Genomic DNA, 117004 nt, shown 5'->3' with positions numbered 1-117004 from the left:
CCTCAATTGGGCCCGTATTCTGAACTCAGTTAACTTTAACCCTAAATCTCCCAGGGTATTTTTATTCTTGTCATTCCCGGGGGGGGGGGGGGGGGGGGGGGGGGGGCCATAATGAGATCTCAGCCGCGGATTGCGCGATCACAACGAAAATTTGCATGATGGCAGAGAATGACGTAATCTACGCAGTTGCATTGGTAAATTTCACTGAATTCATATATTTTTATTTTATATGAATTAATTATGCTTATTTATTCATGAAATAATAATAATAATAATAATAATAGCGGTATATTTACCCAGGGTAGCCGCTTCAGTTCCGAAAACTGTTCTCCCAGCGGGCCCTGCTATTATTACCCCGGCTTTAGCTGGGCTGCCTAGGCGCTCAAGCATTCAAGGAATTAATCCTGCCGGGTACCCATTTACCTCACCTGGGTCGAGTGCAGCACAATGTGGATAAATTTCTTGCCGAAGGAAATTACGCCATGGCTGGGATTCGAACCCACGACCCTCTGTTTCAAAGTCCGAAGACTAATCCACTGGGCCACAACGCTCCACATCATAAATCATAAAAATCATACTTTTTGCTCTGATTCACTAAATATTTTTTGGTGAAAATATTCTTTACAGCATTCCTAGCATTGTGAATGAAAAAAATTCTGGTACCAAGACCCATTCTTATGTATTTTATTGTTTTTTCGATGGAAATCGTTCCAGACTTAATTCTGATCATAAACAAGGCAAAATTAATTATGTTCAATCAGTAAAAGTAGAAATGATACATTTATGAATTTTGGCTAAATACACAATTTGCATTGGATTTGTACATGAAATCACGTTTATGAGCAATTTTGGGTCTGACATGCACTTACATAATGTTGCGTAATGTCGTAACCGCGTACCCGGGCGTCATAAATTTGGTCTCAAAATTTGCGCGAGACTTGAAAGTAAAAAGTCGGTGAGCGGCGAGGTCAAAAAATTTTGCGCAACAGATATATCGTGAAAACTGTCAAGGGGGGGGGCATTATGCCCCCCCCCCCCCGGGAGAATTAGGGTTAAACTCTGGTCTAAAGTTGTAATTTAACCATGGGTACCTAATTATATCACATGCTTGTATCTGGACAGGTTTGAGGTTCTGTCAACTCATCTGACACCCAAATCATTTACAACTTTCTAGCAATGATATCTGAAAGAATTTCCCTCATCGCCAAAGCATAGAGAAGCAGACTTGTAAACATTAGAAACATACAACGTAACAAATTTTTGACATTGTCGGCTTCCCGTAATATTAGGACAGAGTTAAACCATGGTTTAAATTAAACTGGACTTCAGAATCTGGGCCTTGAGCATTTATTGAAACTAGATCTTTTTAAAGTCCCAGTATATTTTTGTTAACTGTAGATCATTCAAAAGTTCCTTAGTAAAATACTATGGCTGGTTTCGAACTTCTTTCGCCTTATTTATATTCACTTTTAGAAGACTAGAAATAATTGATAAGAATTGCATAGCATAGTCGATCAAACTCGACATGAATTAAATTCACAACAGTTTTTAAAAAATATTAAAATCATATGCAAGTCACAAATGTTCACATCTGATGGTCGAATACCAAGTTGCATTTGATTTCAACTCTTTAACAGGATATATATTTCACAAGATACCTTGCTTATTACCAGTAAATTCAAAATTCCCAAAAGATGAAAATCCCATTAAGGCAAAGTTGCCTGTATAAAACCAAATTTTATTGATAATACAGTGAATTTGTAACTTTCAATGAAAACTAAATACATGTGAAATATAATATATGTAATACATTTATTACGAATTCTGATTCATAACAATTAGAAAGTGTTTTTCAGCTACATTGAGATAATACAAAAATTGCAAAATATATCTTTGGAGTTGATTACTGTAAATATCTCTGGTGAATTAAAAATAGCTAGAAATTCTTTACAATACAACTATTAAGCATAAAAGTTAGCTGCAGTGTCATATCAGATAAGTCATAATTCGAAATAAAATCTACAGTCATTTTGAAAAGCATTTCATAAAAAGTCAAATTGGCTTCAAAATGATATACAACTAATTAAAATAATTTATTGGCAACAGATCACACAAAACTAGCTGGAATGAACGTTATTGGCAATATATTTACACAATATAGTTATCTTTAGAATGAATAATGTCACAGAATGACTCTATGAAGAGATGAAACTGTTTCTTACAAAGAGTTATAATTTACTAAAATCCATCTCAACTACAAGCCATCATTGCTATAAACCATTCTCGATGATGATTTACGCACGATCGCAAGTCATTACTCTCGCACTGTACAATTAAAACATGTTCTAGCTATCATGAGATTCTGAACTAAAGGTGATTTTAATTGACGTAAGGACCAACATTGAGTTTCTAATTAACCTCTAACAATGCCAAGTCCACCCCGACAAAAGAAATGATTTAAATGAAAAGAACACAAAACAACGCTGATAATTTCATCAAAATTGGATGTTCAATAAAAGAGTTACGACATTTTAAAGTTCACACAAAACAAGTTATACATACATTTTGGTCAGTATGCAAAAGAGTGAACTGATTTCATCACCCATTCACAAATTTGTTCATTTTTTCAATATACAAAATATGAAAAACTTAACTTTCCTCATTAAATAAAGTTTTATTCCTCTCTGGACATGTAGAATTGCCTTTGTTGTAGCTTAATATTGTGAATCATTGAAAATTGAAATATTGGTAATCTATATGATAAAATACTAAAGAAGTAGTAAATGTGATACATCATCTGCTCTCTCAATTGCATAAAACCATTTCCTTTTCTTTATATTTAAAAAAAAAACACTTTGAAATGTCATGAATACTTATTTTACATTCCATATTTGTCAGCATTTTTGTTATGGTAGGCTTGACCTTTAACTGTTAACCCTGTTACCATGGAGGCAAGACAAACACATACGTCAGTGCAAAGTACAGAATGATGACGGTTCTGAGGTGCATTGGTTTATTCACCCGATCCTCAGTTCTAGGATCGAGGGTTCAACTCCATTCACACCCTGGCCACAATTTTTATCTTAGGCAAAACATGAATTAACACTAATCATTGTCCCATTCACTAGGTGCATACATGGGTCAACTAGTCCTTTGCTGGGCCTTTACAGACATCTAAGCTACTGAAATTGTACATGGCAGGAAGAAATTCATATTCACTATCTCCATGATAAGGAATGGAAAGAATAACTTCCCAAAGAGCTATACCTCTGCTGTCACTACACAAGGCACTTTAATAACCATCATTTGAATTTTTAATCACAGGAAAGATGCATTACCCAATCCAGGGGCACAATTCAGAGAAATAAGGTTCAACAAATATCAGTTGGTTCAACAATGACCTACTAAATCAAACATTTGAGATGGTTCCAGGCCTGCCAACATTTGAAAATGAAAACATGAGCCCGGGGAGGGTACTTAGTATAAATGTATGATGCCTATATGCCGCCGTCGAGACCCCCATTTTCAGCCTAAATTTCCATTCCAGAGCATCACCAATTTAGCAAGCCATAGGAATTCCTATTTTTTCCCCGTTCCGGAGACATCTAAAATTTGTAGTCTCTCGTCCAAGTTCCTGCTCATACTCGACGCAGTACAGTGGCAAATTGCGTTCAACATCGGCCTAAGCTCTACATAGCGATTTGGAGGCCACTGATTGGTTCATCGTGCAGGAACGTCATGACCAATCTCATGCATATATACATGTATGTATGCCATTCCGGAGCATTGCATTTTTAGCAATCGTTGATACTAGAGCAGTTTTGGAGACCCCCATTTTAAGACCAAAGTTTAGTTCCAGAGCCCCGACTTTTGTTTTTGGCGTGGCACATAGGTATCATTTTATAATTCGAGTACTCCCCCCCCCCCCCGGAAAATGAGTCCTTATTGCACAAGTCTCCCTCCATTTTTTTTTTAATTAAGCCATGTTTAGCATTCTAGCATTCTTATATTTAAATACTGAGAAATTACAAGTGTTGAAAAACTATATTACTCTTACACCCATACCCCACCACACATACATTTTCTTTATCTTAAATAAATGGAAAAAATGGAGTGCTTCTCTTTTTGATAAATTTTTTGGCCTTTTCAACTTACATGTGCCAAAGATATAAAGTCTATTCAGATTAGAGCCTTCTGTTGGATATCAACACTGCAGGAACTTGAAGTAATCATATATAGAGGCCTGTTGATAGACTTTCATCCTCCTATTGAGGTTTGTGTTGATAGTATTTGTATCAAAGTGTTACTTCAGGGTGAAAATGATATTATTTTGCCACGTAAAACACTGAAAATTCATTTTTTTAAATGGATGAAAACAAATGACTTTGTATGAAATAAAATAATGATGGAGGTAGTAATGGCCCTTAAGTGACACCACATCATGACACGAAGGATATAAACTAACATTAAATTATACGACTACAGTTCATACACTTGATACAATTAAAACAAATTCTATGGCAGCATTAGATATGCTATACATCATAAAACAATAAAATCTTCCCTGGGAAGAAGTCACTCTTAGGAAAATGTACTCCGAGTTGTGGAATGTCAAATTCACAATCTAATTTTTTTATAAATTTCATTACATAAATTTTAAGAAGAAAAAGTACAAATCTCTACATTGCAAATTCAAAACATGAACAGTGCGACATTTAGAATATATTCTGCATGGTTTCATAAAATACATGAAGTATTACTTCTTGCTCTACATACCATCTACCGGTAATAAACTCCCTTTATATTATGAATTCATAGACATTTGATGTTATATTCTGGTCCTTATATTGCTTTTACATATACAGTGTAAGAGTATTCAATGGAAGAAATTTGTCAAACAGTATACCAACATTCTTGTTTGTCAAATTAATCGCTACTTTGCTCTATACTTTATACAATTATTCTGTACATTTTGTTAACCCACTCCATAATCTTTAGAAAAACTTCATATATTTATTTTCATATTTCATTGAAACTATGTTCATTAATCAAATAATTTTGCTCATATTTCATTTCCCTTTTCATCTCCTTTTCTAATTGACTACAGTTATTCAGTAAATTTGTTTTACTCTTGATGTTGGTGCTCACTATAAATTAATAATGATAATAATTCAATGAATGACGATAAATGAACAATTAGCAAAAATTTGCTGATACTTCCACTAATAGCTATTTTGATTAACTCCTAATGTAACACAGGAAATTTCCTGAATACAAAAACTTCCATCTAGTTTTCATATTCTGGGCATTGACCTTCTAAATTCATGAGTAGTGTTGTTTTACAATAGAGTATGTCACATAAGCTGATTCAATGATTATGAAATACTAGTATTCGCATTGAATTTTACATTGTATATCATTTTGTTAAAAAAAAAAAAGAAATGTTGAAAGAAAATCATTTGACTATAATTCTGATTTGGTTGGCCCTTTTTTATTTAACTTCCTGGGCCCTAAGTCAGGCTTTCTCAACGGTAAAAAAAATATCAAAATTACAAATTGATTTGCATAGATCTTCATCAATATCATAATCTGTGCTTTTATAACGATTACATATTGAAAAGGAAAATCACAAGTTGTGCTTGATTTCACCCTTTATGCCAAACATGTGTCCTTTTAATAACATAATATTTTAATGAATCTGTCAATAATTTTGGCAAAGTTTAAAGTTGTCTAATTTTTTTTTTAATACATAACTTTATCACAATCCTCAGCAGCATAAATCTAGTAATTATAATATTGCATATCTCAGTACTCACATAATCAATATTAATATCTGACAATAGAATTCTAGTTACTTTGTTGGTGTCTCCTCTTGCATGCCTTCTAAACGCTGAACAACCTGGAAAATATGAATAAAATATGAGTTTTGGGACGGTTATATAATACAATAAATATTGAAAAGAGCATTTACTTTGGACAAGAACATGTGTTATTTCCATTTATTAGACAAGTGTATAATGGTCTAGAGCAATAAAATCAACCAATCAAAGCCAAATCTTACCGTCGTTTCTTTTAAATGTACCCAACAACATCAATTTTTTGCCAGATTTTAAAATACCATAAGTATTGAGGATCTATTTTCCCCCAAACACACTTATTTACAGAAGTGGATACAAACAAGGTTAACAAGACTATTGTACTCTCTTCAACTTTTCTGTTTTTTACTGTGAATTCATGACATAGAATTTGATGGGACATGTTGTGTTGCGTTTATCTTGAATAATAATTTAGGTTTTTCTGAAAAACGATGGTTGCTCTCCGAACAACTTGATCAAAATAGTCAAGAAAAAGTTTTACCATGAAGATTTCATACAAAAATTGATATTAAAATTCTGCAGTAGTTCATGAAACACTGTAGTAGAATATGTGATTTTAATGAGATTGCATATTAAGCATTTGCATTTGTTTCAATGCTTCACCTGTTCCAAAGCCATCGTAATCTCAAATTAAAAATTGATATTTTTTTCTAACTTTTTAGCCCTCCAAAGGCCTTTTATTGATTCAAATATCAAAATATCCAAAACAAACATTATTACACAATCAATAAATGAACTCAAACAATAATGATACTTAAACATTTCTCTCAAGTAAATAAAGAATGAAGTGACATCCATTTAGTATTAAATTTGTTTAATAAACAGACCCTATATAGAACTAATATATCTCTCATCTTCATATTAAATATTGAATCATTTTTTTTCTTTGCATATGTAAAAACTGGTGTTTTACTATCTAACTTTTGAAAAAATAAATGCTGTTTGATTATACATACCAAACAATTCAATGCATCATTTCTTTTCTCATCAAAACAAATTACATTTTTCAAACTAAACTTAACATGTGCCTGAGAACATTCATTAATCCAATTTTCTGTTTTCTACCAAATTTCTTTACTAAATTTACATTCATAAAAAAGTGTATATTATCTTCCAACTCCCTATAACAAAATGAACATTTTTCATTTTTAACAATCTTCATCTTATGTAATTGTTTGTTCAGAAATAATATTCTATTTAATATCTTATACTGAAAATATCTTAAACCAATATCTGAAGTAAAACGAAATATCATGATATGGTATTTTTTAATTTTTATATTATCAGGAGGGTCATCTAAATATCGATCCCATTTTGAACATATTAAAGGAACACATTTTGTCTTTCCAAGCAAAGTTTTATAGATATATTGACATCCTTTTCGGTCATGTACTAATATTTTAATATGTGAAGGTATCAAAGGATTTTCTATATTTTTTTCACAAGTTTGGACATTTACTCGATATCGACACTGTATTGTTTGTCTTATAGAAAAATACGACAAATAATTTACTTTAAAACAAAATTTTTGTTCACATTCATCATGAGTACTAAGTAAATTTCCTTTATCATCAATCAAGTCATCAATAAATCTAATCCCCTTCTCATACCACGATTGAAAAAATACAGACTTATTCCCTATTTGAATAGCATTGTTTCTCCACAAAGGATAGGTAAGCCAATTATTTTTCCCTGCTTGAATTAACAAAAACATAGCATGAAATACGTCTTTCCAAAATGCATTTTGGAAAAATTGATCATGACTCTGCCCTGGCTCTCACCTCTTCAATGTCTGGCCTTTTCCTACTCTTGTGCTCGGTGCATTGACTTGAGAGGTCGTACATCACCTGGGCGGATCTTTCATTCCACATCTCTGCATGCTTGTCTATCAGGAATACAACATCGTTGTGTCTATCCATTATATCATCTACTGTCGTCATGATGTGCGTCTCGTCATACACAGGAAGACCGGTTAATATCTCGAGAAGAACCTGTAGTAAGTGAGAAATTAGGGGATGAGATAAATCAGTGTAGCATTTCACGAAAAGTCTAGTCAGATGTTTCATATGACAAAGTGTGTTTTATCAGACAGTTTCCGTAAGTATGAGGGCTTCTCAGACAAACAAAATCAAGAAAAATTGTCCAATCTGCCAATTTGTCAGATGACAAATGTCGAGGAAATTATTAGACATATTTTGTTTTATTAGAATAAAGCTTGCTATCATTGAAAAGTTCAGAATTACACAAACTACCATAAGCTCATACAATCATGTGGCTTGATTGGTCGATTTGTGCAAATTTTGCCCAAACTTGGCGTTCAGAAAGGGTGCGACAAACTCAGCAAAATTTTCACAGGGTGTTCATATACGATGATATAAATTACACCACGTATGCTGATATACATGCATTATATGCTTCAAGTCTCTTAAAGAGTCTATAGCCCACAGATTACGATGTCATGATGATTTCATTATCACTACATGAGTCAAATTGAATATTGTTGTTTGTATATATGTTTGTGTAACTCGGGACAAATTACTTGTGCAGACTTGATTTCATTTGCAGTAAACTGTTAATAAAGGGCTTGTTAGGTTCACAGTTTATGTTGGCTTGCAAGAAAATGAAAGATGCTAGCCTGTGCAAAATATCATTTGATGCCTCTTATGTCTGTAAACTAGTTTGAAACCTTCAGTGGTTCGTTTCTGGTGCATTTACCCGATGTATTATAATAATTTTCCATTTTTTAATACCTTTTTTTTCTCATTTGCATTTTCTACACCCCCTCTTAATGCTGCCCTCAGAGGTTACATCTGTTTCAATTTAATTTTTAATATTTACAAATACTAATGCACACTATAACAGGGGCAAAAAACAAAGTGATTCTGAGAGGAATCAAGAGAGGGAACAAAGCAACCGAGCCAAAAATAAGTGCCATAAAGTCTAGTTTTGATGCATTGTATTCACCATCAAATGGAAGGGGGGGCAAAAACTCTACATGGATTTTTCTCCTTTTTAAAAAATCTTTTTCTCTTTTGCATTTTTGGAGCCCCCCAGCACAATCTTGGCTTCCCCCACCCCCCCCCCCCCCCCGACACATCACTGGTAACAGTCACTGGCAAAACCCTTCATGAATGAAGTGTTCCCCGGATATAGATACATCCTTTACAGAGAGGTCAGAATAACAGCAAAGCTAAAAAATAGAAGAGAAGAATTAACTCACCAATCCAAAGCTGTATATATCTGTCTTTTTAGAGTATTCACCAAAGTTAGCCTCTGGTGCCATGTAAAACGTACTACCAATGGTGAAGCTTGTAACAAAATAAGACGCTTCTCCTTTCTGCTTGCCAGACTTATCTCGAACCAGCCCAAAATCACAAATCTTGGGGATTAGATTTGTATCGAGGAGAATATTGGCACTGCATGAGAACAAATCATGATGGGAGAACGTTAGAATTACAAGATGCTTGTAATATGTATAGTTTTGTTTTTCTTCCATTGTTGTAGCATATCTTCGACTCTGTTGACATGGCTAGATCCTGTGTAATCCACTTCTGCTTGTAATTTTATTGTATTCTTTATTCATATGTTTCTGTGAACATTTTCTGTCTACCGTATACAATGAGTAATATGAAATATATATGACATTTTTGTTGTTAATTTTTTTAAATGAATATGAAGGAGACCCTTTGATATTGATAGATCCTCCAAAGTCTTCTTTATCGCCTGAGACGTTTTGTTATGTTTTGACAAAACACTGACCTTTTTTTTAAATCCAGGATGTCAACAATGGACTGCTCTTAAATGCCAGAAACAGACACAATTCAAGCAGAAGTCTGAATTGAATGAACTGATTGCTGTTAGTATCATAACACATGGTTGAATCCTAGTTCGTCAACGACCGCTTTGTCCCCTAACCGTTTGGTCCAACTACCATTTAAACCATGGTTGAACCAAACACTATTCAGACCAAATTGATAGAAGGCCAAGTGGGTTTAGCCACGGTAGTGACATTTGGCAATCTGAGAATTAGACTGGGGACAATAATTTTTCTGTTTCAAAAATGGTCTCTTCTGTTCCTGAAAACCTGTGATTCCGTTTCAAACTTGATGTAAAATTGAAAATTCTGTTTTTTCATAGAACATCTACACAGCAAAATTATTAATTCTGCTTTGCAATAGTGAACTCAATCAATGTTAAAAGTTATATAAAAAGTAATCAAAAGTAACCAAACAGATTTTGGACCATCTGCTTTTAGATCGAATGGATATAAACGAATGCATATTGGCTAACTAATTCACAGACCTCTTGATATCTCTATGAATGAAGCCTTTATCATGTAGATAGCGTAGCCCGCATGCTGATCCCCAAGCGATGTCCAGTCTCTTGGGCCAAGACAAGGGCTTACGAGTCGGGGTTCCATCCTTACAGGCAAGACGATCCCGTAACGATCCACCTCTGATCAGCTCATAGACTAGGCATAGGTGAGGCGGTTCAAAGCAGTAACCGTAGAGGATGACTAGGTTGGGATGCCTCAGCCTTAAAAAAAAAAGTTAGTAAATAAAAATCTACTAACAGAAAAATCCTATCAATCGACCAATAATTAAAATATCTATGAAAGCAGAAACTTGATAAACATACATACAGGAGCCAAGTTTGAAGATGATCTGTCAATATATTTATTTGTTAAAAGAACATGCCTTTTTAAGTTTGTTATGGCCTTTGCAGCCTTTGAACCCAAAATCTAATAAAACTGTCCCTCCTATGTGCATATATGAGCCAAGTTTAAAGCTGATCCCTCAATACGTTCTTTGTCATGAGAACAAGACATTTCATTGGGTAAAGTATTCTCTGTGACCTATGGCCTTGTGACCCCTACAGTGTAGATATAATCAGTGCATTATCCCTCCGGTATGTGTGCTTGGACCGAGTTTGATGTTGACCATTTAAATGTTCTTTATCATGAGAATATGCAAACAGGACGGAAGACGGATGAACCAAAACATATTGCCTTTGGCAACTACCTAATGGTGGGCAGAGGAACAAAAACATATTAACCAATAAAAAAGTTCATTCATAAAATATAACATATATGTAAAGGCCACCGCACACCTTACGACTGTTCGCGATCCGATTTTGGAACAAATCGCATTTTGCTCATTTTCTGAAAATGTGAATGGAACATATCATTTTATTTGAGGTTTAAATTAATTGAAAGAATACTAATATAACAATTTTTAAAGATCGCAAGCCTTTATTTCGGAATAAAGGCCAAAATCGTTTAAAATCGTAGCCAATCGTACGACTGCTATGACGTCATTACGACTAGATAGTAAATTCGCTTTTATTCTAAGAAGGATGATAGCATAGTCACAGATTTAAACATAGGTATTCGTACGATGATTTAGAACATTACACAGTAAGATATTCCAAGTCTCAATGTTAGCATCAAATTCTACAACATTTTATTCTGAAATCGGGTCGCAGACTAATCGTAAGGTGTGCGGTCGCCTTTAGACACTAAGTAGACCTTGGAGATTGTTACTACCATTTATATACATGTAGCAATCTTTAGATGTATGTTTGGAGAGTAAAATGCGAAAATGACAAACCTGCATAAAGCTTTGAGTTCGCCATCAAACTGTCCCTCAATACTGACTTCATCAGGCATTACATTCTATGGGGAAAAGGAAAGCAGATACTTAAAAAAGACAGAAGCAAATAAATACCACAGATTTGCTTCTGACTTGCCAACCCCCTACCCAAACCCCAACTCCCATAGATAACACAAATGACATTTAATCGCACAAGTGACATAGAAGTAGGAAAGATTTCATATTTATGAGTCATTTCCAATTTTAACAAGAGTATTTCAAAGTTAGTTATTTACCTCTTTTAATTTTTTCACAGCACACATTTCTTCTCCGGAGAATGTTCCTCTGTAAACAACTCCGAATCCTCCCTCATCGATGAGGCATCCTCCATCTTTAACCTTCTTCTGATCAAAACCTCTTGTCATCCTTGTTATCTCTTCATAGCTAAATCTCTGAACTATGATGAAATCATTTGGCAGAATGGCAGCAATTAACGAGAATACATATTAATAAACACATTTATTTATATTAATATATATTATATATTGGATTTGTAACTTTGTGTTTCACTCTAATTGTCCACATTAGTGTTTGTTTTGTAAAATTGAAAATGATCCAATATGTATGCATTTTGATCAATAAATTTTGAAACTTGATAATAACATGAGAGTGGATGATGAGGTGAGTATAAAGAAGAAGAGGGACAGGGAGGAAGAAGAGGGGGAAGAAGTGAGAAGAGGGGAGGAGGTGGGAGAAAAGAAGAAGACAAAGAGAAAGAGGGAGAGTGAGAGGAAAAGGAAGAGGGACTGGGTCAGTGAGAAGAAGGTGGAGGGGGAGGATGAGAAAGGGAATTAGAAAGAGGAGAATGAGAAGAAGATAAACAAGAAGTGGTAAATCTTCGATCATATGTAAAGTTGAATACATTTTAAAAGAAAACGAGCATATTTTACCTGTCTCGGGGTCAAAGCATGGGAGCATGGTTGAGTCAGCTGGGTACACTGGTTTAGCCACAACGGTGCTTGCTCCCGGTCTTGGAGGAATATTTGGAGGTATTGATGGAGTCATAGGAGGGGCAGATGGGAGCAGTGGAGGCATTTGTGCTTCGGCTGCCACTTGTTCATCTTGTGTATAGTATACACTAGAACCTTCCTCATAAGAGAAGAAATGAAATTACATGATTGATCAATAGTGAATTTCATATATTTTTTTTTAATTAGTTCATTAATAAAATAATAATCAAGTTTCATCATCATTATCACTTATCATTTACAAGGTAGACACCATGATCAACTACTCGTCCACAAAAGTATGTTAGGAGGGTTATTTTTCAAGATTGGGTGATGTACATGCCTACAATGAAGAGAAGGGTATCAAAATTATCAAAATTGCCAAAATCAGGAAAAACTTTCCAACAGCCTTGTGTGCATGTATAGTGCATGGAAAGGGTACACATTTCACCCTATCATGAAAATTGAATATTTAAGACATTATCGAGGGTAAAGAAAACATGGCATTAGTTTTTTTTAGGGTACTCTGAGATAAAAGTTCAATTACGCATTTAGGGTGCTTTTGGAAAATCCATGGATGAGCATGGAAAAAAATGGAAATTAATATCATCCATAATCATCATCATTTATCACAAAAACCATCACTCATCATTACCATTCAAAATCTGCCTTTAAGTTTCATTCATCATCACCACCACCATCATCATCCATCATCATCATCACCATCATCACCATCATCATCATCACCACCATCATCATCACCATCATCACCATCATCATCATCATCACCACCATCATCATCATCATCATCACCATCATCACCATCATCATCACCATCATCATCATCCATCACCACCATCATCATCATCCATCATCACCATCATCATCACCATCATCATCCATCACCACCATCATCATCACCATCATCATCATCATCACCATCATCATCCATCACCACCATCATCATCACCATCATCATCATCATCACCATCATCATCCATCACCACCATCATCATCACCATCATCATCATCATCACCATCATCATCCATCACCACCATCATCATCACCATCATCATCATCATCACCATCATCATCCATCACCACCATCATCATCACCATCATCATCATCATCACCATCATCATCCATCACCACCATCATCATCACCATCATCATCATCATCACCATCATCATCCATCACCACCATCATCATCACCATCATCATCATCATCACCATCATCATCCATCACCACCATCATCATCACCATCATCATCATCATCACCATCATCATCCATCACCACCATCATCATCACCATCATCATCATCATCACCATCATCATCATCATCATCACCATCATCATCATCATCATCATCATCATCACCATCATCATCATCCATCACCACCATCATCATCATCCATCATCACCATCATCATCACCATCATCATCCATCACCACCATCATCATCATCATCATCATCATCATCACCATCATCATCACCATCATCATCATCCATCACCACCATCATCATCATCCATCATCACCATCATCATCACCATCACCATCATCATCCATCACCACCACCATCATCATCATCACCATCATCATCCATCACCACCATCATCATCACCATCATCATCATCATCACCATCATCATCCATCACCACCATCATCATCACCACCATCATCATCATCACCATCATCATCCATCACCACCATCATCATCACCATCACCATCATCATCCATCACCACCACCATCATCATCATCATCACCATCATCATCACCATCATCATCATCCATCACCACCATCATCATCATCCATCATCACCATCATCATCACCATCACCATCATCATCCATCACCACCATCATCATCATCATCATCACCATCATCATCACCATCATCATCACCATCATCATCATCCATCACCACCATCATCATCATCCATCATCACCATCATCATCACCATCACCATCATCATCCATCACCACCATCATCATCACCATCATCATCATCATCACCATCATCATCCATCACCACAATCATCATCACCATCATCATCATCATCACCATCATCATCCATCACCACCATCATCATCACCATCATCATCATCATCACCATCATCATCCATCACCACCATCATCATCACCGTCATCATCATCATCACCATCATCATCATCATCACCATCATCATCATTATCATCATCATCATCACCATCATCATCACCATCATCATCATCCATCACCACCATCATCATCATCCATCATCACCATCATCATCACCATCATCATCCATCACCACCATCATCATCATCATCATCATCATCACCACCATCATCATCACCATCATCATCATCATCACCATCATCATCCATCACCACCATCATCATCACCATCATCATCATCACCATCATCATCCATCACCACCATCATCATCATCATCATCATCACCATCATCATCACCATCATCATCATCCATCACCACCATCATCATCATCCATCATCACCATCATCATCACCATCATCATCCATCACCACCATCATCATCACCATCATCATCATCATCACCATCATCATCCATCACCACCATCATCATCACCATCATCATCATCATCACCATCATCATCCATCACCACCATCATCATCACCATCATCATCATCATCACCATCATCATCCATCACCACCATCATCATCACCATCATCATCATCATCACCATCATCATCTATCACCACCATCATCATCACCATCATCATCATCATCACCATCATCATCCATCACCACCATCATCATCACCATCATCATCCATCACCGCCATCATCATCATCATCACCATCATCATCATCATCACCATCATCATCATCATCATCACCATCATCACCATCATCACCATCATCATCATCATCATCATCATCATCCATCATCATCATCAGAATGAATAAAATACAAAAAATAGCAACAGGAATAGTCTTGGGGACTAGAAGAACATAGTGATTCATGGAGGAGTGACACAATTGAGGGAGTGGAATTAGTTATATTGTCGGTCAGCACTGCAGTACTAGCTGTTGTTGTCATAGTAGAAGTCTAGTAAAATGAAATATAGCCGTATTTATTTATTTATTGTTGTATTTGCTAAAAAAGAAGAGGTTTCCAGAGGCTTGCCAGACCTAAAGAAGCAATGCACTAATGCAGTTCCAGTATCAAAATGTACTTATTATTTACAGCCTACTACAGGGTAAAGGAATACCTCATTTCTGGGTTTCCAGTAAAGAATCATCCATAAATTTGAATCATTTAGTGAAACTGGGCCCCGTCTTACAAAGAGTTGCAACTGATCCGATCATTCTCAACTATGGAAAGCCAGCAACACCCACATCTAAAATGCATGTTTGTTCAAAATATTTTAAAGATATGATGTATATTACTTAAAATCATTGTTTTCTTGACAATATCATGTGTTCGCCTTTATTTACAAAGGACATTTTGCAAATTTCTTGAGAAAAAAAGTATGACACTGATGGATTTCAAAGAGTTGTGATTGATTGGATCAATCGTAAACTCTTTGTCAGACGGGGCCCAGGTATTACCTGGTATTAGGGCATCCATAGCAGCTAGATGTTTCATTTCACCAAACACATTTAGAAGATCTGCTACCCTGGCATTGGTGGTGCCCCAATCATCTAGGACAGCTATTGTTGGGCTGCCTCCCGGTCTCTGCAGAGCCAATTCAAACATGCTGGGGTGCAAGAGCAACAAATATGGATGGGAATGATGATTACAGCAGCATGATTAAAAAAATATACAGATATTGTGACATTGACACTTGAATGGATAGAAGATATTTATTAGTTCCATTACCTATCACAATAATTATTACTTTATTACCAGATCTACAGGAAAAATGCAATCAGTTATGCAGTAGAGTTTCCAGGTCTATCACCGTTGCTATCTGCATCTAACTAAAATAATGTGTGCCAGTGCGCTGTGCCAGAATTACTGTTTCCAAGGGTGAGGATACAATGTTGTAAACATTTGAGGTTTTGATGTTTCAGATAAGAAATCTTCCTTGAAATGCTTCAAAATCAAGACATTATCCCTATCACCCTAATTTAAAACCAACTCAACAGGACCCAAGGGTATAGCATTACTCCATTGAGTAACCCTCCCCTTATCTCCACAGTCTAAGCTGACATAAGGGTGGTATAGATATGAACATAAGGTTCAAGGTTTAGTCATATCAACATTTCACATTTTCAAACATCATGTAATAACTCAATTATCAATACAAACAGATACAGATTTTCATATATAAGCATTAACAATTTTATTTTAAAATATGAAATCATGTATACCCAGTTATATAACAAGAGAAAAAAAAGTACCGGGTACTAGAAAGTATTCTAGTTGTAAATTGTAATTGGTTCTAAAATAATGACAAAAAAAGAAAATGGAAGATGTGGATATGAGGGAGGCAAAAGCAAAGCTTGTTAAATAAATGATGATGAAGAGCAAAAACTTTATTGCATTTGTAGTACTAAAGCACCTCTGGAGCTCGTATGAAAATCATGTTGAACTCTTAAAAATTGATGATTTGAAAAAAAAGTTAAACATTTTCAAACTCTGTAGGTCTAGGCCTACTTGTTGAAATATTGCACTGTTAAAATGTTAATGAATATGATGAAGCAACCTTTGGAGAATAATCCATTTTCTTGCCACCTTACTTCAACTGTTGTCATCATCATCATGAATATTACCTCAGGCGAGGGTTCGTATAGGCTCCAATCCACTACACTTCACTACCACTACCCTCCGCTCCACCTATGTTCGGATAGGTGGAGCGGAGGGTAGCGGTGGTGAAGTGTAGTGGAGCCTATACGAACCCTCGCCTGAGGCCGAGGTACATGAATATAAACCTAGTTTCAGACTTTTATTCAAAGCAAACAAACTTCTACCTTACCTTATTTGTTGGTAGTTATACTTTGGTTCTAGTAGGATGCCCGGTCGTCGTGGCAACTTTTCAGCCATCGCCCTCCAATCCAAGTTACTAAGTGGACTATCAAGGCATAAAGCTAGCCTTTTCCTGGCACTCAAGGGTAGTTCTCTTACAAAGGTTTCTCTCGTGATATTCATCTTTAGTTTATGACCTCTTTTGGTTGTACTCGCAAATTAAGAAAGTTTAAGAAGTGCCCACTGCTCTGACCACGTCACTGGCACTGCCACAGCTATGCAAAAACAATATGTAAAAATATGTAGATTCAGTATGAGTATGATTGATGATAGTGATTGATATTGCAAACACGCAATTTAAAACAATCAAATCTAACGATTTAAAGTTATTAAAGTACACAACAAATTGAGCAATACATACCGCTGACGTTAGACAGAATACCGCCTTTACAATTGCCGGGTAAGACTTAAGTCAGAGTCTAACTTTAGGCCTAGAAATCTATAACGTTAAACGTATAACCTGTCGTCAGGCGGAATCCTCATTCAATTGTAATCATCCAAAATCTGTAATTTAGGGAAAGTACCTTCTTGCTATTTCCGGGTTGATTATAGTCGCTTTTACAGCTGTTGCCACCTTACGCCTAATAGCGTTATTATACCTAAGCTCCCTGAGCCCAGTAAAACGGCTTCTTAAGTCTAGAATTGGCCAGCGAGTCGATCGATCGACCCAAGGAGTTCCTTGATCGACCGTACCGACCTACATCTTTGTCATATCTCGTTGCTGCTGCGCTGAGATCCGCGACCAAAGTTAGAATGAACATTAACTCAGGTACAGGATTTTAGCACAATTGTATTTCGAGTTTAAATTCCGTGAATTATTAATTGTGATCGAACTAGAGATGAGCTTCAGCATTGTTTTGCGAATTAATCAAGCCCAGCCCTAACCCAGTCCCAGGGAGCTGCGGACCGGAGCTCCCTGGCCTGGGTTACCCCGGCCCGCCCGAGCCCGAGCTGCTTGCCTGGCAAGCCCTGTACAGTGCAAGACCCCGCGCGCGGAGCTCAGGAGCAATGCGTCTGGTCGCCCCACGATCACGGCAGCGTTGGTGCTTGGACGTGCCCGCCCGGCGCGGCATGCTCGCGCACTGGTGATTGCTATGCATGCTGCAGCTGCAGCCAGTTTGGAAGATGCAGCCAGCAACTGACGTGAGAATTAGATGAAAATGAAATTGTTATGCCTGAGTCTGACTGAGAGTGCAAAAGATGATGTGACTGTACGACCTATCTAGACCTAAGTCTCAGTCTAGCCTCTACTCTAGTCTACTAGACTACCGGTAGGCCTAAAAAACTAAAAGTAAAAATGCGCTAAATTTTGTTCCGCTCTCCTATTCCGCCGATGAGTCGAGTCTTTAACCGCACGTTTAAGTTCGTACATGCGCTGTTATCGCGTATCGGATGTGAGAAAGACCAGGTTGCAATATTGCAGTGGGTTATAAAGACTGCTTGTGTGGGTGTGGCACTGTTCAGATGATGCTGCCAGTGCCACGCCACGTGACCTGTGTAATATTAATTAAACAGCTCTGGGTAATCATGGTGAATGATTGTGTTGGCGTGAACATAACATATATATGTACAATTTAGCCTTTGGCTTGCTTTAAGCTCTTACTAGACTTAAGATTTGCTGAGAATTTCAAACTTTATCTGAGCACTACAATAGCCTACATGAACAGGTCTGTTAAATTCAAAAATAAATTGTTCTAATTCTAAAATAAACTACAATATATACCATTCAATGAAAAGGGGTAGCTGTCGTCATTTTTGCTGACTGATCCTTGAAGTGAATATATTTCGATTTTTTAGTGCCTTCTAATTCTCCCTTGCGGACCATTTAGCCCTTTCTATAAACAATTTTAGTGATTGCATACATGTACATGTAGATCCTCTCTCTTCAAAGACTGCCCTGAATTCTGAATTGTTGCCCTATTTTGTAGATCTGATGCAATGAAATAGATTGCTCTTGCCAATTTGAACATTAAAAGTTAATTAAATAAGGTTTCAATAATCAATACAAATACAGGTTAAACTATTGTTAATAAAGTTTTGACTAGATCTAAAGCTGTATGTATGCCCCCGAGTATTGAGTAATCTTCAGTGAAGAAGAGGTAAAGAATTTCGGGAGAGTGGGGTATTTGATTAATAAAGCTAATGATGAAATATTTGTCATTCAAATTATGTGATAAATCACAAATTTAAAAGTAAATATTGTTTTTTATTTTTTTAAGAGCTGGGCTGAGCTTAATTACAATTTAATTGATCAATTATGTAATTGATTACATTTTTTAGTAATTGTAATTTAAATTTTGGAAGGAAGGTTAATAGTTATTGTTGTTTAAAAAAAAATGAACATATCGGCTTCAATAACTGTCAAAAATGTTTATTTACTGTATAATTGTTATTCTACTTTGATATTTTAAATTTTAATTCATTATTGATACTCCAGGCTAAAAATATTCATATCCCAATAAATATAGTAAAATTTGCAGAGCAAAATGCTGAAAATTTGATAAAAATCAAATAACAAAGTTATTGAATTTTAAAGATTTGGATTATTCCGGTGAAACAGTTCTAGGCATGTCTTCATGGATATTCAATGAGCAAACTGATGATGTCATATCCCCACTTGTTATTATGTATAAGTGAAATAAGGTTTAATTAAAAATATTTCTACCAAGAACAAAAACAATGGGATTGACACTGATTAAGTGCATTAGTTATTTATTGCTGCAACTTACAGGTATTTCATTATATTAAATGGAGACACAACATTTACACATGTATGAAAAAATGAAACAATTATGATTTCATCAGCCTACTTAATGAATATTCAAGACGATCTGCATATAGCTGTTATCTCAAAATATTAGAGAGTCAAAATAAAAACTTTATAATAAATAGATAACTTTAAAATAAAATAACGAAGTTATTTAATTTTAAAGTTTAGCAATATTTTGAGAAAACTGTCATTTGTTATCTGATTTTGATGAAATTTCAGCATTTTCCTCTGTAAATTTTACTCTATTTATTTAGATATAAATATATTCAGCCCAGAGTATCCCTTTAGGTGTACTCTGAATTGCTTATTGCTCTTTTCTCTTAGCTGTATAGTACTCTCTTGTATGAAACTGTATCCCTTGAATTCTCTTTCCCATGTGTGGAGGAATTACATGTAGGTGATAGGAGTTAGCATGCTATGTAAATTAAGCACACAAACTCACGAAGTGACCATTTGAAATGTTTGAGAATTTTCAAGGGTCAAAGATTTCAACGAGAAATCAAAGTTCTATTTTGTCATGTAAATTTATTCTTAGACCTACTAGTATAAGTACATTTCGTGTAATTTCATGCAGTGGGAACTACTTTACTGTTTTTTTTAATTACTAAAGTCTTTTTTTCTACAAATTTGTGAGAACATGCAGATCGACATGTACATATTTATTACCCTTCTTTCATGTCAATTGATACTGTGACCTTGGCAGTTCTTAACAATGTTTTCACTTTAATAAAATCTTCATCTTGTCAGTTTCTCTTTGACTTCAGACTACATACATACATGTATATGTTGAAAAGGGTGGCACTACATCTTTATTAAATGTATGTGATGAGCAAACTGATAATGTGATTTCTCCACTTTTTATTTCATTATGAAAAAAATCAACTTTATCCACCATGAATGAAAAACAAAATGATTGAGAACTGATGAGATTATTTTTTGCTGCAGCTTATTTTGGTGTAAGAGGGACAATTGTACACAAACATGTATAAAAATATGAAATAGTTATGTAATATTTGGGACATGGCATCATAAGCCCTTCTATTGCATATTTTCATGATGTTTTTACAAAATATTGCTAAACTTTTATAAAATTCAATTTTTCCCTACTAGGTATCAATTTTTATCAGAGCTTGATAAAATTCTCAGCATATTTTGCTTTTGCTTCCAGACTACCCCTTTAAGTGTAGAATTCATAGGAGGTTGCCCTATTATGTATTATTTGTCTTTGCAGACAATCCCTAAATTTTGTGTAACTACAGGGCTCTGGTCTTGATATGCCCTAAACTAGCCTCATTCTCATCTACTAAAAACTACATCTTAAACTAGTTGAGTGGAAACTAGTTTAACATGTCATGGGGGCGGTCTTTGAAGCCATCGCAATGTGGTCTTACAAACCAGTTTGGAAAACCACCTCGCCGTGAGGCTTTTAAGACTACTATACCTCATTAAACTGTTTTAAGCGTAGGAAAGCGATCTTCACACAGAGCATTTGTTGGGCGCGCTACTGTGTGTAGAATGCCTAAGCTGTGGTTTCAAATTTCATGCAAAACGAGAGCATTCCCATAGCACCACTTTTTAGTGAAGCGGTTTTGGAAACCAGTGTAGGAATCTATGGTGATCAGGACGCGAGCAGAGGAATCTTTTAAACCGGTTTCCCAAACTGGTTTAAGGGAAGTTAGTTCAATGAAGTATAAAAAATTCTGAGAATGGGGTCTTTCATGAAGTGCTGACCTGTTTTATTCTTACCTCTCACAAGTTAAACAAGTAGGTAAATTAAACAAAACAATCCTCGGGGTAAACATTCATTATCTGTTATGTAAAAATAGGGATAGGATGGGGAAATGTAAACTGAAGAACTGAATGTTATTAAAGATACTTTGTTTGGTGTGTGATGTAGATGATTACATGTAGGCTACTTTGCTAATACTGACCTGGACAAGTCAAGCGGTGACACAACATTTCTCACTGTGAAAATCGCTCCCGGCCTTATTTCATTTAAGATGTAGCGTTAGATTCAGGGTTGCAATTGGGTTTTATGATAGGTGTGGGAATAGGTTTACGTTAGGATATAGTGTTAAATTCAGCCCTGGTTCAAGTTTATAGTCATTCAATTTGTGTATAGAATTTATAGTGGATTAATTGGCTCCGGGACAAATGTAATGGAATCAGTTTACATGTATTGTAGCATATTTGTCATGTTTCTTCTTTTAATACCATATATTGCAAATTGAATGCAGTGTTTACATTTTGAGAATAAGGAATAGGACAACAGGTAACTTTGCCCAAGTCAAATCTACTTTTGGGGACCACTGAAATACCTATCTGTAATAGAAGAGAATGTTTTCCATAGTCTTATTAAAATTTTGCTTTGCCTGGCAATTACTTTATTTATGGAAGGTCAGCAGTCTGCAGGTTTAGCTGTACACGGACCCCACCCTGAAATTTGCAACTGCTTTGAATGAATGTGGAACAGAGAAACTACATGTAGCAGAGAGAATGTTGTCAAAATGACATGTACATCTATAGGAAAGCATTTCCAGAACAGTTGTGATACTTACATGTTTAAAATTATTGTCTTGCCTGAATTGCAGTAGCAAGACTCATTCTACATGTAGATCAATTAAATTTACAAATGTTTATATGTAATACTGTAACTTGGGTAAGGGGTTATCACAAACAATGAATACAATGTTTCCAAGTCAAGGTCAAATGTAATTTGAGGTCAGTGAACTTTGGTGTTTTTTTTTCATTAGATATAAAATTATGACCTTTTTCTCTAATTCTGAAGATGTATCTAAATTTGTTCATATTCCATGAAGCTTGTATACAAGAGTATCGTGTATCAGCCATTGTGGGGGTAAACATTCCAGGTAATTCAATTTAGGTCAAAAGTCATATCTGGTGAGAAACTTTGAGGAAAATTGATATTTTGTGATAGTTTCATGTAAATGGTCATAACCTTCCCTACTCCTTACATATTGTCTGCCAAGTACAGGCCTGGTAAAGTATAGGTGCATGTTTTTACATTGGGGGCACTACAGGGCAACAAATGTCTTCAATGACAATAATAAGGATGGAGAGGCCAGTCAAGAGGGCATCAAGAACTTTGCTCCTTAGTGATCTTGGATTATATTTAAATGCTATGAAGTCAGCAATCCTGCGTAATGCAGGTGAGACTACCAGGGACGTTCCACTGTTTTAAAGGGTGAAATTGAGGAATCATTGATGTAATCCGCATACATTCGTAATTCCGAAGCTTCGTTATTCCGAAGGTTCGGATATTCCGAAGGTTCGTTATTCCGAAGGTTCGTATTTCCGAAGGTTCGTAATTCCGAAGGTTCGTTAGTCCGAAAACGAAATGAGGTTCGTAATTCCGAAGGTTCGTTAGTCCGAAAAAGAAGTGAGGTTCGTAATTCCGAAGGTTCGTTAATCCGAAAACGAAATGAGGTTCGTAATTCCGAAGGTTCGTTAGTCCGAAAACTAATGATTAACGAACCTTATTTCGTTTTCGGACTAACGAACCTTCGGAACAACGAACCTTATTTCGTTTTCGGATTAACGAACCTTCGGAACAACGAACCTTATGTCGTTTTCGGATTGACGAACCTTCGGAACATCGAACCTTATTTCGTTTTCGGATTATCGAACCTTCGGAATAACGAACCTTTGGCATAACGCCACAAATGTTCGGATTAACGAACCCTTTTACGCTTTCGGATTAACGAACATCGAGGTATAGGCAATTTACGTGTTTCGGAATTACGAACCGTCGGAATAAAGAACCTTCGGAATTATGAACCTTCGGAATTACGAAGTGTAACCGATGTAATCATAGGTCAATGATGTCATGCACTTGCCATTCTGTTTCAGCCGACCTAATGAAGAGAGAGAGGGGGATATCACTTTGATGTCTGTCATCTGTATGTTCTTTTCCTAACATAACGAGGGTGACGTTGCCCCAAAAATGATCAAAAGAGCCCAGAAATTCCCATTCATCACATGTCAAAGCTTATCCAATGTTCTGATTTAGGTATGGTGAAAATAGTCTCCGAAAAAAAAGTGCTCCAGTTTCAATCAAGCTTGCAAGGAAGATTGATCATACAGACTTTCAAATTAGAAAAGATCACCAGCAGAAGCAAACGACTTTTTTTCGGGTCAGCTCCATGGTTCAGTGAAACAGTCATCTTACAAATGCCCCTTTGCCTTTTCTCTCCTTCTCCCCCCCCCCCTCCCCCATCCCCAGCCAAAGAGGAAAATATGCCTCTTTCATAGAGGACTTGTAAACAGTAACGTGTTAACATTATTTCAAATACATTGGTGACTGACTCAGCAGCCAATAATGATGAAGGTCATGCCGGTGACTGAAATACAGAAGAAACTCTCACAAAATGATAGAAAACAGATCATATGTTGCCTTATAAAAATGAACGTGGAATGGAAGATTTTGGAATCACCAATATGACAAGAAATTCACTCTCCTGAGAGTTGTATGTACCCCTGAGATACATGAATACACATATGGGCATTTTCACCACAGATGGACACAGAGGCAAAAAAATCAAGTTGATATTCATGTCAAATGCTTTATGTTTTTCAATAAAACAAGACCTGAAGTTTCTGAGAATTTTTTTTTTCCGACTCTGGCAGCCATTTTTTATTTCAAAATGGCTGCCAAAGTATGGATACAAATTAGTGTTGAAAATAGTATATTGATACATATTTTGTTTTGACAGATTTTTAAAGAACAGGTTTGAACATGATGTTTTCACCTGTGATTTAGCTTGCTATTATAACACTTTTTAAAATCCTACAGAAAGAAACACCAGTAATTCATTCATCTGATAAAAAAACATTGATGAAGTATGTGATATGATATGTAATGTCAGTTACCGAAAACATGAACTTTTTTTTCTCATTTCCTGGAAAAGAGGATATATTATATGAAACTTGGTAGATTTCCTCTCTAGGTAACACCCCTCCCTTCTACACCAAAATTAAAGATTACCAATTCACAATGAAGCCATAGGGTACCATTAAATATATGTAATGTCAGTTACCAAGTGGAAAATGTAATGTCAGTTACCGAGATGTAATGTCAGTTACCATGATAAAACGTTGTTTATCAATATTGAAATGCAAATATGTGGTCAATTTTATGGTGAAGAAATATTGTATACTTGTTATTTAAGTCTTTCACTTTAAAAGTCACACCAGAAGGAGCTTGCTATTGACTTTTAAAAGGTATAGTTCACAAGGAATACAATATGAAATTATGAAGGAAGTTGCATTCCCATCGTGCAAAAAAAAAATTACTATGAAATTGTTTTGTACATGCACTTACCAAGTACCTAATTGTTTGTATCAGACAATTTTTTGTTTGGTTTTTTTTTTGGGGGGTAGGGGGTACTTTTCCCAACCTATTGCCTAAATCTGCAACATTTTTTAAGCTGAACATTGTGATGAAGGGGATTTCCAGGGTCCCTTTTTTAGTTTCTAGGATTCTTTTGAGCATTGCCTCGCTAAAAGTAAATTCCTGGTTTTTATACCTGTTGGTAGTGTGGATGTGTGATACAATTTTGTTTTTGGTTTACAACTTACAAGTATAGATGAAAAATTAAATTTGACAGTTCTTATCAATGTTGCATGGATCTACTAAAACTTTTTTTTTTCTCTAATTTACAAATAGTTTAGTTTCAGTTTAGAAGCTGGAGTTTATTTTTTGTTGACAGCTTAAAAAAGAAATTAGCAAAGAAAATGATTAAACAAATTATGAAGAGAATTGAAATTCGACAGATAAGCATTGCTTGCACTGACCAGAATAGAAATCAATAAAACTACATGGCTGCATGAGATTCGGGGGAGGGGTACGTGTAGCCTAGGGAGGAGACCCTTATTCATTTTGCCTTTTTTGAGGGGAGGGGGAGGTTGGAGAAGGAAAAGGTTTAAAAAGTCAATATAAAACTGATGAATATATTATGAGTGTATAGTCAGAAAAATCCATGTGTACAGTCAATGCAATATTAAATTACTATAGGAAAACATGTAGCTGCTATGACCCCACCCCCCCCCCCCCCTCCCCCAGTAAGTAAACATACATTTCTTATCTTTTGACAATTAAAAATGTGAAGTATTATGAAACTTTTATGATTTTAAAAAGCCTTACATATAAGTACCAAAAAAATTATGCCTTTGAAAATCATATAGCACTGGTAAATGTTAATGTGTATTGTCAGTTACCGACAAGTACCCTAATGATAAAAATGTTCAAATCAAAGAAAGGAATTAAGAAAAAAAAAATAGTTTTTCATTGAAATGTTCCTAGAAACTCGGGTATACTTCCACATCAAGCTCACTTTCATGTGAAGCCCTGCACAGAAGATACAATGCAATGATTCCACACATTTGACTTCCATGTGTTATCTCTATGGCAAATTAAGTGTAATGTCAGTTACCGTAATGTCAGTTACCAGCATGGTTGTGGAAAAATTATCATAGCCCCCAAAAGACAAATACGAATTGTTTAATATTTTGACACATCTTAACCTAGTAACGGAGGTATGTTTACATATTCAAATTATTACTCTATCTACTCAGGGACATGAGATATTTCAATTTTAATGAACACCCTGAAATTGCATGTCCTTTTGCGTAATGTCAGTTACCGACACATTTTTGCTTGCTGATGCGTAAAAAAATGTGGTTACATAGGAAAACTTAGTATCAGAGTATACAGCAAGGTTCACTTTATTAACTCTATCAAAAGCAAACTCCCATCATTTGTTGTTTTAGAGATATACACAATGAAAGGTGTGAAAACATTGTGCCGTGTAATGTCAGTTACCGTGAAAATGCCCATATATGGAAATACACTATCGTTCACAATACTTTGACTCACCTGTTCAAACCAGAAAACAATAAATTATTGTTTGATTAACAAATTTTCGGCATTACTCCTATTTGTTTAAGATCAGTATGCTCGATCTGTAATGAAAATCATAAGTCAGAAAAAATTGGAACCAGTGGGATTCGAACCTGCCATCTACTGCTTTCCGGGCAGCGACTCAACCACCAGGCTATTCTGGTTCACGGCTAAGCCACGATGAACTGGAATTCAAATACCCTCGATCCTTTTTTTTCTGACTCATTGATATTCAAATGCCGTCCGCCGTGGACAATAGTAAATTTAGAGGCTTTTTTTTTTTTTTTTTTTTTAGAGGCTTTTTATAGGAGGAAATTATATAATTTGATTAACAAATTTTCGGTATTACTCCTATTTGTTTAAGATCAGTTTGATCGATCTGTAATGAAACTCATAAGATCAGTAATGCCGAAAATTTGTTAATCAAATTATAATTTCCTCCTATAAAAAGCCTCTTAATTTACAATAAATTATTGGTCAGAGCTTAATGTGAGTCCATCAGAGAAGCAACCCTTTATATAGTTTTTCCTTTAACCCATTAAACTTAGCATGCCATGGACACATATTTTTGCAATTGTACTTATCATCTATGCAATCATAAAACACATAATTCATTTTTGGGATTAGCAAACAATAGTACATATTGTGTCTGTGGATTGAGTTTTAGTCCTTCCCACCATGCAAGGCTTTTTCATATTATTTCAAAGATCAAAGAGCATATCTACATGTACCATGTTATTTTTTTAATTAAACAAATTAATATGGCATGTAGAGCTCTCAATAATTGTTTTAATCTTTTCTCTTTATCATTACCACTTGTGAGTCGTGAATTTAATGTATGTATTTCCCTTGAATTAATTTACTTAACTAAAGGTCAGATTTTGTAATTTTAATTTGACTATCTATTAGTCCTATCAGGTCTGACACAGTTTAATTCTATCAGGTCTGACACAGTTTAATTTTATAAGGTCGTATATATACGCTGCAGTGTTTGCTTGTAGCTGTGCGTAAGCAGGATCTACAAGCATACAAACTACAAAGGTACATGTTTATGGTCGTTTGTGATATATAGAATGGTCACAAAGATCATTACTTCCTGTTGTTAAGCTCTGCGTCAATTTGCAGTCAATCTCCCTGCGGCTTGTTCAGGGGCATATCTCTGGCTTGTATGGCCTGACGTCAAATTTTTTATGACTTATGATCATTTCCGTCGAGGATATTTTATACTCTTTCGAATTCAAATTGTTTATTTGCGGCTTTTCAGGACGTTATAAAGTGGAGGTACAGTGTAGTTGTAAGATTTATACGATTTTGATTGAAGCTCCACATCTGATTACCTCACAGCTCATCAAGTTATGATCCCTGAAAGAAGCATTTGGACGTCAATTCAATCCGGTTAACGGGCGTTTCTTTCGAAGAGTGTTCCCTGTGACGATATCTTCGTTCATATTGGACTCTTCCTAGATCTTTGGTACCCCAGAAGCGGAATTCTGCGATGGAGCTGGAGTGCACATTTGACATACAGAGGGATATTGTTCCTTACATCCTTGGGAGGAGAGAGGAGGCTATGAGCAAAGGTATTATTTCTTTTTAAAAGTTTACCCCCCCCCCACATGTCCAATGTCCAAGTGAACTCAAGCTATTTTCTTTAGAAAAAGATGTATTGTACTTAGAATTGTTTTGAACAAGTTTTGGATTCCTCGAGAGTATACTCATATTTGCTTTTTAATTTTCATGTTGTAAAGTAAAATGTTTTCTATTTTGGTGTTTGGTTATCAGATCAATTAACTTTTTATTGAGACCACTCAAGGGAAAAAAAGAAAAGGGTCCAATTGGATGGTGTTCTTGATAACAATTTGTACTGATGAAAGAGATGGACAGTCAATACTTCTCCCCAAGCCTGCTACCCCCCCAAAAAAAAAAAAAAAAAAAGTTCCATAACTAAGGAAATAAATGGGGAACACTGTAAAATAAAATATGGAAAATGTTTTCTGGATATTACGTTTAGATCTGCCACCAAAATGAAAATTATATTTTCATTTTAAAAAGGTCAAAGATTTCACTCACTCACTTCATGTGCTCAGAACTATTTTGATATTTTTCCCTTTGTTCTGCCACCTCAAAGGTTTTTTACTCACTTAAAATTATAGACTTATCCATTGTATGATGATTCATTGTACCAAATGTAAATCAGGCATTAATGCTTACAAAATTGCGTTCTTGCCAGGAAATGTCTGAACTTTGAAGGTTCTAGATATCTATGATAATTTTGGTTATTCCTACTTGCTCTTATAGTATGTAAAAGGTATTTATATTACGTCTGCCTGGATTATATATAAGTACTTTCGTCTTATGAAACCTACATGTATGAAGTAGTAGAAAACTGTTACAAAGGGTCATCGCCCACCCAAAAGTAATAATTATGATAAATGTCAGAAATTGGACATCTATTTCTACTTTCTTGAATGACGAAATGCAGGCAAGATTGTGAGGTCCATTGTTGAAGTGAATTCTCAAGTTCCTTAGAGGGGGCATTTTAAGAGTAATAGCTCAGCGAAATTATAAATAAATATGATTTACATGTACATTCAGTTATCCTGATCATAACTGTATCGATAATAATCCTTCGTATCATTGAAAAGAGATATTTGTTTATCCATTATAAGATGTGCGTCCTTGACCTACATGGCCTTGACAAATCAGACTTCATGCATATATCTTGTTTGATTCTTTTACCTCCAGGTCAAACAGATAAGGACCTGACCGTGTGTGTGGTAGGACAGGAACGGAATGGCACCCTGCTTTACACTTGGGACGATGTAGCACCAGTCGATGGCAGTTACGCACAGGTGACCCATATTGGACTCTACGATCCTGCTGAACAGAAGAATAAAGTAAATAACTGATATTTATATTTTATTTATTGATACCCTGTGTGTGCATATTATTCTCTACAAAGGGGACAATATTGCTACCCATGTTTAAGGAATTCTCACAAAGTGACCTATTAGATCTGATTGGCACATCCCCATATGCCAATACACTGCAAAGTACACCCCCCCCCCCCCCTTCCGAGCCTGGAGGACATTTGACCCAAAACAAGGGTGATGCGACATTTGCTCCTGGGGCAACTGCTCCCGGTGTAATTTCATCTATTAAGATATAGGGTTAGGGTTGCAGGGTTTTATATTAAGTGTAGGGTAGCTAGATGTAGTGTTTATATAAAACCCATGGTTGAAGTTGGTCATTCAATTAGTGTGTGGAATTTAGAACGGAGCAATTGTTGTCGCAGCAAATGTCAAGGAACCAAAAAAAACAGCTAACCAGAGGACAACTTAAAACTTCAGGGCTTGAATAAATCAAAGGCAATGTTCTGGGATACCATATTGATTGGCCTCAATACCCCTTGCACTGGCCTTTGAAAATTATTATGCCATTTTTTACTCTTCTTTTTGGTGTCGCAATATACAAAATGCAATCTAGCTCCCAAATTATTTATATTTTAGGCTTGAAACTTGCTTTGGGAGTTGTTGTCGTCCCATGCAAATTATTGTTTCAAAACTGTCTCACGCATATTGGGGAGATCAAAAGTTGGTCAAGCCTCGGTCGATTACCAATGAGAGTCTTGAATCGGATACCCAACTTTTCTTAAAGGAAACTCTAATAAGTTAGCTTGTATTTAGTACATGTAGCTTAAGTTTTGCTTTCTCTCTTTCTGTATCCAGTGCCTGTTTGTGCAATGTGCATGATTGTAAGATACTGATGATCTTAAGTTTGCTTAAAGGAAATCCTTTTATACTTTTTAATACAAGGTAACTTGTTTTATATAGCTTGTGTTTAAAAAAAAAGATATATGAAAGTTTGGGGAAAAATGAACAAACAATAAGAGAGTTACAATAATTTAGTTGGGTGTTCGTGTGGAACCTGTATCATATTTCCTCCAATATAAAGAACTTCTGATCTACAAAAAAACTTGGTGAAAGGGACAATGTAAGTGAAATATGTAAAACAGTAACTGGTAAGTTGTTTTTATTAAACATCACCCATACCAGTCACCTTGCCAATGAGAGGAACTCCAATAGCACCAGTGATCTCAATATTTGAATGCTTATATTAACTGTTAATTCAATTTTTCTCAAATTTTCATTGATCTGTTCCTTTGTAATTGCCATTTTATACATTTGAACTTGTTTCAAGGGTTTCATTCTCCTTCAATTTATCCAGAGAAAAAAAAAACCTGGGGGTGTTTCACAAAGATTTAAGTATGACTTAAGTTGCACTTAAATGCAGACACGTACATGATATGCAATGCGCAATCTTATTGATCAATACGCAGTAGTGCGCGTCCGTTTGCCATGATCTGACCAATGCGGTGATGTCTTTTATACCGCACGCAACTAGGCATTTACAAGTGCGACTCTAAGTCATACTTAAATCTTTGTTAAACACCCCCCTGGTAAAGAATTTGCTAGTTGGCATTGCTTTCTCTCTGTCTGTATCCAGTGCCTCTTTGTACATGATTGTAAGATACTGATAACCAGCTGCTCTATGAACCATGACCACAGCATCCTGGCGTACGTTGTTAAGGAAACACAGCCCGTATCACCCCCTGGGGGGCAAGATGAAGGAGCAACGTCGCTGCCGTCTATCACTTCACACCAACCGCAAGGTACTGGTTTTGAAGATATAGTTTTCTCATTCATTAATTCAATTCCAGGGTTGATTATTGTGGGAAGTTGAGGAGAGGATTTTTGAAGAGATATATTATGGCTCGGGTCCGTTGCAGAAATAGTTGCACTTAAAGGCAAGTAAAAAAATCAATGGCAAGTCCAAAATGCGCGCTGTTGATTGGTTGAAAATCAAGTTGCGCATGATTGCAACTATTTCTGCAACGGGCCGCTGATGTGTGTTTTAAGATAGTAAAAATTTTGAGCTATGGTGAACTGAAGGTACAAAATTGCTCTTAACCTTGTTTGGGGGGAAGGTTGATGAATGTGTGAGATCATTCCTCAATTGAAATTGTTAGATTCCACAAAAAGGATAAGATTTATAAATGAGTCCTACAAAGAAATCATAGCTTTTTTGTTATTTGTGTGTCTCACCTAGATGTGCATAGGGCATTCCTTGCCGAGATCAAACCACAACATGCCATCTTTGATTTGAACGTTGAGCGGTCATCTCTGCTTCATGTCCAGTTCCTTTGGCCAAGGACAGTCCAAGGTCCGGCCGACCCCATGGCCGCTACGGTCAAGGACTGCAGGCTCTTGGTCTTTCTTCACAGAGAATGTAAGAGAAGAATTTCTTTTGACCGTTAATTTCAGAACCTCTTATCACCTTGATTTGTGTTTATTTTTCTGAAGTTATCAAGATAATGTATCTCGGGCTTGAAGTGAACTTGAGACAAAATAAAAGAAAGAAAATGCATTCATTGAACGAATGGAGGTCAACTATTATTGGTCATACAATTACTGATAAAGAATTTCCTTTATTAAGCTATGACAAACATTTACCAAATTAGCTATTTGATCATGCTTGTATTACCTCAGTCACAGAGAATGGTTTGATTAATCTCCCTGTATCAATTTAGATACAAAAGCTCACTCAATGCAGGTAATATTGACACCAATTTACAAATATGCTCAAATTTATCAATGTTACAAAAACTATTAGCTGTATTTTTCCTATAAACACCATAAAAAGACAACATGATCAACCTAGAATTTAAAAAAAAAAAAAATTGGGGGGGGGGGGATGGGGGTCATGGAGTACAAGTAATTCTACTTAAAAATGATGGTTTTAGTCTTGATTTGAGCTTATTCAAGCCAGTCGCATTTGTAACTGACTTGACCAGAGAGGTAATTCCAATTATCCCCCCCCCCCCCTCCCTGGCCGTGTGATCTCCCAAAATATTGCGGCCTAGTTAGGGGTGAATGAATCCAGTATCAATTTTGTCAATAGCTCATGATTCTTGAAGATCTCTACATGTAGGATTCGTAAAAAATAAAAAAAGATTGATCATACAGCTGTTTTGTAGGCTTCAATGTACATGATCAATGTTTAAAAAAAATAGGCTTCAGATCAAGCACTAAGCCCTGTTTTACAGGCCCTAAATGGCTTCTGCCCTTATCTTATATGCAAAAGTTTGAAGTCCCAGAGCTTCAAACCTTAATTAAGTCTTTAAAATCTACAAAAATATTGACAATGGTGTTACTTATTGTATTGTAATATCTGAAAACACTTTCATCAAAGTGTTTCCAGATATTAGAAAAATTGATAATTCCTTTGGGGACTATTTGACTTCATTGCATGTCTTTTGTATATATCTATCTACGACATCAGATGATAATATTTTGAATTTCTGATTTCTTCCAGCCATTGGTCTGTACAGGGTACCCATAGCAAGAATGGGCAATGACAGTGTGGTATGTATGCTTCAGATATAATATCATGTTTGTACTGAATTCTTACAAATTTCGACCTATGATGTGATAATTAACAAAGTGCTTGGATTTTGTAGTTTTTAATTAGGATTCATATCGATTAATGTGGAATGCAGATGTTCGTCTTTGTCTACTAAGTATAAACATACATTAACAGGAGCATATTATTATACATGATTATTTTCACATTTATAACTTATATAATTGATAATAATGCAATTTGTAGAGGTGTTGTGGCTCAGTGGATAAGTCTCTGGGCTTTGAACCACAAGGTCCTGGGTTCAAATCCCACCGCAGCACTCTCGTCCTTTGGCAAGGCATATATCTACATTTGCCACTCTCCGGCCAGGTGTAGTAAATGGGTACCCGGTAGGAAGGAATTCCTTGAATGCTTGAGTGTCCAATCTGGGTAGCCGTACTAAAGCCGGGGTAATAGTATTCAGCACTTAGAAACATTTCTATTTATGCTATACAAACGTTGCATATTATTATTATCAATTTATTCTGTACACACACTAACACTTTTGTCCATTCTGCAGAGTGCTAATTGTCATTACTGTGGTATGAACATAAGTTGTTAACCAGTTATCAAATTTTCAACAAACCTCCCCCCCCCCCCTCGATTGATCTTTGACCTTCACTAGGTTATCAGTGGGCCACCGGATGCCCAGCCTGTAGTGAACCGTTTCCTTTGGGCCCAGTGGGATGCTCCTACACAACGTCTCTTTGTTGTGCTCCAGCGTAACCGACTTCCCTCAGAACCTGAGCAGCTTGCCATCTTCAGGTGCTATGAGTTCACAGGTCAAGGGTCACAGACATCCTTTACCAAAATGGTAATCAGTCAGATTTGACTTCTTTCACTATATATTGTATTCAAGTCATCATAGTATTAAGCCATAACTTTTACAGGCTACTGTAATGTGTACTTGATAAAAGGAAAAATAATTTTTGATTGACCAGGGACTCATTTTCAAAAAGATTCTGGTTTAAAAGGGAAGTTCACCTTGACAAAAAGTTTATTGTTAAAATAGCAGAAAATATTGCAGAGGTTTGAGAAAAATCCATTAAAGAATAAAAAAGTTATTAGAGTTTTAATTATTTGATTGTGACGTCATATGCGAGCAGCTTTCATACATGCCGTATGGTATAAAATCAATGAAATGTCATTTTCTCAGAAAATTGAGAATTAATTTTGCTGTGCCATCAGTATATCAATAGACAAATCATTTTACACCCGTTCCCAAAATAGAATACAAAAATAAGTCATCACGAACCATTAAAGAATTGAAATATATGCATTTTATATTATATAAAATATGGGGCAGCTGCTTGTTTATGACGTCACAAATCCAAAACGTGAAATTCTAATGTCTTCGATAATCTTAAATAGATTTTCCTGAAACCTTCACCAACATTTCAAATTATTTTTCTGCTATTTTTACAACAAACTTTTCCTCAGGGTGACCTTTTCCTCAGGGTGACCTTCCCCTTTAGAGGCAAGTCCCTAGTCTGCAGATTTCATTGGTTGAAAGTCAAGTTGTATTTGATAGTTGGAGTTGTGTTAGATTGCAAGTCTTTCTGCAAAAGGAGTGTGTATAACATGTGGTGATTATGTATAAAAGTTTGAAGAAAACAATTATTTTGTGGTCATTATATGCTATCATAGAACAATTTTCACAAAATTTCAGGTGATGTGATTAACCAATGCCCACTTTTGCAGAAAACAATGGTAATCAAATGAGAATAAAAAAACATCAGGTTTAATAGGGAAGGTTGGATCTGATACATGTACATTATAATTTTCTTGCATGAAATTGAATGAAGGTATAATTTATCAAAATAGAAGCATGATGGTGCATTGGGTCCTTACTCTCCCCTTGTAATCAGAAGTTTGAACCCTACTTACATGTAGGCCTAGCATCCTTTGGCAAGGTGTCAATTCACACTTTGCTGCTCTCCAGCCCCATCCCCTTCAGGTGTAGGTAATTAAAGGTCTACCATACAATTATATGTGATGCATATAATGAGATTCATGTTTTTTTTTCTGGTTTTGATTTTCCTCAAATTACACGATTTGATGCCAGTAACTTTGCAAAAGTTTTGTGGAAAACATTTCTAAGATTATATAGAAATGAATGTTATTGTCGGTAAATTTCTTGGTTTCTTGATTCTTATATGACAAAAATATTATCTTCCTCTGTTCAATTACATGTAGATGGAAATTGAGCTTCCTCCTGATGTCAAGCTACCATCAAGCAGGTAAGGTATTTCAAAGTATATTGTTATTATTATTAGTATTCATACATAATATGCATTATAATAATAATTGGCATTCATATCATCATCATTATTATTGGTAATAGTAGTACTTAGTATTATTATCAAGATTTGTATTTTATGTTACAGAAGAATATTTGAAAGTAGCAGACATATTTTTAATTTCTAGATGATTGTTGTGCCATACAAATTGCATGGAACAGAAGAAATCATTAAATGATTTGGCATTTATCTCTTTACTTTGCAGGTATTCATATGAATTGCCATCTCTTAGAAACACGGTCTCAGGTATGTATCTTTCTCTGATTGTTGTTGTATTAAAAAGTTATTGTCGCAATCATTTGAGATCATGTAAATCTTTTTTTCAAGCATGATGTCAAAGAGCTCAGTCACATTTTTCATCGTGCTCAGACAAGGTTGAACAAATAGCCTCATTTTTCAAAATTTGCATTATCCAGTGAGTCTCAGAAAAAAAAGGGAAACCTATTTTCAGGGATAGACACCCCAATCCTAAAATGTTTGGTCCAAAATTTTAGAATCAGCAAAATCTCTTAAATTTACTACCAAATTCCGGGTGAATCCAACAAGCATGGTCTATTACAACCGATAAAAATGAGACCTGAAAGCTTTTTTTGCCCAGAAACTTACATTTCAATCCACATCCAATCTTATTAATAGCATTGAACATAAAAGAAATTTCAATGAGCTATCCCTTTCAGATCACTATCCTAGATTGATATTGACCAATATTTCTGCACAACTTAAAGAAGAAGAAGAAAACTTAATGATACTATGAATAAAATACATGTATTTTCAATAATTTGTCAACCCTTGAAAAGGTAACTGAGAACCTCCTTTCTAGGACACACTGTATGTTTCAAGTCTGAAGAAGTTGCCCAAAATTATGTGAAAAGGTTTGATGTCAATTGTTTATTAAATTGACAATATCCAAATAAATTTCATGACTTAGAATTGATTCTGGGTGTAGATTTTATTTTGTTTCTTAGCAATGCCAGCCCCCTATTGTATTTATCCCTTTGTAACGACCAAGTCTATTAAATCAGTGGTTATTTGATTAAACATGATTAGAATTCTTGAACACTTTTTTGCTATGAAGCAGTGTATTCACTCTCAATGATCCTTGAACATTGCTCTTGCAGATAAATCCATCAATATGTACGTCATCTGCCAGTCAGGAGGTTCGCTCTGTGTATGTTACCAGCTGCCTCACAAGAAACTGACTGGGTCAAAGCCGTCTTCGCGCCGTCATAGCAAGGCCAAGCTTCAAATCCCACCAACTGCAGTATCAGGTTCCGGACCAGAGGGCCAGGTGCAGAGAAGGCCAGGTAGTCTGGACCTATCACAGCCTGATCCACTGAGGGACGATCCTGCAGGTCCTCAGTCCAACACCCCAGGATCCTTAATCTCATCCTCTTCTGTCCCATCCTTGGCTCGGCTGACCGCTCCTGAATCTCCACTCACAGACTCCAACCTTGACCTTAGCTACGATTCCACCTCCAACATCAGTGCTGCCAACTGGTCAACGCTCGGCTCTCCGTGTTCAGACTCTGCTCCGAGCCCGCTGAATGGTTCTAGAACATTACTGGATGCACACTTGAATAAAAACTTACATGAATCTGGGATCCGTGATAAATCTAAGTCTCCTAGCCAGTTTGTTGATGTTCATTATGTGGTATTAGTTCTGCATCATAAGACTATTTTACACTGCAGTGTCCCTCATCTTCAGAAAAGCATCGCCAAACGAATGCAGCTCTTCTTTGCTCCCATGAGTAAGTGATTTTGCTGTGATTGCTAATAAGCCTGAGTCAAATCGATTTTAAAATCGGTGTTCGATCGATGTCATCGAACGCCGGTGCAGATTTTTCAAAATCGGTGCATCGAAAAAGAAAAAAAATATGTCGGCCGGCCGATTCGTTTGGTTCACACAATCAATCATCAAAATAACAGTAATGTCCAACTTGACTACTACTTACTTGATTTATATTGCCCCCAAAATGAAACGGATTGTGTAATTATGATGCCTATTCACCATTAATTTGAAGTTTATTTCGATCATAGTTCTAGTCTTACTCCGTACTCGTCTGCTCGTGCCAAGATAATTTATGCACGATGAATTCATGAATGGAAGTCGCCATCGATCGTGCATGCGCAGTACTGTGCTTTAATCAAACCAGAATATGGCCGGAAAATTGACACGATCAACGTAAAAATAAATCTTGCTTTCATGAACTATATGAATATCATGACCATAGAACACGATTTAATCGTAATATTTAACAATAATTCGCATATGATAATCATTAATATAAATTTAGAGCTTGATGTGAAACGTTTGTATTTCGTTTCAATTTTCAATGACGGACATCACATGACGATCGACTTGAGTGCACTTGTCTGAAAAAAACAATTATCACGTCAGGATTGATTCTTGAGCATTGTCAACATGCAGAAACTCTTTTCAAGATCGTAATATCACCATATAATAACATTTTACATGACAAAACAGAGAAAATCGCTTTTGATATTTTTTCCCATCAATTTGAAGCTAGTTTGTGCCCAACTTTGGGCTCTGATTTCATGAATGGAAAATATGTCATCCGTCATCGAACGCGCATGCGCATTGTGCTTCTTTTCTTGGAGCTCGGAGACGTCAACCAGAGATGGAATAAAAATAAAAATAATGCCAGTATAATACTATTCATTCTTCCATATGAATATAACATACTTTGCTGACATCGTCAATATTTTTAGTATGGCCATAAAATCTTACTAAATCGTTATTATTTAACATCCAATAATAAGTTATATGAATTTAGAGCTCGATCCGAGACATTCGTATTTATTTCGATCGCATGCTCTTGTGTCTGACTCTAAAATAAAGAATGGATTATCATTATCAGGATTAATTCTCGGACATCGTCATAACTCATATTCCACAATCATTCCTCACAATCGTTAATTCGTTATATCAGCATTGAATACCAATCCAAATGACCATCCAGAGAAAATTACGTATTTATTCCCATCAATTCAGTTGGAGCTCATTTTTTATCCAACTACCCTGCCAACTACACAATCTCAGGCAAGTTACAGCGCTCTCTGCTGGTTAATTGCACTTGTTTGCTGGCGCTGGCAAGCACGCCTGTCGTTTCGGGAGAGTGAGTGTACGGGGCTGCGGACGGGGCTGGTGTGTGCGCGTCTGGACTGCGAATGCTAGTTGACCGAAAATCATTTGGATCAACTCTGCGTGATTCATGTCTTCAATATTGTTTCATTTTAAACTTATATGTTGTCATCTGCAAATATCATTGTTGGAGATATTTTGGGAAGAATTCTGCATTGGTCCACGGCCTTTTTTGTGTTTTGTGATGATGGAAAATACAAACGAACTTTGCTCTGTCATCTACTTGTGCAACGCTCACCCGGCCAGCGCATAACGTCAGTGCATGCAGTGCGTGCATATCGACACAACGGCCGGATTTTCCCCGCCTTTAAAATTCGATGCGTCGATGTTCGATCGAATTAAAGCTGTCGAACACCGGTTTTCAAAATGATCGATATGACTCGGGCTTAATTGCTAATAATCATGTAGATGTAATCATGTTATAAGCCATGGGGGCATTTCATGATGCTGTTATTAAATTAAGCATGATTTCACACAAGACTGGTGACATGTTCTTGTGCTAAATGATATCCCTCTTTAGCTGACTTGCCTGACATTTCCAAAAAAGTTAACATGCAGTACAAACTTCTTTAATATAAATGAAATATGTCAAAATTTCCATAGAGAAACTATCTTTGATTTGTCATTAGATGGATACATCATGGTGTACTACCCCGGGACAGTGCTCCACCTCCTCAATGTGAACTCCGAGATGGAGCCGTGTCTCCACCTTGCCTTTGAGCCTCAGGATGTTCCCTGGATCCCTCTTCCTGGAGATGATTCAGAACAGTCGAGATCAGAGCAACTCAGAAGCACTAGGCCTCTTCTCATGCACTGCCAGCGGGACAGGACTGTCAGTAAATATGGTAGGATTTCTTTCCCTCCTTGTCATCTTTCACCCTTTTCTCCTCTTCTTTATTGGGTTATTTAAAAAAAAACATAATGCAGGTTTTTTTTTCTGTGTAATTGGACAAATAACGAGTCATGTATTTCATATATTCTTTATATCTGTTATTTTATTATTATACGCCCGTCTCGATGGGACGTATTATGGTATCACGCTCGGTGTCCGTCTATCTGTCTGTCCGTCCGTCCGTTAACTTTCCCTTGTAAACGCAATAACTTCAGTTTAACTTAACCTAGGCTCATGTAATTTGGTGTGTATGATACTAGCATGGATCCCAGGAAGCCTATTGATTTTGAGGTCCAAAGGTCAAGGTCACAGTGACATTTTTTCATCTCGCCCTTCTGCAGTCCTTGTAAACGCAATAACTTCAGTTAAACTTAACCTGGGCTCATATAATTTGGTGTGTATGTAACTAGCATGTGCCCCAGGAGGCCTAGTGATTTAAGGTCCAAAGGTCACAGAGACATATTTTCATCTTACCCATCTGCAGTCCTTGGAAACACGATAACTTCAGTTTAACTTAACCTAGGCTTATATAATTTGGTGTGTATGATACTAGCATAGATCCCAGGAAGCCTATTGATTTTAAGGTCAAAAGGACAAAGTTCAAGGTCACACTGACATGTTTTCATCTTGCCCTTCTGCAGTACTTGTAAATGCGATAACTTTAGTTTAACGTAACCTAGGCTCATATACATGTAATTTTGTGTGTTTGATACTAGCATGGATCCCAGGAAGCCTATTGATTTTGAGGTCAAAGTTCAAGGTCACAGTGACATGTTTTCATCTTACCCTTCTGAAGTCCTTGTTAACACGATAACCTTAGTTGAACTTAAACTAGGCTTGTATAATTTGGAGTGTATGATACTAGCATGGATCCCAGGAAGCCTATTGATTTTGAGGTCAAAGTTCAAGGTCACAGTGACATGTTTTCATCTTACCCTTCTGAAGTCCTTGGAAACACGATAATTTCAGTTTAACTTAACCTAGGCTCATATAATTGTGTGTGTATGATACTAACATGGATCCCAGGAAGCCTATTTATTTTGAGGTCAAAGTTTAAGGTCACAGTGACATGTTTTCATCTTACCCTTCTGAAGTCCTTGTTAACACGATAACCTTAGTTGAACTTAAACTAGGCTTATATAATTTGGTGTGTATGATACTAGCATAGATCCTAGCAATCCTATTGATTTTGAGGTCAGAAGGTCAAAGGTGAAGTCGCCATCTTCCAATTTTCTTGCTTGACCAATAGCTCCACACTCCGTGTTACAGACGGGCGTATTATGTGCTCGCCTTAGCGACACTCTTGTTATATATATTCCATTCTGAAATCACATTGTTAGTCTTTGGACTTTTTGATGAGTATTTTAATAAAACCAATTTGAATTTGAATATATACCCTTTTTTGCTTCTTCTTATTTTTGTTTTCTTGTAAGTTTGCTTTTTGTGATTTTCCTTTTTTTTGTTTTTTTTGGGGGGTGGAATTCTTCAAGGTTGGGTCCATTTATCCAAAACAGTATAGCATTGAAAACCACTTTAAAACCACCCACATTGAAAGTTAATACCGTATTTATATTTCATCTCACTTGAACTCAGATGATATTCTGTTTGATGGTATGTCTGGATGCTGCTACCAACCAATCATCAATAAAGACAAGCTCCCTCTGTTGTTGATGGGAGATAGTCAAGTTCCTTTCAAGCTTGGTCTCCTACATTTAGCTCTCATCAATCTCAAGGATGCCACACTTAATAAGAAGGTATCAATCAATATGATGTGTTGTACAGCACCTAGTGCTAACATGCAACATCATGCAACATGTAGTAAATGGTAGTGATTTCTTTACCTGATTGCTAAGAAAGCATGAATGCTTGTAAGCGAGCAACCAGAGGACTGATGGCTTGAGGTCCTCTTTGAGGGACCTGGTAATGAGGACTATTGCCTTACCAAAGGGCACCATCGCACCAAGTGTGAATCGAACCCGGGTCTACGGAGTCTGAAACCCCCACTCTACTGGCTGAGTTATCGCGCTGTACTGTTGTATGTGTACCACCCATATTGTTTTGTTAAAGGGCCACTGACATCACAAAGAATTGTGCTTATTCAATGCAATGCACTTGCTAATTGGGCCTTTAATAAGTTAACTCATTAAATTTCTTGTGTAATTACTTTGTGATGCCACAGGTTGCAAGTTATAAACTTAGAAGATATGTGCTATTTTTATGCAGTTAAGAAAACTTTTATATTTGTAAATCTATGATTTATGGAGGAATATTTTGCTGATTGTCATGGATTTCCAAACTTTCAAGGCATTGCACAACACAGATAGCAAGTATCATAATTCATGCAATGTACAAAATTCACATTCAGTGAAAGAAACAAATTCAGGTTTGCATTTTTCAATGGGTTGATCACTCTTTCTCCTCGTGTGAAATTTTGTGCCCTTGGACTCAAATCTATTTGCAATTTGTGCTTATAAATCACTTTGTATCTTTGGGGTCGTTTTCTACAATTTTGGAATGAAACCTTGAAAATTTTTATTTCCTGATATATCTTGTCTAGTGAATATAAATCATGAAAGTAAAATCATTAACCTTTACCTTATAAAAGCATTGAAAAAAATCATGAAATATAAGGCCTTTGTATTGTCTGCTTGACTTGAAAGTGTAAGGAAATTGGAATCAGAAGAGTGGCACAGGAAGACCAGTGTAGTCAAGTAAATATTTATATTATTAAGTTATTTCTTTGGTTCTAGATCATCGAGAGCATTACCCAGGATGCATTTCAGCTGGAGATGCAGGACATCCTTGCAGAGTTCCTGTTGGCAGGCACGTTTTGCTGCGTGAGACTCAAGTTGGATAAAGATATTCTCAGGTACCTTCCTTTCACCAAGGTAGACACCACAAAGACCGTCTTTATTGAGGTGAGCAAGATTGTACTGTAATAAAATAGAAGTCACACACTAAGTACTATTAGTAGTGGTGGTGGTGAAGATGATGATGGTGATGAAGGTGATGATGATGATGATGATAGTGATGATGACGATGACGATGATGATGATGGTGACGATGATGATGATGATTATCCAGTAGAAGAGAGAAAAGGAGGAGGAGAAGAAGTAGAAAAAGAAGGAGGTGGAGGAAAAGAGGAAACAAGAGGAATAAGAATCAAAAGAAGAAGAAAAGAAAGGAGAAATAGAAAAAGAGGGAGAGCGAGACAGGGAGGAGAAAGAGCAGAAGGTTTCATATGTATATAGTGTACAAACCCACCTATTTTACCTAGCTAAGCCGATTCCAAGTAAAGTGTCCATAGCATTCAAGAAATTCCTTCTTGGTGTTACCTCTTTTACATTTGAGTGGAGACTGGAGATTGAAGATCAGTGCATTGCTAGAGGATATCAGTGACAAGGTCTCACGTTTTAAAGTGTGGAGGGCTTTTCCATTGATCCATGATATCTCTATAACACCACTTCCTAGTATAGTAGAAGCCAAATACTATCATGCTGGATGATATAATCATCATCATCATTATTCATCATTTCCAACAACATCATCGTCTTCATCATCATCACATCATCATTATCAATATCATCCTCATTATTTATCAAATTCAACTTTATTTCCTCCATTAAAAATATGAAAATATACACAATAATTGACATGGACATGGTATGATACAGCTGGAGGGGTCAATATCATCATCACCACATCATCATTTGTGTCAGCACTTTCCCTCTAACAACGGGTTACTGACTCATTCATCGTGATGACTCTCCCTCTTTGATGCTGATGCTTTTTGGACTTTGATATACCCCTAATAATCTTAAGGTTGTTGTGTAACAAAGACTTAGTGTGAATTAAATTCATGATGAAGTACAATTCAAAATGAGTATCTAATGCATAGTATCACACGTCCCACGAGCATGCATGATGTGTATTTGCACATTAATGAGAATTTGAATGCAAGTAAAGGTTCGCTTTTTGTAAGATATCCCTGCTAATATATATTCAGTCTTATAATGAAGCTTTTTGTGTCTCTCTCAACCTCAATATTTTCAGACACTAGATGGCAGCAGACTTGCATGTATCAAAGCAGTAGAGAACAGATACATCCCCAAGATATTCCTAGGCAAGGTAAAAATGACATCAATCAAAATATTAAGAATAAGAAAGAGAACTTTGACATGTCACGTTTATCCAATCATCTATTTCCTGCCTGTGATCCTCTTTATTTTCATTATGTTTTTTTTCATATTGAGAAATTAGGTGAAAATTGTCTCAAGAATGATGCTCACCCCAATAATTTTTAAATGCTTTGTTGTTGTTTACCTTCAAATAATTTAGGATACAAGAAAAGGAATCTTTGGATGGAATTAATGGGATATCTTTTGTTAAAAGACATTCTCAGGGGGTAGGGTTAAAGGGAGGGGGGCTAAGTCATGGCATTGGATGCCATGCTTGTCCATGGATTTTCAAAAAACAAACCTTAAAGAGGTAATCTTGCTCTGATCTCAGAGTACCCTGAAACATGTTCCCAACCTTAAATGATGGCTTAAATATTCTAGTTTTATGATAGGATGAAATATATAACCTTTCCGTGCACCATTCACACAAGGCCGTTGAAAAGTATACATTTTTTTCCTGATTTTGGCAAATTAGGTAATCTTTTCACTGAGCGCTTGTACATTGCCTAATCCTGAAAAATCACCCATTTTTATGTGCTTAGTGGACACACATGATGTCCACCTTCTAATGACAATGACCTGCCAGGAGTTTCATCAACAATTCAATCAATAACGTTCAGATTGAAATTTCATTATCTTTACAGAAGGGACGTCGCGACAAGCGTCTTGGTGTGGATGCCAGTAGTTACCTGTGGGACACTCTTGAGAGGCAGATAAGGAGAAGTCAAGATTCAATTAGGGCACCAAGTAAAAGGTTCGATACCAGGAAACTGACCCAGAAGCTCAGAGAACAGGAGCAATCCGTTAATATACTAAGGGTGAGAATGAATTAGGATTGATTTTGAGATGTTTCTTCTTGTTCAGCTCTCTTTATTCTTTATCATTTAGCCCTCTCTTACGTTCGTCTTTTTCATAATTTCTTATGATCTTGGAGTACAAGTCTTATATCATGTACTCATACTTATGTGCATTATGATCAGCATTTCCCAATCATTTAGGGAAGGTTTTTCCTCCATTGTTCAACCTCATGATCTGGGGAGTGTTTCATGAAGCACCTTGTCAGTGATTTTTCACTGAGTAATTTGCCGTTAGCCAATCAGATGCAATGATTTCATGAAATGCTCCCCACAGCTAAATGTTTATCTTTGCATTCCTTCTGTCAGAGTGAAGAAAAGACCACCCTGCCCTCGCATCCCCAGAACGCCCGCTCGTCGCTGCTCAAGAAAGTAGCTGCCTTCTCCAAGAGGGCGCTCACACCGACCAAGGAGGTCAAACAGGTCAAAGCCAAAGACCCTCTCGCTGCCGCCATGATGGAAGAAAACTCGACCAAGGAAACTGGCGAAGATGGCAATCATAATAAACACATTGAAATGGTATGGATGGCATGAGGAAAATAGTTTTCTTACCATTTAGACTGTCAGGGGCATATCTAGAGGGTAAAGAAGGCGCAAGCCCAGGACACCACTGTCAGGAGGCAAAAAAAAGGAAGAGTCTAAGAAGCCAAAGTCAGCAAAAGTGGGAAGGGGGCAATATTTGAGTGCTGGTCTCCGGTGTCAGATTTTGGAAGCAGCGGTTCACTTTAGCGCTTGCTCCAGGCACTGATTGTCATACATCACTGGAGATTGTAGAATATGACCACAATTTGTTAGAATTTTATGGTTTTACCCCCCCCCCCCTTCTGCCGAACTATGATTGATCTTAGAAGAAGCTTTTTCCCTATTCCGCTCAAGATACAATTCTTATTGATTCTGTCATATCTTGTAAGAAGTTGGGTCTTTCTTCCGCCAGCTTAATTGATCTTAGAAGAAGTTGTGTCCTAACTACAGTCAAGCTATAATTGTTATTCATTCTGTCAGATCTTGGAAGAAGTTGTGTCCTTCTTCCGCTCGAGGATGCCATTCCACAACCAGGATCGGCTGGAGAACTACGCTTCTGAGTTTGTGAGTAGTCAGTTACAACACTTCAAGGTAATGGTGGCTATGCTGTTGTCTGCCAACGGATTCCATGAAAACATTGATGATCTTGCCCAAGTCCCCTTGTGAGTCTGAATGTCTTTGCTTCTCTCTTCATTTTTTACCCCTTTTTTTTAAATATTTAATTACACTAGTGTATTCATTAGATAGCATGATGTAGAAGGCTTAAAAGAAATTTATCTGGAGTTTCAATTTCAAACCCTGTTTCCACAACATTTGTTCCCCTTGAATAATTTTAACAGCAAAGGGTAATGCCTTTGTTTGGGAAACCCTGTGTACACCTAAAGTGCCTTGGCACATTTTATGACTGGTCCGCTATCTTATTCTCGAACAAAATGCATTGTGTTATTTTTTAGTATAAACAGATGAAATTATCTTATTGAATTAAAAACAAGTGAAGTTTTCTTTTTTGAGTTTCAGAAAAAAAAAAAAATACACTTAATCTACTTTTGGTAAATCAATAGCTTTACAAGATCAGAGTGGAAGCCGAATAGGTTGATAATTGCAGCTGATCATGCACCTGTCACAAATAATACAACAGTTCATAGTAAGCATTCATATGACAATTCACCACTTTGGCCTGTAGGAGGTTTGATTTTCAGTCATAAAGTTCAAGGTTGAAATTGAAAAGTAGATTAATCGTCTTTGTTTCATTGATTACTTGTATAGATGCGATGGGCCCACAGAGGATGAAATGAATCTGTTCCACATGGTTGAAAGGGTTTTTGCTGCTGCTCAGAATCTCTGCTTTCCAATGCCCATTGGTAAGAAACACTATCTTACTCTCTGTCGTCGTCATTGATGTTGCCGTCACCTGTCCATTTTTGTGACCTCAATGCAGAGGTAGCAGTTCACGCTCAAAATGGAAGACATCATAGAGCAATTCATTATGAATATTCAACCTTTTTGTAGCTTGACCCTATTTTTTTTCCATTTTAAATTCGCTTCTACTCTAATTATTAAGCCATGATAAATTAAGAGTGCTACTACTGTAAATGTGAAGCACAAAGCAGAAACAATCATGTTATCAATCTTCATTATATCCAGCACCATCATTGTCGTCGTCATCATCATTATCATCGATCATCACCCTCATCATCATCATCATTTCTATGATCACCTCCACCATCGAGCTGTATTCTCATTCCAGTGAAGCATTGATTTCTCTTTGCAAGTCAAACCCTTTGGACTTGACCTGAATTCTTTATTTTCTTGAAACAGGTTTCAAGAACTTCATTCTTTGCCTAGCCTACCGATGCCTGGATGCAGGAATGTTCCTCCAGTATGTCAATCAAGGAGTCTTTGACATCTCAGAGACCTTCATGACCCGCATGGTCAAGGAGGTGTCGGATGAAGAGAAAACCAACGTAGACCTTAAGATGAAACTCGTACAAAAACTACCCAAGGTAAGGGTCATCGGTAAATCAGTGTCATCCATGAATGATTCAGGAGAGGAATCGGCAATAAGCTTTTATTATTTAAATGAGCAACATAGGTATATTTTGTCCTTTTATTATCCTCATAATATTCATGTTTCTGAAATGAATACAAACATAAATGAAGAGAGTATGTATTTAAGTTGAACAGTTGACAATTTGCATGAAAAAATTGTGATATTTGATTTTGTCTTCACATTGTACTTTTCTTAAAGATTTTTATTGAAGCTATGTTTTTGGAAACATACATGGTTTAAACATAAAAAAACGCATTACAATTAACAGGTTTGTGGAATTTTTTTTCTCTCTTCTCATACATGCATATATTTTGGGGGGGTTAGGGAGTTTCTCCATAAGAGAAATTTGGATTTTATATGGGAGTATTCGTGAAAGAGGTTTACAGGAGTGTATCATGTTTAGTTTAATCTTTCATTGATATGCACCAATTTTATCCTTCTGTTAAGGCATCTGCGGATAGAGTTCTGATGTCTTGGAACCATCCATCCAGTAATCTTATCATCGCACAGCAGTATGCTACATCTTGCCTTCATGAAGGTAAGGTTATACAGAGATAGAGCGTTGTCACTATCATGGAGGGTCTGTACCAGACAGAACCTTCCTCTATTCAAAACTTCTAATGGACACTCTTTTTTTCTTTCTTCCCTTTTTATTCCTGAGAACAAAAAAGAATCCTCATTTCATAATAAATGAACAAATATAATAATTAATCAAATTCTTTTACATTCATATCTTCATCAAAACATACAATTTAACATATTTTTATGAATGAAAGAGTGCTAGTGATGCCTACTTATGAAATAATTCATATACAACCTCCATTTCTTATGGAATTTCTCACTGTTATTTTTTCACAAAAATTGTACCTGTCAAGATCAAAATATCTCACTACTTGACCTTTTTTTTTCTGAAGGACACTACATGTAAATGCAATACCTTACCGCACTTGTCTGGCACTTATTTCCTCACTGGCAAAGAAAATGACATAAAAATTATATTTTTTATGTTAAAAGCCCATGTTCATTCCATGATCCCATATGGCAAGGTGTCAGGCGATAAGATTTTCACCACAAAAACATCCCCTATTATTTTCAAGTAGTGGTGGTAAAAAAAAGATAATAAAGGAAAGAGGATAAAGAAGAAATACATGTAATACTATCAAAATGAGATGTTTTGGTCTTGTAACTATGTATTTCAATTGAAAAAAAAAATTATGTCGTTTGATTGTCTTTCCCACACCCCTTATTATAATACCCTGCCCTCATATCTTTTTAGAAATGGTATTATGTTATCATGACTTGAATTGTCCATGAACTGAAATGAAAATTCAGAAAAATGGGGTTGGATGTACAAAACGATTAACTTTTATGAAATTACCCTATTGCAATTAATGTTTTTAATAAAAATTTTCTTTATTTTTTTTTTTTGTGTTGAAAGGTGGTGAATATGGTCAAAGAAATCTGAGCAGTGCAATGTTGCCCCAAACAAGGTCTCAGAAATCACGCAAGAAAAGCATGGAAGCAGGTATGTAATTAAAGGCATTGGGCAACATGTGTGCATTTGATTTGATATTCATATGGATTGAAAACGATAGCACCCAAGAAAAAAAATCAAATTCATGCAGGCACATTCAAGATGTCTGTGACTGAAAAATCTTTTAAATTTTCTGCTGAGGTCTTTGATTGCATAAAGTACAATCAAATCAAATGTTAATTGTCTCTAAGTTGAGGGAAAGTGATGAGTAATTTACACTCTTGATGCTCTTGTCCTTATTTTTTTTAAAGTCTTTGTGTCTTTCCATAATGTGATATTTGGAGAACGGGTTTAAGAATCACGCAAATTTCTCATATTTTGAAGAATTTCACTGTTTACATCTGTTTTATCATATGTTTTGTACATGTAACTGAAGAACATAGAATTGGCATTTTACAAAATGTAAACTGGAGTCTCTATTAAAGTAATCTGAAATTCAGGAGTACATCGTATGAGATTTTCCTGGTTCACTGTCCCTTATTCTTGACCAGATTTGACGTGTGTGATATTACTTGATTTTAACTAGTTGCTGATTCAGGAGTACCCTTTACAAAATTGATGGCAATTACAGAATTCAGACATTGAACATTTAATTGATATCTTAACCTGTTTGAAATCCCTATTTCATTTCCTTGTTTTCGTAATGAGGTAATGATCATGAAGGGTAGCAGAAGAAACTTTCATCCATTATGATTATATATTAAAAGCGTTGAAAACAAATTATTTTTCATAATTAACCAGCCATACCAGGGCTAGAGGCAGAAGAGGACTTCTTGGATATGATCCCAAACTTTCCTCCTCTCAACTACTTCATGAAATACATTGAGGGAACAGGTAAGTGTACTGTCATACTGTCTTTGTAATTGGGAGCGGCGGTGATTCCTTAATTGGAATCATTACCATTTCTATTAACAATCTTTAGGTTTGATACTCCCTGGTTGCGTGTCGAGTCATTTTTGTCGAAAATTGTCTCTTTCTCGAGCAAGAGCGGGTGTTACAGCAATTTTTGTGGGTATTGCTTAACTTTGTTTTTGTGGTAGAAATTCTATGTTGTCATACTTTCATTGTGTGCTAGAAGCTAGAACAGTATTTTACTGCAGAGCTAGGGCTGTACACACCCATTGAGACATAGCCTCAAGCTGTGCACTCAGTGGGCCCGTTGGAAACGCAGCACAATGGGCCTATGTGACCCTATGTAAGTGACTCAGAGTATAATTGTCTTCTTTTTAAATTCCTTTCTAGATAAAAATTGGCAGTCTCCAACTCAGTCAAGGTTAGACATTGGTCAGAAAGCCAACAGGGCGCAGTTCGTAGGACGAGTAGCACTGCAAGCTTCTGTACGGAGCCATGGTTTGGATCTTGGCGGGATAGCTTTCTAGTCGGATCACCCCATCCTTATAATACATCAATAGAATATGCTGGATGTATTCAGGCTCAATTTTCAAGAGCCAACAGAATTGCACTTTGCACATGAAACATTTATACTAGTGCGTAGCGATTTTTCTTGTGGTGGGGCACCCAATCAAAACACATTTTTATGTAATATATCCTGTAAAACACATTTTCATTGCATATCCTCCACATATATGTAACTCTTTTAAGGCATACACACTCATGTGATCTGGTAATGAATTTGGAATAGTAACAGATGCATTTCATGGACTTGCCAAAGCTAAAGACACACTTTAAAATTGCACAAAAAACCATACTTAAGCATTGTGATGTGCGCTCATCAGAGTATGGTGTACATATGAATACACAAAGTTGATCAGTCATCAATGCAAAGAACTTAAAGCAATGTTATGTAACTATCATATGGTGTGCTGTGATGTCATCATTGTTACCTACTGTAGTTGTATTATTGATGGTGTTTGTGGCAATATTAGTAGTGAAATGATAATAATGATCATAGTAGTAGTAGTAGTAGTAGTAGTAGTAGTAGTAGTAGTAGTAGTAGTAGTAGTAGTAGTAGTAGTAAAGTGGTTGTAGTATTTGTAGTTGTACACTCGACATGTAATTGTAGTCATATAGCAAAAGCAGCAGTAGTAATCACAGTGGTCATGTAGTAGCAGTAGTATAAAAAGTAGCAGCAGTAGCATAGCAATGTAGAATGCAGGTACTTACAATTATTCATATACTTTGCAAACATGGACAAGAGAGTCTGCAATAAATTATAAATTATGATTTATATTGATGGTGTAAAAAGTGAAGAACAAAATTACATTTTATTTATTTCATCACACTAGAAATATTACCACATATGGTTGTGAATAGCTGTTGCTATGTATACTAAAATGTTACTGTTGCTATTCACGTAAGTGCAATATGTATGCTATTGAAAGGGCCTGACCAATTTTATCCTATGTTTATTATCTCTATTTTACCAAAGAGCATTTTAAATGAATACAAATTCACCAAAGGATATAGACCACGTTTTTGCAATGTATCATATCTCTGTGTTTTTTTTATAGATCTTGTATGATTTTACAGATTTTTTTTTTTTTAAAGTAAATGTACTTATACAGTATGTGTGTGTGTAAAAGATCAATACCTTTTCTTTTCCTCCTAGTTCTTGTCCATTATGCTTTAGAAAGTAATGAAAACTTTACAACATACAGTATGATTTATTAAACATGAAAAGTTTTTCCATTGTTACGGCAAGACAGACAAACCAGTTTTTATACTTAGAGCTTACACATCTGGTTTTTATAAATATCATTGTGTTGGTGCCAAATCGCTAGTATCAAAAAATTTCTGCAGACAAAGCTGCATCTATCTCGACGCTGGCCATATCAACTTTTTTCTGGCATGAATTTTTAGCCAGCAAATTACTGAAGATTATTAACCAACCTCAATGTTTTCCTTATTTTTTTCTTATTGTCTCCCGTAATAAAAAAAGTCAGATTAAATTCCTATGAAATAAACTAAAACGTGAAAGAAAGCGGCATATGCTGATCCTGAACTGTGTGAGACCTGCAATCGCTTGCCATATTCCTTATCCGAGCATGTATCCTCACTCTTTTCATGTTGGATTCGATTTGCATCTGCGAAGTCAGTTGAGGGACTTCCATATTTTCCTATCTAGATTGTAACATGGGAGTTGCTGTTCTTTAGTAGGAAGAGGACAGTGCCTCTCTTTAACTGGTACTTAGTCACATATGGTGATTCTGGCAGAGTTTGGACAGAATCTGATCTTAGATTTTAGCCTTTTTTCATTTGAAGCTATCTTTGCTTTGCCTGGGTCGCTCCATGCTCCTAGCTATTGACTTGCGTACATCAGATGGGGCAATACCTGAAAGGTCATACAGAATTTTTTCACATTTTAAATGAGAATGACTGATCAAGGGTGACACCAAGATACACTGCATGGTCGCAGTGTTCGATGGACTTATTGGTGTTTGCTTTCAGTTGGTTGTCCCTGCAGTATGTTGTCAGTTTGGCTCGTAGCGCTGATGTAAGAGTGGCCTCTTTGACGTTCACATCGCTGTTCTGAGCTGCAATGCAGAGGTCGTCTGCGTATACAAAGTTTTTAGTGCTTGTTGAAACAGGCCGATCATTGTTTATATCTCGAACAAAACTGGAGCAAGAACATTACCCTGAGGGAGTCCATAATTTTGAATCCCCCACCCTGCTGCTATTCCCATTGAGCACCACAAATAAACACATGTTTTCTAGCAGAAGTCTGATGAGTTTGGTTAAATGAATGTCACTCATCATGTAATGTTGGACTTACCCATTAATGGTCTAAACGTACCATATCCACACTGTCGAACCAAGCAAGATTGACAACGTTCCCCTCTTTCGACTTACTTTCCTTGTCTTTTATCTTCCTATAATCACTTTTAAATCTGTTTATATTATCATTATCTTCAGGAAGGGTGCTGATACCCTATCTATCCCTGCCAATTGCTGTGTGAGTGTCTTGTATATTTATTTATTTTGACATTCAGGATTGGACGATAAGTTTCTGGATCGTTTCTCCCCCCCCCCCCCAGAAAAAAAAAATTGAGCAACACCATGGTCTGATTAGTCAAAGTTGATCCACGTCCTTCTATCAACTCTGACATGATTAAAGATAAGATAAACAAAAGAACTTGAAGCTGAACAACGACAGCTACAAGTTACAATTTGTATACGCTTTATTATGATGCAAATAGCTGGTGGATGTACCGGTATCGGAATTAATCGGCTAATCTTAAATGTCTATAGAGGAGTGATATGTTGGCTTCCATACTTGGCTCTGAAATTAGATCAAATTCAAATCTCTAGCCCCTATCATGAACAATTTTTCATGTTTAAAAAAAAAATAGATGAATCCCATACAAAAGATGGGATGTCGATGCCATCTTTCAGCCAACTATACTAGTGTATGGTGTAAGCTATCACATTCTTAATGTAGTCTACACTTGTCTGTCTTGTCTATACTGCACCAACCACCTCAACTGGGCTACAAACGTGCAACCCCTCATGCATGCAGTTGCAATTAAAATTTGGCAGCTGATAAGCAGGCCTTGAGAATAATACTATCACGCTGGTAATTTTTCTCGATGGGCTCAATCTGGCTTGGGGGTGGGGAGCACTTCAGGATATGTTTGCTGTTATTTCCCTGTCAACATTCTGATTAGAGGTGTACCTATCTATATTAACTCAATCTAAGTCATAGTGATATACCAAAATATTCCACATCGTGACCAAGTAAAATAGTTATCCAAATGAGGTTTCACAATTGTAATAATTTTTAATTGGAAGATGTAGTCTGTCTGTCATATTCATGCTCTTCCTTTGTTTGAGGATTACGAAATGGAGTCATTAACCTAGATCTTTGTGGGTAGCCTGAGTCACCAAGGATGACACCTCCTTCCCGATACTGAAACGATTGTCCTACTGCTGAATTCTCTGACACTCTGCTGTCGTGAACAGAACCCCGCAAATGTGTACTTGCATTAGTAATGTTGTAATTGGCATCAGTGCCATACTAAACATTTATGCTTTGCCATCCTTTTGGATTGATGTACGCATATTCTGTTTTCCCCTAACAGGCTGCCACCAAGCCACTAAGACGTGGGTGCAATCCACTGCACCAACAGCCATTGGAAACCCACTCATCTCCATGAACTCCCTCTGCTTCTCGGCCACTGGTTGCCATGTAATCACTTCATCTTTCAGGTTTACAAGAGCTTCAGAAACTCTAGCAACTATTCTTCAGACGCTAGCATAAGAAACACCATACTTGTTTTGTTTTTTTAATGCTATTTTAGCCCCTCCCATGAACCGACCACCTGTAATTTATAGATGTGCTCATAGTGAATCCAATGACTGATCAACGCAGGTGGGTTTTTTTTATTATTCTGTTCTCATTCTTATTTTCTAAGCTTCTTCTTCACCTCCTTTTCTTCATTTTGTTTTCTTCTCCTACCTCTTCTTTTCCTTGTTAATATTACTTTAATATCATTTTTTGTCTAGCTGCAAAGCAGAAGCATCTTCATTCTCTCACGAGCCATCATCATATTCATCAACATTTCAAATGACAACATCAATAATTTTTATGGTGGTGGAATCTGGCCTTCTGTTCCTTCTGCCAGTTCCCTCATTGCATCATGTATAGAATTGAATACATGGTGAACAACAAGATGGATATCATTCAAAAGTATCCGCTGTTTTTTTTTCCTCAACAAGAGAAATTTATCCTCATCATGCTGCACTTGACATAGGTGAGGTAAATGGATACCTGGGCCCCGTTTTACAAAGAGTTACTATTGATCCAATTGATCGTAACTATGGAAATCCATCAGTGTCATAATTTTTTTCTACAGGAAATTTGCACAATGTCCTTTGTAAACAAAGAGAAGCACAGTGAATTTTCTAGAAAACAATGCATGAAAAAATATACATGCATAATAGATGTTGACGTTGCTGGCTGTCCATAGTTGCGATTGATCGGATCAATCGCAATTCTTTGTAAGACGGGTCCCTGTTAGGAATTATTAACTCCTTCGTAAGCTTGTGCACCGTAAAAAGACTTGTCATGCTTATGCCAGGATGATAATTTCCAAAGTCCTTTGGAAGCGCGGAGACGTATGATGATAATGTGATGTGCGCTATGCAAGTATGAAATATTTTATTCTATCTCTCACTGGTTGATTGACACTGAAAAACAGACACACTCGAAACAAATAACATCAAAGACATTCTCAATTAAGTTTTCAAGTCATATATTCCACATAAAAAATTCTTTTAAAGAACATTCAAACTGAAATATTTATATTGACAATTGTACAAAAGATTATCTTATAATATCATATTTACTTTATAATTGAATGTCATACACTGATGAATCCATGTGAGAAATAAGTGCTTTTAAAATTATGCCCTGAAATTCATGTTTACAGCATATTATTTTTAGATTATTCAATCATTTTTAATGAGTAAGAATGTCATACATTTGAAGAAAAAATGTAAGCCAATTTGTACTTGGAACAACGTTAGAAAAATAACGTTACGTTTTTCTATGTTGTATGACCTCTAAAACACATGGAATTATAATTTATCCAATGCATTATTGCAGTATTGTTTGTTAGCATGTTCATATTTTATGCAATTTGATGAAATTTTTGTTTACAAGAGATCATATCTGAAGTAATTTATGCAAACTAGACCCCAACTAGTCTAATTCATTCATCAATAATGGGTTAAAGGGGGATTAAGCATTACAATTCCCTAGGGGAAAGTAATAATTTAATTTGAATCTCTAAGAAAATATCGACAGATTGTGTGAAGTTGGATATCATGAGGAGGGATAATGTCTGGAAGCTTCCATCATATATATACTATGTACAATGGTGGTTCTCTTTGGTCATTCAAAGCATAAGTCTGCTATGCAACTGCCAATTTAATGCTAAAAGTATTCGCTATATTGATGTATTAAAACCTGAAATATGCCAATTCTACAGCATGACTCGTGTGTATTATCAAGTGATGAGTATATTTGTGTTGCATTTATGAAACGTGTACGGATTGTGACTGGTGAATGCAATGAGAAAGGAATGTTTGAGAGATGGTGAACAAGATATTGAGGATTTGTTCTTTCGGGTGCTGAACTAGTAATACCCTGTATAATAGGAAATCATGTGATCTGCTATATAATACATATCCTTTTAACAGAAAAAAAATATATCGGCAACAATTACTCGTTCATTTTGTTTTTATCTGAGTACCAGTTTCAAATTTCAAAGTTTTAAAAAATATTTTTGGAAAATTTATTGCAAATGCTGAGGTTTATATACTTGCACTAAAATTACATACCTTATTATATTGACAAAAAAAAATCGTCATTGCTTGATCCAAACCTCAGGAGTCAGAGGTCATTGACATATATGTATCACTTCATTACAAGCAAATCCAACACAAATAAACTGTTGAGATTTCAAATTTCAGTTTAAATAGTCGTAGTGATCTCATTTTCAAACAACCATATTAATTTCTTATAAATTTTCTAATTCGTTTCACACTCACTCTTTTACCTATTTCTGTCTTTCGTTGAATTTTTTTAAACCAAGGTTAGATTCCCTTTACCTTTTCCCAGTCAAACCACTAATGCCATCTGTCCACTGCCCAGGGATGTTCTTAACATCATTGTGCTTGTGAATGTGTTAACAAGTGCTTATAAATGTCTTGTTCAGCTTCATTTGTTCTCAATTATTTGCTTTTTAATATTCCTTTATTAAAAGTAAAATGTAAAGGATGCCACAGATCAACATGATACATATTGAGACAAGGGGCCCCATTTCAGAAAGACTCACAACTAAGGACACTTTGCTGTTAACTACCATAGAAGCCTTGATTGTGAATGGATGCTGAGCCCTTTTACCATGGTAGTTGCCATTAATGACAAAGTTACTACAGTTGAAACTCTTTATGAGACGGGGGGCCCCAGGTCTCGGTCACATTAATAGGTACAAACAATCTGTAAAATCAATTGTAACTTTTTTGTACATGTTTTACCATCTAGATGTAACATTTACATTTGATTATGCAATCAATCTGTACAATCGATTATATAATTAATTACAAATTTTTGTACAGGGAATGCCATAGAAATAATAGTTTTTTTCACAACCAATTATACAATTGATTGTACATTTATGTTACAGGGCCAGAACCTCAAAAGCCATTAGCTCTTGAGAGCTACCACCCCCGCGACTATCCTTTTATTCTACAGCATCAAGGCTATTTAAATATTCATCGTATAATTGCTGAATATCATCAATCAGTCACAACCATTTGTCAATTCAATAACAGTTCTATGTACATGTATATACATTTATATACACACATTATCTTACAGTACTATGATTTTAACTATTATCTACAATGCACATCATCTGAATTCTAGATACATTTATGTGCAAAATAATATTACATCAAGAACTGGATGTTCAGTTGTAAACAAATCATTATCATATAACATTAGAATAATTAGATTAACAATTAACATACAATTTCTTTACAATAAAACTTATTCATCGTATTACGTTTCCTTAGTGATATTTCATAATGCTTTTTGTTACACAACAAGAATATGGAAGGCCAAATGAAATTTTCAATATTTTTGTGGGCATTTTTTTCAAAGGGTCATTTCATTTCTGATTATTCATCCAAAATTATGACCAAAACAAAACATTCTTTAAAAAAAAACACCATTTATTCCATCATTGTTTCTATAATGTCTGAAAGATTCAAAATATCTGAAAATTTGACTTGGCATTCCATAGTTCATGTTTATAACATATAATACTTCTTTATTGTCAGCTTTATCAAGCACTTGATTAAACTCTGTAATATGTAAAGTCTCTGAAATAAAAAGCTTTGGTTATTTTTCTTATGGAAGGGGTGATAAGTGATAACAAGTGCAATACAAATATAAAAATACAACTCATGACAAACATTTAAAGCGACCTTGATTTTTTTTAGTACCAATTCAAATGATCAAAAACAAAATGAATCACTTTGGTGGGTATCATGCAAATTTAAATGACATACTTTGGTGCAAGTGAGTCAATTACTTACTTTGGTGGCGAGGCGAACAATTCATAGATGGACGGATTGAAAAATTCATACAAAAGAGAATATTGATGTATCAAAATTAAATGTATTATACATACATAGCGAGGTAATGTGCTAGACCAAGTTCATTTAAACACCATATGAAGTAAATTGATATCATTATAACCACAACACTTTTCACAGAATACAAAGTTTTTCACATTTTTGTGTATTTTGTTGAGTATGTTGGACGGTTATAGTTAAATCACACACTTCAAAAATTTAACCATCTTCACTAAGTTTCTACTAAGATCAAAATCTATCACTAGATCATGGCAGACGGTTCAAAGGTTGGAAAAGATATGAATTCTAAATACCTGTATTTCATTAACACTGGAATTTTCTTTCACATAAAAAAGTGTTTGAAAGTGAACAAGCACTAAATTTTTCTTAATACTATACAAGAATATCACAACATGTAACATTTCTTCTGACATGTATCGACATGATTACCCGATGATATGGCAGTACAATCTTTTCAAAATATCAATCATAAAAGATTCAAGGTGAAAGAAGTAAAGACAATCTCAAGTTGTTTATGAATCGTACTAAACTTGTCCATATTTACATTGATGTAATTTTGTTACTTTTTATAAGACACCATAACCCGGTGACAAAATTTCATTTTTTCACAGTATCTGGAGATGTATGAGATGACCATGTTCTCTCTCTCCCTCTAATGCTGTGATCATTACCAAAATTAGTAGCCAAGCAGGGCCCAGGCAATATGGGAGTGCATCAAGAGGCCACCTCTTGAAACAGCACCTCCTTTGCCGTATGTGCATACTGTATGATTATCCAATATCATGAAATAACCTCTGAAAAGTTAGTTTCTTAGCTCAAGCTTCAATGGTCCTAAATCTCTATCGGTTTGATGATGGGTTTCCGAATGTGCCTCATGTTGGCCCCGCTCTCCTGGGGCTTGAACGGGGCGTGAAGTCCGTACGGGCGTGGCACTGGCAGATCGTTGTCATCGTCTGGGATGTAGGCGTTGGGGCGGGGCTCTGCCGTGGTGTTGTTCCCTCCAGGCAAGATGTACTGCTCCTCCTCTTCCGCCATCTGTAATACAGAGTCAATGCATAAATCATTTGGATCTCTATTTGAAACAAGCAAATTCATGTAAAAATAGTACAATTTTTTTTTTCCAATTTTGAATGAACATTAATCGGGCCAGTGTTATCTGATATCCAATTGTTGAGTTCATTAGTGATAAGCAAGCACAAAACATAAGACAAAGTAGTTTTACACACCAGTAGTAAAGTTTTATCTGAAAAGGAACTTTGTCATTCTCTCTTTCATAAAAAAATGTACCTCTGCAGTACATACGGTACTACTTAAGCTTAGCAAACATGCCTAGCGCTGAATATCCCTTTGATCCAACACAGGTCTCTTCCATTCCATATATATATTTCTTTTACTGTAATTTGGTAATCAACATTTTTTCCCAATAAATCTGGTTTTCCATGAAATTTCACACTTCAACCTTTTTCTCAATGTCTTTTGAAATCTATTTTCATTAGCATGAAAAAAAAAGACTAGGAACACATATACATGTATCTGTTCATATATTTCACTTACAATTTTCACCAATTCACTTCAAAATGAAGAAAATAACAAGAGTTCATTTTCAATTCATGTTCTTCCACTTTCTATAAATAAATCAATCAGTGAAAATTTTACTTTGTGAAGAGTGTTCAAAAATAACAATACAAAATATGATGCATAATACATACTATATTAATATGTGGTGATATTTCCCTTTAATGAAGATGAAGCCCCCATTCCTTACCTGTTTCCGTGTCTCCATGTCCACAGCTCTCCTAGTCTCATCCCTCATCATCCTCTCCCACTCCCTGGCTGCCTCAGGGGTAGGGGCCTCCCCTTGCTCCATGCGGAGGTAAGCTTGCTGGAGCCTGGCCTCCCCGTCGCGCGACTCCTGCTGGAGCTTCATAGCCTCCGCCTGGGTCATGGAGAGCTCCGAAACAGAGGCCATCATCTTACGGGTGATGTCTTTGATGCGGGCTTGGAGGTCGTTGACCTTTTAGGCAAATGAGGAAAGAGAGGGATTTAAAATAACGGAGAAAATTTTTTATTAAAAAAAAACCCACACGGATGAATAATTTTTTTTTTTGCAGGACAACCCTAATCCAAAGTTTTATTTATCTTTTGCTTGTCACAAGTATATGTCGCCCTAAGCAAGGCACACAACAGATTTTCAACATCTACAAATGTTTCATTTCTTATTCTTGTAAATGCAAATGATAAACATCAAAACTAAACTAAAAGTGTGAAAATGAAAACCCATATTTTATTGTTTATTGTAAAGGCTCTATCCCTTTAATGGGTGAACGCCAAACAGGTTAACAGCAACTCCCATCTTTTAACGTCTTTTGGTCTGATGCGGCCGGGTTTGAACCCCAACCTCGTGGTTGTGAGAATGATTTAATGTCATTCTCAAGGAAGGTTTTTTAAACAAGACCAGACAAAAGATTTTTTGTCCCTGCCTGACTTTCCCTCTCTAAATTCTTATTTATCCGCCCCCCCCAAAAAAAAAAAAAATAATAATAAAAAAAAAAGTCAATTGATCTGAAATGGTGTAATACCTTCTTGGCCAGTTCCAGAGTGTCGTCTTTACCAGCATTGACCCGGTTGTTGACACGGTCAGCTAGCCTGGTCACCTGATCAAAGATGAGGTCTTTCTCCAACAACTGCTCTTCCTTCTCCGCAAGGCGAATCTCCAGCTAAGCAATTGGGGGAAGACAGGATACATTTTGTTAGAAGCAGGCAAGAAAGAAGGGGGCAAAAAGGGCATATGCCCCGTCCTTTTAATGACCATTTGGAGATTGAAATGCTTGTCAAAAAATATTTCAAAAGGAAAGTTTCTCTGATTGTGGTTAACTATGACCTCTTCTTTTTCTTTTCTTTTTTTTTTCTTTTTTGACAGAAATTCTTTGCCCCCCCCCGGTAAATGCTGGATCTGTCCCTGGTTAGACGTAAATCTACCTGTACCAACATCAATATCAAAATCTTTCACACATCTGGTGGATGTTTCATAAAGCTGTTTGTATAGTTACACATGACTTTACATACTCAAGGAACATATGGTGCTAAGTCAGTTACATAGGTATATATCATTCAGCACAAGAAAGGACTAACAGTCTTGCAAAAAGTGACTTGTAACTTATGAACAGCTTTATGAAACACCCAACAGTTTTAGAATCATTCAATCTGGTCATATCTTTATTATATGCTTTGATAGCTAATGTGAATATACATTAATCGTGTGGATAATACCAGTTATTGTCTGTCTATTTATTATTATTATGCTTAAATACCTCATACTTAGACATATTGGCATTTGGTAAATGAATATCATAATTGTTCTCTTATGATGGAGTTGTTCTCAATAAATAACAAGTTCAATTAATGAAAAGAAAAACTATTGTACACAAATTTCTCACCGTATCAAGCCATATAATATGACTGCAGCTACTATGTGTCTACTCTATGATAAATACAATCACGATCTCAACTTACATCTTCGATCTTGTTGTTGAGGTCTTGCGGACTGAGATCCTTTCCATCCAAGAAGCGAACTCTCTTCTCGTCATGAGGGTTCTCCAATTGATGTTCCAGCTCGTTCATTCTATCCTGGCATTGCGCAAGCTGAAAACCAAACAAACCCATGAAAAAAAATCATTTCCTAAATACAATGATACTTTAGTGATACATAATAATAATAATACATAAAATTTCTAGAGTGCACTTTTTCTCAATTAGATGCTAAAGGCACTTCACAGCAAATTACAAAAGAGAGAAAATTTTAAAAAATACATTCCAAGTTCAAACTATTCAAGGATAGCCTTCAATACATAGATAGTTGTCTGTCAAAAAGCACCATCATACAAGTATGTCTTCATATACAAGTATATGAAGACCACTCAAGGTAGACAAGAAAAGTCGCCTTAATGAGACGGTGGTTGTTATGGACAGGTCCTTGTAATACATGTTTTCAATGGGGAATGCTATTGGAAGGAAATCAACCTCGTGGTCTTTACAGATAGTTGGTCCTTCTATTCTATACAGGTGGTCACTGAAGAAGATTTGACTGTATTTAGCTGATTCATTGACAGCAGCGATAAAGGGGAGACTGCATTTTGGAGATCTTGCCCTTGGTCTTGATCCAAGTAATGCGCACACACAGCCAACATGAGATGCTCTACCTTGCAGCATTATGGTGTGGATGTTGTCTTTGAGAGTGTATTGCTGTACACACACTTGGCCAAATTATTTCCAAACACCCCCTAAACAAGTCTTTCTCTGTGTGCAAAATAACCCCCTAAGCAAGTTTTTTGTGGGCTTTATTTACACATTTTGGCCCCTAAACAAGTTGTCGCCAGAATATGACCCCGGGGGAAAAGCTTGGGGAAAAAAACATGCCCTAAATACGTTTGACTCTGCGATTGACCATTGACAAGTCTTTCAAAACTACCCCTTTTTTTTTAAATCGGTGTTTTTGATACCCTTAACGTGTGCACGCGAGGCCTGCGTCCAAAACTGAAAAAAAACCACCCCTTTAAACGCATTTTTTTGGTCACACGTGTGTACAGCAATATATTTGACTGGCCCCTCCCTGGGCACTGAACCACACAGATAAATTCACATTCAAATATACACATTTTTTTTTTTTCAATAGCATTAAACAAAGACACATTGAAGTTTTTTGACATGCACTCATCAGAGCAAAATTTCATGAAAGAACAGAATACTAGAACTACAAAATATAGAAGAGAACCAAAGGAAACAGTGGATGCTGAATGATGGGCTGTGACTGTCTGTCAAGTTATACAAAATTAGGCCTAGTACTCAGCCATTCTGTCAATAAAGGCTAAAATAATGCAAGCACTCTTACAAACTCCTTCAGACAGCAGTAATAATGTCATTACGTCAAACCCCCGTTTGGAGAAAGACCGCAGTTCAGATTGCAAACTGCGGTTCTATACCCCATTTTGCGTTTGTAAATCCCAAAATCATTTCCAAGCCCAGGGGGCCGTTTCATAAAGCTGCTCGTAAGTTAAGAGCGACTTTAAGAACGACTGGTGATCCTTTCTCGCGCGCTAGATCTTCGCCAATGGTGTGTCCCATTTACCGCAAGACAGGATCACCAGTCGCTCTTTATTTACGAACAGCTTTATGAAACACCCGCCTAATCAATCCCGCTAGGACAGGTAATCCACACTGTCTCAATTTTACCTCCACAGGCCAGATTATGAGCGTTGAGCCAAGGACGAAATGATAAACAACAGCTGTGCTATTACGTAAGACTTCTCTGCCTGTAGTAGGACCTTCGGAATGAAATTATTGTATTCGATATTTAATCACGTTTTCAAATGCATATTGTATTCAGAAATCCAATGTTAGTCCATTTTCAAGTTCGAACGAAGAAAATCGACCTCGAAATAAGGAAAGTAAGTGAATTAAAATGACGGCATGCTTTGCTCGGGCTGTTGTGTTATCTTCGGACCGAGGTCAAGAAACATGTGTTTTGATACTTAAATTGCTTGCTTGGGGCAGTTATGGTTTGTCGTACTTGGAGAAGAGAATTGATTGAGGGAAACTGGGGTATAGTGTTTTCAAATGAAAGGTTTTCGTCATGTCATATTAAAATCCCTAGGATTTATTCATCTATTTTTGCATTCACAGGAAAGTTACCCTTTAATGCGTAGGGGTGACCAAATATTGTAGTGGAATTTCTTCTGAAAACATAAGGGATCAAAATTTCAACCTATACAGTATAATACCAGAGATGCCAACCTAAAGGGATGGTTGTCAGGAACAAATGGGAGTTTCTCAGGAACATCCCGCGAAGTAGCATCGTTTATACGCTCAAAAAAAAAACTCAGAAAATGAGTGAACAATGTCTCCGCCTTAATGATTTCGTGATCAGCTGAAATTGATGTAGAGGATTGGAAAAATGTATCGATTCCAGGAGCTTTCTGCAACTTGGCATATTCTTTATGCTTTTTGCTTGAAACATGTCTTCTACAGTCATCGCGTCCTCCGTGTGAAATTGAAACATCCAGTTTGCACGCTGAACAAAAGATGTGGTTTTTTACTCACTTTACTTGGCTTTAAAACTGGCCACACAGCAGAGTATTCCATTTTAAATGTCTGCAATCTCCTTTTTTTGGTAGGCTGTGACTCCATTTCGCCTGCGTCCGTAATTCTTTTGCGCGATTCCATGATGTTAACGATGTGAAACTTTCAACCACCAAGACGAATGCTACTTCGAAGTTTGAACTCGCTACAGTGCAATATGCATGCAATACACGTATATGCAGCGCATTGACGTGCCTAGCATGCAGTAGCACTGCACTAGCAGTTACATGCGATTACCATGTCACACATGTGTTCATGTGTACAGTCAATCGCCATTGACATTGTGCATGCATGAACCGCGGCTTGCACTCCGCACTTCGCTGTGTATTCAGTAGCAGCGCGCGGAGGCGCTTGCAATAGAAATCTCAGTAGAGAAACTCCCATTGGTTTACCGTTGGCCACACACACGCTGCATGCACGATACATGTATACACAATACACGCATATACATGCACAATACACAATACACGCATATATACACATGCACAGCAAAGCAATACACAATACACATGTATTGTAGTTGTTTTTTCCGTAACCTTTTTACTGTTGCCGTAACACCGTAATTGGAGGAATAAAATCGGAACAAATACGGCGAATCCGGAACGGTTGGCATCTCTGTAATACGGCCATTAAGGCAATACAATTCCTGAAACAGTTTACCGGTTTACATGTGAATTTTCAGACTGGCTATTATCTTTTGTTTTTGCAATAATTTCTTCTTGAATTCCTCACCTGGATCTGTAAAGTTGTAAGTTCTTGATCGAGTGCTCTCTTGTTGGGGAGGTTCTGTCTTAGAAGGTTGATGGCTCTCTTCTCCTCAGCAACCTGAAATACAAATGAAAACATCATTACTACCACCAAAACCATCAGACAATACCATCACTATCATCTTCATCACAAACAACAATATCGATACTATCATCATCATCATCATCAATCATCATCATTTTCACCATCATTATTATCACCAAAACCACCAATATCATCATCATTCTCATCTTCATCATCCTCATTTTTATCATCCACTTCTTCAACGTCCTCATCATCACCATCACCACCATCATCATCAGCAGCAGCAGAATCATCAGCATCATCATCTCAATCAGCAACTTCATCATGATCATCATCACAATCCTCATCTTCATCATCAACTTTATCATCATCACCAACTTTATCATCATCAACATCATCATCATCTTCATCATTAACTTTAACATCACCATCATTACCATCATATTCTTCTTCATCATCATCCTCAACATCATCATCGTTCTCCTTCTCCTCCTCTTCATTATCATCACCTTCATCATTACCATCATCATTATAATGATAATCATCTTCATCCTCATTATCATCATCTCCTTTTTTTGCTTTGCCACATTCATTATCATCATCATAATCACCACTGCCACCAATACTGCAGCTACCATCAGCAATACCAGCATCCTCATCAAAATTATAATAAAGGAATTTAACAAACAAAATCTATCAAGCATCACCATGACAACCTACCTGCATCTTCAAGAATCTGATTTCCTCCTCCCTGGTATGGAGATCAACATCACCTCTCCTGATCATATCCTCCTGGATATTGACCTTCTCATAGAAGAGACACACCTCCTCATTACGCTCTATCAGCTGTACACCCCTACATGGACAATGAAAGTGAAGAAACTACTCCAGTCAATCAAGCACACACCATCACTCATGTGATAGTGATATACATCATGGATTTCACAATCAAGATTTCCTTCATTTCACACAACAAAAACATCTCTCATTCAAAATGTCAACTTCTGTCAGACCTCCCGGCCGATTTATCTGTAAAATAGGGATGATAGTTTTCAAAAATAGGAAAGAAACTTTATAAGGAATGTGCAGTATTTAAATTTATCAAGAAATACAAAATCAGATTGAAACAATAGCTAAAAATAGTCAAAAATTAATGTGCTTTTCTCCAAATTCAGAATGGTTAAGGACTGTTCTATCCATGTATGGCTATTGTTACACTTTTAGACAGAGCCCAAATTATGAATACAAAAGCTCATAGATATGCTGCAGCTGTAAAGTGCACACCGAACAAAGTTTGAGGTGATGTCAGTACCTGTCATTGCGATGCTGCACAGCCGTCTCAAACCTCTTCCTCAGCTGTACCATTTGTTCCTCAGCTTGGTTGATCATTAGATTCAGCTTGGCGATATCCAGACGCTGCTGTTCTCGCTTCTCTCTCATCTCTTCCTCTATCCTCTGCTGTTTGGCTAGTTCGTTCCGCAGCTGGTCCCGGAGGACGACGGCGTTCACGTGCTTCAGCCGCTTCTTCTGCAGTTGTCTGTGTGAATCGGAGGAGAAGTGGTTTCATACATGTTAGGACAGTGGTGTACAACACCAATATGATGTCATAAAGATCATATTATGATTGCTATGGTTCGGAGTAACATGAACATGGCAGGAGCTGTTGTTTCAAGCTGAAATGTCAACCTTGCTTGTAAAATTCAGGAAAAGAAAAAACAAATTTCTTTATTGTAGTTCGCTCTAATAATTTATAAGATGGTGTAAAAATTAAATTGCATATGGTCATTTGAACAGAAAACAAACAACAGACTGAATTCAAATTGCCAGTTCTTATAGAAATTAATTTCAATGGAAACATTCATCTCTGATCTGATCTGTCCAATTACCTTTCCTTCTTGTGGCATGATGTTCGGAGGATCTCAATCTCATTCTGAAGGATTTTGATCTTCTCTCTCATCTCCGCTGCCTTCTGGGTGCTGGCCTGGATCAGATTGACACACTTGTTACGCTCGTTCTTGATCACATCATACAACTTGGCAAACTCCCGAAGCCTGTCAGAATACAAAGAAAATCATGAAGAATTCAGTGCAACCCACAAGGAATCAATTGTATTTTCACAAGAGAAATATTATTTGTGATTCTGCCCAAGACAAAGTTCTTGGGACCAGAAACATCTGGGCCCCGTAAAACAAAGATTAGCAATTAATCGCTACATGAAAAGGCCTATCAAGATCATCTTATCATGCGCATTTTGCTCAGTAGACTTACGAGGAACCAATCAGAATTGTTCTTTCAAATTCACGATTAATCGCTAACCTTTATGTTACGGGGCCCTGCTTAACTAAGGCAAATTTTGACTTACAAGATGTTATCAAGCAGGGGTGTGAGTGGCCACAAATAAAAAGATCTGAAAAAAGCTGAAACTTGTAGAAAAAGTCTCAAATAGAAAGAGCTCCCATACTTTTTGTACAGAGGAAAGCCAAAAATAAGCTGAAATTAAGCTGAAAATCAAAACGAAAAAAATCTGAACTCTCACACCCCTGATCAAGACATGTTTGTCATATTCTGGTCTGAAATACTGCTTGAGTTAGTAACTGATTATTCGACTTATTAAAGATCAACTTTTGTAGAGTCTATCTTATGGTATTTTTCTTTGGTGGCAATGATAATACAAGTGAATCCATCAAAGTACACAGAGAAACCACAGAGATTTGTTCAGATCTGTTCAGAGATGATCAGCTTAGAAGAGGTAAAAACACTTGCTCTGCACATCTTTTATGAAATTTGCTTCAACCTTGATTATTTGACTTATGGAAGGTCTACATATGCAAACTAAAGTACTAAACTGTAGAAAACTTGTCTTTAGTTGTGTTCTGAATGCGGATAGCCAGTGAAAAGGGCAATGAGTCTATTGGGAGACCATTCTACAACCTCAATTTACAAGCAGAAAAATATTGATCAACTCAAAAAGCAATATCTGCTAAAAATTGGTTTAAACTGCAGATCAACCAGTCAAGTAAACACCACTATGCCAACAAGATACTGCATACCACATAAGGCTAATGACAAAGACATTTCCAATACTTGAGAGTTGAATAGCAATTGGAAGAAGATGGCTGGCCTTACCTTATCATCATCTCCTGGTATTTCTTCTTGTTGTCAATGATGGAGAGATCTTTAGCCTTGAGGTCGTCCAGCGCTCGGTGGTACCTCATCTCGGCTCTCATATAATCCCTGGCCTTCTGTTCCCTCTCGTCACCCTTGATGGCGGCGAGTCGAGTCAGTTCTACCACCTCTATTCTCAGGTCACTCTGTTCATAAAGCAGTCTCTCCTCCTCGGCAATGCTCTGTTCAACTTTGACCTGTTCAACGGCTGTGAAGGAGTTCTACAATCGAAAAGAAAAAAAAGAAGCTTCTTTAATCTACAAATCAAAGTAGGAAGTCAAGTCTAATCCCTCTTGTAGATTTTTTGTTTCATCTCAAATACTAGTGGCTAAAGCCTGGAGATCATACTCAACATTTTTCTTTTTATCCCTTCCTCTCTTTCTTTAATATTTCTTTCTACCTCCTTTCAGTTTCTTCTGTTTTTCAATATTTATTCTTTCTTTGTTTATGTTTCTTTTCTTTGCTTTCCTTTTTTTTTCTTTCATTCTTGCTTTGTTTCTTTCTTTATAGTTTCTATGTTTATTAATTAATTAATTTATTTATTTATTAATCTATTCATTTACTCATCCATCCATCCATTCATTCATTTTATCTAGTTATTTCTCTCTCTCTTTCTTATGTTCTTCATTACCTTCCTTTCTTTCTGTATTTCCTCTGACATTTCCTCCTCCATCTCTCACTCTCTCTCTCTCCCTTAAATTTGCTTTGTAACTTACCTGATCTGCTAGCAACCTCTTTGTCTTTTCTACTTCAGTTTGTAGTTCTTTCCTCTTTTCAAGCAGAGTGCCATCATTCTTGGGACCACTGTCGGCTTGACCTTTGACCTTGTCAAAAATCGTCTACAACAGAATGGTAACAAAATCAAAATCAGATTGGAGCCCCAAACATGATACCCTTGGGATAATGGTATCACAGTATCCATGTATATTCACCTGAAAGATGTTTAAAAGGCTTTCATGAAAATCACCATATAAGTACCATAAAAGGCACAATAGAGCAAGATAGTAACATAATCAAATTCTATACATAATAAATGAAATAAAGATAATTTCACACCCCCCAAAAAAAAAAAAATAATAATAATAAATGAATAAAAAAATATATATATATAAATGAATATATTTATAAATAAATAGATATACAAACAAATAAAAATATGAATAAATAAAAAATAAGGAAATAAATAAAATACACAAATACATTGCATTTTCTAGATGACATTTCAGTCAACTTGTCCTTGACATGACAAGTTAAAAGGTACTTATCTTATATTGCTGTCCAGAAATCTGAAACAAGTCAATTTTTGACCTACCTGTGTGTGCGCAAGACCCTCGTTGGCTACTTTGAGCTGCAGTTCCGTCTTCTTGAGGTTTCTGAGATCTCTTTCCTTCTCACGAAGCTTTCTAGCATAGATTTCATGCTGGTTCTTCTTCTCCATCTGTACATGCCTCAAGCTCAGGTCCAATGTAGCCCTTCACAGGAAAATTAAATCACAGAGAAATAACTCTTGATTAACTATCAATATAAGGATGTGACACAAATCTCTTAACAGTACCAGTTTCAATTCATCAACTCATTTGACACTCAAGTCATTCGGAAATGTCCAGGAATGATGATACCGAACGATAACCGTACAAAATTTTCTTCACCATCAAAGCACAAGGATAGAGCACAGTAAGCTCTAGAAACATTTACCGGTAATGTGAACGAAAATTCTGTATTTTCATCATTTTATCACAGAGTTAGCCCATGGCCAAAGTTAAAACGGACTTCAGATTGATGCATATTTTTAGACCATGATGTCTTCTTTAAAGCCTAACTCGATTGAGATCAATATCATTTTGAGTTTAATGTGAACTTGTTGTACTCTTGAAAGGTGAGCCTCTGGTGTTTCAACGTCCTCTTTCCTCGTATTCCCTCTTTGCAAATCCCCCTCTTTTCCTCTCTTCTTCTTTTCTTCTCTCTATCATGCCACTCCCAATAATTCTCTCTTACCTTGTGAACCCATCCCCTTTCTATGTTTGCCATATACATCCAATTCATATTTGAAAAATTTATATTACTATTTTTGGGGTGATAATTGCCTATGTTTTTTTTGTGTATATTGTACGCGGAATCCAATTCAGCATTCTGGCTGCCATTAACAGTATTCTTTAAATAGACCATGCAATGACCAAAATGAAATAGAAGAGATAAAGTAAGTCTTACTTGTCACCAAGGTAAACAGCCTCCTTCTCTTTCTGATACTCGTAATCCTTCATACAAGCATCAAACTTGCGTTGCTGTTCATCCAGAGCATTCTGGGCCCTGGCCTTGTCCCTCTCTAACTGGAACTTATCATCCGTCCTGCCTTGAAGGGAGGCTAGGAGGTCCTGAAGATGGGCCGCTAGGTCCGCGTAGTTCTCGTCCTTCTCCGCCCGCTGTCGCTCCACCTCACTGGGGAGGGAAAAATAACATTGAGAAACATTTAAGTTTAGCACTGACCTTATACAAATACAATTGACAAACACATAGCTTTGCAGTCCATATTCCATATTTGAAATCTTGTTCTGACAAGCCCAGCTTCTTCAAGTCTCCTCTTTCTACCAGGAGTTCTCTTTTAAGTAATTTTAACTGAATCCTATTTCCTCATACGTGATGTCATGCGTCACATTGTCACATGTCAGGTGATGTGCATGTCACCACTTCAATCTACATTTGTTATAATGACAATCCACATACCATGCTACCTAATTTTTAAATGTGATGTACAAAATATTCGTGAAAGGGAAAAATAAATGAACTAGGAACTATGAATGAACTACCACAAAAAAAAATCCATTAAAAATGCACATTCACATTTTTTGATAAATAATGCCGATTACCCAGTGCCAAATCAAGTTCTAGATCATGTTTAACTAATTCCTTCATTAAGCAAAGTTAAGATGACCTGCACTATTCAACATTGTGAAATAGTATGATTTTACAAGGCATCAAGAGATATTTTTTCCACCATCCCACAGAATTATACATATCATACCACAAAAATTTTATCTCACCTCCAAATAATGCACATACATATATACTATGCTATGTTAAAATCTCCATCATTCAGCATTGAATCATTCATGGTAAGATGTTTGACTGGTATATTCTCAATAATATATGATTTTCTAAAATCTCTCAATATTTAACCATTATCAGGTTGTTCTCTTACTTTTTAGCTTTGTTCATCTTATCCATCTCCTTAATGAGTTGTCCTGGGAGAGAGTGTACTGCCACCAAATCTTCTTTCAGTTTCTCTTGGGTTTCAACCTACAAAGACAGTATCAATAATTATATTATATTGGATGGCTCAAAATGGAATACCAGAAATATTCCAAGAGTTTGGAAAAATATTCCACGAATCGCAGATGAGTGGAATATTGGCCCTAACGAGTGGAATATTTCTGGTATTTCATGAAATAAAGCCATCCAATATAATTATTATCATCTATCCCACCCCCCCCCCAAAAAACAAAATAGGGAGCAATTTGATTTAACAAGTCATATCATTTATCACATGCCATTATCACTTCATAGGATCAAATTTGGTCGTTGACATGCGACTTGCATGTAGTTCATTATGACGTCATTGAGCGTGGTTGTGCTATATGCTGCGCATCGCATTGCTTTCATTGTTGTACGCGTATATTTCACGCATTCGCGCACGCGCCCTAAACTGTTGAATATGCTCTCATATTCAATAGCAAATGTTGTACAGGAGCCTATGGGATATTCGTCGGATTTCGGTCCTTGTTAGGGATACGCTCTGGTACTGCACGGGCAATTGATGCAGACCAAAATACGCGTTTTTAATGCATCGCTAAAAAACACTCTATATAGATGATAATATGTAATATTTACATATATACAGTGCTTTATACAAATGTTTCCAGGCTCTGCATATATTCATTACCCCAGTGTTAGGGTAATGCCAATGCTGCTCTTTGACATTCAAGGAATATATTCCTGTTGGGCATCCATTACCTCACCTGGGTGGAGTGTGGCAAATGTGCAAAAGGACATTGGAGCTGAGGCTCCTTAATCAAATGAAAGGATCATTAGCCATTCCTAAAATCATGCATAACTTCCGAACTACTTTATGAAACGCCCCCCCCCCTCCAGGAGTGTTCCATAGAGCATCTTGTTAGTGATTTTCACTGATTAATTTGCTCTGAGCCAATCAGATGCAAGGATTTTAGTAGCTTATAACAATAGTCAATGAATGACCATTTGTTTCATGCAAAGCTCCCCATGTCTCATCTAAAGAGTTGGAGGTTTTTTTTTTTTATTTCATCCAACTTGCTCTGTAATGGGCTGGTACAAACCAATCTTCCATTAGATTGCCACAGTGATTCTCCGATCATTCTTTCCTTAGCTCGTCAAGCCCCCCTTTTCTCTCCTCACCTCACCCTCGAGCTCCTTCAACTCCAGATCAATCTGTCTGTTGCGCATGGCAAGTTCCTCCTTGAGATTCTTGGCCTCCAGCTTGCGCTGTCCAATCTCTTGCCGAAGTTCATCCACATTCTTGTTGAGCTCCTTCGTTCTCTTCTCTATCTCTTCTTTCTTAGGAAGCCTGTCATACTCTCGTTCCAACATTCTCTTTTCTTCCTGGAGGCTGCGATGAAAATGAAAAAAAAAAACATTTTATATCATTTCTGGTGTAAACAAGACACTTTGCCACCCCCCATATTGGTTCTGTTGTTACTGTTGCTGGGGAAAGTTCTTGGGGGAAGTTTAGACATGATACTGTCATTCATTTGTGACTTTGTAAAGTTAAAGGATGACAATAAAGAAAATAGGAAACAATTTTCATATGAAATCAACAAATACCATTTGCATTAATAATTATGAAAGTGAAGTGTGGTTTTCAAATATTTCAAGTTGAATATATTGATTCTCGCAGGTAAACACTGCTTCAACCTACTCATTGCCACTGTTCTTTAAAATAACATGCACATTTACACTATGACTACATAAGATGGCATACCTTTCGATTTTGAATTCATACTGGTAGTTCCTCTCCTCTGCTTGGTCAATCTCATTATTGTGCTTGAGCAGTTTGGCCCTCAGCTTACTATTCTCTGTGTTGGAGCTGTCTGGAAAATTATCGGCTTTCTCTAGCTCTACTGTCTGTTTCTCAAGGACCTGTGTAGCTTCTTTTGCCGTTTGCAGAAGACCCAGTTCTGATTCCCGTGTTCTGCAGACATATTAAGCAATTTATCAATATATATATATAACAGGGTCCCATCTTACAAAGAGTTGCAACTGATTCAATCAATCTCAACTATATGGAAATCCATCAGTGTCATAATTTTAAAACCAATATTTTTAACGTAGCTCTTTTGTAAACAAAGAGAAGCACACCAAAGTGTCAAGACAACGATGAATGTATGAGTATACATCATATCTACAAAACATTTTGAACAAACATGCATTTTAGATGTTTGCGTGCCTGGCTTTCCATAGTTGTGGTTGATCAGTTTAATCATATCTCTCTGTAAGGAGAGGGCCCAGATGTTTTGGACAGGTGGACATCGTCCACAGACTGGGTGATTTCAAATTCAGTCTTATCTTTCAGTGTTTGGTGTTGGCAGAGTTTTCACCGTCAGCAGAGTACCAAATTTGTATTGAAATGAAGTTGGTCCTGGGATGAATCTCACTAGGCGTTGAGCTGTCAATAGTGTGATTTGAATTAGTTTTGTAAGCTCAGATTTGGCGCTTTGAATATTGGAAGGCAATCTCCCAGTACCAACATCAACCTTGAATCACCAACTGTGATAGATGAAGCCAATGGTTCTCATTCAGAAGTAAAATGGAAGCATTGTGACATATACACAGGTACCGACACTCCCCATTCACTTGTTTGTTTTTCATCAAATTACAACTCTAAAATATTTCTTTCAAGAAGAAACAATAATTTTTCTTAAAAGATCAATTTAATCAATGTTAAATTTATATTTAAAAGCACTGTATACTTACTAGCTTACGTGTGTCAACATGATACAATTGCTAAAATACTTTCTGAGGAAATAATGACTAAAAATGTTTTTTACAAGGTTGAATGGTAATATTCAGCACAACACTTTTACTTACCTGCCAAGTGTCTTATGTAATTCAGTATATTTGGCTTTCAGCTGAGCTACCCTGGTACCAGTCAATTTTCCCTCTTGGAAAAGCTGTGAGATAGAAACATAAACATTTCAGTTTTCAGTACCCCACATACATGTATATAATACTAATACAGTGGACATTCAAGTAATTCCTTAATACCAGGTACCGTAAGTAACGGTGTATTAACCTCACCCGTGTATTAACCGCACCCCCAACTTTGGACTAAAAAATAAATTTAAAAAAAAAATCCTTCTCACATTTACATGCATATTTGAGGTACGAAGAAACAAAAACTAAGTTAAAGATTTCAAAGTATTCAAAGAGATTACCGGTATGCGGAAATCTGCTGTTCTTGATCAATTCATCTACAAAATAAAGAAATTGGCATTTTTTCCAGTTGTTTTACGGCTTCGTGCCGTCTCTCTCATACGTGGTGCATGGTGTACATGGTATCTTATGAAAAGCAAACGGGAAAGAAAAAAATAAGCTGGCGCGAAACGGGACTTTGAGGGGTTAAAATGAATAGCGCCAGCTTAAGTCACACTAAAACCACAATACAACGCAAGCTAGCTCTCGGCTCTTGCTCAGCTGTGACAAATTATTACCGAGAATGCTTGGCGTCTCTTTGAACTTAGCCAGGGAACTTCGCTGCTTTGAATCGAGAATAAAGTCGAAATTAGTGTCATGAAGGTGGGTGCATTTGTTATGGACACTATTTGATTAAGATCGTAATAATCGCTCCCCATTACCCGCGGCTCATACCCCTCTAAACGACATTGCCCTGGGCGGCTACGCCCGGCCACTCGATGTGTTGTGAACCAGCAGACTTCTTACATGTTCGGGAGGGTTTACGCGGGTGGGCTCAGACCCGTCACCGTGGATAAACCGCACCCCCGACTTTTGCTTATATCCCGCCGAGAAAAAGGTGCGGTTAATACACCGTTACTTACGGTAACCATTTAAAAAAATGTGGGTGGAGGGTGGCAAATGTAGATACCGTAAATGATTTACCAAGGGACTCAAGAGCTGCAGAGACTTATCCATTGAGCCACAACACATTGAAACTGTGTGCAAAACTAAGTTTAGTCAAAATGAATGTGGTCTAGGGTGACAAGTGATTTTTAAAGTAGGTTCCGTACATATTACACAAGGCAAGGTGTTATAAAATGGTACTCGGCCAATATGCTACTTTAGGAGTTGAGATTGCAACATTTATGTGTGGAATAATAAATTAATCCAATGGCAGGGGTAAAAAAAAATGTTAAAGGTACTGTAATTGAAACTTAATAGAAAAGGGCAAGTGTTTTATGATTACTATAATAATTATCCTGAAATACTATCCTTAATTTGTTTGATGAACAATCGTGATTTATACATTGTTATTCATTGTCTAAAATGTGTTTTGCATTATTATCTGATCTCTTGAGGAAAAATAAATGAAACTAAAACTGAAATGAAGAGACTTTGTTAAATCCTAGATCAGGGGAAAATAACCAGATGAGAAGTAAACCATATACCATGTATATTAAGCTATGTGCCTTTCATGTATAGAGAAATATCATCAACAGAAACATTCCGGTCCCAACTGAAAACTTATTTGATCCTCTCCCATTAACAGTTTAATAGTGTGTTTTATTCAGGAGAATTCACAATTCTATCCTTTGTTTCCTATTATTATTTTTGTGTATGTTTATTTTATTGAAGCACCATGAGCATCGAAAGGCGGACCCGTGCGCTTTATAAGAAGCCATCATTATTATTATTATAATACTATTATTATTAATAAGACTCAAAATGTTGGTATCTAAAGTTACCTCATCTAGACATTGGAAGGCTGGACTTGCTGATACTTCAACCTGGCCTTCCTCCTGGAGGATGACCTTAGGGGCCAGAGGGGCGATGGCTGGTTCATACAACTCATCACCGTTATGATGGTGGTCTGGGCTACTCATTATGATGTCTCAGATTTATCTGGAAGAAAATATGGGAATAGATATTCATTCAAAAATTTAGTTTCCAAGGACTTTAGAAGGGTAAGATGAAAACATGTCACTGTGACCATGACCTTTTGACCTCAAAATCGTTAGGCTTCCTGGGATCCATGCTAGTATCATACACCTAGGTTAAGTTAAACATTGTATTTTGGGGGTAAATCAGGCATTGTTACATATTAACAAAACAAGTGGAATGCCTCTGGCCGTCTCACCTGCATCACGCGATTCAATATAGCAGCAGTGCTGATTTTGAAAACTACTATAACTCCCACAAGATGTTCAGTGATACTTGGTTACTCTTATTTCCACGTTTTATGAACTAGACCAATACACTTATAGAGATATGATGGCAATTCAACAAATACCCCCAACGTGGCCAAAGTTCTTTGACCTTACATGACCTTTGACCTTGATCATGTGACCTGAAACTCGCACAGGATGTTCAGTGATACTTGATTACTATTATGTCCAAGTTTTATGAACTAGACCAACACACTTTCAAATTTATGGCTGTAATTCAACAAATACCCCAATTTGGCCAAAGTTCATTGACCCTAAATGACCTTTGACCTTGATCATGTGACCTGAAACTTGCACAGGATGTTCAGTAATACTTGATTACTATTATGTCCAAGTTTCATGAATCAGATCCATAAACTTTCAAAGTTATGATGGTAATTCCACAGATACCCCCAATTCGGCCAAAGTTCATTGACCCTAAATGACCTTTGACCTTGGTCATGTGACGTGAAACTCATGCAGGATGTTCAGTGATACTTGATTAACCTTATGTATAAGTTTCATGAACTAGGTCCATATATTTTCTAAGTTATGATGACATTTCAAAAACTTAACCTTAGGTTAAGATTTTGATGTTGATTCCCCCAACATGGTCTAAGTTCATTGACCCTAAATGACCTTTGACCTTAGTCATGTGACATGAAACTCAGGCAGGATGTTCAGTAATACTTGATTAACCTTATGGCCAAGTTTCATGAACTAGGTTCATATACTTTCTAAGTTATGCTGTCATTTCAAAAACTTAACCTCAGGTTAAGATTTGGTGTTGACGCCGCCGTCGCCGCCGCCGCCGCCGCCGCCGCCGCCGCCGCCGCCGCCGCCGCCGTCGCCGTCGGAAAAGCGGCGCCTATAGTCTCACTCTGCTATGCAGGTGAGACAAAAACTGCGATGTGAAATTTTGTCTTAAAAGATGATCGTACAAATTATTCTAGTTATATATCATTGGAAAGGTCTCACTTTAGAGATTGAAATATTTTCTTAGAGGGTGTAAAGTTTTTCTAATTCTAAGATTTATTGTGAAGTACACTTTTTTCACAATTTTCCACATATTTTGACCTTTAAAGTTTAACTTCTTATGACATTACCCTATGCCTTTTCTGATTGCATTTTTTTTTATTCCTCAGACAATTTCCTTCCAGAATATATACTTTTATGGGTATAGGAGTCAAACATAAGAAATATATCAAATTGTATAAAACGGTGCAATTTTGGGGGGAAATTTGAGTTGTAACAGAAATGAGCCTAACTTAAAACACATGGCCTCAAGAGCCAAGTTATAATATACATGTAATGAATAGACCCTAGCTGTAATGGAAACTGACAGTGTCAAAAAATCAAGCAATTGTCAAAAAGAAAAAGAGAGAAATAAGCCAAACATTGCCAACCTTATTTTGCCACACAGGGATTAGTAACAGAGAACAAGGTTAGATCTATATCATAACCTTGTCCATTGAAAGAGTGCCGAAAAGAAAATCTTCCCACAAGACGTCACACTCAGTCACACACAGTAAAGGCGCTGGTCACTCATTCAATGAACAAGGTTATGATATAACCTTGGTTATGATATAACACTGGTCAGAAAATTGGGATCGACCCAGTTTTCAAAGATTTCTCCACACAAGAAATCTTAGAAAGTTCCTTCTCCTGTCAAGTGCCGACACCAATCAAGTGCGCTAGTCAATGTAAACATATCAGGTTTCATGTAACAAGATTATTGGAAGACAGCTAGTATATGGTGAACTGGAGGGAATTGAGGTCATTGAACCTATTTTTAGCACTCTCAATGCAAGTAATTGCCGTCTATGTCCCGCAGGGGTAAGTGAAAAAAAAACTGTCCCTATGCAAGGACAATCTCAAATTATCAAAACATGATGTGTCTTGCTTTATGAGGATATCCTTGTTTTCTGGGACAATCCCAATTTTTGGACCAGCCCCTCTTCTGTTCTGACAGTCACATCGACACCGTTCTCACTACCTTCTTAAAAATAGTTTAACGTGTAGTGAGAATGGTCGAAGTGATCTTCCAAACCAGTTCGGAAAACCACCTCACGATATAGTTTTTAAGATCGCTCTGCCTCTTTAAATTGGTTCAGCGTGAGGACATAACTGTTCTTCGGGAAGCGATCTTCGCACATTTTGAGCACGCTACTCTAAACGACAGGTGTAGAATTACATGAAGTGATTTTGAAAACCACTTTCGTGTGATCAAGTGGGAAGTCTAGCATTAAGTGATCTTCCAAACTGGTTTCCTTAATCAGGGGCCTGTTGCATGACGAGATGAGCAATACGTAGGAACGTCCTAGGACCATTCTTCCGAGATAGGAAGATTGGCGACAAATCAGCGCTTTCCGTTTCACGAAGGCAATTTTGTCTTCCAAGTCCGCGACATCATTTGATATCGATAGTATCGGAAAAATATTTAGTCTTCATCGTCACCTGAACCTTTTATTTCGGAATGTCGACTTTTCATAAAATCATATATTTCAATAAAAGGAGATCAAATAATGTTTTATTTATTACTGATTGTAGAATTGATGTATGGAGCTTACTTTATGAGGTAAAAAGAAAAAAAAAAGATTCACAAACATGACTGGATAAAATCGAAATTTTAATTATTTCCCTTATTTAGAACACGGTGTCCTTTTAGAGACACCTTTCATTGATATTTCAATGAAAGAGACCCTTGTCCGACATAAAAATTTATTTAACTAAGTAATTTTGACATTTTATTAATTAAATATTCTGTATTTTTATAGAATGCTTATATATAATGATAATTTTGCAAATTATGCGTTATGTTATTTGTTGAGGTAAAAATAGGGTTTGAATGGAGTAAACAAAATCAACAGTGTCTGATTGTATGAGACTAAAAAGGAAAATATGAGAGGCTGCGTGTGAAAAATCTAATTTACTTATTTTATTTGTCAGATATAACGCAAGAAATACAAATATGTGAGTGTTTAGAGTATAAACATACCTCAGTTGCATGATGAGTAACCGAAGACAAGAAAATATGAAAATTGATGCAAACATATCAAGGTGGATAAAGTGTTTTACAATAATAATTAAAACACAAAAAAGGTGTGAATCAATCCACAATGGAAAAAAATACTATTTACAGAAATAGTGCTAAAAATGACAACGATCATAAACGTTGGTCATATTTAAAGTTGAACGCTTAATTTATGGAAGTTTATATAAGAATATAAGGTTTAAGAATATAAAAAATATATATGTTAAACATTTCAAAGTTAAGGAGTAGAGACTACATTACTGCTTTGACATGACATAGGGGCCAAAAGGGGCCTGCCTACCCAACGAAATGCCCCTCTTCGTATGGACTTTCCATAATCTTTTCTTTAATGAACTTATCTTCATTTGTAATGATTGTGATGGATTCGTAAGCTATAGGCCTAATCTGTATCTTAAATTCAATTAGCTATTTTGTTACTGCAGATTTTTTTTTGTTTCCCTGTTTCACATCTCAAGTTATTTTCATTGATTAAAATTAATCTCAGCAATAAAAAATATAATGAAAATGAAAATGAAATAAAAATAAATAAATGATTTAGCATGTTTGACATCTTAATCTTATTGTATCGTGTGTTTTTTTTGCTGAACGTTATAAACACAATTTTTACCTTACTTACCTTACATCATTTATTTTAAAGAAATTTGTTTTCATGCTGTTTATCTATAATGAGAAAGCATGAGGGGTCAGAGAGATAGTGCCGCCCATTTCGATATTTCAAGTTTTTTTTTTTTATGGAAAAGGGGTGGCGATAAGACGGAGGGAGAATAAAAGGAAACATATTGAAAAAATATTGGGGCCTAGATCACCCCCGGACATACCCCGGAGAAGTTAAAATGAAATCCATTTTTGGTTGTCTTGCCATGCAAAAAGACGACCTGAAATTGATGACAACTAGCCCCCATATTAAAAAAATAACTTGGCGCCATCCCAGATAAAATGCATCAGAGTGCAACCCCCCAAAATATATAAAGGTGATATGTCAGTGTGGCTTGCCGTAAACGCATTTTCTCTCAATGCAGACAGTGGCGGGCGGTGTGCAAATAAGATCATGCCTACGTAGGACATGTCTGGAGGTGTCTTTCCAAGGACCATTCTTCGTATCGCCCAAATCGGCTTTGTGAAACAGTTGAGCGATATCTCGTTCTTACGTAGAACGGTTCTACGAAAGACCATTTCCTGCAACAGGCCCGTTTCCAGTAAACTAGTTTTAGAAAGCGTAAGACCCAAAAATTGGTAGGTATGTGCCGCAGGCTAGACAAAAACCGGGGGCCTTGGAGCGAACTTATTACAAAAAGGAGGGTCCTCGGAACGGGCTTCAGAACTACAAAATATATAATTTATTATACAATTCATTACGTGATTATAAATAATTAGTATAATACTGCTAATTATTTATAATCATGTAATAAATTTTAGTATTTGTGAAATAATAATTTTTATCTAACAAGTGGAATGCCTCTGGCCGTCTCACCTGCATCACGCGATTCAATATAGCAGCAGTGCTGATTTTGAAAACTACTATAACTCCCACAAGATGTTCAGTGATACTTGGTTACTCTTATTTCCACGTTTTATGAACTAGACCAATACACTTATAGAGATATGATGGCAATTCAACAAATACCCCCAACGTGGCCAAAGTTCTTTGACCTTACATGACCTTTGACCTTGATCATGTGACCTGAAACTTGCACAGGATGTTCAGTGATACTTGATTACTATTATGTCCAAGTTTTATGAACTAGACCAACACACTTTCAAATTTATGGCTGTAATTCAACAAATACCCCAATTTGGTCAAAGTTCATTGACCCTAAATGACCTTTGGCCTTGATCATGTGACCTGAAACTTGCACAGGATGTTCAGTAATACTTGATTACTATTATGTCCAAGTTTCATGAATCAGATCCATAAATTTTCAAAGTTATGATGGTAATTCAACAGATACCCCCAATTCGGCCAAAGTTCATTGACCCTAAATGACCTTTGACCTTGGTCATGTGATGTGAAACTCATGCAGGATGTTCAGTGATACTTGATTAACCTTATGTATAAGTTTCATGAACTAGGTCCATATATTTTCTAAGTTATGATGACATTTCAAAAACTTAACCTTAGGTTAAGATTTTGATGTTGATTCCCCCAACATGGTCTAAGTTCATTGACCCTAAATGACCTTTGACCTTGGTCATGTGACATGAAACTCAGGCAGGATGTTCAGTAATACTTGATTAACCTTATGGCCAAGTTTCATGAACTAGGTCCATATACTTTCTAAGTTATGCTGTCATTTCAAAAACTTAACCTCAGGTTAAGATTTGGTGTTGACGCCGCCGCCGCCGTCGGAAAAGCGGCGCCTATAGTCTCACTCTGCTATGCAGGTGAGACAAAAATTGTTCTTCAAAACGGCATAGCTAATCGGATGTACGTCATACATAAGCGGTTAAGGGTCGACGCTATTGTATTTGCGTTGTGTACATGTAGATCGAGGGATCTACACGACATCAGTCTGGTAAGAAACCTTCATTTTTAAACATTTTTAGGGACCATTTTTTAAAACCTTCCTACGCATTAGGCGTAGGAAGGTGTAGAAATAAATAAAATCAACCTATTTTACGTGATTCTTTTATGAAAAGATGGATTTCCTAGGGAAATCCATCTTTGTTTAGCGAATAATGCTACTTTTTCTCTTTTTTTTCTGTCGGGTCCCGATGCGTGAGAAAAATGGGTGCCATGCTTGAGATCGTGAGACGGACCCTGAATGCGCGAGTCTCACGCACAATGCGTGAGACTTGGTAGCTCTGTAATATATGTCAAAGGATTTTTAAAACGACATCATCATGGAGTCCTCAAGACTATCACTCAGTATCACTGCACTCCTCACTCAGTCAGTGACTGAGTGAGTCTCAGACTCTCTTCAGACTTCACTTCAGTCTCACTTTTGACTTCAATCTTTTCTCAGTCTCAGACAGTCTCATCTTACTCTCATTTCCCTCAATACTCGGACCCTTGGTTTATGAAGTTACTTATGATCTATCCTGATTCTCAGAAAACAGATTCAGACTCAAAGCTAGAGTAGAGAAAGCATCTAATTCTAAACAAACTAAACTCGGGCCGAGGCCCTAGCGGCCACACGTACCGTCGCAGTCGACAGCAGGCGCAGGCCGTTAGTCTCGGCCAGTTGACAACGCAGTTACCGCTCCTAATCCCAATTCACTTCCAGAGGAAAATGTCTTAAATTACCTTACTGTCTAATATCTGTCAGTGGAAGACGAGGAAACCCTTCATTGATATTCCAAATCACTTGGAAAGACATTTCACTATTTCATCACATAACGGGCAGAAACATCATGGATTTATTTATGAATATCTTCCCTCACAGTCACACAAAATAGTTAATGTAGTTTCTATGGACAAAGTGCGCATGCTCAGTATTTCGCCAATCTTTATAAATATTCATGAGGCAAAATCGGGAGCAGCCCTATAGCCTGTATCTCGAAAACTATGATGTCTTCAAGCTCGTCAGGGGCATTAGAGGTCTTAAAGCTCGTCAGGGGGGGGGGGGCAAAAAAGGTTTTTCAAGCCCGTCAGGGGGGGGCAAAGATACGTTTTTGCATGGGTTGTGACTCGTCAGGGGGGGCAGAGTGCCCCCCCTGCCCCCCCCCCCCCCGTAGGTACGCTAGTGACACACTACCAGTCAAAATAAACATAATGTCAATGCGAATGCAAATATTTTGCAATATAAGACGGAATATAGTTGTGTGTTATTTTGTAATCATAAACATAGTGTGTATTTGACTTTAAAAAAATAATAATACGATCGAGCGCGAAGCTCGAGCTGAAAATTAGTGATATTCAGACCTGTGTAGGAACTCATAGGGATTTAAAGATATATATCTCATTAAATACATCGACTTTATACGAGGGCGAAGCGACAGCCTATTTTTTTTTTCAATATTAAGATCATTATTCTAAGCAAATTTATTTATAATCACGGTTAACAGGTTAAAATTAAAGCCTGTTCATGTTTCAGCTGAAACTGTTTTTCAGCAACTTACCGTGAACAACTTAATGCAAATAATATAAAGAAATGAAAATGAGTTTACAAAAATCATAACAAAGAAAGAAACGAAATAATATATTATATATATAAAGTAATATTAATTAAATTGAATAAAAACAAAAATGAGGGTAAGTCAATCAATATATATAATATCTACAGTGGCGTAACAGGCGGGGGAGGGGGGGGCAGGGGGCAAGCTCCCCCCCCCCCCCCCCCGGCGGATTTCATCGAGAAAATAAAAAAAACGGAAAAAGAGAAAAGGGATCGAGAAAGAGAGAGAGAGAGAGAAAGAAAGTGAAAGAAAGAAATAAAGAAAGAATATAAGAAAAGGGGGAGAAAGGAAAGGGAAGGGGAAAAGGTGAAAAGAAAGGGACATTAAAAAAAAGAACATAAATAGAGAAAATGGAAGGAAAGCGGGAAAAGGAACAAAAGAACATTTGAGAAAGTACAAAATATCCTGAGATATATATACATTAGCATGATTAGCAAGAGAGGGATATAAAATCAAAAGATATTACTCAATGGCACATGCAGAATGGCGGGAAAATGGAAGAAAGAGGAAAAAGAAACTGGAAATGAAGGTAGGGCCAAAAGCTATTAAAAAAAAATCAGAATATGAAGAAAAGGGACAAGAAAAAAAAGGAAAGAACTTAAAGGGGAATCCAGCCTTGGCCATAAAATGTTGTGTTGGGAAGCAGAAAAATAAATTAAACAGAATGGTGAAAGTTTGAAAGAAATCGGACAAGCGATAAGAAAGTTATAGCTGCTTTAAAATTGAGATCACTAATACCATGGACCTACTCCATGCTAATACTATGTAGATTTCAAAATTTGCAATTGGTAAGTAAATTATGACAAGGGCCGGGCAAGGACAACTTTCCCATAGGCCATGTACTTTAATTATCAGGGATTTGTGGTTTTCTCCTAAGTATCCATTCCCCTGGGGCAGTAATCTAAATATAACCCAGGTGGTATATTGTTTTTATATCCTCATGAAAGAAAAATATAATTTGAAATAAAACTTTTGGGGAAAATGACATTTTAGCCATAATATGTATTGGAGTACATGGAAGAGTAGTCCTTGCCTTACATCACTATGACATCCCATATGAGGCCAATTTGAAGTCTCCATGGGTATAGTGATTACCATTATTTACAACTTTTAAACAATTCATAACTTTCTTGTCGTTTGTCCAATAGTGTTAAAACTTTCACCTATCAACTTGTCTGATTTTTCTTTTCCTTATAAAAACAAGTTTTTATTTGGGTTGGATTCCCCTTTAATAACACGACCGGGCTGCCGAGGATTACAAAATATAAAGAACGGATGGCGTATGTTATATGCTTGCTAAATTTTATGCAATAAAGGTACGTGGCAATCAGGACCAAAAAATCCTTAGCCAAGAGCTAATTATATATTTCCCTATGTCGATCATAACCTGTAAGTAAAGCTTTACGCCTGCTAGATTTACTGCCAGTGTACAAAGCCTCTCAGTGTTTACTTTGGCTAATTTTTCAAAGCTATATCACATAATTAGAATTTAATTTCAAAATCTTTTTATAAAAGGCCAAATTTTTGGGCTTGCTTCGCTCGCTGGCGACTTTTTACAAATTTTACCACATTTGCTATGTTGTGCTGTGCCTCAAAATATTTCGTTTATTATCCGAAACTGCTTTGAAGCTATATGTATTGTGTTTGTACCCGCGGTTGGTCATCTGCAATTTTTTAAAATATCACTCATATGGTCCGGGGCTCCAGATATGGATGTGAGTGATAGAAATAAATATCACCTATTGTAATGTTTAGTGTCATTTGTTTGTTTTACTCCATGATTGATTTTTTTAAATAAAATCAATCTTATCTTGTTTTGTTTTTGTGAGTATGAGTATCTTTCCAGAAGCTGTGAACTGGAATGCCCCTGATTTTGTTTTTGCTCCTTGAAAAACAATAGTGGTCACCCCTTGCCCCACGTAGCACTGCCCCCAATTGAAAAGCTGAATGATTTGTAACGGAAGCAAGGTGACACATTCATATAGTGAATAAACAGAACATGATTAAGGGCAGGGCAGTTGTGTTGATAGATGATAATGGTGATAGTAATAGTAGTGGTGGTGGTGGTGATGATGATGATGATGATGATGATGATGATGATGGTGATGATAATGATAATGATGATGATGATGGTGATGATGATGATGATGATGATGATGATGATGATGATGATGATGATGATGATGATGATGATGATGGTGATGATGATAAGCATTAGAAGGAGGATGGTGATGGTGACTGATGACGGTAATAACGATTAGGATGATAATGAGGATTAGGATGGTGATATTGATGAGAATGATGATAGGAGGAGGAGGATGATAGTGATGATGAAGGAGAGAAAGTCAAAGAGAAGAGAAGGTGAAAGGGCAATGATCGATCTTTGAAGAAGTTTTAATCAAAAGTAAAGTCCACCAAAACAAAAAGTTCGTTTGAATCAAGGAAGAAAAATAAAGGAAGCATAGCAATCGAGGTACTATCAGATAATTTGTTTTTCTGATTTAAAAAGGGGATAACATAAAAACAGAATATTAAGCAAACAATTTGTGAGTTTAAACAGAAAAGGGTCATACTTATATCAATAATTTGTACCCGGAATGAAATATGTAAAATCACACATTTGAAAAAAGGGAACCTTTTTTTGTTTAACCGTCGGCCTATTCTACAAAATTATTCGCTCACTTTTTTTTCTGTGCCTGGAAATTATTTGAACAAAATATTTGAATTATTCTGATTTATTAAACACTCACTTGCAATAAATTTCAGTTTTTGATTTGAAAAAAAAAACAGAAAATTGAATATTGCCCTCTCCATTGATATTTTGTGCAAGATACATGTAGCTGAGAGATGATATTTTTTATTTTATGGATTTTAATTGCGCCCCTAAAATGTGGAAGCACTGGGTCAAGGTAGTATTTTTTTTAAATATAGTTACACAAGTCGAGCTCTGCCCGTTAATTAAGCTACCTGGTTGCCCCGACTAGGCCGTCGGGCTATCCTGGGGGGGGGCACTAATTAAAAAGCACTGATAATTTTTTATTGCCCTCAAACATGCATTATTGTGCCTGATATACGCCCCCTAGATATGCATGCAATGGGTCAAGCTATTGTTCTTCTGGTTGCCCTTGTCAATCTCTACATGTTATGCTACCTGTGCTCCGGCCGGCTTGGCCAAAAATTTGGATAGCCCTGGGAACCGGAGCCATTTGATTTAAAAAAAATATGCTCTTATAATATAGACCCTAATTTCATTGATTTGTGTCCCCTAAATGTGCATGCGCCGGATCAAGCTAATGTTTTTCTTGTTGCCCGAGTAGGGCTCTATATACCCATGAGGTTACCTCGATCACCTGGTTGCCCTGGCTATACTGTCGGGATATCCCTCCGGGGCCTTTGAACAATACTAACTGCTTTATATAGCTCTTAACCTGCAATTTTATTGATTTACGCCCCCTAAATGTGCATGCACCATGGTCAAGCTAGTGTTTTTTCAAGTCAAGTTCTACCCGTAATAGGCTATACCCGGTTGCCCCGGCTATAGGCCGTCGGGATCTGTGGAGTGTGGACCCCTTTAAAAATGCATTTTTCCCAACTCACCATGCCTTAATTAGGCTACATTATTTTTTATGCCCTTTCATCATATCGAAAACTTGTATGCAGTGTACCGGACATGTAAAAACATAGCAGACGACGTTTGCAGACCTCGCGATCATCGTATGACTAGTGGTGCGGACAGGGCCGTAGCTAGAGGGGGGGGGGGGGTATGGGGGGTGTGACACCCCCCCCCCCCAACATTCATGGCAGTCGGCAAAATCATGTACCAGTTGGCAAAATGGAGGATAGGGGAGAAAAAGAAAGAGGGAAAGAAAGAAAGAGAAAAAAGAAAGAAGGAGAGAGGGGGAGAGAAAGAAAAAGAAAGAAAGAAAGAGAGAGAGAGAGAGAGAGAGAGAGGAGGAAAGAAAGAAAGAAATAAAGAAAAAAAAGGAAAGAAAAATAGGGGTACTAACTTCGAAGAAGGTTACGACGTTTAGAGTAAAGACAACCAGTTGGCAAATCCAAGTCCATGTAGTCAGGCTTAGAGCCCTATAGTCAGAAAAATACAAAGGACAAAACAGATGGAGCTATAATAACACACAAAGTAAGCCCCGGTCCTCCCCCAATATAAACAAGCTTGTGAGTTTGCAAATTATACCACAATTATTGACGATTTAACAAACACATTAGTTTTGTAAAATCAGAGGCAAGACTAGGTAAATAAATATGGGGTAGGATGAATTTCCAAGGTTTAAGTTGAATAATCAAAGCCAAAGTATAGTTGGCAAATTATAAAGTGGGCCTATTAAAGTGGCAGAACACTACACGCTCTACCAGTCAGCAAAGTGATGTACAAGTACTGCCCCGTTTCAGATCTGAAAAGAACAGAACACAAGACTTAAAAAACTGGTAACTCTTCAGTTGGCAAATTCATGAAGACAGGTCTACAACTTGTAGACTTGTCTACAAGTTTGCAGTTGGCAAAAACACAAAAATATTCTAAGTTATTTTTACTAAATTCTGTCGCCGAAGATTTTTTATTTATTTATGGTGTCAGAATGTGCTTGGGGTGGGGATGGGTGGGAGAGGGGGCAGGTTGGGGTTGCATCATTCCTGGTGCTCGCATTGTCTGACTAATGAGATATATAGTCCTGTTGTATTTTAAGTCCATGAAGATTATGCACCAAATTATCCCCTCGCACTTCAAGTTATTATTGTTTTATGTAGTGACATATGCTTTTTTCATGACTATATACTTAAAGTGATTGCCCCCTTTTAAGGCCTTAATAAAACATTTCCAGTCTCTGCTTACGTTCGCATTGGTGTGGACCGATATAGATACCGGGCTGGTGTTAAATCAACACCGGCGTTTTTGCAGTGCACGAATTCCTAAAGACAGTCCTTAAAATGTCCCTTTTTCTGATCTAATTACAACAAATTTTCAGCTCGCGCTTCGCGCTCGCACCCCTTAATTTGTGAAATAGTAAATTCCTACAAACAAGCCATAGAATGCCCCTCTTCAGGTCTAAATTTTAAACATTGTCAGCTCGCGCTTCTCGCCCGCAACATTTCATTATTTAGTGAAATACGTATCATGTTCATGATTACAATTATGACCACAAAAAGTGCTTCATGTACCAGAGTAATTTTAACAGAATCAGCAAGCGCTTGGCGCTCGCATTAGATGACTATGATGAGATACGTACGCACTTCATAAATTCCAAAAGATAGTCCTTAAAATGTCCCTTTTTAGGGTTAAGTTATACAAAAAAATTCAGCTCGCGCTTCGCGCTCGCATTGTTTGTTTTGTGAGACAGGTACGTATCATGATTACAAAACTTTGCTTATAATGTCCCTTTTTAGGACTGAATACATTTTCAGCTCGCGCTTCGCGCTCGCATTATTTGATCACTTAGATACATATCCGTTTAATGGCACAGTCCTTAAAATGTCTCTATTAGGTCAGTAAACATGGTAATTGAGCGCGCTTCGCGCGCCCACTTAATGACTCAAAAATTTTGCTGGTGCCCCCCCCCCCCCCCCATGCCGTGACCCAGGGTACGCCACTGTTAGCAGTAGCGCTCTTGAAATTTTAGTTGAGACATCTTGCACAGAAGGTCAATTAAAAATTAACAAATCTTTGATTTTGATATTATTAATGCATATAGGGTATATCATTATACTGCAAGTTAGCAACTACGGCACACTATAGCCTTTCTATTTTGATCCAAAATGTTTATTTTTATCTTTGTATAATTTACCTTAAAGTATTCACCAAATGCCACTAATTCAATTCTAAAAATTCAAAATCTTTTAGCATGTGATTATTGTAGGGGGGCACATCCCCCATCAGACTCCCCCTGTGCTCACGTTGGCGCTGTCACGCCAAATTTAGTTGGCAAATTTAGCTGGTACACCCCCCCCCAACAAAATGCTTCTGGCTACGGCCCTGGGTGCGGAATGTTCCATTGCGGCTTTAATTATGGGGGAAATAGCATCACGGAGGGATAAAATGTATACACAGATAATGTTTCAGCGTTGATTCGCAATATTTTGAGTCAATTTTAATGAATTATCGTTGTTTGAACATTTAAACATCATTATAAAATGAAAGAAATAAGCAAAACTTAATTTTCAGACTTAGCTATGCAGTGGTAAGCTAGGATGCACCCCTCGTATACATAATGGACCCGTCACGAGTGTAGGTTTGCTCTTCGGACATCACTATCACAAAGAAAATCTCCTCTGATTTGATGATAAAAGTGCCCTATTTCCTCATCTGATAGAAGAAGTTGTTACCATTCATTTCAGGGGGGCGGAAATTCTATCTGAATCAACGCTTGTCCTTGATACACATTTGTTTGTGAAAAAAGGGTATAATGCAAGGGAATTCTGCGTGTTATAAGGGTGCGCGCGTGCAGCGAGGACCTTCTGTCCGCTAGTTTTCCATATGTAATTGATTGCGCCCCCAAAATGTACATGCATCGGGTCGGGTCATGTCCGTGTTTTCCTGGTGTTCCGAGTCAATTTCTATTTTTAGCTTAGTTGTTTGCCCCGACTAGGCCGTCAGGCTATCCCTCGGGGCCCCAACCCCCCCCCCCCCCTAAAAAAATGAAATCAATAGAATTTAAAAAAAAATAAGCACATTAGATCTATGCCCTTTTAATGTTCTTGGGCGGTATTCTGAGGTAATTTTATCTTTAAAATATTTTATTTTATCTCTTAAAATGAAATTGGTATTCTGAGATGACATTTTATCTCTCAGATAAAATTTTGAATTTTATCTTGCATATAAATTTTATCTTGCGTATCTACAGATGATACGCAACAGAGGAGTGCCTGCGTAGACATACCCATCGCGTATCTGGCCATGCAACGCGGATGATGTGCTTGCGCCCATGTTACTTTGAAGAAAAAATAAAATAAACTTAAAAGAGGGTAGGGGCTGTTTTATCTCTGCGACGTTGCTTTTATCATTATTTCTTGGTGAATTAACTACAAATGTTGACATGAAAATTAAGAAAAATTATATATTTATTGAGAATAATACCTTAATGTTATTCCTGTACAATCAGGAAGTATTTCATAAAACTTTTCTTGACTAATATTGTCTTTGAAATGATGCTTGAAAAGATGTGATATAGACTTCGAAAAAAGATGAGAGTATTGTCATTTTTTTTAAAGAAATCTCTGTAAAGACGCGCAAGCGTATTTTGCAAGCGTATTTGAAGTCAATAAATTGACGCAATATCACTCCTTTGCCACACCTCCTGGCGGAATGGATTTTCATTGGTTGAGTGATATGAGAGAGCTATAAAAGCGCATTTTTAATTGGATATTGATTAAAAAATAGGTGTGTCTTACAGAGATAAAATGAAGATAAAATTGTTCTCAGAATACTAATTCGGAGAGATTTTAAGGGTATTTTATCTCACTGATTTTAACGGAGATAAAATATTTTATTTTATCTGAGATAAAATGGATCTCAGAATACCACCCCTTGTTTTTAAAGCTTTTTAGCCTTTATTCAGATCATAATATTACATACAGCAATATAACAAAGGAAAATAATAAACATCGTGATAAAAATTTTCAAACAAAAATTATCTTAACCCAAAGCAGTTAATTGAGCTGCACCCATAGAGATGTATACTACTACTAGTATACATCTCTATGGCTGCACCACAGCTGCTGGTGTTGCTGCCCTCTTCGTTCGTTACTCAGACAATTCACTGAGACCCCATGCGTTGATGTTGATGTTAGATACAACTTGCCGGGACAATTTGGTTAAGATCCACAGCAAATCTATCGTTTAAGCCCGGATTCTAAGAAAATAAATCAAATCAAGTTATAGACTCAAGTTGTAGGAGCAACTATGAAGATCGAGGAGGTAAAAAGTACAACGAAGACTCAAAGAATAGCGAGTCATACTCACGTGAAGGGCCTTGGACTTGATGACTCTGGAAATGCATCATCAAAAACAACTGCAGGTCTGATTGGTCAAGAAATGGCCAGAGAGGTTGGTAGATCGAAACATTAGATCGAAATAACGTTAGGCTAGCCAGGAGGCTCCTAGAGAGTAAAAATCATTTACTAATATATGCTTACCCTCCACGGAGCCAGGGATTCCTTCCCATTCATGTACGCGTGCCACCAAAAAACCAGAAACTTTCGCCCCAAGATTTCTACTTTCTAAATTTTCTAGCCATAAATCATGTATGTAGAGAGTACGGCCTACGGGATACAACTTCATTACCGACATTTCTACGCTATCGATTTCATTTTTAAACAAGAATTCATTAAGAAAACAAGAAAAGTATTGTGTAAAGACAGGGGAAACTTGCCGAGATGTTTACGCCGCCATCTTGTTTCTCGTTGTTTCTCTTCGCCAACGTTACCTTTAGGCCTATACCTTTATAGGCTAGGCCTATACCTTTATACCGCATCTACTGGAAAAATACAGTTGTTCCTGCAGCTGCAGTCAAGTTTCCAGGTCTATCTCGTTGTCTTCCTAGCTTGGATAAGTTCGAAAACTGAGTCTGTGCTATTTGTGCAATGTGCTGTGCCAATTAATGTATTGGAATGAAATAGGCACTATTCCCATGCGTGAACATAATGCCACGCAGACCAGAACTTGTCTAACTTTGTCTTGAAGCCATTGATTGTTGATGCTGTGATTACCTCAGTAGGCAAAGAGTTCCAGTCATTAACCACTCTAACACTGAAGGGGTTTTGTCTCACTGCCAGTCTACGCATGCATGCGTCTGTAACGTTGGCGAAGAACAATGCCAATGCATCCGTTACGTTGGCGAAGAACAATGTCTGAGAAACAAGATGGCGGCGTAATGCGTCCAAAATTTTGTCCGCTGACTTTAAAAATAAAAGTGGAATATTATAGGGAATAGGGGTCTAAAGACTAAGTAGTGCACTCACACTAACGTTAGTACAGTGCGAGGTCATATACTTATCTCGCACCAAGAACCGTGTTTGGCAGTGGATTTCTTACTGGCTGGTCACAACACACGACTTCTAAAGTTCTAGCCTTGATTTTTCTGTGAGTTGCGGCATGTAATGAACCCTTGAGTGGTCTAAGTGTTAACCACTTTTAAGTTACATGTAGTAACATCACATGTACATCTTTGGTTTTGCAAGATTAACTTAAATTTGTTGTCTTGATTTCAATTGCTCTTAGTAGATATGAAGGGTTTATTCATGTTTAGATGATACAAAGTTTATAAGTCTTTTTCTTTTGAGTCACATAAATAAAACTGTCAGTGTCACAAAAAAGAATCATCAATCATTTGTACATGTTTCAATGAAAGTGATTTGAAAAACAATAGTGATTTAAATCGCAATTTAAATCAACGTGATCTAAATCGGCCTACCCTGTAATAAGAAGCAAGACATAGTCCAGCGGGTCGTGTGGTCTAGTGGTTAGAGCATTGGACTCATAATCGCAAGGTTGTGACATGTGCACAACAACAAGGTTGTGAGTTTGAATCCTCACTCTGCTATTGTCTCCACTTTGATAAAAAGGCCCAAGAGTAATATCTGTCGTCTATAGGGTCAGCCACTATGACTGAATAACCTAGACGTAAAATGTTTCCTAGGTAATTGGTTATATACCAGCTTGGCGTTTACCAGCAAAAATTATGTTTGTACTAAAGTCTGTTTTACTTTTAATTTATCTTGCTCAATAACTTAAAGGAGAATGAAACCCTTGAAACCAGCTGAATCCATATCAAAGAGAAAAATGAAAGAAACATATTGTTGAAAGTTTGAGGAAGATTGAATGAATAATAAGAAAGTTATGAGCATTTGAATATTGAGATCACTAATGCCATGTAGACCCTCCCATTGGCAATGCGACCAAGATCTGTGATGTCACACACGTACAACTCCCTCATTACTTTCGTACTTATTTCACTTATATTCTCACTTTTATAGAGTCTATTAGAAGGTGAGGTGTTCTCTTTATGAGAGGACAAGTAAAGAGGTTTCACAACATTATATCATTGATGAATCGTTTGTCATATGATTAGAATGAGCAAAAAGAGATGTTTTGGGGTATATTTTCAGCGTCCAAAAGGGGAGAGTTGTTCATCTGTGACATCATAGATCTTGGTTGCATTGCCAATGGGAGGATCTCCATAGCATTAGTGACCTCGACATTCAAATGCTCATAACTCTTCTATTGCTAGTCCTATTTTACTCAAACTTTTGTTGATCTTATTCTTTGATTTTTCTGCTTTCACAAAAGCTAACTTGCTCCAAGAGTTTCATTCTCCTTTAAGTGATGGAATTGGCAAGTAAAGAGGAAAGAGGGCTTAGAAAATCAGAAATTTCCCTGGAACTATTTTAGTCACTCTATAAGAAAAGAATGGTTCACAAATTGACACACTCATCTGACACACTCATCTTAATAGACTGCATTCTAAGTCTCCACCTTTGCACAGGGTCTACATTTTGCATATTGATATTAACTTGTTTTTTTACAGGCTGCTGGTGTAGTTGTAGAGTTGATACGCTCCAAGAAGATGGCTGGCCGAGCCATCCTGCTAGCAGGGCCTCCTGGGACAGGAAAGACGGCTCTAGCCCTTGCCATCGCCCAGGAGCTTGGCAACAAGGTACCCTTCTGCCCCATGGTTGGAAGCGAGGTCTTCTCATCAGAGATTAAAAAGACAGAGGTGCTGATGGAGAACTTCAGAAGGGCAATAGGTAAATAGATAAATCCCAAATGTGACAAATTTGTTGTTTAGATTTTTGGTTTTCTCTATTGGGATCAACTTTGGGAACGGAAATAGAACTAATAATAATAATAATAATAGGCTTTTATAAAGCGCCATCTATCTAGAAATATTCTATTCCGAGGCGCATTGTTATTATTATTATAACTAGCAAGATGTAGGGGAGACCGGGGTTAGTTGGAACATGGGGTAAGTTGAAACATTGTAATTTTCTTTAACGTCTTTAAATAAATTTCTGCAATACTGCCCTCAAGTTATTGTCATTATCAACGGCCATCCACCATATTACAGGCAACACATGTGCAACAAGCCTGGTGAAGTTAGAAACAAATTTTTGTTTTTTGACCTTCTGAGTAAATTTTTTCTCGTTCAGAAATGTTTGATTATCTCAGAGAAGTTTACAGATCAAGTTGGCCAGTTTAGGGGTATAATAGACACTTATACCAAGCTACAAAATGAGGTTATTAATATGCCATGGTGAAGTCCCTTTTTTGTGCTGTAAGCTTATAAACGTCAAATGAGCCTCCGGGGTTAGTTGGAACAAAATTGAAGGGGCTAGTTGGAACATGTTCCAACTTACCCCAAACATAATTATGAATGAAAATATTGGATATGAGAAAAAAAAAAAGTATTTCACACTCTTCTGAACATGTATTGTATACCATGCTTGTTTTGTTTATCAGTTAGGTCTGAGTGTGCATCTAAGGCCTATTGTAGGCACCTAATGCAATGTTAACCCTTATCAAAGGGGGGGGGTCAATTTGATCCCCCCTCAAGAAATTTTGTCACTACGCCGTCGCACGAATTTTTTTTATTACACTGCTAGCTGACTTTTTACTTTCAAGTCTTGCGCATCATTTGAGACCAAATTTGTGATGCCTGTGTTTCAAAATTACGCAACAAATTGTATGTGCATGTTCGGACCCAAAATTGTTCAAAAAGGTGATTCCATGTACAAGGTCAATGCAAATTGCGTTTTTCAACCAAAAGTCATAAATGTATGATTATTTTTTACTTTTGCTGGTTCAAATAGATTAATTTTATGCTATTTATGATCGCAAAAGACTCCTGACAAAGTCCATCGGAAAAAACAAAGTTCGAAAAAACAAAAAATACATAAGAAATTATATTTTTTGCATTTTTTGGTGGATATTTGTTATAAATGTGAAAATTGATACTCTCACCAAAAATTCTACTAGCTTAATAAATAGAGTTTAAGGCAAAAACATACAAAAGAAACAAATTTCTGGAAAATTGTATATGCTTATTTGCATATATTAATTATGAAAAAAATAAAAACAATCAATTTTTGTCTCATAAATTTGATGCAGAAGTACATGAAATTGCTGATAGTACACTTAATTGCATGTAAACTCAAACGCACCCAAATATGCGGAATTCTACTACACAGTCTGCTTGCGTGAGTGGCTGTATAATAGAAAACATAAAGTTCAACGAATTCACACTTTAATATTTTGAACTTGAATAAGATAAAGCAAATAGGCTAAAACCATGTAATATTACAGTTTTAAGTAGTTTTAGTATAATTCTTAATTGACCATGCAGTGTTCCAACTTACCCCATACCATGTTCCAACTTACCCCGATATGGGGGTAAGTTGGAACGTTTGCGATAGTCTTGTTCAAGGTGGATTTTTTCAGTAACCATAATAGAGTTAAAAATTTTATGGGGTACATTTGAAGCCCTGAGATATATGCTTCAAGCTGATATATTTATTGTTTCTCGAATAAAATCTATTTGGATTTTACAGCCATTTTTGTCAAAAATGTTCCAACTAACCCCGGTCTCCCCTACTTCTTGTTCTGGTTCTTGTTCTGGTGGGCTACTGCATAAACTCCTCAACTGGGATGTACATGTAGCCTGCAGATTGCTCGATCTAGGAAATGTGGCTCTTGAAATGGCTTTGCCCATGTGGTAAATTTTGTAAATTAACTTTAAAAACTGTACATTGATGGATAGACCAAAAGCTTCAGTCTCTGTTATTTTGGTTGTTCCGCTGAACTACGTTGAACTACGTTGGCTCCTTTCTTTGTTAAATAGATCCCCAGAAACGATGGTTATTCCTGTCTAATTGATGGATAAGAATTTAAGAAGTTTTAGATACGATCAATGCATGTCCTTGGAAAAATGATTGATCATTCCTCTAAAAAAGTGTACTTATGCATTTAGAGATGATATTGTTATATTATATAAATTATGTTATATTAGTGATACATACAAAGGAGTTCTGCATATTTGAACTGTGCTACCTAGTACTTAATGCCTCAGATGTTTCTTACCGGTAATCATTAAGTTTGCATCAGGTAAGAGGATGATAAGTAGTGGAAATCAAATGAATGCTACTTCCCCTTCTTCCAAAAAGTGGTAACTGTACTGTAATTCTTTTTTTTATTGCATAACCATGTTTTTGATAAAGGTGTTACTTTTTCTTTTTTTATCAGGCCTTCGTATAAAGGAAGGGAAGGAAGTGTATGAGGGTGAAATCACAGAATTGACCCCTTGTGAAACAGAAAATCCCATGGGAGGTAAGATTCAATGTTTCTTTCAAATATTCAACTTATACACCCCTGACCTATTTAAATCAGCAAATAGCCATTTGGTCTGCACCCACTTTGTTTACCTTCCGTTTGGCCTCATCCCACGTGGTTTAATCCTAGTTTACCTTCAACCAGTTTGTCTACTAAGTCTAATTACCATTAATGCATTTACCATTTTGGCATGATGGTGGTCTAACACTTGGTCTATATGATTAAACAATTTGACAAATTGCATTATATAGCTGGATTTATAAAGTACTTTTTTTCCTGACGATACAAAGCGCTGCTATTATCACCCCGTCTTTAACTCGAGCTACCATCACCGGCGCCTAGTGCATGCAAGGAATTCATCCTGCTGGGTACCCATTCACCTCACCTGGGTCGAGTGCAGCATGTTATGGATAAATTTCTTGCTGAAGGAAAACACGCCATGGTTAGGGTCCGAACCCACGACCATCTGTTTGGAAGGTGAAAGTCAGAACCACTACCTCACATAGAGTTGAAATTAGACCATTTTAGCATTAGACTAGGTGACAGACTAAGTGTCGGTTAGACCAAACAGTAATCAGACCAAAATGATAGTAGAATAACGGGGTGTTGAAAGAAATATGCAATTGATTGCAAGTCGATTTCAGGTCCCAAATCAAACAAAAACCATGTATGTCATTGCACATTTGTAATTGAGTGATGGTCTGATTCTTGTACAAATAAATTGATTTGCACAAGACAATGTTGATCTATGGTGGTGTTGGGCGATCTAAGGATTATGCTATTTGATACCCGTAGACTTAAATCAGGTAAATGAGGAGGTTTGTATATTTTCAGAGTCAAAGGTAAGCTGGCATGTATTGGAGAGGCAAGGATGGGGGCCTCTGTGCTTGGTTAAAAACAGATTTACAGGGATGTGTTCACTGAAACTGGATTTGCAATTTCTCCTAATCATCGGCTCTGCACACTTAAATGTGTAGATAACAAATAGCTAATTTTGTCCAAACTAGTGCTGTGATCTGATGTACTTATTTTTCATCAATGATGCATTTTTCCCCCCTCTATCTAGGGGATCTAGATGTACCTATATCTTATAGATTCACGTATTGGCTTCATACAGTCTGATGATAACAAAGCAAATCAGAAAGTTAATACTTTTTTTACCAATCTAATGTTTTTTTCCAAGTTACTCAAATTTTTGATGTCCTATGTCTTCTTCAGGAGTGAAAGGGGATCTACCTTACATAGAAGTACTTTACTGACCGTCATCCGTTTAAAATATTGATGTGCAAATGATTTACAAAAGGGAGTATGAGGAAAGACTTCATTCTTAGAAACAAATGATACCAGTATGATGTCCTCATGCTTCGTAGGGGTATTGACCAACACTGATTACAACTTTATTCTCTTTTCTCATAATTTCTGTTTTGGACCACTGATTAAAATTTCTTGATGCCCTAGCTTTTATTCTCATCACACATTTCGGAATACCGATAACTGATTTAACATTTGTTTTTCAAGTGTGTGCTCTCGTCACCTCACATTTATGCCCAGATATATCTTTTTTTATAATGAAAGAGAGCAAAGTTGGCTCAGTCAGTATAAAAGCATCTGCCTGTCAAACCAAAGGTCGTGGGTTTGAGTCCATCCCAGGCGGATGACTGAAGCCTGAATTGTGTGTAAACGTCCCTCCCCTGTTCCATAGATGCAGGCTATTTAACAGTGGAAAACACTCCATCCCTCGGATAGGACATTAAATGTAGGCCCCTTGTAGAGGAGAGTTACCACCTCTGCATGTTAAGAACCCACTGCACTATTCATATAAGAGTAGGGGGAAGTTATATCAAGAGGAAAGACCTGCGGATCATAGTGATTCAGTTTGTTTTTCGCCTCCCAGGCACAGGTGACGCCAAACTAAAAATGATGATGATAATGAAAATGACCCTGTTTGTATTTTGCTTGTAGGTTATGGGAAGACAGTGAGTCATGTGATCATTGGTCTGAAGACAGCTAAGGGTACCAAGCAGCTCAAACTAGACCCTTCCATCTATGAGAGTCTGCAGAAAGAGAAGGTTGAAGTGGGAGATGTGATCTACATCGAAGCTAACAGTGGTGCAGTCAAGGTATGTCTCACAGGGCAGTTTGGTGGAGATTTTGATTGTGAATTATGATAATTTTCTGTTACTGTTAGTGCAGGCGCTGATGAAAGGACAGTGACTTTTCATTTAAGTCCAGCATGAAAAATATTGCTATCGGGATGCGTCCCAAGCTGGTAAGCCAGCTGAATCCAGACTGGGCAATTAAATTGCCCTTAATTATCCCAGCCAGCTGGGGCCAGCTTGCGATGTATGCTTGAACCCAAGTTCTTAATTGGTCCATCCTCCCCAGCCTTTTTTACTAGGCTGGCTGCAGCCAGATGGGGGAGGCCGCGACCGGCGCATACAAGAGATGACCTGCTGGCTGCTTCCAACTGATAAAATCAAGAAAATGATGGCAGGGCGGACTAGAGCCGCTGGCTGCTGGCGAAACTTTTTACCAGTAAATCATTTTGGGAAAATAGGTTTGGTTCTTTACTGCTTATGCAAAATTTCATTGAATTGACCGTTGTAAATGAGAATCCATGTTTTTTGTTGTGAACATTTTCTCTAACAAAATGGAATTTCCATTTTGGATCAAGTTTGAAATGGAATAACCAGATTTCAGAAATGAAAAAAAAAAAACACATTTTCTTTCAACAGAAAAAGCCCTGTACCTATTCTTGGTTTTTGTGTTAGTGTTGATGAATGTGCTAGTCTTAGGAATGGTAGCGTTAGTACATTTAGATTATGTAATAATTTGGAATCAAGGTTTAGAAAACGGAATATTTTCATGTACAATAGCCCAGTGAGCACTGAGCGATGGCTGCATGTTGGTGCCACTGAAATTGGTTTTCTATGAATGTTTGCTCTTTCAGAGGCAAGGTAGATCAGACACATATGCAACAGAGTTTGATCTGGAAGCGGAAGAGTACGTCCCACTGCCAAAGGGAGACGTTCATAAAAAGAAAGAGGTCATCCAAGATGTTACACTCCACGACCTTGATATTGCCAATGCAAGACCACAGGTATGTCGAGATTCACTATTGCCTCTCAATTCGTTGGCATTCATCTGAACCGTTGTTCTAGTCGGTTTTGGGTAGACATACCCATTTTGTGATTTTTGAAGAAAATGAATGATTTTTTTGTACTTCCTGAAATATGACAAGATTTTCAAATGCAAGGGCAGATAATTCTTGTACAAAATGAACTTTGTTTTCATTGAAACATGTACTTTGTAGCAAAGCCAGGCCTTAAATTTCAATATTTTTATGGCAAGTTCACTTTTAAATATGACACACTTTTATATAACAGCAAACAAATTTAGATACAGATTAAAGTTCAAAACTTAAAAAAAAAATCTATTGCCAATGAGAGGGGCATTGAGGCCAGTCAATAAGACATCCAAGGCCATGAGCTTGGATTGTCTTTGATTAAAATAAGCCCTGTGACTGTGTGCACTTAATAATAATTACATGTACCCATTCAGCAAAATGTCAAATCTGCCTGTATTGACATTGGACATAAAAGAGTGATGCAACTGTTTGGTTGAATGTATGCATCACAAGTGCACCTGGCAGTGTTGTATTGTGATAGACCTCTCAAACAGAAATAACAAGCATGCCAGTTGTGGTAATGATCTCAAAATGAGTTCAAACAAAATCCAATAAAATGACCACCCTAGTGTTTGTATATAAAATATATGAGCCAAATGGCTCTGGAAAAAAATGTGTAATCGCTGAGAATCGAGCAAAATAAGCATAGAATTCCATAAAATGTTGGAGGGGGGGATTTCCAAGCAATCCCATATGTTTCTTTTATCAGTTTTCAGCTAAGATTTCATGATTTCCCAACTTAGTTTATTGCAATGTAACAGATCTAGACCTATGATGATATGGTGGCAATTGACCTTGATTTAAAAGACTTTCTCATGAAATAATTGTATGCTGCACCTACTTTCTTTTTCCTTTAAGTCTTGATTTATAACAAATACAGAGATGTGACATTTAAGAAGAGATCTTAGGCATTCCTGTTAGGTACTTTTCAAGAAATAAGTTTCTCGGAAAGCAGTCCGTCTGTGAAGTTTACCAACTTGGCCATTAAAAAATCATATGTACTAAAATTGCCAAAGTCCATTGCCCCTCAAGTTCTGGTTTGCCCGATTAAATATGAAAAATAAAAGCAGATAAGCCCATTGATGAAATTTAATTGATACAGTATTCTTGGTACTTCATTCTTAGGGAGGTCAAGATATCTTGTCCATGATGGGCCAGCTGATGAAACCAAAGAAGACGGAGATCACTGACAAGCTACGGAAGGAAATCAACAAGGTCGTCAACAAGTACATCGACCAGGGCGTTGCAGAGCTGGTACCCGGCGTACTCTTTATCGATGAGGTACACATGCTGGACATTGAGTGCTTCACGTATCTTCACAGAGCCCTGGAATCCACTCTTGCTCCCATCGTTATATTCGCTACCAACAGGGGAAAATGCACGATAAGGTGAGTTGGTGACACGACATTTGCTCTGGCGACAATTGCTTAGGGCTTTATTTGTCTTAAGAAATAGTGTTAGGGTAAGGGTTGCAATAGGGTTTTATTTTAGGTTTAGGTCAAGGTTTAGGATAGGGTATAGTGTTAAATCCAGGGTTGAAGTGGGTCATTCCATTACGATTAGTATGTGAAATTTACAGCGGAGCAATTGTCGCCGGAGCAAATGTTATGAAACCAGTGAGTCTTGAGCAGGGACTTTCTTGGAAGGATCACTGTGATAAAGTTTATAGATTGTGGGTTTCTTTACATCGTGAACAGTTACATTCTTAAAATATGGACCGTGTGATAAAACCTCATGAGAGCCAAATAAAAGGTAGCTATAGCGTTACCACCTTAGAGGTAATCCCCATTTACAAGGTTTTACTGGATTTATCATGCAGAATAAAGGAACAATGTGTAATTTGTTACCTCTGTACATTTCAATGAAGTATGATTCATTTGATGGTATCAAGATTTGTGTGTTTTAGGGCTACTTAGGGAGTGATATTGCCCAATTAAATTTATGCAACCTAATAGGGAGTTGACTGTTTTAGTTTGTCAATGTCATCAGTGTATTATTTCTTGGAGATATTGCCATGATGTGTTGGCGTGTCGTGGTCTAGTGGTTCTGACTCTCGCGTTACAAACAGAGGGTTGTAGGTTCGAATCCTAGCCATGGCGTGTTTTCCCTCAGCAAGAAATTTATCCACGCTGTGCTGCACTCAACCCAGGTGAGGTGAATGGGTACCCGGTAGAATTAATTCCTTGAATGCACGAGCGCTGAAAGGCAGCTCGAGCTAAAGCTGGGGTAATAATAATAACAATATGCCTCGGAATGGATTGTTTCTAGAAAGATGGTGCTATACAAATGCGTATTAGGACACAGTTGGGGGTGTTGTTTGGTCTATTTCTCAGATTGTCTAACTCTTATTTAGTCTACTGTCCAAATGGTCCAATATCCACTTTGTATACTTTTTCACCCTTTGTCAAATGAAAATTTGACTCGTAAACAGTTCACCAGGTGTTAGACAAAGTGGGTCATAAACGAAGTGGACCATTATAAATGGAAATTAGACCAAATGGTTCATAGACAAACTGGTTGTAGACAAAATGGGATTAGATCATCTGGGACAAGAACCAATGGGAAACTGTAGGAGAAGTGGGTGTAGACCAAGTGGCAAATTATCTGTGTGTGGTATGTTACATATGTTTGTTGTGACATTTTGATTTCAGAGGTACAGAGGATGTGATGTCCCCCCACGGTATACCCCTTGATCTCCTGGATAGGGTGATGATCATCAGGACCCTTCCATACTCGCAGGAGGAAATGATGCAGGTAATTCAGTCGTTTCATCACCATTTTTCCTCCGACAAGTTATCAGATCTGACAACTTTCCTTGCTTTTGATTGGTTAAGTAGCACTGTTACAATGGTAACATCCAGTGGCTTCACCTGGATTGGGTATGGGTTAGGGCGGTCCGTGGACTACAGTTATTTGGTTAACTTTGCCCAATGCCTGGCAGCTCATCCAGATGAGTCCAGTGTTTAATTATTTTTGTGTTACTGTATTATGATTGTGTTATTGTAGCAATTATTTTTTATCAATGTATTTGACTTGATTAATATCCTGCCAAATAAAAAAATTATAACAAATCCTATCATGAAACCCTTACCTTTTTAATACATTGGACTGTTTTTATGACTTTCTTCCTAAATAGCATGGAAAGAATTTGATAGCTCTCTATGACTATTTCCATCTTTCCCTCAAATTCTGTTCATCTTTTAAAATATTTCACATCAACCACTATAGATTCTGCAGATCCGAGCCCAGACAGAGAGTCTCCAGATTGAAGAGGATTCCCTCAAAATGCTTGCTGAAATTGGCACCAAGACAACATTAAGGTTAGGAGGTGTTGGTTTTGTGCCAGTTTTTACATCAGCATTGAAATTTTTATAAGACTGCTTTGGGACAAATCGCACTTGGTGCTGTGCTATTAATAATGTTATTGGGACCATCTTGGTAAACTCAGATTAGGTGAACATTGGAGCTATGGAAAGCAATGTAAATATTGTGCTTCCGAAACCAACAACAGCACCAACACTGAACTTGAAATCTCTGTGAAGAGGAAGCATTCTCGAAAGTCCTAGTGACTTCGACTTATGTGAGGTTTTGAATTTGACATGTGATCTGCCCTTTGAGTTTTAACCCTTACAACTGATAAACTATGTTCGTGCAGATGTCTTTATCATTTGTAAGATACTCAATAATTTTAAAATAATAATTGATTTTTGTCTCGCCTGCATAGCAGAGCGAGACTGTAGGCACCGCTTTTGCGACGGCGACAGCAGCGTCAAAATTGAAATCTTAACCAAGGTTAAGTTTTTGAAATTTGCCATAAGGGCAATCAAGTAGTACTGATCATCTTGCATGAGTTTTATGTCACATGATTAAGGTCAAAGATCATTTAGGGTCATTGACTATGTTTTGGGTATCAACACTGAAATCTTATCCATGGATAAGTTTGTGAAATGTCATCATAACTTTGAAAGTAGATGGATCTACTCCATGAAATTCAAACATAAGGCTAATCAAGTATCACTGATTGTTTTGCATGAGTTTCTGGTCCCATTATCAAAGTTAAAGGTCATTTAGGGTCAATGAACATGGTATTTCATTAAATGAAGTTTGGTTTTCTTTTTTTCAAACAAAAATTATTCATCTTAGTTGTTTTAAAGTCAGCAATGCTTCTAAACTGAATCGCGTAATGCAGGCAAGACTGCCAGAGGCGTTCCACTTGTTAATTTCAAACAAGTTTTTGTTTTATTTACTCATGATTGATCCTTCAGATATGCAGTCCAGCTTCTGACACCGTCAAGTCTTCTGGCTCGTATCAACGGAAAGGACAGCATAGGTGAAGATGAAATCAATGAGATTAACGAGCTCTTCTACGACGCAAAGTCATCAGCCAAGATCCTGGCAGCCGCAGGTGACAAGTACATGAAGTAATCCATTTCGATCTGATTTGATTTCCGAATGAGGCAATTCCATAAAAGGAACGACCTTTTTCATACATCCGACTCCCATTTTTCTCTTTGTTCACCTGAACTGTCCAAGTGATAATCCTTTGTGACCTTTATGAATTTTCATATCAATGAGAGTAAACTGAGACCGGTGATTTCAGGAAGAATGAACATATCAGGGGGTCGGATGTTAATATTTCATGGAATTGTCCCTCCAATAATTTCTTCTGTTTTTTTATTGAATTTTTCCCCGTTTAGATTAGTAATCTTCTACATTCTGTTGTGTATCACATCAGTGCCCAGTTTCATAAAAATTTGTTATCAATTGCTATTTATAAGCTACTTTGTCAAGGATCAATGATGTAATTGATAACAAAGTTTATGAAACAGTGGACCATTTCCTTCAGCACTTCATAAGTTGTGCCGGACTTTGTAGCTGATGCAACACCTAAGACCTTGTTCCAGTTCTGTATCAAGTCACTGGTAACTTATCAGTAGCTTTATGAAACACAATCCTGGGCCCTGTCTTACAAAGAGTTACGATTGATCCAATCAATCGTAACTCTATAGAAATCCATTAGTGCCCTAATTTTTTCTACAGGAAATTAACAAAAAAATGTCCTTTGTAAACAAAGGAGAACCACCAAATTGTCAAGAAATCAATGAATTCATGGATATACATTCATATCTAGAAAATCTTTTGAACGAACATGCATTTTATATGTTGACTTTGCTGGCTTTCCATAGTTGCAGTTGATTGGATCAATCGCAACTCTTTGTAAGACGGGCCCCTGGGCCCGTTGCATAAAACTTACCATAATAGGAACTTTGCCTTCAAATGGTAACATGCATGTGATCCTTGATTCTGATTGACTGTTAATCAGCATTACCATGGTAATGGTAACTTTTATGCAACAGGAACCTGGGCTGTTCTTCAATAAACTGTGCATATACGTATTACGTGACTTGAACGATGGAGTTAGAGAAAATTATTTGAAATACAGATATAATTTACTACAATTTTCTGGGAAAGTTTTCAGCAATAACAACAACTGGGAATTGATGATGCCATTGTGAAATCATAAGTGACTTGTAAAATGCACAATATAATGAATTCCAATCCTACTGGCATGGAATTGAACATAACATTGATGGTAATGTTACCATCAATGGTAGCTTCCATAGAAACCATTGGTTGTTTTCATTAGCTGGTATCACCAGTGATAGCAGTCTTATCGCTGATAGGCTTAATGCAAATGCTATGAGGTATACAATGTGACATGAGATCAGAGTAGAAACAACATACACTATAATCTAATGCATGTCCAAGAATGTGATGCTATATATTGATATGTTTGTTTGGAAAATATTAATATGTATTGCCTTCAATACTCTCAGAGTTGCACATTTCAGCCAGGTTACGAATGAGGAGGGTTTTGTGAGAATGCCGAATACAACAAAATAAGATGAAGGAATTATTGTGACTGTTCTCAAATGATCAGTAATATCTGAAGAGAAACTTCAATGTGGTTGCTATCTAATATCTCAGTGTGCAGTTTTTGATATATTTTCTTGTGGGGATCATACAGACTACTAAAGAAAAGTAATGTCTTACATTGGTGGCAAAATTTCAACAACAAAAAAACACCTTTTATTCATGTTTGTATCAAGATATAAACAGAAACAGTACTTGTTGACATCGGAACCGTCATTCCCCATCTTATTCCTTTCTTTGTCACTTGAACGTTTCCATTTTTTTTTTTCATTTGAGTTTTTTTCTGTCACATGATTGTTTTTATAGTGTGTATTATAATGTAAATTGCAAAAAAAATGTTGATGAAATACATTTTGTATGAAAAAGAGCGAGTTGTGTGAGTTATGAAAAGTGTAATTTTCTTTCTTTTTTTCAATAAAAGGATACTTTTACCATATATGTTTCCCAAAGCCATTTTGTTCAGTAAGTGTTCTTTGGAAGAATTGTATTTGTGTGTTTTATATGCATCAATATACAAATGATAGGGAGCTCCTGTAGAAAACATATGAATTGTGTTAAAGGGTCAACTTTGTGGAATGAATATTTTCCATAAAAAAGAAATGTTGACCTACTGTATTCAAAACTCAATTAAAAGAAATATTGACAGCTGACACAATGAGTTCTACATTCATATCATTTAATTAGTCTGCACAAAACAACAAACAGAAAATTAATACTCATAGTACATTTGAGACATTAAATATATGTATACCACAAATTGTCATCACATCACAAATCCTACAATACCGTTTGTATGTAGGATTTATACACAAAATGGCAAAAATATAACTTTATCAATGATTACAGACAAACAAATCACAAGAAATCAAGGCTTTCTTTCATATTAGAATCAGAGTAAATATAATACTTTAATCAAAATTATAAATAATTTTTGTAAGAATTACTATAACTCAGCTGCAGCAAAATTTTAATACTTTATTCATCATGTCCGTCCAGCCATTGCTACGATTTTTAATGGATTTTGGAGAAGGTATAATTACTTTCCCATTCCTGCAGATTTAGTTTTTTCTTACATATACTGTCATATTAATGGCAGTGAAGCTGTGCAGTTAGATAGATAAAGCACACATCAAAAAACAAAATGTGAATTTCAGTTGCGACAGCACACACAACTAACTTTTTAAAATTCATTTTCAAGAAAGATATATATAGATATTTTTAATACTTAAGCCAGTCATTCCCTTGAAATGCCAAAATGATTCATACAGTAACATGTATTAATGTGCATCATACGTTCTTTACAAGTATCTGAAAGCTTCAATGTCACCGACATGAATATTTTGTGACCTTTCTTTTCATTTGACACCCTTCACATGTATAATTTACCAATGTTTATTCCTATTGTAGAATTATTAGCAATCATATACATTTAAAATCAATTTTAGCTGAAAATGTGGCAATTAACTTGTAAAGTAGAAAAGTAGTACTTTATTTAAAGCCTCTTGGTTTATACTGGAAACACGGCACCAAACAACATGGAAAGCAACAAAATCATTGTCCAGAAATACATATTGTCAATTTTTCATTAAAATGTTGACTATTGATTTGACTCGTATTTAATATTTTTTTTAAATTAACAATCAATAGATAATACATATTTGCTGATTTGAGGAACAGAATGATTAACCTTAAACTGATGTAAGTTGCATGCCTCTATGAATGAAATTTGACTGTCCTGTTTTTCCCATATTCTATTCCTTGTTTTCCAATAAGTCTTTGTCTTTGAGAGTCATCAACAAATGACATAGTAATAATAATAATAATAGGCATTTATATAGCGCCATCTATCTAGAAATATTCTATTCCGAGGCGCGTTCTCATTATTATTACCCCGGCTTTAGCTCGAGCTGCCTTTCAGCGCTCATACATTCAAGGAATTAATCCTGCCGGGCACCCATTCACATCACCTGGGTTGAGTGCAGCACAATGTGGATAAATTTCTTGGTGAAGGAAAGAACATCAGTTCATACCAGTGATTAAAAACACCAAAAGGAGATGAAGCATAACAAAAAGGGCGTATGCTCATTATACTCATGAGTAAAATGTGATGTGCCAATTACCACGCACATTACCACAACTATCAATCTAATTTTGCAGTATGAATAAAGATGTGATTAAACCTCCACAATATGTAAATATAAGTAAAAGTGGCATTTTCCTCATATTCTATTATCTTGTTGGACATGCAACTATGATTAGAACACATTTTGAAAACTGTATTGTCATAAAATACTTTTTACTATTAGCTTGCAGACATTGTTCCTTGGGGTCCTATATATTTCATTTTTATTTGTTGCCCCCCTCCCCCACTTCTCTGTATATTCTCCAAAATAAACAGCATGGAGCTGTACATAGTAATTAAGTAACGGATGGAAGTTGGTTTATAGTAGCCTATATACCAAACTAGAGTTTGAAACATATCTTGGGGTCTGATATGTAGCTATTTTATTCATCGCCCACCCCACCCCCATCACCTTCTCTATTCATTATCCGAAATAAACAGGGTGGATCAGAACATGGTGAAGGATAGAGGTTGAGTTATAATAGCCTATATACCCAACCAGCTAGCTATTGAAACAGAAATACGATGCGTTCATAGCCTGATTTCCCCACTGCTGACACCATAGACAACATCTAATACCTCGGTCACATTTGCTCTATGGCGGCAGTACGGCGAGTCGAAAAACGGCCGTTTTAACATATGTTTGTATTAGAATGAATCAAAAGGCTGTTTTAGACTCGCCGTACGGCTGCCGTAGAGCAAATGCGACCGAGGTATTAATACCAATGTTTGGGATAGTTCTTCAAGTGATACCCAAAACCGGAGAATGATAACGAGAGGGTGCATTCTAAACTGTGCCATTTTAATAATTGCAATTTTGGCATGGTTCGTGCCTCAGTCACACTGACAAAATGAACCCCAGACCCACCAAATTTATAACGTTATTACCAATGACATGCGATCGGTCGGATTTGAATCGATTTCGTCGATGTGACTGTACCATTAGCAGCTGCCTCGAAGGCTCATGATACCGGTATCAGCTTTCCAGTGTCCATCATTGCAGCATTGATGTATTATACGTTTGAAGGAAAGGTGATGACAATACAACAACTCTCGTAAGGATATCAATGAAAGCTTGGCTGAATTCTCTATATATTTAGCACATTTGATTTGGCGTGATTGGTTGTCCTACGTTCGGGAGGCATTTCCTATTCCCAAGATCGTGTTCGCCGCTCCGATGCCATACCTGCCGTCTGAGAAGAATGGAAAAAAAATGGGGTGGACAAGTGCAATGAGATGATATTCAATTTCTTGAAAATACAGTACATTCAAGGGTGGCCCAAAGGGAGGGGGGCAGGGGTGACACCCTTTTTAGTTTTAGACTACGGAGATGAAAAATAAGACAAAAATATGAAAGAAGAAAAAAGACTAGAAAAAAGGAGCTTTGGGTCATCTAAAGTAAACCCTTTAATTAAATTAGAAAGTCAAAAAGGGGCCTAAGCTTTCGATCCTAGCAGAATCTTCGTCGGAGGCAAAATGACAAACATATAAAGTGGAACAACCATAATATAGACCACAAACAAGCTACAGCAACACTAGAAACAAGGAGACAAAAGGGGCATTAGTGAGTAGAGAAGACCAATCAGGTTAGTGAAGGGGATGAAAGAAAAGGAGTAGGCAGACACAAAGGGAAGTTAGTGTGAGTAAGGCCAGTAAAAGACCTCAAGCCAAGAGGGATTAAAATAATGAGGCAGGCAACATCAAACAGGATCTGGAACAAAACAGTGATAATGGGATGAAAAACAAGAGAATTAGTGAGAGGTGGGTCAAACAGGTTACAAAGAGAGGCTTAATAAACTGGTGCGTAAGAGTGGGGGAAAAAAAGAAAAAGAATGGGGAACAACTGATAATGTGCAAAAGACATATAAGTATATATGATAAAGCATTAAACAAACTAAGAGAAGAAGGTAAGTGTAAATATGTATCTATAAGTGATATGTATATAAATATATCCAAAAAAGAAATGTATATGAAAAAATATATAAATACACATATGGTGTAACTGATATTGTAATCCGCTAGGTGTGACGGGAAAAAAACATAAGACTATATAGAAGGAAAAAAAAAAAAAAAAAAAACTGTATATGTGAAAAAGAGGAAGCAAATTGCCTAAAAAGGTAAAATCAAATATAGAAGAGAGGGGGTGTATTATGAAGAAACCATAGTATACATGTAAATAAGCAAATGTGGTAAATCTAAAAGAGGTGAGTGGAGAGAAAACAAATATATATATATATATATATAATAATTATTATATCGCCTGAATAAGGAAGGAAAAATTGGAGCTGAGCTTGTATGAGATATGGGAGGAAAGTAGAGTAAGAAACTATAATGTAACTATTCAAAAGAGCTGAGGGGAAAAATTATATGTATATATAAATTGAAAGTGGATAGGAAAGAAAAAATCAGTCGTTCCCCTCTTGGATGTTCAGGCCATGAGGTTGGGTGGTGCGAAGTCGTCTCATCCAGAGCTTCTCCCTGCTAGTACGGACTGAGTCAGGACGGGTACCTAAAGATTCGATGCCCTGTAGCATCATGTCAGTGATGGAGTGGTTGGGGAGGTTAAAATGGCGGCCAACTGGAGTGTCCAGCTTTGCTGTGTTGACGGTGGATCTGTGCCCGTAGAATCGTTTCTTGAGTGTGGTCTTGGTTTCCCCTATGTATTGTATCCTACAAACTCTGCAAGTGATTAGATATACAACATTAGTGGTAGTGCATGTGATGTTGCCCTTGATTTGGTGAGACAGGCTGGTAGAGTTGCTGGTGAAAGTATCGCCCTCGTGAAGGTGTATTTCACATATGATGCACCTGTTGCTGGTGCATTTGAAGGTGCCATGCTGTATGGGAGAAGAATGGTTAGTGAGGGAGGGCACTTCAGCACGAACAATGAGGTCCCTGAGATTCGGTGGGCGTCGGTATGCTAGAAGGGGAGTATCGGGAACGGCCTGTTGGAGACGATCAGAAGTGTGTAAAATGTGGTGGTTATCAAACAGGATTTTGCGGAGAGGGGGTAGATTGGGATGGAAGGTGGTCACAAGCGGTATTCTGTCGGTGGTCTCCTTGTCACTTTTTGGTTTGAGAACTTCAGATCTGGGGAGAGAACGAACTTTGTTAATTGCCAGTTGGACTGCCCTGGCCCCGTGGCCCCTGGCACAGAGATGTTTCTGCAAATTCCTGGCATGGAAGGAAAAATCAGGGTCCTCGGAGCAGATACGGCGAAGTCTGAGGGCTTGACTGTAAGCGATGCCGGTTTTGCAGTGACGGGGGTGGCAGCTGGATGAGTGGAGGTACTGGTGGGTATCTGTGGGTTTAGAGTATAGGGTAGTGGTGATACCATTAGACTTTTTCTGGACTGTAACATCAAGGAAGTGGGTTTCCTGTTGGGAGAAATCAGAAGTGAATTTGATGGTCCTGTGGAAGGAATTGATGTGGTCAATGAATGTATGGAGGCTGTCTTCATCCCTGGTCCAGATGAAGAAAATGTCGTCTATGTAACGCCACCAAATCCATGGGCGACAGGGGGCTGAATCTAACATCTGCTGTTCCAGCTTCGTCATGAAGAGACAGGCGAATGAAGGAGCCATCCGGGTGCCCATTGCTGTACCGAATATCTGTAGGTAGTGCTTGCCCATGAATGTGAAGTTGTTTTTTGTTAGTACATGAGACATCAGAGATTTGATATCGGATATGGGGGGACTGGAATGGCCACTGGCGGCCAAGGCTTCAATGGCGGAAAACACTGAAGTCCTCTATCGGTAGACTTGCCTGAACTGCCCAAACAAAATTCCATTGTATGATCCTTCCCCTAAAATATATACGATGACCATTGCATACAGTACTTGATTCTTCATTACTCAATCATTTGTTAAGTTGGGTTTTCAAGATGTATGTATCTGTAACTTGGCATTACTTATGTTATTATTGCCACCCCACTATCTACATTTCAGATTTTAGTAGCCCTACATTTTGATTGAAAGAAAAATCTGCTAAATAAATTAATTAAATAGTTCAATAAAATATTGTGAGGTGGTGAAGTCATACCCCGGGCCTATATTCCAAAGAAATCAAATTCAAGAGATTACAACAATATCAACATTTGGGGGCGTACAACCATTCCTATATCAGGATGCAAATTCATTGTTCTTCTAGTTCGGTAGGGGGCTGACAAGATTTTTTTTAAGGAACTAATCTATATCTGAATCGGTACCAGTAACTGTACTCACATGACGTTGGTTTTGGTCTCTCAATTTGCCAGTAGTTGAAACCGTCTTTAGCACGTTGATTAAACGTTGTTTTAAGCGACTCGGATCGGCTGCTCAGCTTTGGTCGGTGAAGATCGTAAGAGCCCGGAAGGTGTCCCGACATTTTCCGAATGAGCATGGAATTGAAAGTGGGATCTTGAACTCTGGATAATGTGCCGTTTTCGTTGTACTGAAAGGTTGCCAGACCATCCCCCTTTGGTACCATTGGCGCATGACGGTCTGTCAGAACAAGAAATAAAAAAATTATGTACTTATTTATTCATTTATCCTGAGACAAAATCCCCGAAAAAGAAGATAAAAACAACGCATTTAACACAAGGATAATTAAAGTAAATTATTAAGCTCCCGCTTAAGCTGAAATAATGAGATGAAGAGTTGGTGGCTGGTGGTTGCGTGGTCTCTAAATGCTGCGAGGGCATGAATGTTTGAAAGCTACCAAGTGGTAGATGCCCTTATAGGTCCCTTCCAAAGGACCTTTGCCCCATGGTATGGGTAAGAAAGCTACTGTTTAGCTCTTCCATCCAAAGGTAACTACCATGGTAACGTGACTCAACAGCCAATCGAAATCAAGGATTCTGGGAAAGTTAACATTAGATGGCAAAGTTACCAACTAAGAATTTTGAATTGTTCAACGGCACAAATCCACATTTCCTAGCAATCCAGAGACGGATTCAAGAGTTCAATGGGCACAACAATTTTTAAACATCTCCGTCTGAAAATTCTCATGAAGAGTTCCCACTGAAAGCATAACAAAATATAGAAGAGCATAAAGATATATTTATCTCTTTAAATGGGGCGCTTTCCATCAGTGTGAGCAAAGTGAAAATGGGCTCGTCCCCGCATTTTTTTTTGGGGGGCCACACCCTTTAGATCTGCATTCAACCCTCCAACACACTACTCACCTGCATAGCTGACAATTTTCCCAGACGGTACAGCGACCTCAAATGTTTTACACTGTGACAAAGAATAAAGGGGGATTGTTATCATTATTTTCACCAATATTATATAAGCGGATTCAAAACGTATCTGTAGCAATCGTTATTTTGCCACATAGACATTTTCTTATATAGAATGAAGAAGAATGCGAGAAATCTGAGCCTTAATTCGTGTAATCTATTTGTATAGTACACTTTCAAACAATAATAATGATCATATTTTTCAAAAAGCACACTTTCTTAAACATTTATAGTGATCATAACAAAGAAAGCAGCGGAAGACCAACATGAAAAACATTGATACACTGACTTCTTAAAGGTGAATAGATAGACCTAATCATATGCTTCATGATTTCGGCGGTTTCACATTACCCAAAAAGAAACTTCTCTTTTTAATTCATTTTCCCTAGCATGATTGCAAATGCAACTTATCGTACATTGTTTCTAATATGAACCGAATTCAAAACCTTTTTTTTGGAGTTCGTCCATAACAAAGAAACCAAGAATTATCTATCATTTATCATAACCACGACGTACATAGTATGATTGGTAATATCATTGGTAAACCTCAAATCTTTCTCTTTTATTTGATGCAACTTGATGTGTTATTCTTGCACTAGTAAAGTAAAACAATTTGACGAATGGGTCAACACAAAATCACTTTGCAAACGATGTGTGATTTTCAAAGAAAAAACAGTGCATTTCCAGAAATATCACATTCTTTCCTTTGATAATATATAGACACATTCATCTGAAGAAAAAAAAAACCGAATGAAGAATGACAAAGCTAATTGTGTTTGAATATCCTTGCATTTCCATAATTTTACGAACATTGCAGGACAGCCTGCTATGACAACAATCAGTGTCCATGAAATAGGACCGCGTAACACAAAATAGATATAGAACAATGATAAGATATGAGATATATGATATGAAAGAAATGATATGATATATGATATGATATGATGTGATATGATATCATGAGATAAGAAACGATGCGATATATAGTGGTATTATTAAGCTATTAAAATTGGATTATGATTATACGAAAATAAACTGAATATAACGATATTATATAATGATATGGTATGATAATGAAATATATTTAATATCAATATTAGCTTACCTTGAGTTTCATCTTTGCCCAGTGATCAGTGTGGCCTTGCATCATATTAACAGGGTCATGTCTTGACCACCAAGTCATTCTGGAGAAAAAGAAACAAAAAACGGAATAAAACCTTATTTATTAATGCAATATTTTTCATGAACAAGTGTTTCATAAAACGAACTCTCTTTATATTTTGTTTGGACGGGGAATTTCTTTAATTTAGTATACAGTGTGAGCCAGTGTCTTAAACATCAGGACATTGATTGCTGCAGCCGTTTTCTAATTTTCCAACGATGGGTATTTTTGGTTTGTACTCTTTCAGAATGCATATTATGTTTGCCATGTTTTTTTTTTTTTTTGGGGGGGGGGGTTAAAGAAAATGGAACGTTTCATTAATATTTTAACCAACGAATTGATCGCATGATTTTTTTTAATGTTTCCTGCGAGATAAGTTTTGGTGATAATTGAAGGTGTACGTGTGCTTTTTTATCTATTTGTCTCATACGTTGTTAAAAAAGGAAAGAAATTCTTGAAAATCGGGCCTATTTACGAGCTTCTTTTATTAACGAAATAATGTTTTTAACTCTTGGATACAAATTTTATTTGAGATTATTAGAGGAAAGAAACGGTAAAATAAAAACTTTAGGAAATTTTCTCCTCTTCCCGTACCGTCATGAATATATATACACACACAAAATAATGTTGATTATATCAGTGCATGGGCGGAAATCCCGGGGGGGGGGGGCAGGGGGACGCGTCCCCCCTACCCGAAATATCAAATGCCCCCTACTATTTTTGGTCTGTTTTGATGGAGAAAAATACATCATTCACAATCGAAATAATACATGTATTTTGGACTAAATGACCTTACATTTTGGGTGAAAACCCTAAAATGACCTTACATTTTTGCTGGTAACCTTTTTTTTTTTGCTTGTCAAAGTTTCTATCCCCTGGTCCCCCTACCTTTGGGGACAGATTTCCGCGCTATTCCATATTCACATTTTCCAGATTTAGAAATCAGAAATAATTCACATAATTACAACGTACTTTCCCTATGAAAAATATCTTGGGGTCGGGTATATTAACTCATATTTTTAGAGTAAACGATGTTTTTTATACTTTAACTGATACACCACTAGAGGAAATAAAACAAACATGCCATAATTATATGCAAGTGACACGAAGTTTAACACGAAATACCCCTACTCGTATATTTCATATGGAAATGGTTATACCTATTTGGGACAATACTGCCGTGCAGATACAGCAATATATTGGAAGAGAAAATATTATATAAAGTAACAAGTAAGTACTTACGAAGATTTCCTTGGTGAAAGAGGTCGATGTGCCGAAACGTCTGTCATTTTCTTTGGTTATATATAGTTCCGCCAGATTAAATGTTTGAAAAACTAGCTATGAAACCAGACTGAAAAGCCCTAAAACCACTCTACTACCGAGTTAGAGCAAATAGCCCTATAACATCCCAATGAGTGGGGTATAGTTTATTCGGGTTTTGTTGACGATAGCACGCTAATCAGAGGGGACCGCTAATCTCCGTCAATTGACTGTGTCGGAAGGGGTAACCCGATGGGGGACCCGGCGTCTGTTGGCATAGCAACACGAAACCAAGCGGCCAAGGATCATACATATACACGAGGATCGCGTGGTAAATAATAGAGAATCCTTTGAGGGGGTCAACAAGTGGAAAGGGTAGGGGTAAAACCTTTCAGGTATGCGAATCGCTTTTAAAGGTGTATATAAAACGTTTTCAGCTAAACATGCAATGCGGCATACATGTCAAGACAACAATGTGTCGTAGAAATTGATAGATCAGGGCCATTACCCACCCCACTTGTAGTAATGTTATGTTACCCGGACGCTTTTAAACTTTTACAGCGTATATACTCAAAAGGTTTTCACGATGATGTTATCCATTTTCTTGATCAACAAGGGAAATTATAAGATATGTGTATGAAATATATGTCTCCTATTTTTTCAAATAAATTTGTAATGTCTAATGTTGGCTGGAACTCTATAACACCAGTGAAAAAAAAGAAGCATGAAGTAGTTTCTTCATCGTCTTTTCGATCAACAACTGAAAGGAAATTATAAGATCTGTGTATAAAATATATGTCTCCTATTTTGTTCAAATAAATTTGTAATGTATAATGTTGGCTGGAACTCTATAACACCAGTGAAAAAAAAA

The 117004-nt window shown here is 36.7% G+C and overlaps 5 protein-coding genes across 7 annotated transcripts; 2 read left to right on the top strand and 3 right to left on the bottom strand.

Moving 5' to 3' along the window:
• Window positions 1-2845: 2845 nt before the first annotated feature.
• LOC129256581 (interleukin-1 receptor-associated kinase 4-like) lies at window positions 2846-18101 on the bottom strand. Of its 2 annotated transcripts, none has more exons than XM_064096185.1 (10): window positions 18007-18101; window positions 17433-17697; window positions 16063-16211; window positions 12418-12612; window positions 11764-11924; window positions 11486-11550; window positions 10179-10412; window positions 9097-9292; window positions 7658-7867; window positions 2846-5899 (listed from the first exon to the last, which is right to left on the bottom strand). In XM_064096185.1, exons 2-10 carry the CDS (start codon window positions 17603-17605, stop codon window positions 5852-5854), a joined length of 1431 nt encoding a protein of 476 aa, XP_063952255.1. In that variant the 5' UTR covers window positions 17606-17697; window positions 18007-18101; the 3' UTR covers window positions 2846-5851. The 2 variants fall into 2 exon arrangements, with proteins under 2 accessions (XP_063952255.1, XP_063952254.1); XM_064096184.1 differs by having other exon boundaries at window positions 17844-18089.
• A 10051-nt stretch (window positions 18102-28152) lies between these two features.
• On the top strand, window positions 28153-56070 carry LOC129257947 (protein pigeon-like). The gene is made up of 23 exons (XM_064096183.1): window positions 28153-28212; window positions 28516-28748; window positions 29914-30065; window positions 31675-31840; window positions 32278-32457; window positions 33544-33593; window positions 34256-34444; window positions 35827-35870; window positions 36136-36176; window positions 37049-37678; window positions 39723-39938; window positions 41579-41739; window positions 42736-42903; window positions 44039-44113; window positions 44808-44981; window positions 45327-45536; window positions 46020-46201; window positions 46806-46900; window positions 47358-47542; window positions 48037-48127; window positions 49028-49114; window positions 49865-49957; window positions 50366-56070. The coding sequence occupies exons 2-23, from the start codon at window positions 28667-28669 to the stop codon at window positions 50500-50502; spliced, it is 3408 nt and encodes a 1135-aa protein (XP_063952253.1). The 5' UTR covers window positions 28153-28212; window positions 28516-28666; the 3' UTR covers window positions 50503-56070.
• Window positions 55319-83231, bottom strand: LOC129257948 (coiled-coil domain-containing protein 146-like). Of its 2 annotated transcripts, none has more exons than XM_054896389.2 (18): window positions 83049-83231; window positions 76291-76447; window positions 74459-74541; window positions 73353-73562; window positions 72770-72980; window positions 71538-71635; window positions 70550-70777; window positions 69654-69813; window positions 69058-69180; window positions 68303-68562; window positions 67063-67227; window positions 66489-66713; window positions 65897-66032; window positions 65117-65209; window positions 61763-61891; window positions 60829-60966; window positions 60015-60263; window positions 55319-59284 (listed from the first exon to the last, which is right to left on the bottom strand). In XM_054896389.2, exons 2-18 carry the CDS (start codon window positions 76426-76428, stop codon window positions 59081-59083), a joined length of 2850 nt encoding a protein of 949 aa, XP_054752364.1. In that variant the 5' UTR covers window positions 76429-76447; window positions 83049-83231; the 3' UTR covers window positions 55319-59080. The 2 variants fall into 2 exon arrangements, with proteins under 2 accessions (XP_054752364.1, XP_054752363.1); XM_054896388.2 differs by having other exon boundaries at window positions 83054-83216.
• Window positions 83232-91669: 8438 nt separating this feature from the next.
• On the top strand, window positions 91670-106807 carry LOC129257957 (ruvB-like 1). Its single transcript, XM_054896407.2, has 9 exons — window positions 91670-91973; window positions 94453-94672; window positions 97164-97247; window positions 99213-99370; window positions 100201-100350; window positions 101563-101825; window positions 103089-103191; window positions 103666-103757; window positions 104703-106807. Exons 1-9 carry the CDS (start codon window positions 91830-91832, stop codon window positions 104860-104862), a joined length of 1374 nt encoding a protein of 457 aa, XP_054752382.2. The 5' UTR covers window positions 91670-91829; the 3' UTR covers window positions 104863-106807.
• A 223-nt stretch (window positions 106808-107030) lies between these two features.
• Window positions 107031-116432, bottom strand: LOC135153498 (uncharacterized). Its single transcript, XM_064096182.1, has 5 exons — window positions 116116-116432; window positions 114817-114895; window positions 113658-113709; window positions 112717-112974; window positions 107031-109686 (listed from the first exon to the last, which is right to left on the bottom strand). The coding sequence occupies exons 1-5, from the start codon at window positions 116160-116162 to the stop codon at window positions 109622-109624; spliced, it is 501 nt and encodes a 166-aa protein (XP_063952252.1). The 5' UTR covers window positions 116163-116432; the 3' UTR covers window positions 107031-109621.
• Between the last annotated feature and the right edge of the window lie 572 nt (window positions 116433-117004).

The sequence above is a fragment of the Lytechinus pictus genome, chromosome 3 (assembly GCF_037042905.1).
Source record: "Lytechinus pictus isolate F3 Inbred chromosome 3, Lp3.0, whole genome shotgun sequence".
Classification (NCBI taxonomy): Eukaryota; Metazoa; Echinodermata; class Echinoidea; order Temnopleuroida; family Toxopneustidae; genus Lytechinus; species Lytechinus pictus.
The sequence above is the reverse complement of the archived record's forward strand: the minus strand, read 5'-3'. Positions and strand labels throughout refer to the sequence as shown.

Bases quoted from the DNA above. Each gene is read 5' to 3' on its own strand.
- LOC135153498 (XM_064096182.1), bottom strand. From the start codon at position 116,162: ATGACAGACGTTTCGGCACATCGACCTCTTTCACCAAGGAAATCTTC. The intron at 114,896-116,115 runs GTAAGTACTTAC...CTTTTTCTCCAG, and splicing joins CTTTCACCAAGGAAATCTTC to AATGACTTGGTGGTCAAGAC. The intron at 109,687-112,716 runs GTGAGTACAGTT...CATTCTTCTCAG, and splicing joins GAGACCAAAACCAACGTCAT to ACGGCAGGTATGGCATCGGA.
- LOC129257947 (XM_064096183.1), top strand. From the start codon at position 28,667: ATGGAGCTGGAGTGCACATTTGACATACAGAGGGATATTGTTCCTTAC. The intron at 31,841-32,277 runs GTACTGGTTTTG...TGTCTCACCTAG, and splicing joins CACTTCACACCAACCGCAAG to ATGTGCATAGGGCATTCCTT. The intron at 34,445-35,826 runs GTAATCAGTCAG...AATTACATGTAG, and splicing joins AGACATCCTTTACCAAAATG to ATGGAAATTGAGCTTCCTCC.
- LOC129257957 (XM_054896407.2), top strand. From the start codon at position 91,830: ATGAAGATCGAGGAGGTAAAAAGTACAACGAAGACTCAAAGAATAGCG. The intron at 100,351-101,562 runs GTATGTCGAGAT...CTTCATTCTTAG, and splicing joins TTGCCAATGCAAGACCACAG to GGAGGTCAAGATATCTTGTC. The intron at 103,758-104,702 runs GTTAGGAGGTGT...TTGATCCTTCAG, and splicing joins GGCACCAAGACAACATTAAG to ATATGCAGTCCAGCTTCTGA.
- LOC129257948 (XM_054896389.2), bottom strand. From the start codon at position 76,428: ATGAGTAGCCCAGACCACCATCATAACGGTGATGAGTTGTATGAACCA. The intron at 74,542-76,290 runs GTAACTTTAGAT...TCTATCTCACAG, and splicing joins CCTTCCAATGTCTAGATGAG to CTTTTCCAAGAGGGAAAATT. The intron at 67,228-68,302 runs GTAAGGCCAGCC...GTATTCTGACAG, and splicing joins TACCAGGAGATGATGATAAG to GCTTCGGGAGTTTGCCAAGT.
- LOC129256581 (XM_064096185.1), bottom strand. From the start codon at position 17,605: ATGAATATCACGAGAGAAACCTTTGTAAGAGAACTACCCTTGAGTGCC. The intron at 10,413-11,485 runs GTTTGTCATTTT...TTTTTTTTTAAG, and splicing joins GAACTCAAAGCTTTATGCAG to GCTGAGGCATCCCAACCTAG. The intron at 7,868-9,096 runs GTGAGTTAATTC...CACTTACTACAG, and splicing joins ATATATACAGCTTTGGATTG to GTTCTTCTCGAGATATTAAC.